The sequence below is a fragment of the Manacus vitellinus genome, unplaced genomic scaffold, assembly GCF_001715985.3.
Source record: "Manacus vitellinus isolate BGI_N305 unplaced genomic scaffold, ASM171598v3 scaffold_5_pilon, whole genome shotgun sequence".
Classification (NCBI taxonomy): Eukaryota; Metazoa; Chordata; class Aves; order Passeriformes; family Pipridae; genus Manacus; species Manacus vitellinus.
In genome coordinates this window covers 7215850-7345074 of record NW_021940682.1, presented here as the reverse complement: position 1 = coordinate 7345074, position 129225 = coordinate 7215850, and the positions used below count along the sequence as shown (strand labels likewise).

Sequence of the window (129225 nt, the reverse complement as noted above, 5' to 3'; positions counted from 1 at the left end):
CCCTGGCACAGCCCCGGGATGCGAGCCGTGAGTTGCCCTCGCTCAGGCACTGCCGGCAGCGCTCGGCTCTCTGCACAGGCACGGCCAGCCCCTCCAGCCCTAGCACACGAGTGAGGATCTCTTCCAAGGGCACACGAAGCTGGGGCTTTAATCGCTTTAATTCCATCTCAGCAAAGAGCTACTGGGAAAAAAAAAAACCCAACATTTTTTTTTTTTACCTGGGCAAACCCAAGTAGTACCAGAAGTGATGGTCTTTGTTGTCAGCCAGAGTAAATAAGTGTTATTGTCTCGTCCAAGCCAGGTGCCACCATCTAAAGGGTTTGGCCCACTGAAAGTTGTTAGAGACTATAAGGGGTGCAGGGGAGTCGCTGCTGGCGGGATCACTTAGCAGGGAAAGCAGCTCAGTGGGTGACGCACATGTCTGTCAGCTCTCACTGCTGCTGTGTGGTGATGTGAGAGCCACAGCCACACTCACAGAGGTGCTGGCCCCTGGTGATGCTGTTTTCAGCCTGTGGTTGCCCTGCGAGGCTCTGAGAGCAGTGCTCCACTTGGCCGCCCTCCACGGCAAAGTAGGGCACAGGCCCAGCGCTGCTGCAAGCTGGTATGCACGGCAGGAGATTTTCTTAGAAGCTGGGCTGGAGATGCTTCTCTGCTGCCAGGTCTGTTCCCAAGAATTTAAACTGTGAAACAGTGAGCCTTGGTGATTGGCAATGCTGCACCTCTTGGGTGTTTCACTTTCTGACATCTAAGAAGTAACTGTTCCCTGATGACTCTGACTGATCTGGCATAGCTTGACCCTTGGTGTTTGCCTCCAAATGATGATCTTTGGGCTCCCCTTTCACCTGAAAGGGAGCTGACCAGGGACCATGACCTCTTCCTCACCATCTGTGATCGTGAGAGAAACAGATCTTATACCCACCTACAGCCTCTTTTCAACTCTGCTTTAGGGAGAGCACACATCAGGTCATAAATCAGTGGGTGGGCTTTGCTGTTACATCAAGAGGCTCTGGTGTTCTTCATTTCCCCTTAGCTGCTGGTATGCCTTCTGTGATTTTTGTCTTCAAGAAATGAACATCCAGGACACACAGGAGGAACACGTGGCATCTATTGCTTGTGGAGTTCACTAAGCATCAAGGGCCAAATCCTGCTCAAGGATGCAAGCCACTGCAATTGAATCAATCTGCAATTGTTCATCTGAGAACAGGTGCAAATTAAAGGGCTGAGAATTTTACAGCTGATTCTCAGACACAATGTAACCAGGATTAACAACTTTTTTTCCACTCCAATGAGATTTCTTAGCCATGTACTGCTGCTGCTCATTAACATTGTCTTAATTAGGCCATGGCATCCCACGGCAGTCTGGTACTGAAGCAGAGTTTTGATCTAGTAGGAGGAGATCTTTCACCTGCTTGAGAAACCTTACAAAGTAATTGGAAAAATGCAATGAATTGAATCCAGGTGAAGCATCACAGGTCAGTCATTAATGCCTCCTCACAAGGATTGCTTTCATGGCAAGGCCACCTTGTTAGGAATTGGAGTGCAAACCACAGCCTTTATGTGTGCCCCAATGCCACACAGTCAGTCCATGGGCTCATACTGAAGCAGCCACAGGGATAGAAATGCCAGTGAAGGAAACAAGCTGGGCAATTGTTCCTGGCGCTGCTGTGGCATAGAGGATACTGGAGTTAACATCCTGTCTTATGTCCTGAAGGGGTAGCAGATTTATTGTCCTCCTTTATGTTCTACTGAAATAAAACACAAATATAGAAACCTCTTTGCTCCTTTTTTTTTCCTGTTATTTTTCATCTTCTGGAGTTACAGAGCTTCTAGAAATTTTAAAATAGTCTTAAACAGAGGTCAAGGTACCCTAGAAAGAAAAACTGAGTAAAATCTAATCATGTTATATACTAACTCTCCTAAGTAACATCACCTCTGTAACATCACCTTCTCAGTCTGATCCCGCCCCCTGTTTTCTCTCCTTCTCTCAGCTTTGTCTCTTCTAGTGTTTCTGTCATTTCTGTAATTTCTATCTATCCCATTGGACAGACTTTTGAAGTCTGAGTGATAACTGATCCTGTTTTCACTGCTGGCTCTGCACCTTTGGGAGCAGATGGGAGTCCTGATACAAGCTGAATGTTTAAAACAAAGATCAGATGGAAAATGGGAACAGAGAGTACCCACACAGATTTCACAAGAAGACTAAGCTAATGTTCCTCTTAAGAGAAAATGGAAAAAAGCAAGTTTTCTAAATGAAGAAAAAGATGATTTTTCTAAATGTAAACAGTGGCACTCATATAAACACATGTTCCTATTGCAGGTGAGGAATGTGCTTTTTAGGAAAGGTATGAGAGAATACGGAGATATGTGAGAGCGTGGAATAAAAGTAGAGCTGAGAAACATCAGGACTCAAACAGATTTTCAGTGGTGTTGGCACATAGTAACCATCTGTTTTCTCTTTTGCTTCTGGAAGGCCTCTGTCAGCAGACAGGAGGCAGGAGCTTCACCTCGTCTGTGTTACCAGCTTTCCATGTGAGACAGGCGCTTTGCTGGGCAGGCACTTTCCCCTCTTTTGAAGGCGGGTGAGTGAAGAGCCCATCCCCTCCGCATCACCTCCCATCGTTTACACAAGCTAACCCTCGGCTATTGTCTGTGCCTGTGTGAACAGAGCTCTGTGCAGCGCGATGTACGGCTCCCAGGCTTACATGGGAAGCTTGTGAGCTGCAGATGGCTGCCCCGGGACAGCGTGGGGCTGCAGGGAAGGCACACAGCACAGCAGAGACCCGCAGGAGTATGTGCAGAGAGAGCTATCTTCCCATGTGTCCTCCCTGGAGCAAAATCTCCAACCACAGTGTAGGTTCCTCAGACCTATTTTTACCTACAGGGAAAACAGAAAAGAAACTAAGACTAAATAGGAATGATTTAATATCCTTGCAGGAAAGGGTAATTCAGACTTTTGGAGGCTTTGAGAGGGGCAAGGGAGAAGTTATGGAGGGGAAATTTATGCCATGTGGTTTGGAAGATGATTCTGGCACTCTGATACATAGTTAGATTTGATTCGATCTTCTAACACAAAAATTTCAGGAAAGTCATGTCTTTCCCCTCTCATGTTACTTCTTTACTGTTTCCTACATCTCTTTAATTAGGTTAAAATCAGCAAGCTGTAAACCATGAGGTAGATTTCTCCTAAGTTTCTAATGCGGAGATTACATACCTATGAGGTGGCCAAAATAAAAAGGCAGTGTTTGTATGAGGGATTATGCTTTCTGGTTGTCTGTGGCTGCAAGGGAACCCATTCCATTACCCAGGATGGGTCCTGTCACAGCTCTATATCCTGTAATGAGTATGGAGATGGTATTTTAAACTGTGTAAATTATTGCCTGCCTCCTTGTTTAGAGGGGTTTGGACAGTTATTGCCAAACCTAGTGAGAGGACTGTTCAAAAATTATGCTGTCACCTCTGCTCTTGTCTAAACTAGAACAAACTGAAAATTGCATCTTTCTCTTTCAGTCTTTTCTCTCATTTACAGCATAGCAATAGTGTAAGTTACAGGTGTATGTCCATGAGATGGGGAGTTTACCTACGCCCCTTGCTAACTTTAAAGCTGCCCCTTCCCCTTGGAACCCACCCTTGGAACTTCCACCTAATTTCAACTTTTTTTAAAATTTATTTTAGGTTTTCTAAAAGCTTGGGGGTTTTAAAAATAATAATAATAGAAAACCCAAACACCAAACCCAAAAAACCTAGATAAACCAAACTAAAAAAACCAACCACCAGACAATAAACCAAACATACTAATTCATTGTGGGTATTAACTGACCACTACTCCATGCATGCTTTCAGCCATGGCCCATTTAAGTACATTGGTTGTTGTGAACAACCCAACACAAAGGAAAATTAGATTTCTGTTTTTAGCACTGTCTTTCTGTCATCTCCTGTAAGCTGTAAATTCACTTAAATTTTCAAATTAGTTGAAAAATTATGGCCAACAGAATAAATAGAACATTTGGCTTAAAAAAAAACCCCACCTTCATCATCACATCTACCTGCCTCACTATGTAGATAGCAGTAAAAATAACAAATGATTCAGTCTTCAGTACATTCATTTAATAATTATAATAATTCACTGTGCTAAAAGGATTCAAAGGAAATTAATCGTGCAAGTAACAGGCCTCATGACTATGCAACAAAGTGGGAAATTTTCAAATCATGGTTTTAAAGCATGTATATGAGTTCACTGTTCTCTATTATCTATTTAGAAATCACTGTCACAACTCTCTTATTAATGTATGAGGTAGAAACCAAATGCATAATAAATTCAATCAACTTCATAATTTTTTAAAACACTGCTTTAAAACTCTCCATTATCATATGCAAAATGGTAAAGTCAGTTCCACTTAATTTATTTCATATGTTATTCCAACAGCATCACAAATAGTTCATTGTTACACATCTCTCCAAATAATGAGTTCAAGACATCTTTTCCTTCACACCACTTCAGCTGCATGCTGTACACTTCATATTGTGTAATTGTCTGATGAAGAAGGGAAGCAGCATCAATGAAAAAGTGTTGGACACAGGTCTTACACCCCCTATGGAATATTTGGATGATGGATAAAAAAGGAAACTAATGATGAAACTAATCAACAGATTACTAAAAACATAGTTTAACTTCCTTCCCTCATCAGAATGCTACCCATCACCACAGACGCTCTCACCCAGGATGGGAAACTTCCAGACAACCATGAGATTGCCATAAAAGGTGCTGGATAAAATTTAATGAGCTCTGTCTGAATGCTGCACTTACAGTATTTGCTGGAACAATTGATGTGAGTCTAACAAACCTCTTATTACCTAAATGATTTACTTTTTAAAAAGCCTAAAGAAACTAAAAAAAATGACCAAAAAAAGGGTGTTAAATTACATTGGAGGCAGTCAGTCTCTTATGCACTGAAGTCTGTATTTTGCTGGGCTGGGAACACAGTAATCATATAAAATGTATTTACTCAGAAATACCCTTGTTTCTTCTCAATCTACAAAATGTAAATGCCCTCCCCTCCACACCCACGGAGAGAAGCACATGTTCCTCTTCTGATGATTGTAATGTAAAATGTTTTGTAGCCCATTAAACTGCTATAATTTTTCTACTTGAAGTCTGTATATAGAATTTCAGAGTAAATAATCATATCTTGATTAGCTGTGAGAAAGGTAATTTTTTGTGAGGCTGGGGGGGTAGGAGTTCCATAAAAATATTTTCTTTATTGGAAATAAAGAAAATAAATATTTCTGCATTGGAAATTTAGGCAACTAATTTAGGTTCAACCCCGAGGTCATTCATGATTGTTGGTGTTTAATATGTTGGGTTTTCTCTGCTACTTCCCACCATGTAAAGAAAAGGGCAGAAGAGGAGCTGAGCAGTACTGTACTGCTCTGTGTAGAGCCCTTTTATATTTGGGGATGCTTCAGGTCTGTGGATCCCCTGTGTCGTTTGAAAAAAACCCACAGCTATTAAGAGAGTCTGAGATTCAGCCTGTGATCCACTGAAGAAAGACAAATAAATAAGAAACCCCCAAAGAACGGTTATAAATTATAATGGCATTTCATTTGGCCATCATACCTGAGTATCTTCTTTGTAAAGTCATGCAGTTACTAGTGGATTTTTAAGATCCTGTGAGTTTTTACTGTATGTTTCCCTGTAGAGAGCAAAAATATCCACCTGACTGCAGTCCGGCACTATTTCAGGTGCCTTTCTACAATGGTACAATATACTTGAACTACACAGCAGAAGAAACTTCTGACACCATCCAACTAAAATGTGAAGCTGAAACTGGTAATCCTTTGGTAGTGTGAAACTAGCAGCGGCATTATGGCAAGGTAAGGGGGAATGTGGAGGTTTTTAATTTAAAATCTCTCTCATAAAATATATTCAAATATTCAAGGTGGGGATTGTTTTTTTTTTTTGTTGGTTGGTTGGGGTTTTTTTGTGAGCATATAAGTCAAATTTAGGCCTCCACTGAAAACATAAGTACAGTGAGAGTCAGGGGCAAAATACTGAGAGGCCCCTCCAAGAAGCCCACAGAAGTCTTTCCAATGGCTTCGATGAAGGCTGGACAATGTCTCGCAAAATTACTTATGTATTTAAAGATAAACCTGTGAACAAATCTTTACAGACTTGGGGGCTTTTGATTTAGTCTTCGGAGTGTCTGAGCCTTTCTGGTTACCACGGATGTCAGAGGGGAGCTGTAGGTGGTTCAGCATTTCTGAAAGTGGAGGCTTCTAGTTACAGAGTTGCCTGCTCTGTCTAGGGCTACCTGGAGACCTACCTACCCCAGGGGACTTGGAGGGTGTTAAGATGGAAGGGCTTTTGATTCTGCATCCAAGATCTGATCCGCCCACCAGTGGCACAGCCTGCACTGGAGCGTGCCCAGCCTGGGCCCTGGTGTGCGCAACCAGCTATTTGGGAGGGAAACTCGGGTGCCAAACAGTCTGACTTTCATCAGCTCACATCCCTACATGTAACACCGAATAATTCAAGTGGTTCCAGAGGGCTCTGAGGCCTGGGAAGTGTGGCCACAATCCAGGTGCACAGCACGGCCCTGCATTTTTTGCTCTTGTTTACATGCTGGTGGCAAGGATGGTGTGGCTATAACCTAGGCAGGTATGACAGGGCAGCATTCAAAATGGAATTTTTTTTTCACTTTGTGTTAACAATCCTGTGCATCATCATGCTGTTGACTCCTGAGTGAATCAAGGTCTGTGAAATGAGAGCATGTTTGTTTACCACTGAAACATGAAGATAACCACACCTGTTAGTGCTGCTTTTCAGCCTTACTGGAAGAGAAGATTTGTGCTTTGTTGTGGGTTTTATAGTTTTCCTTCTAAGCTATAGGATGGTCACTAAATCTCTGCCTCTCCCTCCCAGGCTCACCCCTGGCTCTTTGTTTTGTTACCAGCAGTGGGAGTGGTGCAGGAGTATAATACTGCTCTGCTTTTCTGAGGATCTGAAAACACTCTGCTGCTGGTAACTTGTCTGGAGGCTGAAGGCTCTGATAATTTCACAGACTTTTGTCTTCAATTGTGCTAGTGCACAACTGGTTGAAAAACAGGAAAATTGAAATTATTCTCCTCTATCCTGGCAATCTTCAGAGATGGTTCTGGTATTTTTTTACCAGAAAATGTTCCTCATATTCCATTGGGTCTGTGAGCTATAACAGCAGTATGCTTTTGACAACATTATTCATTGCTTTTTCATAACTATATCTCGATATTCCGAGTGCTGCAGAAACCCTAAGGTTTTGTTTGCTTCTCTTTTTTTTTCTTTTAGCAGGATCTCTGAATTGACTGGTATTTGTAACCTTTAAAATCTAATGATACATATGTATCTGAATTATATGAATGAATAATACAGAGAGTAAATTATTATTCATCAACACTTTAAGTAAAGTTCTTTCATGTAACTTTCATTAGCATACTAATACTGTGCTGGAAAGCTCTCTAGATTTTTATCTCAAGGAAGCACTTACTGCTCCTCCTTAAGAAGATGAACTGTCCCATTAAGATCACAATTCTTGTGAGAAGGAAAAACAGCAAAAGCAAAACCCCCGTGTTTTTCAATAGGAACCTTTAATAAAAATTAAATTTGTATATTGTCTTAATGAAGTCAGTGGGATTAGCCAACTGCTCAGAGTTAAGCATGGATTTATGCAAATGGTTACTAAGGGTCCTGAACAAAAAAATAATTTTTAGGCTCTACTGCAGTTATACTCCCTGTGGCTCCATGTTCCAACACTCGTGTCAATGACTGCACTTATATCAACACAGCCAACATAAAAAATGCAAAGTACTTAATCAAATTGTTCCAAGTGAAAGCTTCCTTCTTGTGGCAAAACTTAATAAGGTAAGAGAAAACCAGATTAGTTTCTATGCAGGCGCTTTAGGAGGGAGCTTTGTTCGTAACAAATAACGAGGGTAAATGAAAATGGGAGTTAGATGAAGCAGGGGATTAAAACAATGGCCAATGTTTAATTCATTTTAATAGTACAAAAATATTAAGACCCAACTTGTCAGGATCCCTGAATAAATGCATCCTGTCCTCTAAGGGCTTTATGAAATTGTTTCAGCCCTGTTAAAAACTGTCAACAATATTCTTATTTCTCATAAAAGTCTATTCCTATTTATCAGAAAGATATTGACAGATTTATGAACAATTTATTTGCTGCTGAGTCTAAGAAAATAATGGTAGCAAGATAAGATCTTTTTAGAACATAAATTAATAAAGAGCCTGGATTTTATTAAAAAGTGGGAAAATTAAGGACTATGATGAAAATTGGTTTTCATACTTTGAATTCTACAAGGAATTACTGGAAGTCTTCAGGAAAGTCAGGCCCTATCCTATAAATCTTAAACGTGCTTATTTGCATTCATGTGATCAGCATTGTTTTATTTTGTGAGAAAATGGCCAACATAAAACTAAGCATATGCATGCACATTTTTAGAGAACACCTCTCCAGTTTGTAAGAGTATGAGAGGGGTGTTTTGGGTTTCTGCATTTAATTTTCCCTATAAATTCTATTTATCATGCATTTTAAACTTTGGCTAACATCTTCCGCATAGAAATACCATATTCTTTCATGTAAGTTTTAAATTTTTACAGGAACACAGACAAATTAAATAAAATAAATGATAATAAAAATCTCTACAGTCTTCAAGCTTTGTTCCCTCGTAATTTTGGATTTTATTTTTCTCCTGACTGAATCTCAAAATAGCACTTTGTGAAGTTGCCAAATTCTGCCCCTCTTTTTATTCAGTTACATACAGACGCACAACATCTTCCATATTACATTGCTGAGAACTTGCAGGATCAAAAAAAAAATATGAAGCCACAGAGACTGCGTCCTAAATTCAGGTCACAGACGGATTTCAGGAATGTCAACTGTCTGCCACCCATCCTTTCTTCCTAATGAGAAAAAAGCCAGAAAGTGGGGCCTATTTTTTTCTTTCCTCACAACTTATTGGGTAGTGATGCAGAGAAAGCTACCAGATTGTAGAGATAGTCTGCTATGGTCTGAAACCAGACTTATAAATTAAGTTTAATTGAGTCCCAGAATGCATCTGTGACATAGTAGGAGTCAGAGGGAAACACAAATGAAAATATTTTTCATGGATCCACCTGAAAAGCGTGAGATCAAAGGTGTTTAGGTGGCAACAGGAAGGAAATAAATCTGTTATTAGTATTTCCCTGGGAATAATAAAAATCCATTAGCTTCTCTGGAGGAGTCAGGGTTATTGGTTTTAGGATGAAAGGCATGCAAGCTGCCCAAATCAGTGCTATCTAAACCATACCTAAGATAAACAACCGGATAAAACAACCCAACCAAGTCAGGCTGTTATATTTTTAAGTCCTATTTGGCTTAAATATTTTTGAGCCAGTCTGAGATTCATGCTTGTGAGATGCCAGGAGATGCTTTGCTGCACAGAAGCTGGAGCCATGAGCCATTAAGGATCCTGAGTCAGTGAACAAGCAAATCAAATTCTGTGAGAAGAAAGTGTGTTTGCATAAGAACTCAGAAATCTGAAAATGATGGACCCCAGGTGTTTGAGAAAGGTTTTTACAAACAATTGAGAAGCTGCTTTAATGGAAATGAAAACCATAGCAAAAGAAATGCTCTAACAGAAAAATGCAATGTAACAGAATAATATTTTAATGGAAGCCTGCAGCATCAAAGGGCTCTTCGGGGCTGCAATGGAAGGACAGGGTCACAGAGCAATTTATAGCTACTTTTTGGGAAGCAAAGAAACCCTGGACTGTCTGGGCTCTGCCAGTGGAGCAGATGAAGGTAGGATACCCAGCACCTCAGAGTATCATGTGATTAATCTCTGTGCAGAATGGTGAGCATGTGCAGCTCTACAGTTCCTCTTTGTAAGAAACTCTTTCCACCACAAAACTCCCCTTCACACTTAGGAAAAGGAAAACATTTTTCCACAGACTACCAAAACTAAATAATATAGATATGTTTTGGAGACAGCGTTGGTTTCAAATGGAGAAATACACTGGGCAGCTTTTTATCAACATTCCTGTGAATGGTGGAGGTGGGATTATCCCCCTTTTCTATAGGAAAAAGTCACAGATGCTACTAACCTTAAGTGCATAATTCAAGACATATAATGCCTCATTCTCCAGGAGATTTGTATTCAAAGGACCATATTATGTTCAAAGCATCCCACCTACTGATGCTAGTTGCAGCTGTGAGTGCTCTGTGTCTACAACTGGATCCTAATTCATCTAGAAAATGAAGAACATATCCATGCAAAGTTCTTCAGAAATATGTAGCAGAGGCAGCTTAATTTAGCTTAAAAGCCAATGTTCGCTTGCATTATCCATAAAAATATATTTTTCTGCAGTTATTTTGCTCATTCACTCCAAGTGTTCTAAATCCTGCAAAAACTAAGTATGTGTCCTGAACTCAGCAGTTTTAATGCACAATCCAGTTTAGTTCCAAGCCCACATCCATGCCAGGCACAAAGAAAGGGGAAGGGAGGAGTTTCATGGAGAAAATAACACTTTAAACGTGTTCATTTATCAATATATCAAAATACCATCAGATAAACACAAAATTAACTGAATTAATATTGGTTTTAAGGAAAAGTTTACTTCTACTATTTTCTAAATTTTTAATGCCTAAATTTACAAGCTTACTAATATCTTAACATCAAATTTCCAAGGCTTCTGCAATAGTCCATCACTCTGACTCCTCTGCTGCCCCGTATATTATCTTCCATCCTTTCTATCTCCTCTGCACCTGAGTTAAGCATCTTGCCCATGTGCTTGGTAGCAGAAACATGGAGAATTGAAAAGTAAGATTCTCATCCTGAAAACGAGAGTGATCCCACAGCACAGTGGCCATCCAAAACCTGACAGTCTGCACGTCCTCTGAACATAAAGTCTGGAGAGAGTTTAGCTGCCAAAACCCCTAACAAGCACATGTGTGAGTTGCAACCTCCAAAAGTAAGCAAACGTTTTTCATAGGGTCGATGAAAAAAATGCTTCTGACACAAATAACAAATCCACTTTCATGGATTGATCCTTATTGCAAAGTGTTCATGGGCAAATGTTCCCTTTAATCTCACCGCTGGAAATCAGTGAATTTCTTTGGAAATTTTTCCTCATGTACACACACAAAAAGAAATCCCATATGAATCCCTGGTCTGCATTGTTCCCCTTTTTGCAGCTGAGGTTTGATGAAATCCTAAGCAAGGACAGAGACATTAACAGAGGCAGGTGCCGCTGCTTACACTGCTCAGACCACATCATCTCCCTCTTCAGCTGGACCCTCTTATTACTAAGGTTACCAGCACTTTTAAAATTTGCTTTTGCTTTAACTTTTTTTTCAGTTCCAGATGAACTCTTCCATTCTAGGTGTCTGCTTCAAACTGAGATGAGACCCACTAGGGTCTGGGCTAGGTGATATCCAGAGATCCCTTCCAACCCCAGGAATTCCGTGATTCTGGGTGTGTTAACCATTTTCAAGAACTGAACTGAAAAAACAAGCAGTTCATGGGATCCTTTCTGTGCTTTCACTGAAATTCCAGAAACTCACAGCCCGGGAACAGGAATTTCAGCTTCTGCCAGGAAGCATAACTTCATTCCCTTGCAGATCTTATAGGTATTAACACAGACTTTAATTAAACACACTGTTTGGCCTGGGGCTACATGGATGAAATATGACTAAGCTTGTAATGGCTGCTCCCAGGCACAGTAACTATTTCTGATTACTTTTTTTGCTCTCTTTCCTCTTTGCCTGGAAATTTATGGAAGAATAAAACAACCGATGTAAACACCGAAAGTGAGTGAAAAAAAGGGAAAAGCAAAATGAGAGGAATGGAAAGGAGTCAATAGAATCAAGAATTCTGATGAGTGAGGTGACTAGCACTGGCTGGGAATTGGAAAGGGTACCTGGCACAAGTGGCACAAGAAGAGCAGGAATATGAACCAGTTTGCTAGGCAGAACTGAACATGGAGGTAAAAAAAGGAGAAAAAGTTTCTGTACAAAGAAACTGAAACAAGGATCCTGTGAAGGAAACACCAAAGACAAGGAGCTGGAGTGCTAAGGGAGACCTGTATATTTAAGAAACCTTTGCAAAAGTTAGTTAGAAATCACTGTGGAGTGCAGTAGCTTGTGTAAGGCAATGCTGGACACTAAGTGGGGCACCCAGACTCCTTGGCTTTGAGTTCTCAACAGCAGACAGGGAGTCACAGGGTATACTCATGATAAAATTCCTTGCAACGTAACATAGCCTTGCAGCAATGTATTTCCTAAGATCCTTCAGGTTCTTCCAATAAATTGGATGTAATTCTGACTTATATTCCTCTTTGTGAGATCTAATGTATTCATCATGTGTTGGTTCCAGAACTCCTCAGCCTTTCTGTCTAAAATATGTTCTATGACTGAAAAAGGCTTCTCTAGTCCATCACTGTATAATCTTTGCAACAGCTTCACTGTGTCTTTCTCTCCTAAGGTTAACAAGCAGCTGATCTTATTCTACACATCGACTTACTTTCTGGAGTTTCACAACAAAATAATAAAAGGAGTGGCAGGGAACGAAAGTGGGAACCTGATCTCAGGATCCACTGTACTGCAGGGAGGCAGGCTGATGCTGGATGCCACTGAGATTAGGAATGGTTTTGGTAGGCTGGATAAAAAGTCAGGTGTGGAAAACTCAAGTGGTTGGGAAAAGGGTTGGAACTGTGGGCAAAGGAGCCTGTGACTTGGACAACATGCAGACCTGGGGAGAAAGACTGAGCCTGGGGTCCAGGGGTGGAAATAGGAATGCAGGAAATATGAGAGTGGGATAAACTGCTAGGACTTGGAAAGATTAGAACAGTCCCAGTGAGAGGAGATAAGCAGAATCAGTCAAACATGAAAAAAAGGACAGAACATTTTTCTTCAGCCATCAGAGTGTAATCCCCTTCTGATCCTGGAGTAAAAGGCACAGATTCCCAGGTTGAGTCCATAGACTATAATAACCTATGATCATCTACTTAAAGATGATCTCACAATGGATCTGCAAAATGGAATTAAACTAATTAATTTCAGTTGTGCTTAATCCTGGCATCTCCTAACTTCAGTGGGCTTGAACTTGCCACATTAATAACACTCTACAGTGCTCTAGAGATCACATTTATACTATAAATGATATAGCAGAAGTCTCAATCAGATATTCTGTATTTGTTTTAGAAGTAAATTCAAATATCCTTTGATTTTAAATATGGATTTGGCTTGTATGACTTTTCTTTACAATTATTTCCTCTTTTATACAATTTCTTAATTGTAGAAGTGCACTATAAAGCATTTTGCCAGCTGTAATTATGACATAGAATATTCCTGAACATTAATTATTACTTGTTATTAATATACGCATTAATTGATAATTCGTTTTATAATTACTTTACAAGGACCTATCTCATCAGTGCTAGCTTGGAAAAAAACGCACAAAGAACATGAATCTACTGGAAGGACTCTCAGTGTACACTGCTGATCTGAGACACAAGCTGTGTCTTATTCATTAGCATTTCTTCTCAGTCAAGAAAACTGCCCCACAAAATTACATCATTCTAGGGGTCAGGGCTACAAGAAAAATAAAGCATTTTGAGACTTGTGACTAAACCAGGAGAAGTGGCAAGACTGTGGATGCTACAGGTGGCTGCATATGGCCGAATCTGATTCTGTGATACTCTGTGAATTCTCCTTATTGTTTGAATCACTTTTCATTTGCTTGTTCTACTTTTAAAAACAATCTTTCTTTTGTACGAAACTTTCCTCTCCAGTTCTCTTATCCATCCTGTGTACTACATAAACACTTCTTGTGTTCTGTAAAACCTCCCTCTGCAATCCTTCCTCACTGACTTATTTTTCTCTCTTTCAAAATGTCTCTCATAACTTTCACACTTTCACAACTTTTAGGATTGCTACGAACTTGCTGTATTATTTATTGGGTTTTTTGAGGTAGCGCCAACAAAAACGGAAACACAGAAAACAGAATTCTAGCTTAGTCTTCTGATCTTTCTAAAGTCTGTTTTATCTAGTCTTCCAACCTTTGGACCCTTGTGCAGCACTGATGGAGTTTAACAAAAGTTTGCGTGTGATTATTTTATGGTGTATGCTCAATGCACTTTAAGTGCTTTTACTAGTTATCAAGTGTTTACATGGTGGGATTTCATTTGGGTTGCATTGGGTTGTCCTACGAGGAGCAGCTGAGGAAGCTGGGGTTGCTTAGCCCGGAGAAGACGAGGCTCAGGGGAGAACTTGCTCTCTACAACGCCCTGATAGGAGAGGGGTCAGTCTCTTCTCTCAGGCAACCGGTGATAGGACGAAGGACATAGTCTTGAGCTGCTCCAGGGGAGGTTCAGGTTGGACATTAGGAAGGACTTCCTCACAGAAAGGGAGATTAGACATTGGAATGGGCTGCCCAGGGGGGTGGTGGAGTCAGCATCCATGGAGGTGTTTAAGGAAAGACTGGATATGTCTACTGGACATGGTGATGTTTAGTCACAGGTTGGACTTGATGACCTCAGGTCTTTTCCAACCTACTTGATTCTGCGATTCAGTGATTTTTAGAAGACAAACATTTTTTGTTACATAAGGTTACCCACAGTCCCACAAGTCTCCTCCAGGAACTCTGTACAGGCCCAGAGGAACCCTCCAGGTGGTTCCACAGGCACTTGTTTTATTGTCCCACAGCCACCCGTGTTACCCAAAGGATGCGACAGGGCCCTGGGCTGGGAGCAGGCAGAGCCCCGAGGGGGATCCCCTTGCACAGGGATGACGAGACCTCTCGCTGTTCGGAGAGAGCAGCCAGCCTGGCCTGGGCTGGCTGTCGTAAGAGGCTGCGGCGACACGCGCGACTCGAGGGCAGGTCGTGGCTCCGCCAGTGCTGTGCCAGCCTCTCCCGCACGGACCGCGCCTGGCGGGGCGGGTGTCGCACCGCACCTCCGGTCCCTGTGAAGCGAGTGGCACCCCGCTTCCCTAGGGCGTCCCGTCCCGGGACCTTGATTCCTCGATCCCAGGCACCCCCAGATCCCAAGAGCGGGACCTGCGGCGGGGACTGCCCCTGACCTTTCAGGGGGCGCCCGGTGCCCGCCCCCAGGGTGGGGCGCGGCGGCATTGTGAATGGCGGGGGGGAACCGGCGCGGTACCTGCTCCGCCCCGGCGTCTAATATGGGGCGGGGGCGGGCGGCGGGGCGGGCTGAGCGTGTGGGGCACCGAGTGCGGGAGGCGGGAGCGGCGAGGCGCTGCGGGACCCGGCTGGCTGACCGCGGCCCCCCGCAGCCCGGCGCCGCAGCGGGCGCAGGAAGCACAGGAGGAGGAGGTTAATCCCGCGCAGGAGAGGATGCGCTGCTCCTCTACTTTTCCCTCCTCCTCCATCCGCCGCCCTGCTCGGGAGAAGGCGGCGGCCGTGCCCTTCTGTCCCCTGCCATTCCCTGGCAAGGACGGGATGGAGGGCTGAGCCCTGCAGGGTTGTCCCGGAGGGAGGCAGGTTTTCCCCCCGCCCGCGGGGCTGCCGTGGCGCGCTCCCCGGCGGCGGGCAGGCAGAATTGTGGTGTCATTGCTTTCCAGGAGCAGGTGTCCGTAAGTAGTTGAAGATGAGGGTGGCGGAGCATCTCTCGCAGAAACTCTCTGCTCAAGGTTACAGCCTCTCCCATGGAAGCTGGTGTCTTGCCGTGGCACAGGCACGTCTTTCGGAGGGGTGTAGACAGGGACCGGCTCCTCGCGGAGGGATGATGCCGTTGTAGCTGAGCGTGCTGCCGGCTTTATTCAGCGTTTTTCTTTTGTCATCCCTTTTTTTCCCGTTGGAATATTTTGAAGTTCTCGGTTGGACTGCTGCAGGGGTCATATAAGGGTAAAACCGATTTAATGGGGTTTAGAGAGAAGAAGAGGGGCTATACCTTCAGGCATTCCACTTCGAAATCTTCATTCAGGCTGCAGCCCGGATGCCAGGCTGGGGGCGTGATTTGCAATTGCTTGCTTGCAGTTTTTTTTCCCCCTTGTGGGTGATGTGTGCAGGAAGCCTGCCTAGTTTTATATGGTCACTATATTGGATTTCTGGAATCATCCCCTGTGCTGTCTAATTCTGCCTATGTAAAGGATTTCTGGTATCTGGATGGGTGGGGAGGCTTTGAACAATACAAAGTTTGCCTTGCTTTGAGATTTCGTGCCACAGATTTTTTGAAAGGGAGGGAGAAGAGCGAAAAATTGCGATCAGTTCTTACTGAGGCTCAGTTCTGTGGTTACGTGTTCTGATGTACGATAAGAAAAAATGTAACTTGAGAAAGGGGAGGGAGGCGAGAGAGAGAGCTAAATAAAAGGAGTTTCTTTGCAGCTCCATCCATTTCAATGGTGCAGCTTTCCCAAGCCCCTTTTCATCGCCCATCATCACCTTCAGGACGGTCGGAGGAAGGGGAGGAGAAGAGGATGAAGGCGGCCAAGCAGCAGGTGACCCCGTCTGGGGAGAGCCCGGCTCCCGCCAGCCCCCTGCAGTCCGCGCTGAGCACGGCGGCTTCTCCTTCCCAGGCTTACGAGACGTACATCGACAATGGGCTCATCTGCCTCAAACACAAGATCAGGAACATCGAGAAAAAGAAGGTAACTTGAATTTTCTTCGGTATTTAAGCTGCCAGTTGCAAAGCTCGTTACGTATTACTGCAATTATTTTTAATAGCTGGAATATGGTTATGTGTGTATATAGAGATCAAGTATGTGTTGATCAGAACTGGAGATGCTTCTCCAGGCTGAAACAGTTCAGAACAAACTTGGAACTGATTTAAAGATGGCTTATAATCTTGCAGAAATATCTATTTCTTTCATCAATTACATGCATCTAATATTAGGATGTAGAATTGTTTGTAAAATTGGAAATTAGAACAGCTCTTCCTCTGACTTGTGGAAATGTCAGTTTATATTAAATATGTATTGCCCTTTAATTTGCATAAATATTTGACTTATATATTTAAAATATAGACAGGTGTTGTTCATTAGAAAGCTTTTATATAGAAATCCTCCAAAGCCTGCTCTCTTGTTTTGGCCTCTGCTTTTCTGAGGTTGTGGGAACAGAAGAGTGTTAATGAGAATAATAATTTAGAATATTGTGGCTATAGCTACTCAGACTTTTGCATTCCAAGGCTTTTCAGTTGATTGGCAGGTGACTGAAGGCTATGTGCATGGCTTTTAATACTATTTTCTGTGAGATAAAAGAAAAATTGTGCCACTGCTTTTAGTATTGGATCAGGATCACAAGTAAAGCAGCTGTGTGAATATATTGTGTTTCTCTAAATGTCTGCAGAGCTTTGTTACATGTTTGGGTGAGCAGAAGATCAGACTTCTGACCATGTGGTTAGGGGACTTGATCCTCCTGCAGGAGATGCAGTATTACTGCTGTCTCATGTCATGCATCATGCTGTAGTTTTGAATAATGTCAGACAAGCATGTTTTCTTTGTGTGATCAACCAACTTTGTATTGTATTCTAATTCTGTCCTGGGTAGCTTATTGTTGTTAATTTCTCTGCTATCTTTGATTTTCACATGAATGACAATTTGGCATCACCAGCAAATGAAAGTGTGACTTAATATGAGTAGAAAGTATTCCTAATCGTAGGCTTCTGTAGGTACTGTGTCAGTAAAATTCTGTAGATACACAAATTAAAAAGTATTTGATTTCATGGCAGTAAACTCCCCTTTCTTTTTCCTGTGTGTATAAAAGAAGCTTGCAATACCTAATAGTTCAGTTTTGTATTGTTTACATCAGCATTTAACAACTGTTTCAGTATACTGGAAATAAATCTTATTTCTTTCCTGAGGACAGTTGTCCGCTTTCTTAGGGACTAGTGCTATAGAATCTTGATGTAACCAAAGCCAAACTTTTGAAAGACATGTTTTGAAGAATTCAGAAGGATTATTCAAGGGTAATAGAACTGAATTCCAGCATTAACTTGGAAAAGCTAAACAAGCTAACTTAAAATAAGGACACTAGATGTATTTGGAGCCCCTTAAAAGTCTTGGATCAATGCATTAATATTTCTTAAATGAAACAAAGGTAGCAAGTAGGAACTGAAAGATCAATAACAGGGAAAGGAAGTAGACAGTCCTGCAGGCTAAGACTGCCAAATCAAAGGCAATAGCAAAACTTTGTGTTCCTTTCTCCTGACAACAAAAGGAAGAAGCAAAATCTCTATTCTCTTGCGCTATGTGGATGACTTAAAATACAGAAAGAATATGTAACTTGACTCATACCCCATAGTTCACATTAGACAGAAATTAATATAAAATTGGATTTTGAATTTTCTGCAGCTCAAACTAGAAGACTACAAAGATCGTCTGAAGAAGGGGGAAGCCCTCAATCAAGACCAGTTGGTAAGCTTGCTTTATGCATGAGTTGAGGACCTCAAAACCTTCCAGTGTGTCAGAAGGGGCAGGTTGCTGAAGGAGATGATGGTGTGGTTTTACAGAAGCAGTGCCTGCAGGCTTGCAGTGGCATCTTTCACAAAACCAAATGAACAAATTATTGGTAATTAGGCTGAACATTGAGCCCACAAGCTTTGTCTCCTGTTTTAACCTTTCTGCTCTGTAATGAAGTGGTAGAAGGTCCTTGTTTATCTTTGCTCTGTAGACTTTCAGCTTCAGTGCTTCTGCACCTTTATTTCATAATGAGGTGTCTGTGTGCAGCTTATCTGTATTGGTTGTGCAGTGTCAGAACCAAAACCTCAGGAATTCTGGGGTAGCTAATTAATCCTCATGACTTTTTCATTAGCAGGTGTCACTTGAAATTGCCTGTTGGCTGCACAGTGCTGTTGGTTACAAGTAGCTGTTAATATAACTGACAGGGTTTCTAGCTTTTTTTCTATCTTGAACTGGAATGGATTCTAGAACCAAAACAAACTTTCTGTAACATGAAAGTTATTAATTCTTAAGTGTATCCGAGTAGCAGTGTCACATACTCCAAGGGGTTTATTGCTCTACTCATCCAGGAGTCACATTTTGAAATGTACTGCATACATGCTAAAGAATAATTGTGTGATGAAGGGTACTGACACTTCAGTGGTAGTGCTGATCCTGCTAATAAACCAACTGGAAAAATCATTGAGTGTTAGTTTTATCACAGTGCAGCAGCATGAGAACACAGATACTATATTCTTACCCTGAATCATTTGTGAAAGAGAGCTAGACATAAATGGGATAAGAGGGGAAATGATAACTTGCTGCTTAAAAGCAGACCTATTGGAGTGAATGATCATTTAGCACTTAGCAGCAAAATGTGATGTAGTCTCTTGCCATCTCAAGTGCAAAAGTAAATTGATTAAACCTGATGGTTTGAAGTAGGATGATGGCCTTTCAGTTCCTGTAAACTCAATCTGGAGTCAGGTGGGCAAGAATCTTTTGTGTTTGGATCATAGGTATTCTTTGCAATCTGTTTTCTGCCATGAGCAGTGAGACTATTTAACAGTATTCTGTGTAAGTTGGATTAGTCTGGAAGATGCTTTAAAGCTGCATCTAAATTTGACCACTCTGGTATATGCCCTGGAGTGTGAAAAGCTGTTAGGTGAAAGTAAAATTAAGATGTGGGGAACTAAAGAGATGAAGGATTACGTAGATGCATTTCCTTTCAAATGCATCCAGCAGCACTAATTTTGGAAAATGGCATTAACTTGGTTACTGGCTTCTAGTATTCCTAACTGAGCTTCACTTTTTAAATATGAGTATCTTTATCCCAGTTTCTGGGATATTTCAGGCTTTTAAAATGTGGAATTAGATTCAGTCTTGCTAGTCAACTGGCAGGTGGTAGTCAGACTGTTCAGATGACTTGAAGAAGCACATATACACTCAATATGATTAATAATCTTATGAAAATTCCTGTTTCAGTGGTTAATATACAGAAATACTACATTTATAACTTTCAGATGCAAATTCCTGCTGTATATACAAACTGAAGCTAGAGTAGAGCTTCATACAGCCTAACACTTAGTGTTAGATGGCAGTTCAGTTCCTTTAGGTTTCAATTTCTAACACAGTGGAAGAAGTGCACATCTGGTGATGATGAACATGTTTTGCAAACAATTTGGATTAAGCTGTAATTACTTATGGTGCATGCCTGCCAGAGCTACTGTGTGCTAGCCTCGCTTTAGGAAACATTTGTTTCAAAAATGAGGAGCTTCCAGCAAGTTAAATGCTCTTACTGGCAATACTGTGCTGTTTTGCAAGCTGAGCAGATTTTCCTCAGTGCTGTTCCTCCAGCATGCTGTTAATGAATGTTAATAACAGGTGTGACAGAAAAAAGCTGTTGCTTTCCCGCAGGCTGAGTTATAGCTTGTCATCAGAGCAGTGGTAACTGTTCTTAGTGTTTTCAGGTGGGGTGTTTTACTCTAGAATTTGCTTTGTTAAAAGCACAGTTACTATAATCTGTCGGTGTTACATTGTGAGTGTTCCTCAAATGTGTGGGCATTCGGGTCTTAGAAGTCATTCTCCTGAGTGCTAAGTGAACTGCTAATTAGCACTTAAAAGTTCCTTTAATGGATCTGAGTGTGGAGACAACCTAAACTACCAGGTGAGTGATTTACAGTAACACATGCATTATGTGTTGAGTAGCATTTAGGCCTAGTGTTGTCTAGTATGCTACAAACGAGACTATAAAAGTAACTAAGCAATCAAACTGATCGAACAAATGAACATGTAACTTGTTTTCCAGTTGCTTAGGAACACATATGGAATTTGCAGACGTCTCAAATCATATTGGGACAGTAGATTAAGCTTCTGTCACTGCACTGATGAAACTCAATGCTAACACTGCTTTGGAAAAAGCCTGTTACAGAAAAACTTATGATACTATGTCAGGAGCACAAACCAAACTGAGTGTAAAGCACCCATGAACAACTGAAATTAAACTTAACTTGTTACTTCCCAGACATGCCTTATGGTATGAGGATATGGGCAGCATGTCTGAACTACAGCATTTTGTGATCTTGAGAGCTGTCAAGGAAGCTTATAAAAATGAGTGACTCATTAAAAAAGGGTATATCAAAATGCAATTAATAGTCTACTGCAATGAGTCTTTTTGAAGACTAGCTGGTAAAATATTGGTTAAAGCCATTAGTGAATACAGGAACATGGCTTAATTTGTGGAAGCTAAATTTGAGAGACTTTTTTTCTTAAAGTATGATTTGCCTTGTGTATTACTAAAGTTGGTATGAATTATCTGTGAAGGCATTTGTGCATGAGGGTAGAAGATCTGTACTGAACTTGTCTCCTGTATTCCTTCTGGATTTTCAGATCAATGCCTGATTTTAAGTACCTGTTTACCTGTGATTGCTGAAACCTATGGCACCAAAATTAAAAAAAAAAAACAAACCAAAAACAACCAAAAACCAAAAAACAAACAACACCCCCCCCCAAAAAAAACCCAAACCAAACCAAAAAAAAAAACCAAACCAAAAAACCCCAAAAAACTAACTTGTATCCAGGCTTTCTTGTGTCAACATTAGTATACCAAGTATTGTAAAAGATGTTGCCTGGAAAGTCTAATGCAGGCAAGCTTGTAGGATATCTGTCTGGTGGTGGGAGCTGGCTTTCTGCTGCACTTTTCAGATAGCTATGGGTCAGTGATACTTGCAATTATAGTTAAAGTACCAGCTACAGACATAGTATTGTAAAGTTACAATTTCAGAGAAGTACACACTAAATGGCTGGTTCACAGTGAGAATTTAAATACCAGGAAACTGAGCTGCAGCCAGTAATTTTAAGCATGAAAAAATACATTTTTATCTGTTCCTTTGTAGGAGGCAGTAGAGAAATATGATGAAGTAGTACATAACTTGGAATTTGCCAAGGAGCTTCAGAAGACTTTTTCAGGACTTAGCCAAGATGTAAGTATAAATGCTCTTTCCTATATTGCCAGGAGGTAACTGCAAGATTTGTGCTACTTTTCTAATGGCTACTGTTGTATGCCAGTGCACACAATACTAGGAAGTTCCTGTCTTGGAGCAGAAAAGTGTGGACAGTTTTGTGTACCCCTCCATAATGTAGTAATTCACTGCATGCCCCTATAAGAGCTTGTGCTTAAGTAAACTGAGTCACTGGAGCTCAGCTGCTTTTGAGATGATTCCAGTTTACTTGGATTTGTACCACTAACTCATCCCCTGCACGGGTGCAGACTGCTGGGGAAGCAGCTCTACTGGGTGGGACATGTGGGTCCCTGGGGACTGCAGGCAAAGTGAATGGATCACCCTTGGATCACTGAAGCCTAGACATAGACTGAGACCAGGAGATTAATGTGAAGTGATTATTTGGTACTTGTTGACCAGTTGTGTCTGATTCTGGTCACTTGGTAGACAAAGGCTATAGAAAAGCTTCAGTGAGTCCAGTGGTGGGCCCCTGAATGGCTGGGGCCTGGAAAATGAGACCTCTGAGGAGAACCTGGAAGTACTGGGCTTGCTGGGTCTGGTAAAGTGAAGGCTTGACAGGAGGGGGAGTATTAGCCTTCAGATACCAAATACTGAAAGGGTGGAGCCAGGATTTTGCTGAGGGATGTGGTAGGAGAAGGAATGATCACCAGTTGAAATAGTAGGTTCCAGCCAGGTTGGAGGCAATGGATACTCTGAGGATAATTGAGCACTAAAGCAGCCTGCCTAGAGAAGTAGTAAAATCTGTCCTTGGATCCCTTCAAGACCTGACTGAACAAAGCTCCAAGCAATCTAGTTTTGATTCAGTGGAGCCTTTATTCTGGAGGCTGGGCTAGACAATGTCTCAAGATCACTTCCAAAGTGAATAATGTTTGCATTGAGGGAAAGTGCTGAGGTTAAATCACTTTGGTTTCCTTAAGAAGTGTTTCTCAGTAAAATTCAACTAAAACTTGTGGAGTTTGCTACTTCAATTGCTGTAGTTTTCTCTAATTATGGCAAGCCACATGAATAAGGTCTTTATTCAGGGTTTAAAGCACTACCTGCATTATTTTTATGTACGTGTTTTATCTTCGGAGAAATCAGTCTCTTGGCTCAAGCAAATACTACCCTTGTGGAAAAATTTGATCCAGGGTAGTGGTGGGGATGCTAAACATGATTAGTCACTGCTCTGGCATTATTTCTCTGCCTCCTACAGAATGCTGAAGGACTGGTAAAATGACTTGTCTCTGTGTTTACTGATACTGAAACAGTTTTGCTAGAGTGTGTCTTGTGTGTATATAGTATATGTAGTAATTCCAGGTAGTGTGGTAAATCTCTCAAAGCACTATGTGAGCAGAAATTTAAGAGCCTTTTCAACAGTGTTATTGCTCTAGGTTCCCTCTGTCATTCTATGTTGAGTATAGAAACTGCTGTACTGAATGTTAAAACTTGGATTGCTTCCTATTGCTTTCCTTTGTGTAGCTGCCCATAAAAATATCAGAAATAAAGGATTGTGACCCAGTGTATCTGTGTGCAGGTGTTTTTAGTAGTCCAGCATTAGCTTCTACCTGTTCATGTTTGTTCTTGAACTTATGCTGTATTTAAAGGGTAACTCACTTTGTTTTTAACTTGGCTCTGCTTCTGCTGGTATGGATTCTACAGCCAATAGCCATTCCTGGAACACTAGAGGTCTTTCTGGCAACAGCATCCTTGTAACCTTTACAGTGTGTTCTAGGAAACAAAACTTTCATAAATCTTGCCCCATATTGAAACATTTGGAATTCTGCAGTTACTTGGATAGCTTCTGCTGGATAGTTCTACTAGCACATGATGAGAAACTTCTCGACTGCATGAGCACTGTGTATGTTCTGGGACTTGTGTTGTTGCTTACCTAATGAGTGTTTCAGTCTTCTGCCAACAAAAATAAAAGTGACTAAGATTCTACTGTATCAAACTGGAGTATGTAAAAATGAAGAGCAGTTGTCTTACTAGGAGAAACTTGAGGCAATGTCTGCATCTCCAATTTTGTGCTAAATGTTAAAAGTCAACTAGGCCTGAATTTGTGCATTGTTATCAATTCTACCAGTTCCTTTAAAAGCTGTTACAGTAAAACAACTAGCAGACATAATCAGGATCTAGATATCATAAAGGCATATCACAAGTGAAGCTACCAGTATCCAGTTTGACTAAAAGAATTAGTAGATAGATGGGGAACTATTCCAAAGGAGGAGCTTGAAAGATCCTGGCTATCTGAAGAGGGCTAGGAGGTTCTGTTACCTAACCAAAATTAATAGTTATTTTGCCCAGTGTAGGATGATCAATAGTAGAACTCAGTGTTTTATCCTGGATTCCTGTTACTAAAGTGTTGTGTTTAATTGTTGAATTTGTGTATTAAAACAGCTGCTGAAAGCACAGAAGAAGGCTCAGCGGAGAGAGAGTCTGTTGAAGCTTGAAGCAGAGAAGAAGAAACTGCGTACAATCCTTCAAGTCCAGTACGTGCTGCAGAACTTCACTCAAGAGCACGTTCAGAAAGATTTCAAAGGTGGTGTGAATGGTGCAATATACTTGCCTTCTAAAGAACTAGACTACCTCATAAGATTTGCAAAACTGACGTGTCCGGAAAGAAATGAGAACCTGAGGTAAGTTCAGGGCTTTTGTCTAATTAGTATGCTTCATTCATTACAGTAAATGTCCTCTGTTTGACACTACCATGTCTTTAAATACTGTGTTTTGGAACACTAATTAAAATTCTATTCAGCACCCTTGCTTTAGTCTGAGATTAGGAATGTAACAGATTTACCTCACTCTGAGCATTAAAGGAAAACTGTAGTAATTACAGCCTCAGGTGCAAGTTGCAGGCAAATTTTTGCCATCTCATGTCACGCTGTGGCACTGCAGGGGAGGTAGTCCAACACCATCCTAAACAGGGAGGCTGGTGGTGTGCTGCTGCCTTGAGGTCTTACTGTTCATGAAGTGAGAAAAGGGCAGTAAATTCAAAACTGTTCTATGTTCCAAGCACATGATGATCCACATGTGCTTCTTTACATTCCTTTGGAATAAAGTGTTGCTCCCGAGGCTCTCTTGCTATTAACTTTAAAGTGGTTTTAAAAAATTGCCTCAAGTTTTTGATACCTCTTCACTAAGTGTCATACATGTTAACAGGTTGTCAACAGAGGTAGTGTGTGTCAGGGCTAATGTGGCACTGCTCTCGTACTATGATGGCTCATGCCTAGCATGACAGCCTGTCTGTTTTTAAGGTCGTGTAGAAAGAATTGTATTTGAACATGGAATAAGTAGTTATTAGGTGGTAAGTTGAAACACTTCATGGTTAAGTCATGTTTGAATATGGACTAACTCTTAAGTTCCTAAAAGTTCTAATCACTTGTCATACACTAATCTTTGCCTAATCTTTGCTTAAGTTAACTTCTAAAGAACAGCACTTATAAAACGCTTCACAACAGGAATCTCTCATTCTAGTGAAATAACTTAATTTCTGGATTACTCTCACCATATTATGCTTCCACAGGAAGCTTAATCCTTTCTTTTGGGATGCTGTGTTTCATCATGTTGGACTTCAAATTCCATTATCTGGAGGGTGTGGATCATGGACCTATGACAAGTTTCTAAGTAACTACTAGTTATTGAGAGTGACAGGAGCTGCTGGTGGTTACCTCTGTACATGTTTGTCCAATAAACAAGGTGACCAGCTGATTAAACAGCAGTTGTTTCCCTGGCTTGGAATGAAGTCCAGCTATATGGGTGGGATATCTTGTGGGATAGTGCTGAGATCTGTGTAATGACCAACTAAAGCATTTCTGTTTGCTAGGTTAAATCACATGGACATAATTGCTTTCAGTGATTTCAGGGCTTAGTATTTGCTCTGTGTATGCAACCTTGGTTTGGAGGGCTGAACTTGGGCTATTGGGATGCTGCAGCACTTGATCTTGGCTATGATTCTACCTGGTGAAACTTGTCACTTGTTTTAGTGTTGAAGACCAGATGGAACAATCATCTCTCTACTTCTGGGACCTTCTAGAAGGAAGCGAGAAACCTGTAGTTGGAACAACATGTGAGTGTCTCATCTAGAGAAATAACTGAAACATCTGAAATTTGTGTGCTTGTTAAAACATCTTAAAACTAGTGAATATACATGGAAGGCTACCAAATGAAACACTTCCAAGTGCTATGTGTAACTACTATCCAAGGATGAACTGCTGTTTTAAGTTCTGGTTTTTTTTAAGTACAGATCAATAGCAATACAGCATACTTGCTTTTTCCAGGTCAAGACTTCTAACCAATGTACTAGCATCCTTTTGAGGAATAGTTATGGTAGTAATTGAAAAGCTGATGTGGGAATACCTTGCAGAACAGTGGAAAGCTTTTTGTATAGCTATGTGCAAATGGGTTAAGTTTGGAATAGTTCCCAGCCATGAAAGGCTTAGTTGAGCATGCTGATGTGTGCTTCATTGGCCCCAGGCTGAAGGTCCCACAGCATTGAAAATTTGCCCTTATTTGTAGGAATTCTAGACTCATACCTGTTGTCTGCCTACAGTGCAGAATATACCACACTAGAGAAAGATAGTTCCATTAGTGACTTACTGTGATCTCTGATCATGCACAGTGCAGTCTTACTTTGTACCTGCATAGTGTCCTCACCTTCCAAGCACAGCAAAATCTGTGGGACTACATATCTTCCATTTGTGCCATACTTCCTAAACCTCTGGTTGTAAGCCAATATGCACATTCTTTTCTGTTCCTATTTACAACTTGCTTGCTTATGAGGAAACTCTCCTTACTTGAGTTGTAGTGTCTTTCCTATTGCAAACAAACCTTGCTTATCCCACTTACTCCAATCCTGTAGTGGCTGTGTTGCAGGAATCTTTCACTTGTCACTGAAAATGCTGAAGCTGTTAGACCAGAGCACTGGTGTGCCCTGTCTAACTTCCATATACAAGTAGCTGAACTAACAGCTAAGTGTTAACTCTTTCCATGTACTTCTGGAGGAACTGCAAACTTCCCTTGTATTGCTACAGGCTGGTAACTTTAACCTTGTGTCTACTGACATGAATAGATAGTTGCCTTGGACTCCAAACCTTTGTTTTGTCTATCATCTAAACAACTTCTGTCATTATTTTATCAGTATCTCTATCCCTTTAATGGCAGTCTTGTGTCCTTCTGTGTGCAAGCTAGACTTCAGATAAAGCTGTTAGGTCATCTTATTAGCATTCATTGCTTTGGGAGACAATTTTTTTATAATCATGTTAAATTCTAGCCACAATTCTTGTTTGTGTGGTTATCACTGGTAGGAGTGATCTTTCACTGAATATTCTTCTTGTTCTCAAGGCTGTCCTGTCTCTAGCTCCTCCTAAACAATTTCCAGTATCACTGTTCTTTCTGAGGTCTTGCTCTAAGCTGCTGTCTCTTGTTTGCAGAGAGGAGAAAACTGGAGAGAGCTTCTCAGAGTACACAGCTAAGCTTTTGTTCAACCATGTCAGCTTTGACTCTTTTCAAACTTGAGGATTAATTTCAGTTTGAAAGAGTCTCTTGCATTCTTCCTGCTTGTTTCTGCAATTCTTAACTTTTCCTTCTGAGACTTACTGTCCTGTTACTGGGAAAAGGGTCTTGTAGGGCAGTTCCACAGTGAATGTTTAGCTTTACCTACATTGCAGTCTGCACATGATTTTAGTATCAATGCTGGCTAGTTTGTTCATGGTAAACAAATCCCTTTCTAAGCATGTGAGACCAGGTGGCTCAGTGTTTATCTTGTGTGCATTTAAACACAAGATGCAGTCTTACCTCTGGATTGAAAAGATGCTTTCAACAGTAATATATTAAGCACTCTAACAAATACTTTTCTTTACGAAAATGTTTTATTGCTATAACTGGGTAAGATGTGTAAACTTGGAGAAGTTGCAATTCATATACAGGGAGGAAGAAGGAAGTCTTAGTCTGTAATCTTGAATACCCCTTAATTTTGGATTTTCCTATTTTAACTTCATGGATTTTTATTCTTCAGATAAACACATGAAGGACCTGTTATCCAAACTTATAGACTCTGGCTACTTTGAAAGTATTCCAACTCCTCGTACCACTGTGCCAGTAAAAGAATTGGAAGAAGAAGTAAATAGAAACTCTCAGAAAACGAGACAGATGTCAAAAGGAGAGTCTGTCAAGGAACCAGGTGGAATATTAAAGGGTTCAATTTTTGTATCATTGTTGGGAAAGACTTGAACTGAGCATTAGCTTTGCATGGCTTGATGCTGTAGCTTGCTTGCGATGTAGCAACTGAAATGGAACCTGCAAGTCTTGCAGGTTCATACTGGCTAATAATGTAGAAAAAGATTAACTCAGTTATAGAATGTTTTTTACCTTCTGAGCAGCTCTCCATGTTAAAGATGTGGGAACTGTCTGGTGTAGGGAATATTACATATTACAATAACCAAATTATGAATACTACAAAATGTTTCTTGCTTAACTCTGAACTTTTGCAAATGTAAAACCTAATCAGAAAATAAAAGCTTGTGTAAAAATAGCATGTTGGATGACAAATTGAGCTTAGCAATTGGCACTACTATTTAAATAGAATTAAAGAGTTGCTACTGTTTGGTCTGCCTTTCTGCGTTTGATCAGTTGAAACAAATTAACATCCTTTCTCTAGAATCCATTATGGAACTTATGAAGTCTGAAATACAGCCACAGGAGGTAAGATACTCCACTACTAATTACTTTCCTTTAGTATTGTGATTTATCAGACACAAAGTTGCACTTCTGCAGCTCTTTTTTAAACTTAAAAAGGGAGTCTGAACAGCAACCTAGGTGTTGCTTTATGTAGGAAGCATTAAAGACTTAGTTGCATTTCCATTTCTAACCCCAAATTTATGGCATCTGGGGTATTTTGGGATAAATGGAGCAGGATTACATGAAGCAGTATAGTACTTTAATGCTCTGGCGCTTTCCTGAATAAAACAAAGCCTTTAGAGTGGAAACACACAGATCTTTTGTGTACTGTGGAATAGAGAAAATACACATCTACTAAAGCTGTCTGTAAAAGCTAAGCTGATTGCAGTAGGCTTGATATCGGTAGGGTTGAGAATGATGGGGGTTTTGCCCTGATTTGTCAGAAAAGTAGGGATTCCAAGACAGGGTCGTGTGCACAGGGGTGTGTAGACCTGTTTCAGCAGCTCTTCAGACTCCTGTGCTCAAACTTTGACTGTTAGTAGCATAAAAACCGTTAGGTTCAAAAGGTGGGGAGGGGTGTCCTTTTCTAAGTGTAAATACTGGTTCTTAAAATGCTGAATCCCTGTTTCCCGGGTATCCCACTAGAGGGTGTACTCTAGAATGAGTTTTTGTAACTTACTGTTAACAGTTATCTGACTCTTCTGGTGTCTTGTCAGAAAAAAATATCTCAGCCAGTGAGCCTTGTACATTATTCACTTCATATATTTACTTCCTATTCATGACAAAGTGATAACTCAGAAAAACTTCATGACATCATTAAACTCTCAGACTTACTGATGCTGATCACAGCCTGCAGTTGAAGTCCAGTGGTACTTAATCTGAGAATCTGACTTTTTTTAGTATTATAACTCCATTAAGAATGAAGGTTATACTTGATTACTGGGTGTTATATTTGGGGGGAGATGGCACTGCTAAGCTTAGCACAATGTTTGCTAATACAGTACCATGGCATTTTAGATGGTTAGGAGGAGAGTTAACTTCTGTAAAAAGTTGCGGTTGAACTTGATATTGTCACTGCCTAGGAACACCAGGTAGCACTGAGGATAAGGGCAGGAGATTCACTCAGCTCTAGTGGGTTTTACTTGTGCTGTTCAGGACTGTTTCCTGTTTCTCTGTGGCATGCCAAGCAAAACTAGTCTGCAGTGTGGTAGGATAAAGCCATGGCTGTCCACACAGTTTCTATGACTAGTGCTTAGACTGTCTGGGCTCTGCTTTTAGTCAGCAGTTTTCAGTAGCTGAGTGACCTAATTTAACTGACCTGAACTGTAGTAGCAAAATGTGTTCTTGGGAGCCATTAAGTTTCTCTGGTCTATATAGTTTCTCAACAGGCGTTATTTGCCTGAAGCAGAATACTCTGTCAAGAAGAAGACAGAAGAGCCCAAATCTTGGGAAGCTGAGTGTGCTAGAAAGCAAGAACCTCCAAAGTCCTGGGAAATGCTTGTTGATACTGAAGAGAAGGAACAGAAGCAAAATCAAGAGGCCTTAAAGCCTTGGGAAGCTCGTGTTAGACAGCAAGAACTAAAAAGACCAGATTCTCCAAAGCCTTGGGAAGCTCGTGTTAAAGAGGAGGAACAGAAGTGTGAGTCTGCAAAGCCCTGGGAGACCCATGTTGAGGAGGAAAAACAGAAGAAGCAAGAAACACCAAAGGCCTGGGTAGCACGTGGCCGAGAGGAGCAGGAGTCTCCCAAACCCTGGGTAGCAAAGGTTAGGGAAGAGCAGGACCAGAAGAAACAGGCATCACCTAAGCCATGGGTAACAAAAGTTAGGGAAGAGCAGGAACAGAAAAAGCAAGAGTCCCCAAAACCTTGGGTAACCAAAGTTAAGGAAGAACCAGAAGAAAAGCGGGAATCTCCAAAACCTTGGGTAACCCAAACTAGGGAGCAACCAGAACAAAAGAAGCCAGAGCCTGTGAAAACATGGGAAATGCCTGTTAGGGAAGAGCCAGAGCAAAAGAAGCAGGAGCCTGTGAAGGCTTGGGCTGCACATTTTAGGGAGGAGCCAGAACAAAAGAAGCAGGAGACTCAAGAGGCTTGGGAAAAAGCTGGCAGGCAGCAGCAAGTGTCACCACCACAGTTACAGAACGCTCCGAAGTCCTGGGGAGCTGCAAGTATTGGGCCAAAGGAGCAGATGGGGCCAAAGAAGTTTGATATGGAACCCAAAGAAGTGAGTTGGCATATGTAGTATTACCTGTCCTAAGCTTTTGACACTAGTGTATTGGAATAAAGCTACCTATTAGCAGAGCGTTTATAAGGTGCATTTTGTAGGCCTGTACTTAAACTCCCTTTTCATTCTTTCTTGGGGGTGAATAATTCTGGCAGTTAAAATTTATACTTGAATAGCAAGATGGTCTACTTTGGTTTTTATATCAACACAGTGTTTGAGCCTTGAATAAGTGCTTTATGCACAAGACAGAAGAATTAACTTGGTTCATCTGTAGCTGTTGGCTCTGTCCACTGTTAGCAGTACAAAGCAGGTATGACTCATCCAGGGATCAAATACTTTGTGGCTGCATGCAAATAGCACTTCAGTAATTTTTAGACTTTTGATTAAAGTAGCTGCTGATTCAAGAGAGATCTAATGTCTAGATCAAGCAATACCAACTGTACAGGGGCTTAAATATGTATTTCCAGATGAATGCATGAATCATACTGCTGTCCTGGGGAGTCTAACAATAGCACAGCTTTAGAATGTATAATGAAGCCATTGCACGGCTTTCAGCTGAGGAGGCTGGTCACATTACCTTCCTTCTCACATGTGCTTGGGTAGCAACAATTCTGACAACTGTAAAAATGGATAACTCTGCTTTATCTGCCATCTTATGTTATTAAGAGAAGTGTTAATTTAAAGTTAGCCTTCAGGAATACAATATAGGGACTTGAGCAATTCTCTGTATACAATGTTGTCAGCACTACTACCTTTGTGCAAGAAAGCAGGAATCACAATTATTACATTCTGTAATAATCACAGCAAATGATTAAGTTTATATCTTGTCAGTAAACTTGGCATAACTGAAAAAATGGATGTTCTTGTGCCTAGAGGCGAGACCGCAAAGCGAAGGTTGAACACGAGATCAAGAGAGTATGTAACATGCAGCACTGGGTAACCAAATGGGATTGAGGTGTTTCACTTTGATTCATCTTTACACTGAAGCTGAGTGGAATCTTGTGTCCACTGGTGGTGGTGGTTCTGGCAGAAAACCTGGTTGTCTCCCTAAGTAACTCTGAGCACTAATAGGTGTGGTGCACCCAACTACGCACAGTATTACTGTAACTGAAACTAAGTATTGGAGTAGTCTCAAGCACTTTAAGAGGCCTTGGGATTTCTGGTGGCAGATTACTTTAAAGCTTAAATGCAAGAGATGAGGCTGTTATTTTTATATGGGGTGGGTAGATGGATGGCTCAAGTGGTCGACAAAACTTTGCTGCAGTGAGTAAAAAGGAGGGTCTCCAGTCAGTTGGAGAAACTTGTAGACTGCCTAGGAATCTTCCACTGGCAAAGTTAAACTAAATGTTGGAATGTGAGGTCGCTTAAGGTGGATTGCTGAATTAAGTAAAAGCATAATTTAAAGTATTCAAACTTTGATTTACTTAGTCCATAGAGAAACACCTGCTGGCTTTATTTTTGCTTAGTAGCTGTTGAGAAATCCTCATATCAAAAGTATATTGAACGAGTAGGAAATATACATAACTAGTCTTCACAACCAGTTTTTAAAAAAATGAAGATATCTTTGGCTTGAAGTGCATATAAAGAACAATTAAAATGATATTAAGCTTTTCAGACAAGTTTCTCTTATCTTTGTTTATGTAAAGAGGCAATGCAGTGCTATAGCTGGATCTGTTTAACTCCCAGAGTGACTGTATAAATGACTTTGTGCAAAGATGTAGGCATGGCAGATAAAAAGCCTGTGTCAGTGCTTCTGCCCTCTGAGTGAAACTAACCTTTCTTTGCTCTGAAATAACTGTAAGAGCTCTGAGGTCTTTTAAAAGACTATGTTTTGAGATCTTAATATACGTTTATTTAACTAAATGTACCATAAGGTGCAATGCCTGAGACCGCAGAGCGAGCTGATATGCAGGCCTCTTAAACTGCTTAAACATCTGTGCAATCTGTGGACCAGCAAACTTGTTTAGAGCTGAGTTTGTGGCCTGCTATGAGAAAGCAAAACAGTTTGGCTTGTGCTGTCATCCAGTTCCATTTAATTTATACCTGCTGTGAATACTGCCCTGAGTAGAAAGCAAATGTTAATTGTGTATCTACATGGTACAGCTGTGATTACAGCTTAGGTATCACCATTCCACCTCATTTAGTACTCCACAGCTAACAGGAGTACCTAGTATGTTGGCACTCTGACTAATAAAATTCCAGTGTTGTTGGTGTGCCTTTACATTGGTTTATTTGCAATCGTTAACAGGTCCAAAACAAAATCCTGGGTATTTCAATTCCACTTTTATTTAGTTCTTTGGACGTATGTCAAGACAGGTTTTGCCAAATGTATAAGTAGTGTTAAAGTTAGTTTTTACAAACATTGTTATGACAAATTACACCCTGAACTTACAAGTACTGTGTTACTCTATTGGTTCAAGCAACATTCAGGTTCACGTTAAGTGATCTTGGCATTTACAAGCTTGATGTGAGCTGGAACAATAGGTTACTAAACTAAGAATCTGCTACCAGCTTGTAATGACTTCCAGAAACAGCATCTAATTGTAGGGGAGAAAGAAAACTTGGTTTAAAGCCATCTTAGGAATGTTAAGTACTTACTCTTCTTCAAAGCATCTCTTTTTATAAAAGGCAAAAAAACTTGAAGTACTTTAACTTCCTGATACCTTCTCATAAATGATCTTGTGTTGCACTAAATATCATAGTTTTGAACACCTAGGAACTAGCAAAGCAGCAAATCAATATGAGGTAACTTCACTACAGCTGCTTCTGGCTGGTGTATTTTAATAACTGTAGGAACTAGAAAATAATTTCTATGCAACAGAAAGTCTGTGTTTCAGCCCTGGCTTAAAGCCTTAATGTCATGTATGTAACCCTGTATGCTTGTGCTTCTTATTGAAGTAAAGAATGCTACCAACATAAGGGAGAGTATGAGCTGTGGAAGGAGAGAAAAACTAACAAATTGTAAAAGCACACAGGAATTTTATCATCTTTGGAAGCAAAAGTAACACACTGCAGTCTCTTCTGTTTCCATGCTCTTGAGGCAGTTTAAATTCTTTTGTGTTTAATGTACAAGTCTCACTTATGCAGCTAGTGGACTGTCTTAAGAGCTTGAGACACTGCCAGACTTGACCTGGCTAGGTGACTTAAAAGTGGAAGGCTTCTGTTACCCATTTTCAAACATACAGAACCAGTTTGGTAGTGTACTTGTGTCTTAGTATAAACAGGAGTGAGGAGGAAGAGGGTAACAGAAGTATTAATCAGTTTAATGGATATAATGGTTTTACAATATATAGTGGATTTACTAAGACAGTGAGTACTGTAGAATTTAGTCTGCTTGTAAATGAGGGCTAATAGAGTGATGGACAAAGATTCAGATTCCTAGTAACTTCATAACTTTCTGAGATTAACTCTATTCAGCTGTATCTTTTGTCCTGCACTTAGGTGCTTAATACCTTCAGTTACTGTTCAGTATTGGAAACTATACAGCAATATAAACCTGTGTAGTCAGTAGTTGAAGTAGTGCTTGTGCATCAGAATTTCTAATTAAGATAGTTGTACAAAGGTGTACCCATCTAGTTTTAGAATAAAGTAAAACTTCTCAGAGCTCAACAAGTAGCTGTCATGTGGGTCACAGATATTAGAAATGGAGTCCTTCAGAGTTAATCATGTGCTGCAAGCTTCTTCCCTGTTCACAGTATGGAAACTTAGGCAAATGTGAGTGATTAGTTTCAGGTAACTGTTGAAGAAGAAATGCAAGGGTGTTTTTGGGATTACCCTAAAGCTGGACAAAGAGCACTTAATCAGTTTGTTTTGATTTTAGTGTGACAGGTATGACACATACCCTTCTGCCATACAGTCTTCCAATGTTTTCATGCATGTACTCAACACACTGCTAATACAGTATATTGAAGTAGTAACCTCCTATTAGAAAGACAAGTCTTTGTACTGTAAGAAAGCAAAGGCTTTCACATGTTCCTGTGTATCTTAATGTTTGGACCAGTTGAAATAATGCAATTAAATGTTTTCAGATTTGCCTCTCTCTAGAGGCAAAGACAAACATAAGAGGCATAGACAAACATAAGAGCATCAAAGCTTTAGAGAGCCACAAAAAATTATGGATTTAAAATACTTATAACAAACCTAACTCTTCTCCAAGTTGCTTTCAAAAGATGTTAAACTATCTAGACAATGTAATATTATTGTCACTCTGTAAATACCAGGACTTCTGCTACTTAAGGAGCTTACTATTATGATTCTGCTACCTTAGACTTACCTGTTCTTTGACAAAATATTTCCCTCTTTAAAAGTGAAGTGACAACCAGTTGGGATGAACTGTTAAGGGACCATGTGAAAATATCAAGGAGTAAAAAGAGAAGCAGAAGTCCATATTTAGCTACAAAGTTAGGCTCTCATGGGGGAGTACAGGTGTATTTATGCCAAACTTTGAAATGTTTAATTAATAGTTTCTACAGGAGCTGGTACATTCAGAGTATTTGGTTGTTACGGTTAAAACAAAATGTTTCCACTGAATTACCAGCTTGCAATGTATTTCTTAGGTGCAGTTTCTTCAGAATGTCTGGAAATACCATGTTAATGAAGATCTGTACTTAGTGGTATGGGCTCTACCGGGAGGAAGTATGTTCTAAACCTTGAGTGATGCAGCTTTGATTTTTAAGTTTGTTCTGGCCTTCAACTTAAATATGTGAGTTTACTTAGATGGAAGTGCCTAATTTTGCAACAGATGCAGGCAACTTCTCATCTTCTTCACATTTGATGATAAGAAACCAAATGAAGTGAATTAACCTAGTGAAAGGTGCCCCTGCCCATGGCAGGGGGCTTGGAACTAGATATTCTTAAAGGTCTCTTCCAACCCAAACCATTCTATGAAATCTGTGGCTTAACCAGCTGTAGCAACAGGAAGCTGATTTTTTTTTCTATTACTAAAGTGAAAGCTTGATTCAGGAAATATCAATAACAGCACAGAATTCCTTGTCTTCCAGTGTCTGACACCTGTAGGTTACTCTGGAAGTATGTTGGACAAGGCAACTTACCTTGCTTCCAGCATTAGATTTAATACAATTTCTCCTTATTAGGTGCCTAAACCTGTACATCAGCCAGCTGCAGAGTTTTGCTCTACTTCAACTCTTCCAAAAGATCCAGTACTGAGAAGGGAGAAACTTCAGGATCTGATGACTCAGATACAAGGGACTTACAACTTCATGCAAGTATGTTTTTCTCTGCTGTTGTAGCACAAAGCTCCAATAACCCTACCAAGGGCTAGGGAAAACAGTGCTGACAAAGTGTGTTGGCACTGAATGAATGAATTTAGTGCTAATTAGCCAACAGCAGCTTGTCAAGTGAGAATGTTTCATTTGTATCTAGAGTTTAATTTTTTCCCTACCAACTGGTGATCTTTTTTCGAAAGGAGTCCATTCTGGATTTTGATAAAGCTTCACCAAGTGCCATTGGTTCATCCCAACCTCCTTCAGTTACTCCAGCAAGTAGTCCTGTAGGTAGGTGATACTATAAGTGTAAATGGTATGTAAAATTCTGTAAGCACTAACAGGGTTTGCTTGGGCTGTAGATCAGTAAGCCAGGTCAAGGCAGCTTGTCTAACTATAAAGAATAGGCCATGCTAAGGAACTGTTTGGGTGGGTCTTGGGTTGTAAAACTTAATTACCCAGTTTATTTTTTCTTATCTGTAAAATGGGTATCTCATTTGTGGTAAAAATGTATTTATCATTGAATACCTGACCTCTTTTATCAAAAACACTGAAGTTTTCAATTGGCTGTAGGTTATTGATAGCAGGTTAAATGTTTGCAGTGCACATGCTAAAAACAGTGTGCATTTTCATACGTGAAATGCTTGGAAGAAATAGAACTCCACACTGAACCTGTACGTAGTGTTTAAATTTAAAAGTAAATGCTGCTTAATGCATTCTTTTTTTTACAGCTTCAAAAGAACAGAAACTGCCAAGTCAGAGTGATTTTCTTCAACAACCCCTTCAAGTAAGTTGAAGTTAGGACTCTCCCAAAGAGGCAGATAGAGGTTATTTACTAGTATAGACTTATATTTTAATTACTTTTTCTTATAAATTGTTTTGTAACAAATTTCATATCACATAGTATCTTGCAAGTCTGAGATCACTCAAATGCTGCCAAAGTTGGCTGCTCTTCTGCTTGAAAAGCAGCAAGAGATGCTTGAAATTTCTTGAAGCTGTAAAGTATGTTGAAGACATGCTGAAATAGTTTGAATATTTAACTCATAGATTCAGGTCATAGCTAAAAGTTGTGTGCAGAAGAACATTGTTTCTTTCCTAGATAGTCCATGTTTTTATCTTTCAGACCCTCACATGTGCCAAAGATAGTGTCTCAAGCTTTGGTAGCCACAGTAAAGTGAACTTTAAATTCACTTACCCTGCTTTCATGTCTTGCTGCTTTGGCTTTTAAATAGGCTTCCTTTCCACTAACAGAATTTCCTGAAAAACTGACTAACTAGTCAAAGCACTTCAGTTCCTGCCTTATTCTGTGGTTTCCTTGGAAATGCCCAGAGTGTGAGTTCTAGTGAAACCAAACATTTAAATTAATTTTTTTCAAAACCTTGTCTCCGTTTTCTCTCCTTGCAAGGCTGCTGCTTCATCCATGGCACTGCACAGTTCAAATACTTCCCTGGCATCTGCTGATCACACTCTTTCTGGCTCTGAAACTGAAGACTTGGTAACACCACAGACACCACAGGTAACATACCCTGGGGTTCACTGGCATTTAGAAATCTGTGTGATAGCCAGCCCTAACAGAAAGCTGTGCTGGGACCCTCCTGAATAGCTGTACTTAAACAACATACAGGGGCAGAATGCTGGTAACACCAGTAGTATAGCCCACAATCTGGAATACTTAAAGAAGGTTGGAAAAGTCTTCCTAGTATTGCATGAATGCAAAGTGAACAGTCTGCTCCTTGAAACATAAAGGGTGTGGAATGAAAAATGCACACTAGAAAGTGTGATGAATGTTCTTGTGGGAACATGTGAGCAGCATAAATGTTTCCTTTGGTTACAGTGTAGAATATTCCCTCTGATGATGACAAAGAGGTTGCATAAATTGGGATGGATATTGTCATGAAATAGAAGACCGGTGTGAAAGCTGAAGACTGAGATGTTCTCTCAAGCTTCTTTCAAGAAATACTCGGAATTGGAGTCTTTGGTGTTCAGCCATGACCTCAAACCTTGCTTTCTTAACTGTATTTATGTGCAGTTAAGTCTTCAAATAGCATTCAAATATTGCTTAGAGCTGAAAAGCGTTTCAATTTATGCAGATCACTGTCTTAAAAATCTCTTGTGAAGTGTGTTGCTGTGTTGAGAATAATATGCTTGACAGGGGTATTATAGTTTCTTCCAAACTTTGGAATTAGGGTTGCTTACACCCAGCATATCTCTAGTCCCTTTGGTTTGAAGTCTAGTATGTCTTTTTTTCAGTTCTGCTTCTCATGGGAAGCAATGGGTAAGTTTTGTTTGGTCCCAGAACAACCAGGGAATACACTCCATGGTGAGAGTGCTCTCTCCTGGTGTGCAAGTGCATCCCAGTGCTGTCTGAGGCACCTGTGATGTGTGTACATGGTGAGCACAGGATTGGTAGTCATTAGCCTTAGGCTCTGCATTTAAGTATTAAGCAACTCCTAAACTTAGCATTACAAGTGTGAGCTAACTATAGAACATGAAGGCTTTGCAAAAGCAAACCAAAGCTTGACTCTGAAGCTTTGTTCAGTAGAGCTCACTAGAAGCTTAACATAAGACATGTCTTTCCATATAATTCAATGAGACAGGTGTGTGTCACAGACTTCACTGTAAGTAACTGCTTGAAGCAATCTACAGTTCTTAAAATTATCTGAGTTTGTTCAACCAGTTGCGTAAGCAGGTTAATTTAAGTCTGAATCTCTAAAGCCAATTACTTGAAGCTTTTGGTTAAGATGACTATTTAGTACTTTGGCTTTGGACTTAATGTCTGTCCTGGTCTTTCAAAATCCATTTGTTTCAGCTTATGCACTGGTGTTTCATAGCTCTACCAGAACTCTTTAGTACTACTTGTAACAGCAGGTTTCTTCTAGGCACCAACATCCCTTTCTCAAGAGGCTGAGAAATACACTTCCCAACCATTGTATCAGACAAGTTCACGTATTTCTGAGCCACTGATACCTAAAAAGATTGAAATTGCCCAGGTGAGCAATCACAAATACAGGTAAAGTAAACCTATTAGTTGCTGAAATGTAAGGCTCTGGACAGGTTCCTTTTGACTTCTGATTCCTGTAAATATTTGTATTCTAAATCAACACTTGACTTTGCCATGGGCACAGATGAGATCTAATGCTGGTTAATACTTTGTCTGGACAACTCAGCATTGTTTCTAATCTGAAACATGATTAAGTGGGGAAGGGGGGAAAAATCAACCCCCCTAAACTTTCTAAGTTCCTCCAGAAAAGAGTAGCCACTCTTAATATCAACCAGAGAATTATCTTTCAGTAAATGGAACAGAAAGCATTCAGTGTTTCCTTACTGGTGGGAAAAATACCTAATGTCTCTTTATTGTGAAATTATTGCAATGAATGGTATGTATAGTAGCTCATAGGCACATTTCACTTAATCAGCAGAGACTGCAATAGAAGTACTGTTTGCTGAGGATGCACAGCAAGATTTGAAATTGTAAGCAAAAGCTATTTTGTAGCTCTACTATGTCCAAATGTCATCCTGTAGAAACTGCTGACTTCTGTCAGTCTAGGCTTTAGAACAAATTAACTGCTTCTGTTACTGCCTGATAATTATCAAGTGACCTTTCATTACATTTGTTCTTCCCCCAGGCAACTATTCCCCTCCCAAGTGAGCCACAGTCACCATTGCCTACTTCAAGCGCCCCCATGTCATCGGTACCACCAGCGCAAAGCTTTCAGTCTCCTCCTGCAAGCAGCAGTTCTGTCACAATAACAGCAGCTCCCTTTCAGGCTATGCAGACTGTAAGTACACAGCTTGAGGCCACTCAAAAATAATTGACAATAATGTTAGTAACTTGAGACTAATGCTGAGGAGCTGGCTCTTCTTGGTATGGTGCAGAACTTGATAGATCATTCTGTTTTAACATTGAAAACCTGGGTTAGAGCTCTGCTTCTCCAGTGCTTTCAGAACTCAAAACAGATCGTCTAAGAACAGAGATCGTAGTTTTGCTCTGTATAGTCCCAAAATCTAATACTGGGATATGTTAGTAGCCTCAAGGAACTAAGAGGGAGAAGTCAGGCCTGGAATGAACAGATTTATAGCTGTGCCCCAAGGTAAGGTTGATTGTACTTACTGTTCTTAGGAATAGATTTCGAATAAAGACTACACGAGAGAGAGAACTGTGAAGTACATAGCTGTTAGGACAAAAAGCTTTCTGAAGCCTGAACTTATCTTGCTGCTTTTTAAACAGTTTCCTTCAGTGGAGTAAAACTCAGTCCACTGGAATCATAGAAAATGTGTCCTTGATGGAGACTGGTGTTGCTCACTATCCTATCTTGTTAACAAGTAGTTGTGTTAACAATATACATGTGTAGGAAATAGATCCCACACAGTCTGAGTTGTTTATTGCAAATAGAGAACACTAGTAATGGTGTATGGCCTGAAAAAAATACTATCTAATATTGCTACTTCTGGTAATCTGCAGTGCAGGCTTAGAGGGGTTCACAGGAAGTCTCTCCATTTAGTTGTTAGTGTTGCCTTCTCTGTACTTAGTCTTATTTACTCCTCTGATACCTTCTTCAGAAGATGTTAACCCTTCATTTAATGGTCTTACTCAAAAGAAAGCTTAGAAAGAAGCCATTCTGATTCTCCAGAGGTGTTTTCTGTTTCAACAAATGTGCCTGTGCAGTTCCACAACTTGTTGGACAGTATCTTCTTGTATTGAGACATGTTGTAGGGTTTGGTAGAATACAGTAGCTAATAACTGCTCAAAGCACAGGAATTAATAACTAAAACTTCAGTGACATCCTGATGTGGTCTATGGTAAAATCACTGCATTGACTTTTTCTGCTTGGTGTTCTGTATGTGTAGAAGAGTTTCAAGCAGAACCTACCTCAGAGGTGCAGAATTTTGATACACATTACAAATAGGGCAAGTGGTAGGGAGATGGTGCTTTCTGAGCTGGATCTATTTAAATTATGCTGACGGGATAGGTGGTGATTTTTCCTGAAAGTGGAGAAATAGTAGTGTGCTATGATCAAGAATCTAGAGTCTTTTGGGGACCCAGTCTATAAGATAAGCATCTGTCATGGTATAAATATGGAATGTTGGTCTCAGTCATTCTGATTGTCTGTGTTCGGAGTACTTTGATCATAATAGTACCACTGAAAGTTCACTTGAACTAATGCCATGTTTTCAGATATGTTAAATGTTCAAGATTTCTCTTGGGATTTTTGGGTAAGCCTAGCAAACATCTGTCACTAAATTGCAAGGCTGTTCATTCCTCTTGTAGTGGTAGCAGCCTTTAACTTTCCAGTGCAGGGTTTTCTTGTTCCCTACATTGCTTAGATTCTCTTTGCTGCCAGGAAAACACAGCCACTGGATTTGAGTAGAGAGTCAGGAGTCAGACAGTTCCTTGCCAGATAGTGGTATCAGTGACAGTAATGCAAGTATCTGATTATGTCCTCAGCTGTCTGAACAATAAGCACAATGGCATCAATAGGAAGCTTAAAGGCAGACCTGACCTGTAGCCCTAATCCTATATTCAAATTCCACCTGTAACTTTCACTGTAGGAAAAAGTAGACCACTTGCTAAAAATACTTCAGGATGTGGGTGTTGACAGCCTGACTGCACAGCATCTTCAAATCTCTTTTAGAAAGTGGACTGCTTTGGATCATTCTTTTTTTACCAGAGGAAATATCAAAAATTAAAAAAGAAATCAACAGAGCCTGTTTCATTTTACAGTGGTTCAAAATTTATGCTCAGCACTTCAGTATCATGAGGAGTTTTTGTGCTGACTCCCTCTTAGAGACAAGACTTAGTTTCTTGACCCTAGAAGTGTGTTCATTTCCTGCTTTAATTATAGAGGCTTCTGAAAATGAAAAGAATTGTCAAGCTGTGAAGCTGTTCTCTGCATCTAGCTGTAGTTTTACCCTGGTCTGTCTTCGAAGAGTTTATAGTCTTGGGAAATGGTCAGATACACCTCTAGACCTGGTATCAGTACTGCTGATGGTTCTTTTTGTGAAATTTAGACCCTTTTTACTTAAAATAGATTTTTTTTTTTCCTATTTGATGTTGATAGTAGTTGTATTTTTGGCAGCATCATTTCTGGTAATTTTGTATTACTGGTTATAAAGCAATACAGTCACTGGAGTGAGTGAACTCTGGTTGATTAGATTAAACTATCGGTAATATCTGCTCACCATGGTACTGCCCAGGCGATAACATTTGACTTACAAGACTGTTATCTAGGTTATGTTTACTCTTGGGAACTTTTTAAATGAGTAGGAGAGTTGAGGCCCAGTTGACTGAAGGGGCAAAGGCTGTTTAGTATGGTGTTTGATTGGAGAGTAGTGTTATATCAGATTCCAAGACATATATGAAGACCCAGATTCTTCTCGAATATATCTCCTCTCACTATAGGCTGTCCCAGCTTCAGGGTGAGCTGTAGGACAGGTGAATGAATTTAACAGGATTTCCCAAAGAAGGAAAATAGCTTATATGGTAACTGTTCAGTTGATTAAGTACTGCAGCTATAGTCAATCAAGCTGTTTATTGGGGAGTAGCTACATAAACAGGTGTGTGTTCCATAAGTTCACTGAGAGGGAAAAGGATGGGTTTATGTACAGTATTTTCGATTATTTCTAAGAAACAGTTGGTGTTCTAGGAAACATATGCTAAAAAGCATATGGATTTGAAACACAGTGTAGCAGGGTGGTGGCACTAGGCAGAGACTTTAGCTGGTAGTGTTAAACACTTGTCTTCAAATATGTTGTAGGTATTTAAAGTGAATGCACCACTGCCTCCACGTAAGGACCAGGAAATTAAAGAGGATTCTTCGTATTCAGCAGGATATAACCAGAGTTTCTCTACAGCAAGTACACAGACTCCTCCTCAATGCCAGTTGCAATCATCTCATGTTGCAGAACAAACCTCTCTTTCACAAGAATCTCTGTCTTCAGGTGAGAACTGCACTTGGGTCTGAAATTCAAGTAGACTTTAAATATCTTCAGTGTATAATAGTCTTTTAATTCATTATCATGTGCTGTGGGTTCTGACAGTGAAATTCTTAACAGATGCTATATAAGGGTTTAACATGAGGTTTACATCAACTCTAATGTAGTCAATGGTATATAAACTTAATTTCAAAACTGCTAGCAGGATGAAAAGCTGGTTCAAACTTGTTTCTCTACTAGATAAATAGACTGTGTCACCTACATGCCTGAATTTCCCAGTAGGTGAGAAATTCAAGTATGTAGTGATACTTGTCAGTCAAACAATCGCTTTCTTGGAATTTAAGCAATGATGAAATCCTCTTATTTGGAACCATTACTTTGGTCTCTTGTAATAGTGCTGTGCTGGGACTTGTTAAATGCTAAGTAAAAAAGTTGGGGTAAGTTTTCAGTCTGACCTGAGGAATACTGAACTTAGTAAGTGGTCTTGAGCTGTTGTATTCAACACAAACCTGACCTGCTTGACATTCAGATAGTGCACCAGGTGGATTTATGTAGCTGACACTAAATTTGACATGGTACTAACCCCTAAATGTCCGAAAGAGGTTTCAGGATGAAAGAAAGCAACAGCCAGGGATCTGTGTTCATAAGAGTATCAAACCAAATGACTCAAGGTCATTTAAAACTGCTGTTTTTCTGCCAGAGTGATTTTTCACATGACTTAGAGTAGAAACAGACTGATAGTGTGTGAAGTCAGTGAGACACATGAAGATTAAGAACTCAAAGAACAATATAAATATAGAAGTCAGGAAAGCGTGTTTAGCTTCAATACTCCTTCTCATCACTGAGAGTACAGGTGATCAGCTTTCTGTACATATTTTGATGGGAATCATAATTTTTTTGATTAGCCTTGTGCAGTGGCTCTGCACAGACCTCTCAAAAGGGTTTATACTGTGGCTCTGGATCAGTTTTAAGCTTCTTGGATCAATTTTAAAACATGGTCCTGTGGAAATACGCTCATGATTGCAAAGTCTGTATCTAAAGCTAACCACTCAACCACTGAGTGAAAAGCATTCTTGAATATGTGTTGCTTGGGGCTGAACTGCCTAATAACATGTGGTAGGAATGTCTGAAGAGACTGAACCCAAATATCTGTTTTCCACAGACTGAGTTTATCTCATCATTCTGAAGGATGTCAATACTGAGGTGACCTAGTTTATCAGATAAACCACTGAGGTCTTGCTAGTAAAACAGTGTTGATTCCAAGTGACAATTCTTAATCAAATGTTACTTGATTTTAGTCTAAATTGGGCTTTTTCATGCTGCTAGCAAGCTTGTTTTCACCTATGCAACTGAATATTGCAGTTGTTGAATGCATTAGAGGCTTACATTGACAGCCTGGGCTCTCAGTGGCTTTAAACAAGAATTACACTCTACAAAACTAAGGAAGGGATCCCCACTTATTTCAAGTAATGGAGGGGCAGAAGAACAGAATATTCAGAGCAGCTTAATCAGTCTCTGAACATCCTAATGCTGCCCTTGCTTCTAGGTGTAGTAACTTATTTCAGTTAGAAAAAGCTTTAAATTCATCTGTGCCTTCTGTTTTAAGCAGTGAACTATCAATCTGATGGAGCTGTTCCTGTTAGCAACGGTAGCCTTGCCTTTTATCCAGCACAGGCTAACGTTATTCCCAGACCCCCTCAGCCTTACCTTAACAGTCGTGGGTCTGTCAGAGGATCTGCTAGAGGTGGAAGGTCACTGGCTAATTCATATCGCTCCCCTGGTGGCTACAAAGGTATGTCTGTATTTGCTACCACCTTAAAATTTGCTGTACTAACGCTGCAATGTGATTTAACACAATGCAGTATTAAATTCAAGCTCTGTATGTGAAACTTCTTAAGACCAGACTTTAAGGGCAATGTGCAAAGAACAGAGTCCTCTTGTAGAATTCAAGGAAGTTCATTCTGACTCGTGGTCCCTGTACTTGAGATTCTCAGGTCAAATGGCAGAACAATTTCATAGCCTTCTTAATTATGAAGATAGAGACTTTCACTAATAGGTTATTAGATTATCTAATTGTATGGACTCTGTATTTCATTTACTGTTCTGAACTTTTTACCCACTTCTATTCTTTCTCTTGGCATCTGTCTTGCTGACAGTCTGGGCAGGCATTTTTCTTCATCGGATGTCACTTGTAGTATTTACAAACCAAGATAGTCTTTGCTTAGCACTGCTGGCTTTAATATTACCAGCAGAAACCAGGATGGGGGACAGGCTCCCAGTAGTGAAGATCCCTTCCAGATTAAAAACAAATTGAAGAGTTATAAGAGGAGGATTATTTGGTCTCTGCAGACCAGTTGCTCTTTTGCTGCAAGCTGAAGTACTACAGAAAGTTTCAGCTGACTTTCAGCAGATACTGACTTAAGGTTGTTGGTAGCTGTGGTCTATTCCACTTTCAAGTGGAAGGGCACTTAGTCTGTGAGAGTTGCTTCAGTTATTGGGCTGAGCCTGCTCATACCTGGTAGGAATGTGTACCAGATGAGTTCTATAGGTCTAATTTAACAGCATTTAAGGGTTTGGTGGTGTCTAATATGAGATTGCTTGCAGTCCTCTTTGGCATTTAAATAATAGCTTAAGCTAATACTTTAAAGTAATGAGTTAATAGCTCAAGAGGCAAATTATTATAGTAGCACCTAAATGTATGACAGTGGTAGTTATATGTAATAGCAAAAGTAAGTATTTCTTAATTCTCCATTAAATCCTGTTTCTGTATCTAGCAAGTTTTCAGCTGTTCTGGGAAATCCCATTAGTATCACAGGCAATTGTTAGAGTCTGTTAATATTTTAAAACATGCAATTTTGATATATCCACAGTGGATAGTTATGAGTAGCTAATGAAATGCATTTATTAAAGGAGTAGTAAGACTGTTCCAAATTCTGAATTTAAGAATAGCTGTTTTAATGCATAGTTTGATATATATAATTGCCAAAAAAGAGCTCTAGTTATATTCTGAACCTGTAGTGTAAACCAAACAATGACTAATATTGAATAATCAATGTTATTTGAACAGGTTTTGATGCTTACAGAGGTTCACCTTCAATAACTAATGGCAACTATGGCCAGCTTCAGTTCCCTGGTAGAGATTATGCTGGAATGCCATATTCTCAGAGGGTAAGTATTGACTTTGTTTCCAGTAGCCTTCCAGTGTAGAGGAGCTAAATCTTCTAATATGATAATTTTTCATAATCTTTACAGGTGAACTATTTCTTACAATCTAGATGTTAGTTTTGTTTCCTAGGCAAAACTCTTTTTTTGGAATGGTAGACAGCAGTTGAATTAAGTCAATTCAGACAGATAACATTTCTGTACAACAGGTTGAATTTTAGTCTGAAAGGAGTCTTTGAAATGCAAACAGATGGTAAATAAGATGTAGTATGAGTCTGTTTTATTACTTTAAAAGTTGGTACACTAAAATGACTTTGTAATGTAAAATAATGAACCCCTAAATGGACTAGCTGAAAATGCAGTTATGCAAAATACCAAATAAGAAGTAAGAAAACAAAGGTTCTTGATGGGAGGAGAGTCTGTGAAGGTCTTCTCTACAGGCTTATGGACTTCTAACAGACTCGAGGTTTGAAGATTCACTGAGTTTGCTCAGTGAACTCAATTGAGTGCATAGTTCAGAAGCTACCTTGCATTAAACAAGCATCAAAATAGCTCTTTAATTTTATACAAGCTGTTATAGAAGTAAATTTTCCATGGTTAAGGCTGTTTTATCTGCACCTTATTTCTAAACTCCATAACTGCCTATTTTAGAGATTAAATTTGTTGTGCAAAAAAAAGCATATTTGCCTCACTTGATGTCAGATTTGCTTACAGCCATCTTCCTAATTCTTCTCTTTTAGGATGTTAATTACCAGCAGTGCTATAAACGAGGTGGGATAACTAGTGGTCCTCGAGCAAATTCAAGAGGTAAGGCTGACATCAGGTTCCCAGTGGTACATAGACGTGCTTGGGTGTAGCAGCTGGGGTCTTATGAATAGTGTGAAAAACAGTACACCATCACCAACATAACAGATTGATCTTAGTATGAATTAACTGAGCTAGGTGGAAGCTTGAGTACTGTTCTTAGACAGCATTGCATAGCAGCAGATTTAATTTCACTGTTCTCAGGCTGGAGTCTTCACGTATCAAAGTTCTGACACAATGGTACCCTACTGAACTGCACAAATAAAATTACTAGGAAAACACACATAGGGTGGTTCTCTGTGTTCAGGGAAGAAGCATTTAGCTTTCCCTTAATTGTGTTTTCTCTTGATTCTGGGTAAGATATCAGATCCCAGACACTTTGGAAGAGAACTTTTTCTATGAAAAATAGTGTGTTTGGTAATACAGGCTTATTCTGTACTTCTGTGGTGCAGTATAAAACCTAAAGAAATAAGTAAGACTAGCTGCTTGAAACCAAGCACAAAATAGCATATATTTTGAGAAGTTGTAAACAAGATTATTTAATCCTACTCTATGGGCTGGAAAAAGCTGGACTTCTAGTGCTACGGGTGAGAAGTGAGATGAACAGTAGCTGTAGGTCACTACTTTAGAGAATAAAGGGAATTTACACCATATCATGGAAGCTGTTTTAGGATGAAGCAGGTCATCTCTCAGTTTGAGGGAGGACTCATAGAATATATATCAGAAGAGAACTAAATGAGATGGTGGTTAATTAACAGTTGACAGAAGTACTCATTAGCATTAAGATGTCATAGCAACTTTCCTTAGTTTCACCGATTATCTTTTAAGATGTTGCTTTCCAGTGGAAATAGCAATGGTTTGCAACTTGAGTGTGATTGTTTTAAATTTCTCAGATCTATTAATGGTTTCATTCTAGACCCTTTTAACTTAGATACTGGAAAAGATTAAACACTTCATTTTGGGAAATGTAGTACAGAAAACTTTAAGCAACTCTAGTTTGTCAGGCTTAAAATATTCTAGCATCATAAGTTAGGACTAGTAAAGATGCAGCTCTAGAAGAATGGTGTTGAGTAACTTGAAGTAAAAATTCAGATCTTGAAGGTGACTAAATGACTACTTGGCTCTAACTTTTGCAATTTTTTTTGGAAATTACATTTTTTTCTCCCCTCAGAAGTTAGCATATGCTTTCTATGCTGATATATGTGAAAAAGTAAAGCTAAAACTATTGCAATCTACTGCCCTCTCATACTTAGGAGTATAAGAAGTAACTGCTCCATAGCTAAGTTATGTCCCATGTTGCTGAATGCAAGTGTGATGAATGTAAACCAGCTTCAAAGCTCTCTTCTCACTGAAGTCTCTTAACTTGCTGTGGCTGAAAGACAAACCTGTCACAAAGCCTGCACACTTGGTGCCTAAGATTACGCCTGCAGGCCTTAGTGTAACTTTGGTTTATGATACTTAACGCTGTGCCAATGATTTTTAACAGCAGGGTGGAGTGACTCCTCTCAGGTGAGCAGTCCAGAACGAGACAATGAAACCTTTAACAGTGGGGACTCTGGGCAGGGAGACTCCCGCAGCATCACCCCTGTGGACATGCCAGTGACGAGCCAAGCTGCCACCATCCTCCCGGTGCACGTCTACCCGCTCCCGCAGCAGATGAGAGTCGCCTTCTCTGCTGCTCGAACATCCAACCTGGCCCCTGGAACTCTAGACCAGCCCATTGTGTTTGACCTGTTGCTGAACAACCTTGGAGAAACTTTTGATATCCAGCTTGGTAGGTTCAACTGTCCGGTGAATGGTACCTACGTCTTCATCTTCCACATGCTGAAACTGGCTGTAAATGTTCCGCTGTACGTGAATCTCATGAAGAACGAAGAGGTCCTCGTGTCAGCGTATGCGAACGACGGGGCTCCTGATCATGAAACAGCAAGTAATCATGCAGTCCTGCAGCTGTTCCAGGGGGATCAGATCTGGCTACGTCTGCACCGGGGAGCCATCTATGGAAGTAGCTGGAAATACTCCACCTTCTCGGGATACCTCCTTTATCAGGACTAAAATCCAGTGCGATGTTTACAAAAGAGCTGCTCCAAACACCTTGGTGGAGGGGGGTGGGACTAGCTTTGCACTTACTACTGACTTTATAGAGGATATGTGGTTCCATTATTGGGGGGAAATGATGGTCCTGTTGTGCAAGGTGAAATCATGGAGTTGGGGTACTGAATCAGCACTAATTTGGCACTTTATCAGTTGTGATGTAGCCTTGCTAATAAAGCTGTGAATGTATATTGTTTGCACTTACCCTAAACTGTATTAATGTCCAGCTTACTACACTATTGATTGCCTCAAGTATGGGCTATTCACAATGCCTTGTTGTGCCTCAATAAAACAAGTTAATATGCATTTTAGTATTAATCTTGCTCGTGGTTTCAATTTTAAAATATATCACTGAGCTTATACCTGATGTGGGAGATACATGAATATTATTGCATAGAACTGATCTTCAAGTTTCAGTAGTTCAGGGTAATCTGTGTTTAACTGGGGTTACTTGTTTATTTAGTTCCTACTTGATGTCCTCATCAAGTGTTCCCTTGATCAAAATGAATTCAAGATTTAATTATATACCTTCTTTCTTTTTAACTGAAAGGCCAAGAAATGAGAAGTGAAATGCTACATACTTAATTAGGACTACTTATTCCATATACATATCCTGTCAAAATCTAACATTGTCATAGCATCAGTCCTTCAGTAGTGGTGCAGTTGAAATTTTTAAACCTCAAAATACTCAGTGAAGGGCTAGCTCACAGTGTTATTCAGTTCCAAGATACTTTAAAGTTAAAATTCACCCTTCTGAAGCATAAATGTGTATTGCTTCTCTCACCCATGAGACTTGAATCAGATTGTAATGCAAGTCATCAGATTGTAATGCAAGTTATCTCCTCATTAGAGAAGGCTGCTGAGGAACTTTGTATTTGAAACCTGCTGCTTGCAATTTAAATCGAACCTGAACACAAGTGCTAGGAAGCATTTCTGAAATTCCTTTCTTGCAGCTATTGGGTGGTTTGACCAGCCTTCAGCACTCCCTTGTGGCCTGAGGATTGAAAAGACATGAGGTATGTCCTTGTCTGAGCTGCAGTGTGTCAAATACTATAAATAATTCTGATGTTTAAAATGGTAATATGAACTAGTAAGAAGGTAGGTCACTGTCTCTTCCTCCTTTGAAAAGCTTCAGTAGATTGTTTTAGCAGTCAGAAGCACTTTATCTGAGTGTACTAAGGTAGCCAGTGCACAAGCCTGACTGGTATATCTAAGGCTGAACTAGAACTATACAAAGTGAAGGCATCTTAGCTATCTGCTTATTTAAATAAAAGTAAACCCCTGAATTTAATAAGTTTCAGACCTGATATAAAGCTGCTGTTTCTAGGTAACTGGTTTCACAACTTCAACTTTAAACATTTTGCCCTTGCTACCATGCAGGTGCCAAAACAAGTCTGGCATGACTTCTGACATAAAGTCACTGACATAAAGATCCTGATTTTGTTCCAAGCTCAGATTTGGTTTTCATACAGATTTTTTAAATGGTGACCATACTTCAGGTCTTAGTTTAATTCCTTTGGCAAATTTTGAGTTGAGATATTTAGGTAGGATAAGCTTTAGGGAATTTAATTTTTAGCACTACAAAAATGTCAAGCCTTAACTATTGTACACTACGCCTGTATTTTGTATTTTTAAACACATTAGTTCTGACTTTAGCCAGTGAAGAGCTCTTATTTCTAGAGCAGTCAAAACAGAGTAAGTGGCAGCTTAGTTAGCACTTTTTCCTCAGAATGTTGAACTCTCCTTGTAAATTGATTGAGAAATATGGTAGGCAGGCAGAAGTGGTAAGGTAACTTTGAGCTTGCAATAGCTTTGCAGCTGTGGCCAGACAGACTTCCATTGCTTTTTTCACAGACCTACAACAAGCTTTTTTTTTTTTTTTTGTTTTAGACATGTGGGGCATTGAGTCACCCTTCTCCCAGGCTGTCTCTGATGGGACTGGTAAATAAGTGAGCCCTATTGTGTGTACAGCAGGGTATCCCTTGCACTTCAAACTGCTTTAACGTCAGTGCACGACTGCATGGTGGACCCACGTTACCATTTGTTTGAGACTAATCTTCTATCTCACTGGTAGTTCTAGCAAAGTTTATCTTACCTAGTGTGTCTTTAAGGTGTCAGAGATAAACATCTTACTTTCAGAACTGGTTGTCCATTTGCATAATATGGATTTTCAAATCCCTAACTAAAAAGAGTACAACCAGAATTGTGTGGATATGATGAATCTAATAACTGTACTATTCCTTGATAGTGAACTTGACTGTAAGTCACAGCTTCTCAAAAACATAAAGCTTTTTAGGCCTTATCAGCCTGAATTAGAATAATCCCTACAGTAGCAGCTACTTTAAAGTAAAATATCTTGTTTTCTCCTGATATGTTTTTATTTAACAAAATACAAAACTTGGACAATTCTCTTCCCTTAGAATAACTAAAAATATGATTAATTTTATGCTATGGGTTATAGTACCCTTTCATCTACAGCTCTTGGTTTTCACTGTTTCTAGTCAGCTGTGAACACAGCCTTTGCCAACCTCTGCTACAAAAAGGAGTATAAGCACAACTGAACAGGTGCTGTCATAAAGAAGAAGCTTTCAGAGCAGAAGCAACTCAAAAGGCTGTTACTGAACCTCAAATGCTAAGGCTGTGTTTAAAAAAAATACTGCAGAAGACCAAAGCACCTTTTTTCTGCACCAATCGCTGGCCAAAGTCCAAGGGCAGAAAACTTGTTATTCTGGTCTCCAAAACATCTAAAAATGTGACATCATGGTTTTCTATGATGATAAACACCTAGGGTATTGATAACTCATCCTTTATGCTTCTAGATGAATACTTTTTGAAATCTTCTCAAAGTATTTCAGAAGATTTCAGTGCATTTACTGACACAGTTTTAGTCTACCTCAGAATGTCCCGACGAATGGCCTAGTTCTTTATTCTGCTTCTGGGCAAATCATTTAATAGGTGAGTTTCACAACTTGAAAATACTTGAGGTAACACTGCATAGACTCCTGTAAATACTGTCTGACAGCACCTTTTTCCTCAGTAATTGTTAAATGGAGTTGCTTGAACTGTTGCATTAGGAAAAATGCCCCAACTGTATAAGAATGATAGTCAGGTCTAATTAAAACATACAAAGGGGCATCATAGTTCTGCTAATTTCTTTCTGCTGTCTTGCTTTGTAAATCAGATACCACCTAAATTCTCTCCAGTTTAGTTCTCTTGTGTGTCCTGCTAAAGATAAACTGTGAGGGTAAGGAATTAACACTATATTTTGATTTGGAATGAGTGAATTTCCATGTTTCCTTCTCCTGAGGCCAGTGAAATATCGGAATTACCCTGAAATGGGTGGTTGTAATGGTTTTGGCTGGGAGAGAGTTAATGTTCAGAGTAACTGGTATGGGGCTCTGTTTTGGATTTGTGACCAAAGCACCGCTGATAACACAGCAATGTTTTGGTTATTGCTGAGCAGTGCTAGCACAGTGTCAAGGCCTTCTCTGCCTCTCATACCACCCCACCAGCAACTGGGCTGTGGGTGCACAAGGAGTTGGGAAGGAATACAACTGGGACAGCTGATCCCAATTAACAGAGAAGATGCCCCAGACTCTATGATGTTGCTCTCAGCAATACAAGCTGGGGGAAGAAGGAGAAGGGGGCATTCAGGTTGCGGTGTCTGACATCTGAAGTCACCATTACACACGATGGAGCCCTGCTTTCCTGGAGATGGTTGAACACCTGTCTGCCCATTGGAAGTGGTAAATGAATTCCTTATTTTCCTTTGCTTGAGCATGGCTTTTGCTTTAGCTCTTGAACTCTTCTTATCTGAACCTACAAGTTTTCTCACTTTTGCCTTTCCAGTTCTCTCCCTCATCCCCCTGCAGGGGCGTGAGCAAGTGGTTGTGTGGGGCTGAGCTGCCTGGTTGTGGGGTTAAACCATAACAGGTTTCCTTCCTAGAGTTTTCAAAGCACTAGGGTACTAGTACTTCTGTGTTGTTGTTTTTTTTTTTTTTCCCAGGCTATGGAAGTGAGGGGACATCACAAATAACCTCCCAGAATTGCCATGGCTGACTGCCTGCAGCTAGGGAAACCTCCATCCTGCAGGCTGCAGTGGTGGTGCAGGGAATGTCACTGCTCTGTTGTACTGGTTCAGTTTATGCACCTTTTCCTCCCTGGCCGCTTTGTTATCTACAGCTGCTCCAATGAAACAGTCAGTGGGGGTGATTGCTTTGGAATTTTAACTCTGATCAAAGGCTTGTATCTGGAGGACTGGAATACATTTAACTGCTGCAGATCATCCTCGCTAATTCTTTATCAAATCTATACATGTCTTTTGAGAAAATTGCTTGAGTCTTGTGGTGGATATGAAAAGTCTGTTGTGTATTATAATAGGAGAGATACAGTACCATAACCAGATAAAAATGAGTTAACTCCAGTTAAGCACTTTTTCACAAGTCCTTGATCAACTTAATTTCGTGCCTTGTCTTCCAACTATAGACAATCCTGTTAAAAATGAAAAAACTTATAAATTTGTATCCGTGGACTGAACATTTCCAGGTGGTGTGGTACTTGAAAAATAATATGGTGAAGTACTAACCTAGCTGGATAGGTATGAACCTCTCAGTTCATACATCTTTTGGACCTTAGATGACTAAGGTTTGAGATGTGGCTGGTATGGAACAAAGGCTTTATGCTTTTATTGTCATTAGTTTACTGCAATGAAGTAAACCCTATATTGAAAACAGAGGATCACTTTTAGCCTGTAGCACATCACACAAAGATCATTTTCTTTCCATGAGTGTCTGCTGTTAACTACAACTTAGAACCAGATGCTGTCGTAGAGGAACTCGGTTGGCATGATAAGGGAGCTGTTGTTCTGTGCCAGCAGAAAGTGTTACACATCGTGTTCAGCCGAGACTCCACACGCATTTCTAAACCACCAAAAGTCAAAAGACTAATTCCAAGTAACCTGCAATATGTAAGGCTTTTCTAGTTTTCCTCCACCTCCCCAAGTTCTTGAACTCAATCAGATTATCTTGATGGTAAGTCTGTCAGGAACTTGGTCTGATTTTTGTTGAAGTCAAACTTGCATTGCTTTAAAAATCTTTGGTTTCAGCAACTGGGTTTCAAAATAAGATTGTTTGTTCTAAATGCTGTATAAAACTCTTGTTATAGTGCACCTGGAATGTTTTGGAGCTTTAAAAAAAAAAATCTTTGCTTTCCCATATCTCAGTACCTCCCTGGTACTATCTTCCTTTTCCCCCCCCTGTACTTGTATGCTGGTACAATTTTGATTTCAATTTTTTGATTTCAGTTTCTTTGTATATCACTTGTCCCTTTCACACTGGGACTTCAATCACCAGCAGTTAGAGAGCTGACAAACAAATCTCAGAATTTTACCTCAGATTCTCTATTTGCAGAGTAGCAAACCAAATTTTAAAAAACCAAATAAATAAACCCCAACCATTCTAATTCAGTTCCAGATCCATAATTTTGAAGTAGGTCAAGCCTAAAGCATGAACAGAATCTTTGCTCTAACAATATGAGTTCTTGCTTCTAAGTAGTTATTTTCATCCTGAAGTTTTTGAAGTTACATAAAAATATCTCAATTAATGACTAAACTTATTTTTAGAATAACATAGCCATTGGTATCTATGGAGGTTCATGTTGTACAGAAAGAAGTACCAGGCATCCAGAAAATCCAGCACACGGGTAGACTACAATGCTTCCAACAATAATTCCACAATTAAATCACTGCTGACATATTACAAAGAAAATAAGCATTGTTGAACTGGAGGTTACTTGATTTGGAGACTTGCTGGCATTGCCTCATTGATGTCTATGAGCACAAAAAGCAGATCTTAAAAGCCAAATCTCAGGTGTAAAATCTCTTCCACTTTTTGTGTAATCAATGTTGTGTGTTAAAAGTGCCGTTTTTACATACAGGTAGTAAGTGCAGTAAAATTCTAAAAACCATTTGAGGAAGATATTAAAACAACCTTTAAGCATGTTTTGTTCTCTATTGATATGTTTTTTGTCACCAGCTCTGCGAGACTGAAGTCCTTCAACAAATAAATTTCATACCTTTTAAGTTCTCTCACCACAGATGAATACACAGAAATGGAATGAAACAGATCTGCTCTTAAACTGTCCATAACATCCCGTTTTGGGAAAAGGGAGTAGAGAGAGAACACCACAAATCCTTTAAAGTAATTTCGTTTGGGTATGATATGTGATCCAAGATCTTTGAAATTGGCAGTTTCCACTGGACTAGTCTTATTTACTATCTTAACCAAAATGAGAAAATAACAAAAAATTGCCATAGTTAACGATTACATAGTTAACATACTTTTTACACTAACATTGTTTTTGTTTCTATTTTATGATTACAGAATGTATTCTCATCTGCTTTTAAGAAGAAAAGGAAAGGTGAATGAAAGTGCCTACAACTTCGTCCTGGATGCTGTAGAGCTGTTGTTACTGGAAAACAGAAAGATAATGATCAGGTGTTCTGCAACACTTCAAAAAGTGATGAAAACCACAAGAGAGCCCAGGATCTCCCAGTGCTTGGTAGGGTGCAATTCATTGTTACAGCTAATTAGAGACAAAGTTACTAGGGGACAAATTGGAGGGTTTTTTTTAATTAAATCACCCTAGTGCCACCTGCTTTAACATCTTCCTCTGTTTATCCTGTAATTACAATGAACAAATAACATGTTGTCCCATTGTATTCTTAAGGCACCAATATAATGGGATGATCTTGTAATTGCCCTTCCGTTTGACTCTTCCTAAGCACAGCAAATAGTCTTTCTGTCTAACAGTTCATCACACGTCTCTGGTTTGTAAATGTTATGTAAAACATCACCTGCACAAGTAACCAGAGTATTTGGCTCACCAAGGTCATATTAGTCATGAGGTTTTTCTGGTAACTGCACCTTTGATAGACATCTTTCTTAGACCTGCGCTGATGCTTAAACCTTACTTTGGTTCACCTGTGTGTTCTAGAATTTAAGGGAGAAACAGGACGACAGAGGTGGAGAATCAGGGTGGGTCAGGTGCTTGAGTTAGAAGTGTTAGAGGTGGTGTTTGAAGTTAGAAGTGGTGTTGGTGTTTGACAACCTGAGGGGTAAGCACCTTCCACCCACTTTCACAGCATTAACATAAGCAAACCCTTTTCAGGTTCTGCTAATCCACGTAGTGATGAGGACAAGTATCCCACGGAAACATGCTCAGCAGCGCAGTAGTGTGTGTCCCAACTATGCATTTTAGGAAGCTCCTGGCAACAAACTTCTGTCTTCCTGAGCGTTGAGAGTCGTTCTTGTGCAGCTGCACGTCCTTAGGCACTTGGATAACGCCGTGAACGATGCCAGTTCTTCTCCGCGGAACTGACACCACCATTCAGTCCCGGGGTTCTCACTTTTAATTCTTGTGCGAACAACTCACGAGGCCGCAAATACAGAACAGCCAAGCCCGGCATGCACGCTGGAAAGCTGTCTAGAAAACTGAGTAAACTGTGGAGAAGGAAATTTGGGGGTTTTAAGTCCTAATTGAAGAATACTCCGCGCAGGGGCGCGGCGGGAGGTGCCGCCCGTGTTCCGTACAGCGACATGGCCGCCCCCATGGAGCCACCGTCCGCAAACCCCGCCCACCGCGCGCGGCCCGGCCCGCTCTTGTCCGTACAACAAGATGGCCGGCCACCTTTCGCCGACCCCTTCCCGAAGCCAGAGGCGGCGCCGCGGCCGTAAAGGCGGCGCCCGCTTCCGATAACCCATCTGTCGCAAAACCGGTGAATGCGCTGTGGCGAGGGGCCGGGGGGGGTGCGGACGCGGCCCGCGCTCGTGCACGGGGGGTGGCGGCGGCGCTAGCGCGGCTCCTCCGCCTCCTCTGCCGCCCGGGGGAAGCGCTGCCGCCGGCGGGGGGGAGGGCGCGATGGACCCCAACAGATCATCCAGGCGCTGAAGGGCACCATAGACCCCAAGCTGCGCGTGGCCGCCGAGAACGAGCTCAACCAGGTGAGGGGGGGCGCGCCCCGCGCGCGACACGGGGGGCGCCTGGCCCCGCCGGCAGGGGCGGAGGGCGCCCCTGCCCGCGCCGGACCGCCCGGGACGGGAACGGGACGCTGGGATGGGGGAATGGGGGGCGGGCGGGTTCGCTGCCCGCGCCCGGCTGTTGCTCCGGGACCCCGGAGCAGCGCTCCCCAGGGCGGCAAGCCCGGCCCTTGGCGCGGCGTCGCAGCTCGGTTCGGGAGGGGGTGACATTGGTGTGGCCCTGCGGGGGTCGCGCCCCGGCGCTCGCAGGGACGGGCGGCACTGGCGCCCGGGGCTCCTGCTGTCCCGTTCGGCAGCGCGGCCAGTGGAACTTGGAGGAGGGCACGTTAGATTTCGTGGGCAGTGTTGGTCGCGGCATCCCGCAGTTAATCGTAAAATATGTGGAGTTGAAAAGGACTCATCAGGATCGAGTCCAACTCCTGTCCCTGCAGAGGAAACCCAACAATCCCAGCATGTGCTTGAGAGTATCATCCAAACGCTTCTTGAGCTCTGTCAGGCTTGGTGCTGTGACGACTGCCCTCGGGAGCCTGTTCCAGTGCCCAACCACCCTCTGGGGGTAGAACCTTTTCCTGGTGTGAAAACCTTTCCCTAGTGCAGGGGTACTACGCACTGAATCAAAACTCTGACCGCAGACTTTGAACAGCTGAGGAAAGAGAAAGCTCCCTTGTACAGCATTAGCAAAGCTTTAACCCCCGTGCTTCGGTGGAATATTTGATCAGTTCTATAGGAGGACTTGGGTTTTTCCGTTCTATCGGTGTGATAACAAAACAGGCGCTGAGCATTGGCTGTCAGGAGTTACGGCTGCTTCGGGATTGCTCCTCTGGCTTAGTTTTCTATTTAGGCAACTTAAAACTCCTTCTGAATTAGATACAGCTAATCCTTGCTTTAGCAGTTGGTAAGGTCCTTTAGTAAATCAGTGGATTAAGTGCTAGACATTGAGAATGCTCTTGGGAATAGTTAGATAAGGATGCAAGACGTTTTTTCTTTATTTGGCATAGTTACTTTAAAAGTTCATCGGTACTTATTTTTATCCCTACTGTTAAGGGCTGAGAGGGAAATCACAAATATTTGTCAGCAGCCTGCTGCGTGTAAGTCAAAACTACAATACAAGCTACTGCTACTGCAGTGTTCTGTTGAGAACAAAGAGGCAGCTCTCTGGGTTCCTGGGTCCTGCTCCTAATGCTGTTTTCACATCACCAATAACTACTGTGAAGCTCAAGAACAGTTTTGAAAGCATTTTGAGAGCTGTAAGATGTTTTAAATTCGGATGATGGAAAGTACAGTTCTCGTGAAAGACACAGGTTTTGGATTCAAGAGTGCAAGTAGACTTATTGAGAACAGGTTGAGATGCAGATCTTTCTTTAAAATAGTTGACACATTTTTTCCTAACTATTATAAAGAACGAATCTCGACATTAAGACATAGCTATTTTTGTGTAGGCTTCCTGTTATAAATGAAGCACAATGTATCTGACTGACATAATGTGCTGATGCCGTGCTGGGTTTGACATTACTCCTTGGATGAGAGGAACAAAAGTGCTCCCAAAGAATGTTGCTTAACGTGGGGCTTTGACATCTTGAAGCTTTTCAGTGCTTTTGAAGCAAGACTTCAAAGGGATGTCAGACTCCCATGTGCCTGATGATGGTGTTGACATGTCATTGTGTCCCTGCAAGTGCTGGATTCCAGATGCTGTTCTAGCATTTATCTTGTTCTAGCAAAGGAACCGATCCACCGACCAAATAGAAAACTCTCCAGCAATAGGTGCCTGAAGTGGTAAAATAAGAACAGAACAGGGGTCACCTTTATTCTGTGCCGTGGTTACAGTGATGCTGCTCCTGAGGCACACTGATGGGTGTTGGGGTAAAACTTGGCTGTGTTAGCCCATCTGCAGCGTACACTGGCATTCAGGTTTGAATCCAGGTAGTGACAAGAACTTCCCAAACGCTACAAATCCTACTAGTCCACCAATATAGTGCCCCTCTGTGGGTACCTCTTTGCTTGTACCAGTACTGAGAGTCCTTTAGGACAGTATCAGAATGGTCCCCACTCCATAGTTTGCTTACAGTGTAGAGCACAGGGAATGGAGATTAAATGAATAAAAGCTTTTCTACCTTTAAGAAGTCCCAGCATATTTGAAAATGCTTCTTTCTCTTCTGTATGTTCCTATTGCATAAAGATAAAGGTAGAGCCAAATCAATGAATTTGCTGTCTGCCTTCTAGATTATCATCTAACTGCATTCAGAAATAGAATCAAGATTCCTTTTTTTTTTGCCCTTATTATATCTACTGTAAGGCTGCTTGTGAGTTTTCTTCCTCTTGCAGCTAGAAACAAGTGTTAGTTTCCAGGCAAAATTAGTTTATGGTCCATTTATATCCATTTGTGGCAATCTCACTTCTTAACTAGAATAGGTTTCTTGGTACCCTCCCTGACATATTTGTCAGGGGCTGATCCCTGGTGACCTGTTTTCCCAGCCTCAACAGGCAATATTTCCTTTGCTGTGTCATAAAACTGAATTTATGAAATCTAATAATAGGAGAGCACAGCTTTTCCCTGTGCTGGTTTTCCTTTGAATTGATCTTTCCTGTGCGACCAGGTTGCTTTGTGTTTGCAGCGTTCCAGAAAATCTTGTGCTCAATGCCACTAATATCTCATTAGGTACATCCCAAATCTACAATTATCTTCATGTCCAACATCTACATATTTCTTATCACTCAGTATGACAAAGTCCCTTTATCTTATGTTTGTTCTTTACTAAGAAACCTCAAGCTTTTAGGAGAGATTCCTGTTGTTCTTGAGTCTCTGACCATGTACTTTGTCCTATTACCCACTCCATTTTTGTTGGTGCAGTTCAAAAGATCATTCAATTCTTTATAGGATTTTCTCATCTTTTTCCTTGCTTGATGCTGCTTCTGAATCATCAACAAACTTCACTTCTCTCTGTGATCTGAACACAACCGTAAGTGTGGGATTTGTTTGAAATCTGATTCTTGCTAAACTAGAGCAGTAATTTCCTGCCAGCTCAGTAATCTCTGTCATGTAACTGCTGTCATTTCCCTTTTGGCCTGTTGGTTTTTGAAGTGTACACATCTTTCCATCTTCCTCTTTTTCTTTTGCCCCCCTTGCCCCACCTTTTTTTCTTCAGCTCTGTCACATCATAATCAGTGTGCACTTTACGATTGTATTTGTCAATCACACTGTACTTACTCGAACAGTCAGTTGTCATACCAAGAAAGATACTCAGTTTTTGTGCATCCTTCTTCAGTATCTGTTCTAGGCTATTCCACTAGTTACATGTGTCTCATGGACTTCAAGAAATTCTGCTGAGTTCATTTACTTATTTATTTATATTAAGGCTATATGCTGCTTTCATGTGCCAGTTCTTAGAGTGCTGTGGAATGTACTGTCTGATTACTGAACACACAGAGTCATTTCGATTCCAATTCAGATAGGATTTCCGTACAGGTTTTATGCATTAATCTTAGCTGGCCCAGTGTGCTGTAATACATTTCTTTGGCCTGTAACAGAGGGGAAAATAAGAACACAGTTGCAAAAATACAGCTGTTTGTTTTAATATTGGGTAGTAGTGACATAATTTGGCTTTGACAGGAACTGAGTAGCAGCACTGGAAGAAGTGTGAGAAGATTCCCAAAAGCAGAGGAGTCCAGAATAAAGTTTGGCTTCCTTCTGTATCTTTACATGTTGTTTGAGTGGCTGCCATAGTAGGCAGGGATCTTAAGGCTGTTCTGAAAGTGGCAATGAGCACCTCATGAGACCTACAGGAAGGAATTTCAGGTATTTGTATTTAAGACCAATTTTATGAGGAAGTTGACTTGGATGATTAGAAAGTGGAGTTTCATTGAGACTGGATAAATTTGACAGCAGAATTAACAGAGGAAAGAAGCTCAGGTAGGTTCTTATACATGCTTATTTTCACTGTGTGTTTTCCCCTCCCCACACAGTACTTTGGCATGTAGGCAGGGAAAGAAGAAAGTGTCTTTTGAAGCTCTAGTTTGTTTCAACAACTGTCTGTGACTGACATGTAAAAAAAAACGGGAGAGAAAAATACTATTAACAACTGCAGAAATATTCCCAAGTGTGACAAATACTGATGGAATTTCTAAGTAACACATTTTCAGTACACAGCAAACAGAAAATAAAACTTGGTAAACCAGGTAGTTGAGCATTTGGATCAAATGTATTTAAGCCTTAAAATAATCTCTGTAAACAGTTAATTGCTTATGAATTCAAGATACAAATTTCTTCTGCATTTGTCTTTGCAAACAAGGATGTAGTGCCTTGTTTTTTCAGCAACTTTTATGTGCCATAATTGGATTCAGAGGTACGGAGAAAGTGATGTTTACTACTGGTTGAGAAGAATGATCTTGGCTTCACTTGCAGAACCTGAGGAAAAGCTTCCAGGTGTCCCATATCCATTGTCCTAGAGTATCCTGTTGTTCTGCAGGGGAAGAGGCACCCTTCAGTGCCATCCTGCACTCAGGCACTGTGGTTGCTGTCAGTGCAGTGGGAAGGTCACTGACAAATGCGATTCTGGAGGAGTTACTTGCTGTGGGCTTTAAATGTGACAGCAACTGAGACACGAGAATAACTCTTCCTGAGATGAGTTTAGTAGTGTATAATGTGTGATCTTTTGAGGACTGGATCTGTGATACTGTGGCAGGCCAAAGTATATGTTAGGCCAAAGGAGGACCAGAGTCCAGAAAGCTGTACAGCTGCAGTGCACAGGTCTTGAGACAGTGGACACAGGTGGAACAACGTGCATGGGGACATGAGCATCTCTTCTCCCTTGCTGTAAATTTACCCAGTTGTATCTTCCCAATGCTATATGCCTCTCTCAGTTTAGCTGCTAGCCTTGCACGGTGCTGTTTCCCATCTTCTTAATCCCAATGGAAATTAAATGACATTATTTTTTTATCGTAAATGCTCTGAGCTGTGATTCTTACAAGAACAGTCAGGATGTGTTCTACACAGCTTTAAAATAATTACTCTTTATAAGTACTCAGTGAAAGTTTATTTTTCAAAAACTTCCACTTTCTCCTTCAAAATAAATACATGCCCCCATGGATCAACACCTTCACAGAAAGTTTTACCAAATCACAACCATGTGGATTCAAGGCAATGTAATTATTCACAAACTGCACAAAGCAGCGTACTGTGTTAACTGGAGTTGTGCTGAAGGTCTTTTTCAGCCATCTGGTGCCTCCCTGCGGCTCCTGGGCATGGCTCTTCAAAATCAGCAGACAGTTTTCCGTTCCTTCTGTGGAACTGATGACGTTCCTCCTCTCCTTTTGTTAAGGTGCAGCTGCAGTGATACAAAGAACTGTCTGGCTGAACTCACCCAGCTGCAAGGTCTCTTCCTTGTCTCTTTCCATTTCCACAGTGCACACCTGACAGTTGCCCTCGTGGGATCTGTACAGCTTTACTCGCTGGTGTCCGGAGCAAGGCAGGGAAGGGATAGTCCCAAGATCACAATTAGCATAGCAACTAAACAAATGAGAATGTGCTGGTATAGGAAAAATGTTGCTGCATGCAGCTTTTTAAAAAGTCCTCTGTTCTAAAAACTGCAAGCACCATGTGGTTTTCCTGACCGGGTTTGTTGCTGCACAAGTGAGCAGGATGGAATTTGAGCTTCACAAATACAACAGAATAGGGTGTCTTGTTTCTAAAACGGGCTCACGATCTCTGTTGATCTCTACAGCATTTGTGTTTCTAAGAACAAGCAGTAAACGGAACCGTGTAAAAATCTGAATTATGACCATGATAACAGTGTGGAATAGGAGGATTTGGTGGGCCCTGTGATCTCCTTAGGGGTGGCAGTATGTGAAGTGTAAAGGAACCCTGCGTATCCGTGTGCCGGTAGGGATGGGACCCCCTCTGGGACATGTGCGTACCTTCTGCGTAACATGTCTTTTGTCACTCCTGGCGCTTGCTGAGAGGATCTGGCACACAGGCCAAGTAACTGCATTTGTGTATATCCTGGCAAAACTTCAGGGACAGCATTTGTACACCAGCGCAAGTGGTACCAATAAAGCTCCCTGGAGTGGTGCTGACTTTAGTGTGGACTCAGTAAAAACTGTTTGGACAGAGAAAGGGAGATAATAGTGTTTATCACTGTGTCCGCCCTAAATGTGGTACTGGTGGAATTACAGCAGGAAACCAACAACAACAAAACAAGCCCACAAAAAGTTGCATTTCTAATTGGTGTGTTTATAGTAGTGAAAGCTGTGTGTAGATTGGATCTGAGAACAGCATATTGGCACTGTTGAGAACAGAAAGGACTGTTAAGAGTTCATGCATATTTTTTGGTTTTCTGTGCTGCTGGGATTTCTCATGCTTTCCTTATCTCCCTGGGGGTTGGGTGTTGAGTGCTGGAGGATGATGCTGCAGCCTTATCAGAATGTTGCACAGATTCTGTCCAGATTCTGCCCACGCGTTCTGAAGGGCAAACTTTGCACTCCAGGATGCTCAATTAGAAGGTGATCTTTGGAATCCAGTATGCTTCAACCAGTTCAGCATGTCTGTAGATAAATGGAGTTCCTGTGCTGTCTGTTACAGCTTTACTTCATCTGGAGCATTTCTTATGGATAATTAAAGTTTATAGAGAAGGGAATTGCAGGAGAGTATGCTTTTGATTTTCCACTACTGCTTTTATCTTAGATGTCAGATTACTCTATAAACATCAAATGAGTCTGTGAGTGCAGAGTAGGTTAGAATTACACTGTCATTATAATGGATAAAATGAGGGCCAGAAAGTTAAGTGATTTGGTAAAATTATCGAATGATAGTGTCGCGATGCAGCTGGTACACTCAGGCATCATGAAAGGAATGCAATTTTACCTCATTATGGAAATGTTAGATCAAGGAACTGGGTACATGAGAGCAGAATCTACTTCTTATTTCACAGCTTCAAGTGAGGCAGATTTTATGGGAGGATGTAGTACACTTGAATACTTGTGCTTTAAAGCACAGCTCTGGAAACAACCACAGTATTGCCAGGCATAATCTAGTGGGAAGGAGACACTATAAAAGGTGAAGTACAGAAAGCTGCTGCCATCTAGCCCCAAGAAACATCTCTCTTTGAACATAAATCACATGGATCCAAGGGATGAAAGATCTGACCTGCTGGAACCTACTGATGTTGCCAAGGCTTAGTAGTAACTGCACCCTGCTGAGTCAGTGATTCCTCGCTGGAGGAGCCCTGGTGAATGGCAGCAGTATAATGCTATCAGAGTGTCACATCTTTTAAATCTGGCCTGCTTTGCTCAGAAGTTCAGTGAGCATTGTTTTCTCTTTGAAATTCTTCAGCTGCATGGCTGATGTAGTGTTTGAAAAGTTCCCAGGAAGGCTGTGGGTTTTGAAATGTTATCTGTCTACACTTGATTTTAATTGAAAATGTTTATTCCACTATCTCCCCAGTTTTTATTTAGATGCACTATACATCTAGTTCCTTAAAAAGATAGTTGTGTATGGCTAATGCAAATGCTGTTTATCCTTGAAAACAATTCTAAATGTTTTTTTTAATGTCTTCACTATTGGTGTTCTACCACAAACTGTTTTGCAAATAGATGGCATGTATTGATGAAGCACATCGATATCCATTTGACTTGCACAGCTAAGTTAAATGATTCAGAGAGATCTTTAGTGCTTCTCATTATGTATTCTCAGCATTATTTAAATATTCATTATCACTAATCTCTAATTGAGAAACTTGTCACATTACTTATTCCACCTATGTGCTGTTGCATGCTCGGCTTTTACAAGTAATTATTTGGACTATTGCAGATGTGGGTAAATCCAAGTGCTAAAACCTTTCATACTTCATGAGGAGAGTGGAAAAGCACTGCAAAACCCTTAGTTTGTATTTCTTATTCAGCATTTGCTAACACAGCCTTCTTTAAACGTAGTGACTTGCTTGTTTTGTATGTATTTCAGTCCTATAAGATCATCAATTTTGCTCCAAGTCTGCTGCAAATTATAGTATCTGACCAAGTTGAATTTCCAGTGCGTCAAGCAGGTGAGATAAATTCCTTGTTTCATTTTCTTTCAGTAGAAAGTCAGTCTGTTAGTAATTTCAATGGAGTATTGAGCTGTTGCAATGTAAGTCAGTTCAGGTTTGTTCTGAATGAGGAAATGAAAAGGACCTGTCTTTGCTTTTTCTTTCCTACGTGAGGGTCAGATAAAACTGTGAGTATAGGGTAGAGTCCAACTTTGGCTTCCCTGTGTTTGTAGTGATCCCTACTGGATTGCTGTGATACTGATATGAAAAGAGAATGATTTCTATTCAAAACTGAGCACTGAGAGAGCCTCAGCTGTTCTTTCCCCTGGTGGTGAACAAGTAAGGATGCCAAGACAAGTGTGAATTTAAAAATAAAAAAGTATATCTTGTCTGAATACATGTCTCTCTGTTTGAATCTCCTTTCCTGGAAAAACAAAAGTTTCTGAAAAATGGAAAAAAGCCCTTAGTTTCCTAGATCCTGGGTAGACACATAGGCTTAGGTGGTATCTGTGGTGTCTGCTTACAAAAGTAGATATGAAGGAAGGTCCCATCACTGATAAAAGACACATTTATACTCTGAGCATGTCTAGAAGGCTTGCCCAGTTGTGTGTGAGTTCAAATATGGTGATACAGTTAACTGTAGTTAACATTTATGTAAAATCAGATTTTAAATTCTCATAATCAATTTTAACTACTCCTACACAATATTTTTGACAGATACAGAGAAAATTCAGCTCTTTCAATAAATTATTAATACTGTTTTATTCACAGCTTTGTTTTTGTCCTATGGAACAGCATTTCCCATAGAAGCCCTGTTGGGTTTTTTTTGGTACAGATCCTATTAATCCCCTGGGTGTGTTGGGGTGTGCTGACATATGCTGTTTGTCATGCTGGCGTTTGTTTTTTCAAAGATAATCCAACTTTGAATGGCGTTGTTAAACCATTCTTTACTAAAGTTTGGTGCTTAATCTAAACTCCATAAGGTCATTTTTATAAATTAATCTCTCACTTCAGTATCATTTAGGAAAAAACCCAAGTATGTAGAATGTAATTTTATTGTTGTTGTTGTTGTTTTTGCAGAGCAGGGCTATAGAATAAAAAAGCACATTTAAATTACATTGGGAGGTCAACAGATTTCCTTGGGAATTTTTTAAAAACCAAAAACTTGTATGGACAAAGTAAATTAAAGTCTTGGGCTGGTCTTTCTGGACCTGTTTCTTGTCTGAATATTTTGGCACGTCATAGACAAAGAGCTGTTTTTCCTCTTACTCCTATAAAATATTTTACAAACTACATGTTTTCATACTTTGTAATTTGTCATCACCAAGAAAAATTATTGTACTCAAGGATGTCTTACTTACACTTTAAAACCCTAGCTAGTAATCAACCAAAATAGTGTACAGGGATAAGAGTTTATTAAGTACATTTCTTTAGTGCCTCACACCATATTTCCTATGTTTCCTAAAGAATGCCTACAGGCATTTTAGTACCGATGCATAAATGCTGCTTTGTTTTCTGTTGAAGATTAACTTTATTTTTCATGTTTTTCCATGTGAGACAGAAGGGAACAATTCTAAGGGATTATGGGAAATCCTAATAGTGAGATAAAGCTTAGGGAATTCACAACGAACGTTTCTGTCTGAATAGAAGGTAGGCCATGTGCCAGTTTGGTACTGGGCATTTCCCCAAACAGAGCGTCCCATCTGTGTGTGCAGCGATTTGTTTACGTGAGCCTTCCAAAACTTCACTTACTGAGCTTCAGGGGTTGTTTCAGGGATGAGTGAAAATACAGATAAGCAGATTTTTGTTTGCTTGTTTAGAACGATGGAGTATTATGTCCATATGGAAGACTGTTGTAATGAAGAATGTACCTTGACAGAAGCTGACAGAAATATCATCCTGTTCTGTTTTGGAACAGGCAGTTGAGCCTGATCTTGTGTGAAATCATGAAAAGAGTTTTTCTGACTCAGCTGTGCTTAGTGCCTATAATTGTTAAGAACTCGAGTGCTGGTTTTCAGTTGTCTTTTGAACTCTTTGTTCTGCTTTCAGCTGTACTACGTCTTGAACACTGAGTAATGTAAAAGTGCGTTAGAATTAAATTACTGTTTCCCTGATGTCTATTCTTAGCTGCCATTTACCTGAAGAACATGGTGACACAGTACTGGCCAGACCGTGAGCCACCTCCTGGAGAAGCAGTGTTTCCATTCAACATCCATGAAAATGATCGTCAGCAGATTCGTGATAACATTGTAGAAGGAATAATTCGTTCTCCTGACTTAGTGAGGTACCTTTCATTGCATAGAGATATTTCTCAGTCTGGATGTTAATGTGAGAATCTCAGTGTTTCGAGTACTTGTTTTGCAAAAGCAGTAATGATTAATTTAAACTTATTTATGTGCAATTTTTTTTCAGAAATGTGGTAACCTGGCTGAGAGCCTTGTGATGTGATTTATCCTCTTATGGTGTTTGTTCAAAGTGTCTTGTAACACTTGCTGTAGTGACAGCCTGCCTGTTTGGCTCATTGAGGGCAGATTGTGTACAGGGCTGTCTGCAATACAGAATTAACCATTCAGGGGAAGTACTGTTTCCTGTTTTCTGATAGCCCTTTTCTTAATTACTTCAGCAATTTTTATGTCTTCCCAGTATTTTAATATGTATTAGTGTTCTTGGTTTTAAGATGTTAAAAGAATGAAGAATTGCTGTTTGCTGGAAGAATAGTTAAGAATCACAAAACATACTACAATCTGTGGTTGTTCATCCCTCTAATTAAAGTGAGGCTGAAAGGATGGGATTAGGCTGTAGTGTATAGATGTTCATCTTTGAAAAACAGAAGAAAATCTTCCTTTACTCTCCTCCTAAATCTACCAGCTAGTGCCTGAAGATGTCTTTATTTTTCAGTAATTATATTGAGAAGAGGAATGATTGACTACAGATTGAAATTGGAGATAAGGCTTCAAAAAATAATGATACACCAGAATGAATTAGACTGCAGTAGCATTACTGTCACTGGAGGTCTTTATGAGTAGATTAGACAAACACCTGCCAGGAATGCTTAGGGTATAAATGGGCCTGTGCAGAGACGAGGAAATGAACTAAATCATCATTTCCAGCTCAGTTTTTCTAACGTGCTCTGACACAGAGTAGTATCTCCACTAAGAGATAGAGCTCCTTGCCAAGGTTGCACTACAAGGTAAGGAAGTGCTTGCTGTTTCTGTAATAATGAGTTAAAGGCATGTAGTTTCCCCTGCCATCCTGTCATAAATACCAAGGCTAAGTTTATCCAAAGGAACACAAAATAATGGAAGTTTGAAGACTCCTTCGTAAGCTGGCTCAGGCATCGTTTCCTAACTTGATATTTAAAATGCCCTGATGTTACAATGACAGCCTGCATCTAAAAGAACGGTTGAAAACCCTGGGACAATCACCAGGAATAAAGTACAGGGTTTTTAAATATTGGAAAAACTTGAAGATTTGTCAGTGGTTAAAAAAGTCAAAGGAACTCTACTGGAACTAGTCTGATATTTTAATACTGATATTTTTCATGGTTTGCTTGTAAGAATAAGGGGGGAGGAGGAACCAAATTGGCAACAAGCACAAACTCCAAAGGCTTGAGGGGGAAGGTAAGTTTGTACAGAGCTAAAAGGATCAGTAGGTGTAGGGCCCCATATTCACCTACTCTGTAATAGTGGCTCCTGATGTAATGGACTGCAGGAGGATACCCAAGGAAAACTAAATGGAGCTGATAATAGAAAATATTTTTTAATTCATTAGCAGAGCCAAGAGTATTTCTTTACAGCTTCTAGTTCAGTGCTGCTCAGCTTTTTTAGTCACACCTCACTTCAATCAATTAACAATCCTGCTTGGCCTCACCATCATGAGTGGTATCTAAAAGTGTGTGGAAGGAGAGGAATGGTAAGATGTTTTTTACCTAACTGGCTCTGCCATATGCTTTGAAGGTTGAGAAAGTGCTGTTCTAGAATATCCCAGGAAGATCGTAATTTCTTGAGGAACCTGTGGCTTGGATCATAACACAGACCATTACTGTTTAATGCAAACATACAAATTTGTGTTTTTGTGGTTGCTTTCAGCCTCAGAAGCAAGTATAAACATTCATTTTTAAAGTACAAAGCTAGCTGGTTTCATGAGCAATTCATTCTTTTAAAATATTACCTGATACGTGTGGAAAGGGAGGAGGGAGGGGGGAAAGTACCTAGAATGTTCTGAAATTAGTTTCTTCCTCAAAATTAAATCCCTTAAGATTTTATTCTCGTTTTTCTTCTGCCGCTTCCCAGAGCTCTTTCACTGCTGTCAAAATATGTATGATGCTTACGACATAATATGTGTATTGTGGCCAATAATCCATGGTTTGGGGTCTATCCTTTAATTGTAAACACTCTACCATGATCTTACTCGCTTATAATATATTTAATTTTCCCTCCTACCGTAGAGCCCAGCTGACCATGTGCCTCCGTGCTATCATTAAACATGACTTTCCTGGCCACTGGACAGCTGTGGTGGACAAGATAGGCTACTACCTGCAGTCTCCAAACAGTGGGAGTTGGCTTGGGAGCCTCCTGTGCCTGTATCAACTGGTGAAGACTTATGAGTAAGTTGATGTCCATCAGTAGGTGAGGAATTGGTGCTTTTAGTCTCAGTTGATTACTGAAAATGACTTTATTGAGAGCACTGGCAGTTCTTCAAAGAATTCAGATAGAAAATGGGAATTAATAATTATGCTTCCTTTCCTGCAAATAAATGAAAAATATTCATCATCTTTCTATCATCAGTGAGTTGAAAGCAGAGATGCCAGCAATAATCTGTATTAATTTACTGACATTTTTTTCTTGAGGCCACGTGCCTTTAATCTATGTGTGGAAAAACTCCATATGTTTATAACTTCTTTTGTTTGAAGAGTCCCCAGATGTTGGATATATGAATGCAAATTGTTTTCTGCTTTTATGTCATGAATAGAGTGTTGTCATTATCATATGTACAATTGTACGTGTGTCTCTTGCATATTGTTACCTGTACCATCCTCCTGATAGTCTAAATCCACAAAGTGTGAATTAGGAACAGCATAGTGAGCTTTCTCACTCACTTCTTTTGTAATTGCCTATTGTTAGAAATGTGTATAAGCCACACAAAAGGAATGTAAATAGAGAAAGACAATCTTTTCCAAACCAAGGAATTGTCTTTCCCTTCCTATGGCTGTTCACTCCTATTTGTTCAGCACCCAACTTGGGCTTGGCATTGGTATGAACGTCAGAGAAATTCAAGTCCCTGCTCCTGTGAGGTGACAATTCAGTAATAAAGAACAGTAGGTCTTCCTCTCATTAGCTGCATTTGGATAAGGTAACATTTGTTGGTTTTCACTTCTCTGTTTATAGGTATTTATAGTGAATTTGCACAAATTGTTGAGATTGGGGCTAGAGAAGGGGAGAGTGAAGGAGGGACAGGTGGATGTTCTTTTTTTTTTTTAGGGGACAGAAATTAAATTGCTGGTGGGGAATAGGCATTAGAATCTCCAGTGTGTAGATCCTGGACCAACATTTTTGTTTCCTTTACAGATACAAAAAAGCAGAGGAACGAGATCCTCTTATAGCAGCAATGCAAATTTTTTTGCCTCGGATTCAGCAGCAGATGATCCAGCTTCTGCCTGATAACTCCCATTACTCTGTACTGCTTCAGAAACAGATCTTAAAAATCTTCTATGCTCTTGTTCAGGTTGGCATCTGTGTAAAGGAAAAAGCAAAACTTTTACTTTGCTGGGCACAGTGACCCCTTTCAGTACACTCAGAGGTGGGATTGAATAAGAATAGCCATTTAGATGGGCAAAGTCATGTACAATAAACAGCTGTTATAGAAATACAATATTTATAGATTTTTCTACTTAAAAACTGGTCACATGATCTCCCAGATTAAATTTTAATGAGTGTAGGTAATTCTGCACATCCTATCTGTAATCTTACTGGAGAAATGTCCTATTTTTATAAAATTGCACATAACCTGATATGAACTGTATAGGTATCTACACTGTGTGATTGGCCTCTGAAAGTGTCAGTAATGGATATTGTGGTGTAATTGTCAAATACTGCACTTCAGTAGGTGGCATTTCTCATTATGTTCTGAAGATCAGATGGATAATATTTATTGAAGGACATGCAATTTGGAGAGATGACTTTGGCTTTTACAGTGATGAGCTTGGTGAGGGAGTACTTTTAGGGAATCAGAAACAAAACCATATCCTACATAAGGAGCAGCTGGAAAATTCTTACTGGGGGTTAAAAAGTTAAAATAATTTGTTATTATAGGGGGGGAGGTTTAAAAATATACCAGTATCCTGTTTTCTTCTCAATAACTTGCCTGAATATTGTCACTTGCTTGGGTATTGTAGAGAAGTAAAGATTTATTAGATAGTAGCGAGGTAGTAATAAGGAGCACATTGGGTTTACTAAAATGCTATTGGTTTGCCCAAACCCCATAATAGAGACACTGCTTGGTCCCTAAAAGGTAGCTGGGCTGTTGTGAAGAAGAGAAAGGAGCGAAAAGGATTGGCAAGTTCTCAGATCAAGGAACTTTCCTTAAATCATGTCTGCTCAGAAATTCCTCTCTAAATTGTACCAAGAAGGATGCAATTAAAGTATTATTGATAGCTAACCTAATTAGTTTTAATTTTACTTAAAACCTCATCTTCCTCAGAATGTAACTACTGTAGAAAGAGCTACCTTTTACAGGGAAAAATAGTATTTCATACCTGTGGGGTTTTTTTCTTATTTCAGTATGCACTGCCACTCCAGTTGGTGAATAACCAGACTATGACTCAGTGGATGGAGATCTTCCGGACTATCATTGATAGAAATGTACCTCTGGTAAGTGTTAGCTTTATAAAGACCTCTGATACTTGTTGTGTTGCCATTTGAGGAGCAATCAGTGTGAGTATTTTCTAAGTGTTCTTTCTTTAAGATACTTTTTTGAGATTCTTGTCCTTAGAATAAGTCGTATTTCTGACAGAATTGCAAGCAAGGTCATGTAAGCTCTCAGAATTTCATTGTCTGAGATAGAGACACAATGAAAACTTAAATCTGGAGTATTTTGCAACTTTCCAAGTTTCTCTCAAACAAAAATCAAAAGCTCATCACAAACCCGTAATTTGTCTCTGTTCTTCATTTTATTTCATCCATGATTCATATTTCCCAAAGAACGAGATAAAATTAGTAACTAAATTCTTGTTTGTGTGTTTACAGCATTAGCTGGCATTTCCTAAGTTTTCTAGAAAATTATTTTACAACCTTAACTTTCTTGTAACAGCTTTTGCATTAGTATGTGGTTAGAGTGTGTATATATTCGGAGTTAGTATCATGCTTGATTTTTAAACCAGAGTGCATGTATTATTCAAGCATATCTGAGAGTTTTCATCTTTTAAATATGCATTATTTTGAAAATTAAAGCACAGGCATTGTGCAGGTGTAGCACATATACGTTATATTGGCTAATTAAGGTAATTGAGAGGTCCTGAATGTTACATAATTGTTAACAGAACCAAAGCTTTAGTCGATACTGTGCCTTTACATTAGTTTACTCATCAAGGAATGTTTAAAGCATAGTTGATCTCAATAAATCACATTGCTAATTTAAAACAAGTGTATTTATTTGTAGGAGACTTTGCAAATTGATGAAGATGATAGACCGGAGCTGGTGTGGTGGAAGTGCAAGAAGTGGGCATTGCACATTGTAGCTCGTCTCTTTGAACGGTAACAAACTAACAAACCTATTAAAACCTTTGGGTTACAAACCTGTACCCTTACTTGCAGTGCAATTAGACAACACAGTTTAATCAATTTAACAGCACATGGTCACTGAAGAGGTTTTCCTGCTGCTGTCCTTTGCCTTGCACTGGCACAGCCACTGTTCTGAGCTCTGAGTGAAATGATTTGACTCTCTAAGATGGCAAGAAACTCGCCTCACAGGAAAAGTAAATCGATCAATCAATCTATTTTACCATATCCAGCTACAAGTGTTTATATTTTCAAATATATAGGCAGGGGAAGATTTGAAAAGAAATCCATAAACATGTAAGTTACAAAACTTGTGACAAAAGGTCAGTGATAGTTACTTGACTGTAATATTGTACCTTATGATAATTTAAGGAAAGAAAAGGAAAGTGGGGCATTGTAGAGAAATGATGACTTGGAAGGAACCTGTGGGAAAGGTTTCCTTTGCTGATGCAGGGTCCTCTGTGGTTTAGAAAGTACTGTGTTTTCCTGACACAAGGGACTTCTCACAATGTAAATATCTGTGTCCTTTTCTTCCTAAAGGTATGGAAGTCCTGGAAATGTAACTAAAGAGTACTTTGAATTCTCAGACTTCTTTTTAAAAACCTACGCTGTGGGCATACAACAGGTAAGCACAGTTCATTTTATGAATTGCATCATTTTGGCTAAAGAAATGTGTTACTTTTTAACAGTGCACTTGTCTCAAAGTTCATTCATTAAACAAAACTGAAGAGAGTCAGGCAGGTTTTCCTTTTAGAGACTGAGAAGTTCTTTAGAACTTGGTGCCATACAACTGAGGTATAATAACACAAATTTTCAGCAATTTTAAAACCTCTGCAGGAAAATTCTCAGAAAAGGTGAGTGCTGATGAGATGCTGTTATCATCATGAATAAACATTCTTGATATAGCTGAGAGAAGAACTTGATGCAGAGGTCTCACTTCATAGAACGGTGTATTTTTAGGCCAGTTTTTACTAAGTGCTTTTGCTGCAAACTACTTAGGCTTGGTAATCCAGTGATACTGTTTTATTTCAGGAAGATACAAGCAGATTAGAAGATTTCTGGAGAACAGCAATGAAAGTTATTTTATACCTGGAAAGCATATTATATGAAAATATACCATAAATTCACAGTTTCCAAGGAAATTATTTTTGTTGGGGAGCGCTAATTATTTGTGAGTAACATGGTGTGTGGAGACACTTAAGTTCTGATGAAGTTGCATAGAAGAGAGGCAGTTCCTTGCAGAGTTTTCTGTGTTTCTCTGCCAGCTCAACTGTGAGCTGGGAGACCCTGGGAGCACAGGCTTCCAGCATTTCCCTGTTTGTGGTAGAATGGCTACAGATACTGGGTTCTTGAAAGCCTAAGAGTGCTGGCTCCCAAGCTCAGATGTTTTTGGCCCAGCTTCTGTTTGTCATTCAGCCTGCCATATGCTGGATGACTGGGAGCAGTAGTTCCCATGCCTTTGGCTCACTAAAGCTCTTGACTGTCCAGGCTTATGCGTTAGATATTCAAAACACACCCCTAAGAAGCCAAGAGCATGCAGAACACTCTCCTGCTAGGGATTTTCTTTGGTCTGTAAACCTCGAAAAACACCCAGGAATGCACTTTTTCAAGTGACAAGTGTTTGGATAATTCATATTTCCAGAATATGTGGCTCCTTAGCATGCTGCCAGATGAAATATCCTTGACATGATATCTGCAGGCTTCTTACAGTTTAAATTTGTGGTGTCTTTGATGCAGGGTGCCAGGCTGTTGTTGTCACTTGAAGTCAAATTTAAACTAGATTTCAAAACACCAGGGTTGTCTGCAAAACAAAATTGCTTTTCTCCATCCAGTTTGACATCAGAATAGTTTATCCATTAGTAAGAACTAAGAAGAGGAATGGTTGTGGTAAGGCCGTGAATTTAATGAAAAGGGAAAGAGCCTGATATCTATTCTAAATTCCCTGCAGTGTCACTCCTGAGCGGACAAGTGGACTCCTATGGGCAGTTATAATTTGAAATACCTAAAGTTTGTAAAGGTATTAAGCTGTCTTGCCGAAGGGACAGTTTAGCTTTCAAGATAAGTGGACTGGATGATCTGCACATTTCTTCAGTTTCTGGTTCTTAAATGGTGATTTGTCACATTTCCTTGCAGAGTTAGTAAGAATTCTGTTGTGAATATTACATTACTAAGCCTTCGTTACTTATTCATCGGTTGTTAAGTGCTGACACTTTACTCGAGTCTGTATAAGATATAGACAATTCTTGTCCAAGAAGAGTGTCATATCAAAGACTTAAGGTCAGACTTAGTATTCCTAATGAGGAACTGTATGCAAAATAAAATTTATTAAAATGTTCTAAAGAATTATGAAGCAGAATTGTTCTGCTGGAACTAAGTGACTCAATATTTTGTTATGCATTGCCCTTGATTTTTATTGTTGTTCCTTTACATGCCAGTTCTTTACACCTACTAATAATTCATCTGCCATTAATGCAGATTAGTGGCTTTGAACCATGGGGTCTTCTTAGTAGAGCAGACTTTTATATTAAGGAAGCTTTATGTGACAGAGTTTGTAATAGCATGCTAGTTGATTCTGTCTGGTTGTATAGGTAACTGAAGTTAAGAGTTTTGCATCTTTTCTGATTCACAGATTTAGATGAACCTATTTTTCTTTCCTAATTCAGTATTTCTATTCTTATCACTGTTCTTCCAAAGTAATTTGTCTTCTTTAGGAGTCTGTCCTTAAATATGAACACAGACACCACTTAGCAGATATATAAGCCACCAGTTTGAAAATGTCACTGTGCCTTTTCCTTATCTATTCCAGATTTTGCTGAGGCCTCTGTAAACTGAGCCTCTGAATATTAAAATATATCTTTTGTTTATAATCACAATTGATCACATGGTAGGGCTAGTAGTAAAGGTGGACATGTACATAAATGTTTGCAGGATTAGAACCTTGATATTCAAATCATTTATGACTTTTGGGTCAAAGGCATAATAGTGATTTCTAACTCCAGAACCTCTGCTATAAAACTAATTTATCTGTTCATGTATATTCACTGAAGAGATGCACTGGATATCTATGCATGAGACAGAATTTTCAGTCTTAATTTAAAATATCAATTTGTCATTTCTTTAGGTTCTATTAAGAATCTTAGACCAGTACAGGCAAAAAGACTATGTTGCACCACGTGTTCTTCAGCAAACGTTAAATTATCTGAACCAAGGGGTTATTCACTCTGTAACATGGAAGCAAATGAAGCCACACATACAGGTCAGTGCATAAAAACCAGTCATAAACACTGCATGTCAGAGGGATTATTAAAAAAAAAACCAAAACCAACTCCCCTACCCCCAGTTTTGCAGTTTTATACAAGGTTTTCTGAATCATTCGGCAACTGATTTGGAAAAAAACCAAACATTCATGTAGAAATGCTTTTTTTTTTTCCAATATTACAACTACCTTTTATTGCAGGTACTGTTAACTCAATCAAAGATTCTGTTCCATAAGTTCTTTATTTTTATTTTTGAAGTCTACTAGACAGTCATAATGTTCTGCCTTTTATTAGTTGCTAATTGTCTATAGATTTGGGAAATTCACATTTGATCATAGTGCAAAGATAGTGCACAAAGAAAACATTGACCCAAAGGAGCTGAAGTCTGTTTTAAGGATGTGTTTCATAAGTGAACTAAGAACAAATGTAAAGTGATTTCCTGCTCTTATTTTTTCATATCATAAGCTCCCCTGTTGTAGCTCATTAATTCCGTGACTGTTAAGAGAAAGAATTCTGAAATCTCTTCTCACGCTAAGTATTGCATTGGTAAGATCCTTCTGCAGAATGCAATGTTCTGCTGTTTATAGACTATGTCCTGAAGTATTATTTTGTGTGTGGTACTGTATTATTGTAAAGATAGATTATGTAATTACTGCTGCTGTCTGGGACTGTTGCAAAAGGAAATTACCTATAATACTGTAAGTTTGTTTCTGTTAGACAAAATAGAAGAGCACTGCTTAAAGGAATATTGCTTTTCAAAAAAGTAGGTAATAAAGTAGTGCATGGTGGAGGGAAGCTGTACTGGAGTTTGATTTTGTGTGTACTTATGTGTATTTGACTTTTCTAAAATTAGAGTATAACAGAAGAGGTGATATTCTCTCTAATGTGCTACAAAGATGAGGATGAAGAGCTCTGGCAAGAGGATCCATATGAATATATCCGCATGAAATTTGGTAATTTAGCATTTTTAGCATTTTCTTTAGGTATTTTTTCCTTTCCTCATAGTTGTAACTATAGTTCCAACCATCCACATGCCTGCTGTAATGGCTCTGTCTTCACCACCAGTGTCCTGAACAATAGGAAGAAGAAAACAAAACCAAAATCTCACCAGTGTGTAGTTAAAAGCAGATGGCAGATCAAGCGAGTTTGGACCATTTGGCTGGTAGCTTTAAATGATTCTCTCAACATTTGTTTCTTCTTCACATGTGCTTGGAGCAGCTCAAATAGACTGGCTTGCTCACTTGTTAATGCCAGTTTCAGAGTCCTGGATTGCAGATGTGCCAGCTGTCTGCAAGTCCTTGCAGCTCTCACTTTGACCAGAAGAGGCCTGACTTGCTCTTTGTCTGTTGAAAATTGTCAATGCCTTCAGCATTTTTTTGCCAATTTTTATTAGTGGATTGTAAGATAATTAGATATATGTGTTCTTTCAAAAGACTCGGTGCAAAATCTTGGGAATATCACACAGAGCCATATTATGAATAATTACTTCTATTAAAAGAGTCATGTCATTGAAAAAGAGAAGGGTATTTTAAAAATACAGCAATTCTAGCTGGAAAACTCCTGCAAACCAGGCACCATAGAGATATATATGTAGCATTGGGAATTTTTAATTAGTTGATTTGGGATTAGCATATGTGGAAACAGTTTAAATATTCATAGAATAATTAAAAAAGCTTGGAGAGTTGTTATGCAACAAATTAATTACAATATAACATTGATCACGGTGGTACAAATACATCACTGATTTTTGGTGTGTGAATTCAGTTCTTTCTGTGCAAAGAGTGAATCTTATTTTTATACATAGCTGAGGAAGTTAAATGCAGATTTAAATTGTATCGTGGAAGGCAAAAAAACCCCCAAGTATCAAAGTACATTAAATGGAAAGTTAGTGAGGCACTTTTTGGCTTGAAACAAGAATTCCAGTAGTCTGGTAGCTTTTCTTAATGATGTTTTATCTTCAAGTTTTCAGGAAAAGTTATTGTGTAATTTTAGTCACATTTTAAGATTACATTTTTAGATCTTTTAGTTTAATTTGTGTAGGGATATTTGGATTAGAGTATGTTTGCAGCACAGATATCTTTTCCAAGATATAAATTGTATTTTCAGTATGATTAAAGGAGGTTTACTTGTAATGAATGAAGCTAAAAAGCTTCAACTTTCAGCAGATATAAAACTACCCCAGATCCAAGTAGTTTTACATACAAAAGGTTTCCCATGAGGTTTTAATAAAATCAAGCCAAAAATGTGTACATATGGTATACAGATGGTACTGGAATGTACTGTTGCTTTTTCTATAAGGGCTGTAATTAAAAAAAGAGACAGGATTTTTCATCCCTTATATACATGGTCTCAGAAGAGTTAATGAATAAATAACATATTCTTAATAAAGGGAATGATGAGTGGCAGTAGATTTGGAAGGCAATAAGTAAATGCTTTTATAAGCTATGTGACATAAGCTTGGGTCTGACTCTAACTGTGAAGTGAAAGCAACCATGTCAATAGTTTTGAGGTTATATATTCACCTGAATTTGTAATATCTCAAAAACAAGATGGTCTATAAAAAATTCATTACTCAGAAAAGAAAATTTTTTTGTTATGCTTTTTCCCCTCCAATTTTTTAGATGTATTTGAGGATTATGCATCCACTACAACAGCAGCACAGAATCTCCTTTATACTGCTGCAAAGAAGAGAAAAGAGGTATGAAACTGGATACTTTCATTTATTTGGATTTTCCTTATAATGTTATTTTTCCCTTAAATTTGAAGATGCTACAAGAAGTTAGTCTTGAAAAATCTACTTGATAATACGTAATCAAATGTTTCCTGGCTGAATGCTATTAATTTTGGGAGAATTAAAATATGTGTGTATATATTTAAATAAATGGATTCCTCTTGCAGCTTTAAAATTAATCTACCAGATACAAACTGAGTTGAAATAGATGTACTGGAATAGATTTTTTCCCAAGTTTACAGACAGCTTCTGTCATGGCTGTTCTGAGCATCACAAACTGTAGCAGGGGAAAAAGTGAACATGATCCTTATTAATTTTCACTGATGCTATTTAAAATCCTGTTGACAGCAATGAAATTAGCAAGAGTGAAACCCATTTCATGCATTTACTTTTTAATGAGGACATAACTGTTCTGTAGAACTTTCTATATTTACAGTGATCTATCTGTGCAAAAGTACCCAGGCAAGTCCTGGAAGGCACATGCCAGTTTGCTGTATTGGCAAGTGTTTTTCTGGGTACTGTTTTAACATCCAGTAAACAGAGAGCTCCATTTCCATATGGGTTTTCAAAGAAGAACATAGTCTTATGTCAAGTAGAATATGACCTTTTACTTCTTTGCTATCAAAACAGTTCTTGCCCACTGACCTTCCTTCTCGTTTTCATGATTGGCATTGAGACCATCAAAATTTCGTAATCTGGGAAAAGGACATAATGGGCGTGGAAAGTATATTCAACGGTTGGTTTTGCCAAGAAACCTTTGTAAGTCTAGTCAACTTCAGAAGCCACTGCCAAAATCAGTAGATCAAAATAAGTTTTGAGGTTTTAATCTGCTCTTCTTGAATATATTTATTTAATATATATGTGTGCGACAAGCCAGAAAAGAAGTTAAAGGAAAAAGAATGGGTTAGGTACAGTTTGAGCCTCTTGCTTTTTCATCGCCTTTTTTGATTTACCTCAGGACAATAACAAAAATACCTTATTTACTAGTAGTAATGTGAAATTTCAAGGAGATTAATTTTGACGAGTTTGACTAAAAAGATGAAAAAGAAGCCTTCTAAATTTTAACTGTGGAAAGATGCTACACACAGTACCTCACAGTTGCTTTGGCCAAGATAAAATTTATTAAGAATGTCATGTGAATTTTTTAACTTAAAAAATGCTATTGAAATAATTTGACAAAAAGAGGTTATGTGTTTTCTGTTCTGCATAGGTGTTACCAAAAATGATGGCATATTGCTACCAGATTCTGACAGAGCCAAACATTGATCCAAGGAAAAAAGATGGAGCTTTGCATGTTATAGGATCCCTAGCAGATATTTTACTGAAGGTAGGTGGGTAAAGAAGTGAACAAGGTTGACAATTCTTACTATCAATAGTGATTTTAAAATAGAAGAGTCTTAGTTTTTAAAGTATGACTAGCCCTTAGCCATATTTATAAAATCTGTAGAGAGATTTCACTGTGCAATCAGAATATTAGGGTTTGTTTATTTAAAAATATTAACATTCTTTCCTGGGTTTTATATTCCCATTTTGTACACAGATTTTTGTTCTCAAGTTTTTCCAAAGCTCTATTTGCTATAGAACAGTCTCTTGGTCCTCTTCTGCTTTAGTAGTAAAATGGAAGTGTTAAAAAAGCAAACATGCATTCCATCAGTAACATTGCCTGTGATTCTTTATCCAATTCCCCAACAGCCTGCGCTGTTGTGGGCGTCTTCTGGTTCCAGAAAAAGGTTTACTTCACATGTTGCAGGAGTGTTTTGTCTAGCTTTCCAACTTTCTTACTCTGCAGTGTGTGACTCTAAGTCTTGTTTCATCAGCCAGTTAGGAGTTCTGAAAATAACTGTGAAGAACACAGAGCCTTCCTCCATTTTTTTTTTTTATAGTCACCTTCAGAATTTTGAGTGTTTTTCTGGAATCTGAATACAAATTTAATCCACACTGTTGCTCTCTAATTAACATGGATTACAGTTTCCCTTATGTTTTTGTAGATGGTGGAGTCCAAAGTAAACCCTTGTTCCATGTCAAAAGAACTGCCAAAAGTTTATCACTTTTAGCATGAGAATGGAGACTTCTTTTTAGAAGTAGTTTATTGTATTTTATGTGAGTTGTCTCTCTGTGCAGGATGTGTCTTCATATCACAAGCAACATCTTACCAACATTCACTGTCTGTTTTTTTACCAATGTACCAGTCTATGATCTGATCTTAATTCCTGAAACATCAGTAACTTTTAAAGAATTTTTGTAGATTATGTTGGGTTGTAGATGCCCTCCCTCACACTGGAGCATAATAGTGAAAGAGGAAGATATTGTTTGTGTTATGAGGAGACTTTCATATTGACTGAGGGTTTCTAAATCTATTTGTCTCTTTCCTGAGGGAAAAAAGGTTATTCCAGTATTCTACTCCTATTTGAAATTTTCAGTCTTGGAACATGAGGCTATAATATACTTTATAAAAGTTTAATAATCTCCAAACACTGCAGACTCCGTTCAGATCTGAATTTCTTGTATTTGGAATTTGGCACATTGAAAAATTCCGTCAGCTGTTTCTGCATAAAATATTGGATTCATAAATGTTTTCTGGCTGTTGAGTTGACTGAGATACAGGTTGTAAGGAGCTTGTAGACACAATGACCCTGCCTTGGCCACCTGGCTCTCCACACAACTTCACTTGAATGCACACAAACTTCTGACCTGTGTGCACAAGGGAGAATTCTTTCCCCTTCTCTCTGATTTTTCTCTGCTCAGTTCTTCATCCACCTCTGTGATGGTTTGGGGAATCAGTATGGGAAAAAATGATGTATACACTGGTAAAATAAAGTCTGATTCCCTAAGATACGTGTTGTATTGAATGTCCCATTTCACCCACCTCCTGTCTTAGTCAGTGAATCATTCCTTTAGGTGGTAACACCCCAACATTTATCTTTTCTAGTATTCCAGGGCTATAAGGAAAGTCCCAAATCTCCATGCTGGTAGTTCTAGCTCCCTGTGAATATCTTGGGATTTTCCAAGGTTGAAATAATGAAGGATAACTCATCAAATATCCTTCTCTAACTAAGGAGATTTTTGTCACAAAGGAATTATCTTTGCCCATTAATAAACATGAAAAAAGATGTTATTTTTTTGTTGTTGTAATGTGCAAAATAATTAGTTTTGATGCTTATAGTAACCGTAGGTCATTTGAAAACTCAGATCTGTTTCATATTAAGTTTATATTTATCTTCAGGTATGTATACACTCCTTTGTAGGAAGAATGGAAGTACTAGGTTATTTATCTTGAATAATTTTAAAGAAAAATCAGCTAGAATCAATTGCCTTAAATAAAATGAAAATTCCTGTTTACAGTATTGTAATGAATAATGTAGAGTTGAATATTATATATGTACAGTTCTTTTATTTATATGGCTTTGAACTTGCTATGCTTATGAGTTTGTCCTGTTCAAGGTATGAGATTCAGATCTCTGAGAGAGAATACCTTTATTATATAGACAAGTCATTTTATTTCCCATGGTTGATAGTTGAAATGAATTACTGGCTAGGATGAAGTATGTAAAAGGAATGGTCTCCAAAATTAATTTTTGCTTATACCAACAGAAGAGCGTTTTCAAGGACCAGATGGAGCTGATGTTACAGAATCATGTATTTCCCTTATTCATGTCTAACCTGGGGTACCTCAGAGCTAGAGTAAGTTCACCTCTTACATCAATTTTGGTATTTTCCGTGATTCCTTCCTTTGCAGTTTGATTTCATTCTGAATGTTAATGAAAGAAATAAAGCAAAGACATAGTAAAATTTAAAATAAAACTGTCTTACAGTATTTTTTCATCATTTTGATTTAAAAAATGATTTTTCAGTTAAATCAATTGATGGAAAGTCTGTGATATATTGTTGTTTACTTCTTAAATCGAACTTGAGAAATTGAGCAGTGATTGTGGCCATTTTTCATTAGCAGATCTTAGTAACTAAAGTTGTTGAATGCCTGTGAAAAATAGGTTGAATTTCCACAGAGTAGATAACGTAGTGTAGCTTGAAGAAAATCCTCAGGTGCTGATACCAGCCATAAACAGTTAATTTTCTTGAATTCTTTCTGATTTTTCCCCTAGAAGGACCAAAACTATGAACGCAAATTATGTGCATGCTGAATTTATTGGAATTTGGGAAAGGATGACAAAGAACTACTTGAGTTACAGTAACAGCAAAAACTGTTACATTTGATGTATGAATACCCTGTAATTAAGGGAGTAAAAAAGCAATACATGGAAACAGAGAGATAGATAGTGTTGATTTTGAATCACTTAAAAAAATGCTTAAATATTGCAATAGTCCCTAACTCGCTTTTCTTTTTGTCTTGCAGTCCTGTTGGGTACTTCATTCATTCAGTGCTTTGAAATTTCACAATGAGTTAAACTTGAGGAATGCAGTAGAGTTGACAAAGAAGAGCCTGATTGAAGATAAGGAAATGCCTGTCAAAGTAGAAGCAGCCATAGCCCTTCAGACCTTAATAAGCAACCAAGAACAAGGTATGTGACAGTGATTTATCAGCTGTATACACTGATTTATTGATTTTTTCTTTTTTTGTAGAGATGTGGAGGTTGGTGCAGATTTATCTAAACATTTCTACCATCTAAAGGCATATATTTAAGAACATTTCATCATGTTTAGACAGCTTCACTTGCTGATTGGTTACTGTGCACATCACAGAATTCTAAATTCTAGTTTTTACAGCAAGTCTATGCACAAAAGAAGTTAGAATCAGCATGTTTCTTTTAACGAAGTAAATATCACCTGTCTTTGTGTGTATGTTTAAGAATGAATGCTGCCTATGTATGAGGGCAAGTATTCCCTCAAAACTGGATTTTAGCTGTAGATGACATTTCGTTATTGTACAATTTATTTACTTTGTCTACTAGTTAAGAACTGTAAAAGTACCTTGGATATGTTTTTTGGCTTTTTTTATTTCTTTATTCAAATTAATTTTTTTAATTTGAATTTTAATTATCTTGTTCAAGAGTAGTCAGTTACCTGGTAGTTTTGAGATACGGTGTATTTTTGTATATGGATAGTTGATTTCACCTGGTTTCAATTGGTTGTTTTAGCCAAGGAATATGTGAAGCCTTATGTGAGGCCAGTTATGCAGGAGCTCTTGCACATCATTAGAGAGACGGAGAATGATGATCTTACCAATGTAATCCAGAAGATGATCTGTGAGTACAGTCAGGAGGTGGCTACAATCGCTGTTGACATGACTCAACACCTGGTAAGAGACAATAGTCCAACAACAGTCCAGTCAGAAGCACGTGCCTAGTTTGGGAAACATTTAATGAACTTTGAAGTGCACACTGTTTAAAGTAATCTTTATAAGAGTCCACCTATAGTATTCACAGTATTTATGGTTTTCTTTACTCTGGGAAGCATCTTTAAAACCCATAGGTTTTTCAAAGATACTGAATTTTGTCACTGTTTTTAATGAGCCAAGCTCTAACCATTTAACATTTTGAAAGACTTAACATAGTCAGACTTCTAAAAAAAAAGAGATTTTAATTTTCTATGTTCCCCTTTCAGAAGTAAGGAGCATATTTTTCAGTACTGACATCTCTTAGAGATAAGGCATTGGTGCTGTTGCATTTGCTGTCTTGGCTTTGCATGACAAATTAGAAATGTGAGTTTGCTCTTGAATGTCAAGCTGGTTGGTTTTGTTCACAGGCTGAAATATTTGGTAAAGTACTTCAGAGTGAGGAATATGAGGAAGTAGAGGACAAAACAGTTATGGCCATGGGCATCTTGCACACAATTGACACAATCCTGACAGTTGTGGAAGATCACAAGGAGGTGAGATTTTCTTTCATACTTTTCTCCTATTCCACATGCCTTTTGGTCATGGCAACAAACATTTCCATGTATGTTGCATCACTTGACATGAACGTGCATTTACTGTAACAGGAATCAATCTGTGACAAATTTGAATTTAAAACCCAGTTTACTTTTGTGATTTCTTCATTGTTTAGCTCTCAACTTCAAGGGGAATCTATATCCTGAGGGTAACATTCTTAGCACTTTTTTGGGTAAACACTCCTTTGGAATGTGCTGATTTTGGCTGGGGTAGAGTTAATTTTCCTCACAGTGGCTAGTTGTATTACAGACTGTTAAAATAGAGTTTAGGGAGAAATGTTTTGCCTAAGACTGGTTTTTTACAATGGTGACCCGTATTTGTAGGTGATTTCTTGGATAGTATTCCTAGGAATTGGTGTCCCAGTTGTGGTGCAGTGTAAGTTTACATTTCACATATTCACGAAAAAAGAGATTCTTTCTGCAGCAGTGAGATCTTACTTGATAATAATTGTGATTTTTGATGCAGCATTTAAAAAATTATAAAAGCCTTTTGTAAGAACTTCTCCAACTGAATTAGTCAAATACATTTATTAAATTGCTGTATTTCTAATTTTTTTTAATTAACTGCTTTATGTTTTTATTTCAGATCACTCAACAGCTTGAGAGCATTTGTTTACAGATCATTGGCCTTGTTTTGCAGAAACATGTTATAGGTATGTGTTAGAGATAATTTTTAGGAAAACCATGAAGAATTTTTTTTTATGTAAAAACATGTAGATTAATTATTGCTACCTTCCAGAACAGAATTTCATCTGTGTGTGTACTTCTTTAAAGAATAAAAAAGGCAATAATTTTCAGTTATAATTTGTTTCTCCTGATCTCCTCTTGTACATTAGTCAGCTTGTTTGTCGTGTTTTGGAGGTCAAACTCAAAAGCAGAAGATGCAGTTCTGATTATAGTTCTAGCTAGTTATCTTAAAGGACTATGTCTACAATTACATTGGTCTGTTATGGACATGACCTGCAATTAAATTACTGCTTTATCAGTACCCTGCACTAAAGAGTTACACAGTTTTGTAATAAGGCCTATAAGAAAAAACAAAGGCTGAGAAAATAAAATATTTTTCAGTAATTGGTTAAAAGCATTGTCTTTGATGTGCTGGTGATATATTTTTTTGGTGTGTATTGATAGTGGAAAACTATGCATATTGCTGTAACTGTAGCCAACATGAGGCCTATCTGAAAGAGTCTTTTCCGACTTGTACTATTTTTCTGTGTATGATTTAGTTTCTAATTGCTGTATTCTAGTCATTATATGACTCAGGACTTGGTTTCAGATTTCAAGGTATTTGCAAGTTAAATTTATTTTTTAAAGCACTCTGCTTCAAATTGATTCTCTTTTACAGAGTTTTATGAAGAAATTCTCTCCTTGGCCTTCAGCTTAACATGCCAGATGATTTCACCTCAGATGTGGCAGCTTTTAGGTGTTCTGTATGAGGTTTTCCAACAGGATTGCTTTGAATACTTTGCAGGTACAATCCCTTCTGTTCTACTGATGTTTCCACTGTTTGAGAATTCATCTCCAAACCCCACCTTAATAAGGGTCGCTTCCATTTAGTGTCTTGGTTTAAAATGATCATGTATTTGAGTCATGCCCTGACCGTCTGTTGAGTGTGGGAGTTTAACAGGAGCATATTTAAGTAGGAGAAGCATGTTCAAATCTGTCAGTGTGATCAGTTATCGTAGGAGATCCTGAACTCAAAGAAAACTGAAATATCCAAAGTTAATGCGAAACTGCAAATTAATTAATTAAAATGTAGTCCTGTCCTAGTTCCTCTTCTGACAATGCACCCTGCGTGGTGCACTTTGTGAAGAATTCTAGAAAAGGCTTTTTCAGAGTTTGAATTTCCAGTGGTATCCAAGAATATAAGCCAGTGAATTCTGTTGTAGGACTACACCCTCACTGGTTAGCACTTGCAAGGATTCCTTTAACTTTTTTCTCTTTTGCTCTCCTTGTTCTGCAGATATGATGCCTCTCTTGCATAATTATGTGACCATTGACACTGATACTTTACTGTCTAACCCAAAACATTTAGAAATCATTTATACTATGTGTAAAAAGGTAAGGCTTCTAAATCTTACTGTTGTGCTTATCACTAGTACTTAACAAACAGTGACCTGAACATGCCAGGTGGTGGCCAGGCACTTCAGAACTAAGGGAATTTTGGTCTCAGCTCAGTTCTGAGCTGAGCACCTTCACACTTTTAAAGTGGCATGCTTTTAAAAAATTACATGCACAAATCTGTGTGGGAGAAAGTTGCTGTTCATCTTGACTCTCTTCTATGAACAGCTATTTTGGTAAGTAGAGGAATTAATGAAACCTGATTTCCTTGGGTTGTGTGTCTTGCAATTGGACTCCCTAGTTGTCAGCTAAGGTGTGAACTCACTTGAAGTTTTTCCTACACTTATCATGTTTCTCCTTTATACCGAGTCTCTCATGTATAATAAGGTATGAGATCATGCTGCAGTCCTTCTCTGATCTGGGGCATTATAGAGTGTTAGGCATCTAGCTACCTGCTGATTTTTAAGAAGCTTAGAGAATTTGAGTATGTTTGAGAATTCTGCTGCTTTGTCATGTTTTGATTGACACTGACCATGCTGTTGAGATGCACTGAGACAAAGCACTCAGTTTCACACGTGTGTGCCTGTACACAGAAGGATTGCATACATCTTGTTTTTAGTCAGAAACTAGCCTAGAAATAGGACTTCACTTCGCCAGGCTGTTGATCTGCCAGTGACTGTTAGAATTGAAGTGAAAAAATGGAAACAATGTGGGAAACATCAGTGATTCTTATAAGTAACATATATTTTTTAAAAAGAGAAAGTGAGGACATAGAAATAATATAACATTCTTAAAGAGCTGCAGCAATTTCTTCGACTTTTTAAAGTTCACCTTTAGCCACTTATCCTTGCTTATGTCCTGTGCATGAATAGATATGTATATGCTGTGTAGAGATTTTTTTGATGTATGCAGGTGCAGGAGGAGTTGCTGTCAGTGTTGTTGGTGATTAATACTGGTAAATTGTCATTCTGATTTTTAGGTACTAACAGGAGACGCAGGAGAAGATGCAGAGTGCCATGCAGCCAAACTCCTGGAAGTAATTGTTCTTCAATGCAAAGGACGGGGTATTGACCAGGTGATATATATTGAACAGGTTTTCTCTTTTACTGGTTCCAGTGATCCATCTATGGTTCCTGAGAAAAACAGTTGGAACTGGAGAATTTGAGGGAAATGTTAAGTGGAGAGAAATATGGAAATAAATAAATGAGCACATGAGAGTTTGTAAGGTTGTGGGTTTTGTTTTTGAGATGAGATATTAATGGGCATGACCAGAAAATAAATACAGACTGAATGAAAAGGATATAGTATGTTGTTCAGGGTTGTCTTTTTTTTGCTTTCTACTAATAGAATTTCCCTTTTGATGCAAAACACACGTAATTAAAACCATTGTGACTGAGAGTTTAACTATACATACCCAACTACTGTTGTTTCTCCAAGCCATAGGAACTTTTTGATGTTTTAAATTACTTAGTGCATTGCGTTTGGAAATGCAGATTTTTTTCTCGTGGCTGGATTGCGATTGCAGGGAAAAACAGTAACAATTTTCTAGAGTTTCTTAGAACACCCTTTTAGATAGTAGTCTTTTTTCTGTTAGGGGCTAAATTCTGGGCTTTATGTAATGAGCCTAAATTACTTTGATGTATCATATTTGATGTTACCACCAATGCAGTCCATGGACTTCGGTAATAAATTTTCAGTTAATTTTACTGAAACCAGTATAACTTTACTGATGTAAATCTGAAGTCATTGCAGATAAAAATGTTCCCTGAAAGTTTTTTCTTTCAAAGGAGATCTGGAAGAGTTTAAAGTGAATTCAATTCATTTGCATTGAAATAAGTGGGTGGTGGAAGGCTTCATTGAGCTGTACAACTCTGTGAATTGAAATGGTTGCACACTAAACTGAAACTCATAAACTGAAACTTTTATAATGCTTCCCAAATTTTTATTAAGTGTAAATCTGCACATTGAAATATATATGTGTTTAGTAGATATGTATTTCATTGTTTGGAAATTTGTGCATACTTGATTTTATCTGAATAAACTCACTCATTTCAAAACTTCTATAAGAAATCTAACATCACTTTTACATTATTTAGGAAAAACAGATTAGGTAATTTAGTTTTTAATGCCTGTTAGTTTTGAAATTGTTAGGAATCTTTATTTAAAGATTAGAATGTCTTCGAGTTCTTTTCTAAACCTTTTATACAGGCTAGAACAAATTCCACCAAATGGCCCCAAATATTCTCTTCTGTGCTCAGAATAACATTGCAGTTTTTAACTCAGAGAAGAGCTGATTTATAAGCATGTGATCAGAGGCTTAAAATGCTTTTATACTAGGAAGTGAATAGAATGTGTTCCTAGGTTATTATACCTGGATTTCAGTGAACTCTGGACATCAATTCTGATAAAAGTATTTTAAACTTTTGTATAATCTGGCAACAAGTATAATGACTGCTTTCTTTTTCTTTTTTTCCTTTTCTTCTCCTTCTTCTGCCCAGTGTATTCCACTCTTTGTGGAGGCTGTGCTGGAGCGATTAACCAGAGGAGTTAAAACAAGTGAGCTCCGTACCATGTGTCTTCAAGTTGCCATAGCTGCACTCTATTACAATCCTGACCTACTTCTGCACACCTTGGAGAACATCAGATTTCCACACAATCCTGAGCCCATCACTGCACAGTTCATAAACCAGTGGATGAATGACACAGACTGTTTTTTTGGGCAAGTATTGAGGGTTTTTTCAGAGTATTCAGAGGTTACCAGCAGGATTTCAGCAGCGTGTTAACTTTTTATCTGAAACACTAAATACATATTTTCTGTTCTATATTTTGTAAATTATTTTTAACTACTCCTTTTAGTGTTAAAAAACCATTACTCTGCTCAGTGAATCCCACACTGATGTTGATCCCTGTGAGTTATGCATGATCTCCTTGCATATTTATCACTGTGCCATTGATATACTGGCTGTTTGACATACTCCTTAACTTAAACTGCATTCCAGCCTCCCTTGAACATGTGTGTGCACTGCACTAGTGTGCACTTGGGCAGGAGCTGAACATTTGTAAAGTAAATGAAGGGGAACAAAGCCTGTCATCACATAGCAAAGTGTGCACTTGATGCTGAGCGGAGGTGAAGTCCAGTGCTTGACACTTAATGGTTGCTTCTCAGCTGAGATATGGAGTCTGTGAGATTCAAATGCACTTAAGGACAAAGCAGAGTCAGAAGGAGTTAACAGCTACCTCTCACCTTCCTGCTTGGAGTTCTGTTTTGTTATTGGAGGCTGACATCTGACTTCAGGTGTATGGATAGGCTTAGAATGTGCCTTCTCTTCTATGTGCAAAGCCTATGCCAACAGACTAAATGAAGAGTGTGATAGGAGTCATGCCATGGATAAGCACAGGCAGCTCCTGACCCATAGATACATACCCTCTTTTAGGTTGTCATTCTTTTCCTACCTCTTTTTTATTGATACAATCTTGTCTCTCCAATTCTAAGCAAGTCTCCAGGGGACTTCTTATGAGATAGTTCCTCCACTCCCCAGTTGTCCAAGTAACTTTACTCCATACCAATTCTTACTTGAGTTAATCTTTCCTGAACAGAATTATATGCTGTCTTCATATGGCTGTATTATTGCCATAGGATTCATCTTGGATTTAGAACTGTGTGGTGCATTAGAGCAGTGCATTACCTTTTTTTATAACTGTAATAGAATAGTGACTTCCAAACAGTCAGTAACCAAGTGGTTTATATGGTTTTGTTCTCAGCGTGTCCTTTGTTGTATTTTTAAAACACATGTCAAATGTACATGGTAAAAGTTTTCCTCCCTCCTCTGTCCCAATTACACAGTTCAATGGGACAAAGAAAGCACAATAGTTTGTAGAATTGTAGCACAGACTTTCTCATTTCAGAGATTAATTCTGCACATTAATTCTGTCTGTTTTATTAGAGTGAAATCCACTTGGAGATAGAAAAGAAATTGCCTGCTTTGGTGTATACAGTCTTTCTGCAAATTCCCCATTTGTGTCTGTATTTGAAGGTGTCTCTTCTTGAAGAAAAAAAATTAAAAGTAGTAAATGAAACAGGGGAAAAGTCTCTTATTTGTTATGATAAAACTGGACCGTTCTTAGTATCACAAGCATTCTGACATCTTCTACCTGCTGTATATACAAATCTCTACAGTGCAGCCTGTATCTTAACAGAAATACATGTTATCCATGAGAAGGGTTACCTGAGTGACAAAGAAGGCATAAAGGACCCAATGGTACTTCATTTCTTTTGGAGTGTCAATAACTGAAAAATGGCACCTTTAAGTTACTTCCCGCACCTTGTCATAATTTTATTTTTAATTGCTAAATTATTTTTATATGTACCAGCTTTAGAAAAGAGCAAGATATTTTAGGATTTCCAACAATTTTTACCTTTTTTATGGTTAAAACGAAGTTCTTGAGATTCATCTCTGTGCTGTCAATTTTTTCTACTACATATCAAATGTTGAATGCAAACAGAGACAGTAGGAAAGAAGGCATTCCCTACAGATGGTAAAATTGTCATTCTTTTTTTTAAAGAAATAAAAAATGAAAGAGATTTATAGCCTGAAACAGTTCATCCTTGAGCATTCAGTGAAAAACTAGCCTAGATTCAGAAGGCAAAAATGCTGTGGCTCTGACTAGGATCGAATCTCAAGGAGTCCTGTGAGTTAAAGCTTAACTTTTGGTTCTTCTGTGTTGCTTTTCAGAAAGCATTGGCTACTGCAGCTACCTTTCAACTAAACTCTTATTTGAAGCTGAGACATAAGTTGACAAAGCCTATGAAAATGAAACACATGATCATGATGCCAGATTCTTCTCAGACTCTGCACTTGAGTGGCAGCAGCAGATTTAAAATCTCTCTTTGATCTACTCCTACCAGCAGTGAAATAATTATCTATAATATTGCTTAAATCTAGAAGTCACTCTTCCTTCAGTGCTGTCTCCTCAGTATGTGGCTTCCAGGTGTATGGCTTTTGCTGTAGTACTGCTTGTGAGGCACTGTGCTGTGCTGTAAGGGACTTCCTCCCTTTCCCTCAGGACAGCACTGCTTCTAGAAGATCATTTGGTTTTTCAAGAATATTAGGGGTCATCATCTGAACAGGAACCAGATATTCAGAGGCCTAACTGAATAGGAAAAGACAGAAACACAAACAAAATCTGACTTTCTTGAAACCCCTTCTCTGGTTGTGTGCCTGTAATGGCCATATGTCACAGGATATTTATTTATTTTGCAATGTTTTCTACAATAACTTCAAACTGAAAGACCATTTGTAGAAACATTTGTTCCTTACTTTCCTTGCTTTCTTCCTTTTCCCTGACAGCTGAAGTTTGGGTGAGACATCTGCACAACTTATGCTTACTTTCATACTAAAAATTCTTCTCTGTTAACTAGGGTGAAAGGACTTGCTTCAAAAAAAAAACCTCAATAAGTGATTTTTTTTTTTTTTAGAAGCTGAATAGGGGTATTTGTTTGATAAAAGTTAAAGCAGAAATTCTAGTTTTCTCAGAGTTGTGTATAAAGTCCCAGTCTCATTTGGTCCCAACTTTGCAATTCGAAGGAAATGGGTAATTATTTGCAGTTTGTCCAGGAGCTGTATTGATTGTAATAGAAAAGAACACAGCAAACCAGTAAAGGAAAGGCTTAGTGATGTTTCTTTGAAATACTTTCAGCTTGGTTTAAAATACAAAAGATTCTTAAAGCTTTTTATCCTGTATTGGAAGGAAGTGTATTAGCAAGAAGAGGTCCTGCAGATTAGGAAGACCACACACAGCTTGTTAGAAATAGACTTGACTTGGAGTCATGTGCTGTGTGTTGTGTGTTTAACACTCCAGGCTGGATACACCATTGAGGAATAAGCAGAGCCTGTGATTGTTAGGGAGGACTGTTGTGTGCTGCTGAGCAAATAGGTACAGATCTCGAAGCACGAATCACTAAGGAGAATCATATCCAGGCTCCCTCGAGCACATGGAAGGGTGCTGAAATAATGAGCCTTTTGAAAGCAAATGAGTGGTCTTGAAACCATTTCTTACCATTACAAAAACATGTAACTGACATAAAACTCTGTTTTGCTTGTTCAGTCCTGTGGGTACTTAATACAGCTGGGGCATAGTAGAATGCTGAACTTGAGGCAAGACAGATGCTTTTCCTGCTGTTTGTCTCTGCTGGCAGGTGAAAGAAACAAGTCTCCTTCTGGCTCAGGTTCACTAAAGATGGCTTGACGCCTGGATTTCTGCTGTCCTGCTGGGCCTTCTAATAACATGCATATTCTGGAGACATGTGTGTTCGTTCTTAAAACTCTGTTTAGAAGCTTTAAAATGGAGCATGACAAATACGCTGGCGATTGTGGTCATTTGTGCTGTTTCCCAATGATGACTCCCTTTCAGACTGCAGTGCTTCGTTTGGTGTCCCAAAAAGATAATTTAGTATGAAGCTAAGCCATTAATTACTAAGATTTTTTTTACATTTTACTGTTTTGCACTTTGCAACTGATGTTGTACAACAGTAGCTTTTTCAAATCTGTGATAAAAGGTGGTGTCACTGGCTACTCTGGCGCATGTGACTGAAATTGCTTCATTGTACGTTTGGGTCTTGAAGGAATTTCACGGCTTCCCCGTGTCAGAGATTCAGGATAGAAGTATTGTGCATAGATTACAGAACTTTGGTCACACTTGAATGACAGTGCTGGCAGAGAGAGGAGGTAGAAAAAGTTCTTTCCTTTGTACTTGCACTAAGGACAACTCTCCCAAAAATGCTATGCTTCATTCATAGGTAGCGTTATCTTTAGATTGGTTTTTGGTCTTCAAAGTGCCAGCATGAGAGCAAAGGGCAATGAGCTTTTTTCCAACATACAGGAGTAGGTAACTTCAGCTGAGAGAAGTAAGGGATTCAGGTTTGGTTTGTTTTTTTTTTTTCACCAAGCAGACCCTGTTCCTCTGTCTCAGTTTCCTTGGTTGGTTTGTATGCCATCTTTTGTGTCCCATTCCATCTGAAAAGAAAGTACTGCAGTTAGCAGTGATGGAAGGACTCTCTTTACCTACTTGCACTTTGGTTGCATTTTTCAACACGTGCAATGAAGCAGCCAAGCCCAGTGTGACAAAGCGTGCCATTTGACATGCTTGTTGATATTGTTTTTCTTGGAAGGTCTTCTGTGATCATAATGTTCCACATGGTCATATGTAATTTATTTTTGTTGTCAACTACTCTTGAGAATGAATCACTTAAGTAAACTCTAACAGGACTAACAATGTGGGAGGTACAGTGAAATCCCTCCAGATTTCTAGGCTTGTTTAAGCATAACTAAAGTTTAGAAAGCTGTAATACAGGATCACTTGTGTTGCTTTAAGCATATAATAGTTCAGTAGCATGTTACATAGAAACTTTGATAATGAAATTGTAAGCACTTAAAAAATTGTATTTCTGTAGCAGTTTTTGAAGTGGTGGATTGAGCTGGTTGTTCCCCTGTTAGCTTTATTGCAGTCTCTGTTGCCCATCTGATGAGTTTCTCCTTTCTCAAGTTGTATTCTCTTCATTCCAAAGTAAAACTGATTCAGTAATGGAAGTATCTACCAAGAGTGTAGAGGATGGCCATCTTCTGCCACCTGGAGGTTTGCTTGGTTTCTGTAGGTCTTGCTGGCACTACTTGTCCTGTGGAAGGCTTGCACAGAAGCTGTCAGCATCAAATTGAATAGTTCAAACAAAACAAGCTCCTCTCAAGCCCCCAGTTACAGAATACTGTACTTTTAGCTCAGAGTTGAATACGACTGATGTTTCCAGTAAAGGAGAACCAAAGGGTATCTGCAGAGGCAGTTACAAGCTTTTTCTGTCTTGTTTGCAGAAACTTCTGTTTCTGGAAGTGTAAATCAATTCTTATGTTTAAAAGCATGGGCTCTTAGCTAGTTTCCTGACTCCGGTCACATAAAAATTTTTCTGCTGCTAATTTAATGATTTTCTTTCCCTTCAATTATCTATAGTTTGTTTGTTTTACTGGAGATCTACTCATTTGCAAGTTCCTAGTTTGGGTATACTGCCAGTTATTCTTGATAGGGTGGAATTATTTCCCTGCTTTCACCAGCGTTAGCTATGTGTTTTAAGTTAGCATCAGAAATTGGATGTGTAATACAACAATTCTGATGGACTTTTAATAAGTGTGTTTAAATTCAGCTAGCCCTGGGGCTCTCCATAAATGCACCCTGCGATTCAGTGCATTCCTGCTTATCATTACTCTTCATTAGTAGTCTTTTTGCCATTTTCAGTCCCTGCAATAGTACTGCTGTCTAAGCCAAGGCAAATTAATTTTCCATCCTATTTAATTATGATAATCTGTATCAAATGCTTTATTAAAGACAAGATAGTCTACATAATTATTAAACAGTATTTATTTAGCATTACAAATTTTGCATTTGGTAATCAGAAACAGTTGCTTCAGGAATTTGACCAGTGCTTGAAAGGTGTTTAATTGTTATTGGACAAGTACTTTCCAGTGGGGAACTTGTTTCAGAAGAAAGGAAATAGTTTGTTTAAGAGCTTTGAAAATAGACTTTGAACATAGCCTCACATGTCTAGCACCAGGATTTTAATGCTCTCTAAATATGCTTGCATTAAAAATCTGGGTTTTTTTTCTAACAAGTCTGTGTTGTTTCAGACTCCACGACAGAAAGATGTGTATAATAGGACTGAGCATCCTAATGGAATTGCAGAACCGACCACCTGCAGTGGATGCTGTGGCTGCCCAGATTGTTCCTTCAATCCTCCTCCTCTTCTTGGGCTTAAAACAAGTTTGCGCCTCACGAGAACTCACAGAGCAGGAGGATCATGCTAAAGATGAAAAACACGTTGCAGAAGATAATGGTAAAATCTCCCCTTTTCACATTGTGGATTTTGTCTGGATTTAATTTAAAGGGGGTAAGAAATTGCAGTTTGTATTTAAGACTCATTAGTCTACTGAAAATAGCTCAGCTTACTGGGTGCATGAAAGGTCATCTCAGGAATTGATTTTTCATACCAAAATGTTTTGAAAACGTTTCAAAGTATGACAGCTAACATTTTGTGAAAGGTTAGTACTGGTTTAAGAGTAACTTGCAAGTCCACTCTTCCAGGTTATAATTATGCCCTGTCTTCTCACATTGGCAGCAGGAGTTTGCCAGGACTCCACTGGTTATATTCTTACTCCGTGGAAAGAAGCTGTTCCTAGTACCCAACTATTCGAAAACCATATTTGGTTGAATTTCAAAGGAAATCCTAGCAACACTTCTTTGTCCAAATGGAAAGTCGTTTGCAACACGGTGTTAGGGGCCTGTCTACTCAAGCTGAGTTTCCTTGAGTAGACAGGCCCCTAACTGCCAGAAAAGAAAAAACACCAAAGAATGTCTTACAGAGGGAATTGTGGGGAGGGAATCATACACAGCATTGCAGGCAAATCTGTTTGACATGGAATAGTAGATAGATGGTTTGAGGCTTGAAAATTAGATTGGATGTGAGCAGATTATGTAATCCACTGAAATTTCACACATGATTGTTCTGTAGTGGAATCACAGAATTCTTCTCAATGTATAGGAATACAGTATGGAAGAAGCACAGTGATTTTCAAATCTCTATCCTGTGATTTAGTCCCTGCTTGCTGCATATGTAGTCATCTTTATTCTTTCTAAACTGTTAACAGAGGAAGAGCTGAAGGTTTGGAATTGGAGGGGGAATTTTTCCATCTTGATTATAATTCAGAAATACTTTTCCTTAAGAAAGAAATAGCATTTAGAATCTCATGTTGTAGTTACATTTAAATCAGGGTGTAATAGTTTCTAAGTGGAATAGAAGGTAAAGCAAAACAAGAGGTGCTGGTTTAAGTTTGTTCAAATAAGGGAGCACTCTGAAGAAGAGCAGGCAGACAGTTGGTCTACAGCTGGTTTACTCATGGTTTTGTGTCTATTTGTGAGGTCTCTGTAATTTAAAAAGCACAGTGATGGACCACTTCATTGAAGACATTTCCTCAACATTTTTGGATCCTATAGTTGCACAGTGACTGCATAAATGAAAGAAGAAGAAAGGTGGCAGTTTCACATTTCTCAGGTCTGCATAGAAACAAAAGTTTAACTGATCTGGAATATAGGAAACATTTTAACAGCTTCATTTTTCCAGGGCTTTTAAGATTTTGGAGGAAGGGTGTTAACAGAGTTCCCTTTCCAGCCAAAACCTAGCTTTATTAATTGGTTTTGATTCTTAAGTCATTGTTTCCTTACAGTTTTTAGACTTTGTTTTACAAAATGTGTCAATGCTTTTCCAGAAGAGATATCGAGTGATGAGGATGAGACAAATGAAGTGAGCCAGGCGATGCAAGACAACCATGGTGGAGGAGGAGGAGGTGGTGGTGGAGGTGGAGAGGAAGAGGATGAAGATGATGATGATGATGATGACTGGGATGAAGATGCATTGGAAGAGACTGCTCTTGAAGGGTTCAGCACACCTCTTGACCTTGAAAATGGTGTTGATGAATACCAGTTTTTTACACAAGCACTTCTAAGTAAGTGTTTTCTGGTTGGCAGGATGATATAACGTGATGAAATCATTTGGAGATGTTTATGGCCACCACCGCGAAAAACCCTTTTCTTTGTTACGAGAAATAATTTAGATAACTGAAAATGGAAAATGTGATCTTGCTTTCTGATGTCAGTCCTAAGATTTTTTTGGCTTACTAGTGCTGGAAAAACAAATGGTAGCAAATACATCCAGAGGTTAACTCTCTGCGTGTTCCCCTTCAGAACTTTTCGATCACAGCCTAATTAAGTGGGCCTTGGTCACTAGAGCACTCCTGTATATAGAAATATTTGTCACCTTCTAGATGTTAAAATCATAATGGAGAAATTATGCTGTTGCTTTCAGTTTTCATATGAGTTTTATGTTAGAGTATTCAACTCACATAACCATGTGGCCATTATTCATGAACAAACTTTCTGTTTCAGAAAGGAGAGGATGTATTAAGTTCCCCCAAAACGGATTGGCTCTGTTAGATTGAGGATTCTGTGCTAAGAAAACTGGCAGGAATACTGAGCCTATTTTGCAGTGCAGATTCTGTTTTAAAACCAACCAGAAATTCCATGTGTTTCATTTTGTTGCACCTGACAATCACTTTTCATCCATCCCTGTTCTGACAGCGGTGCAGAGCCGGGATGCAGCCTGGTACCATTCGCTGACGGCGCCGCTGAGTGAGGATCAGAAGAAGCAGCTGCAGGAAATTTATACATTAGCAGAACACCGGCGAACTGCTGCAGGTGAGTCACTTCTCTGGGGCCATTTTATCTGTTGCAGGGATCTTGGAACTGCATCTGATCTGTAACAACAAAGAGAATAGGCCTCTGTGCTAATTAACATTTTCTAGGAAGCGTGAGTAGGATATTATGCTTACATTACTGCTTACCTGGAAGTGTGTGTTATTCAGAGAGTACTGTTTTTTATACTGTTACTTCTAATTAATTGCCTTCTCATGCTGCTGTTTGAACAGGGTATGAACTAGTTTTGCACAATCTGACATTTGAAATGAAGAGCACGTTAAGGTGATATCTAACTGTCAGCCAGGCATTTGATGAAGATTGCTGTCGATTATAATGTGTTTAACAGTTTTGTAACTTTTTAACTGCTAACATTGCTGTCAGTGTGAGGTTTTAGATGTGTAGAAAGCTTGCATCATGGAAAATAAATTCAGATTTAATCAAAAGGAATGCAGAACAGTGTAACACAGACTGATTCTGTAGAGGATTAATTTCTCAGCTCGGTTGTAGAGGTGTGCACATTTACGCATTTAGAGGAAATCTGAGTGTAATTTATTCCTGTCACTGCATTTAGGGAATGAAATTTGGACTCAACTGAGAGGTTTTTTCCACAACTTCGCATTCTTAGCTGAGCTGTATTGTCTCTGGCAAAGGTGTTCTCTATAGACTATTTTTCATATTCTTTTTCTTGTTTGAATTCTAGAGACAAAGACAATAGAACAACAAAGTGGATACGCATTTGACAACAAAGGACTGATCACAGCATTTAACTTTGCTGGAAGTACTCCCAGTGGCAACTGAAGGATCAGCTACAAAGGTCAAGGGGAATGGTCTCATCATTACATTTTCTTGAAATCATCGTGACTTCTGGGTGATAGGGGAGGGTAATTTAATGCTGCTGAAGGTTTTCTGGAAATTAGCAGTGTGCTTCCCCCACCAGAATGCTCTTTCTAACCAGCTACTGTAATGTACAAATTTTTGTGGTGTTTTTATAATTTGATGGACTGAAAGGAAATGTTTGTCCTCAAGGAACCCGAATGACTGGGAGGGACCAGGCTGCATCTAATTGAGTTGCACTTCTCAGGTTTTTGCTGTGCAGAATTGATAGATTCATATGGATAACAGTGCCTTCTGTTGTACATGGATTGCCTGAACAAATGGATTTTGGAGTGCATTATAATTTTTTAAGTGTAAGGACATTTCTCGATACACTGTAAGCCTTGGTTCCATGTTTTCCAGTCACCTGCTTTTTATGCTCGGTTTAATTGTTCGTTGGTTGCACACACATTGCTGGATTCAGAATATTGCAGCATCTTCCCTATTTGGTGCAGACCAAATGTGCAGAGGGAGTTGCAAAGCATTCACTGGTTAAGTGGAAGGGTTGTAACAAAATTGCAGATTTTCCCTTGATGCAGGAGTCTTAAAGTATTTCTCTTAGCCATGAGTTCAGCTGGCTGGAGTTATGATGGCAGGCCTGGCAGGTGGCTGCCCTAAATCTACATCCATGTCACCTCCTGGCTGGACAAGTGGTGTGGCTCTCACATGTAGATGTTCTACATGACAGCTTCTTATTTCCACTATTATTGATGAATATTGGATTTTACTTTGGATTCTATAAACTTCTTTTATGATTTTATTCATTCATTACCATTCCAGTGGTATTACGATGTGGTACAAAATATTTGCAATATTTTATTTATTTTGATAGAAGAAACACTTCAGACTTAAGCTTCAAACTTAATTCTTACTGCTACACTTCTGTGATTGTATTTCTGGTCTGCATTCCAGATGGCTGTTCTTGTCCCATGTTGAAATTTCTTCATCTGACAGATTTTTTTCCCATATTTCAGAGACTGCTTCCACCAGTGGAGGTTTAGATTAGATATTAGAAAAAAACTTCTTCTCTGAAGAAATGTCTGTGATCAGACATTGGAACAGGCTGCCCAGGGAAGTGTTGGAATCAACATCCCTGGAAGTGTTTAAACAACATGTGGATGTAGCACTTAGCAACATGGTAGCAGTGAACACGGCAGTGCTGGGTTGACAGTTGTACTTGATGATCTTAGAGGTCTTTTCCAACCTAAACAATTCTATATAACAAGGTGTTTGTGGATAAGTTCATTTAGTGAGAAAGTGATAGCAGTACTAATTTGAATAGGTGCCCCTCTTTTAGATCTATTGGGATCGAGGTGGTGTAGCAAAAATTAGTAGGGGTGCATTAGAATGTGAAGTTTGGATGGGATATAAAATGTTTCGACCAGATTTTGTTTCTATGTGTTAATTTCTTTATGACTTAGAAATATTTACCAGGCAAATTTAAACACATACTGATAATCGACTTCTTTATAGCAATGTCCCAAATGAAAAGTTAAAGTTCTTTCCATACCCCATCAAATTTTTCACAACTACAGTAAATGTAACCCTGGGTAGTGCTGAAGCTTTCATTTTTATATGTCAGAGTAATTCTGGTGGAGTCTGAGCACTCTATGCCTTGGCTTCTGGAAAAGACGAAGTGTCTTTGCCTGTTCCTTCTGGAATTTTCCTAGCCTGGCAGCTGTGGGGCAGAAGGTCCCCACTGCTTTCCTTTTTTCTGCTCCTTTGTGTCAGACTCAGATGCTTTTTCTGCTGCTGCTTCCTTATTTTTGTTTTTTTTCACCACATAGCAGCTGCAGAGTAAAGTTGGCCTGGTTCATGTAGGTTTTTCACTGGTGCTATTCAATTAATAGCAACAGTGAAAATTTCTCACTTTTAGTCCTGTTGTAAATATGGAAAACTGTGAGAATTCCAGGGTTTGTATTTCCAAAGGGGAACAGTCTGCTAAGCTGCATTGGACAGACTCTTTCAGCTCAAGCAACAGAGGGCCAAGATTTCCTTTATTTTGAATGTCAGGCTATAAAAATTAGAGGTTATTTTTGCTAATTTAGGCCCAGGCTGCATGGTCTGAGACAATAAGTAGGAAAGCATTACATCCAGTGTGTTGGGGAGTTTCTCAGAAACCACAGAAGTTTTGAAATCCTTAAAAAATTTGATGGTTTTTGGAAGTTAAGGGCATTGACGACTTTTCTCTTACCTGTCAGTTGAAGTTAAGTATTAGGCAGGTAAACTATTTAAGCCCTTTGTTATTTTATTAAAAGAAACAAGATTTTTGAGTTGGCTTTTTTCCAAAGCCCGTTTGCCTTCTCTACGCTGGCATACAGAGTAGAAGAGGGATTTATTTTTCTTCTGCTAATGAGGTTGCTTGCACAGTCGCAGGCTAATATTTAGGAGTTAATGTGTTCAAGGAAAAATCTGCTTTTGCATAGCATCATCTTCGTGTCACTCGGCTGAACTATGGCTGCTCCCTAGTTCTGCTTCTTGTGTACTTTTCAAATCAACTGCCAAGAAAATTTCATCCAGATGTTTCTTACAAGGGGTTTAATCAGCAGCATGGAGTCGGGAATCTTTGTTGTCTCTTTTGCAGTGGGGGCAGAGATGTCTGAGGGGATGGCATGTAAAAAGGTTAAATGCCCTTCCCTTCCCAGGAGATTCATGAGCAAATGTTTCTGCTGGCAAAAGCAAATGTTAATTATTTTATTCCTTTTTTTGAAAAGGGTTTTCATCCAAAAAGATTTATTGGGCTCTAGCCTCCACTTTAACATATGGTTCTCTTTTAACATGATAAATATCCATTTGTACATGATCATAAATAGGTAATGGATTTTAGGGGTTTCTTTCTGAGCAATGTCCAGCTTTGTACTACATTAAAGGGAGAGTTACACGAATGTGCATTACTGTCTCACTTTCAAGCCAAGGTAATCATGGAATATCAGATACCAGCATTGCCAATCAAACATGATGTATTTGCCATTGAAAGTACAGAGAATCATGAATGTATTGTAAAATAAAACAAAGGCTGTGATAACTGGTGACCTACGTTGCCCCGAGCCCGTATTCCCAAAGTATGAAGGTGACTCGTGTGGGCACCATGGTGGCTTTACATAGGAAATTAGCATTAAATGGGTGATAATCATAGCAAATGTTAACTAACAAAAGCTGCTTTTTCAGATAAAATTAACTGATCCTGGATATTGAATTGCATATGCTGTTTTGTCACTCTTGAAAGGAAAATAAGAATCACCACATGTTTTGACTGCTTCTTTTTGCACTCTCTTTCAACATTGAAGTACTTGGCTTGCTTTCATTACAAAGCAGAATCTTTAATCACAAAGCTTCGGGAAGAGTGCAGAAATATCAAGCTGAGAAAAAAGCTGAAAAATTCCAAACCTCAACAATCCCCCAAAACCCACATGTGCACACTCTGACTGAAATAAATATGCTTTGGGACTGTAAGTCAAAATATGTAAAGAATGTAGCACAAAATGATATTGTGAGTTTCTTTGCTTTAGGGGAAAAAAGCTGCCCATGGGGTATCAGAGAGACATGAAATGAACTGCTTTAGGACATGCCCTTTGCCTGTGAAGTCGTGGCAGTTTGTGACTCTGGATTTCATCATACATTGAAGAGGAGAGATGGTAGGACAATAGAGGATTTTTTTTTCTTACTACAGAGCAAGAGTCTGAATTGAGACTTTTGTGGGCTGAAGGAATTTTGAACAACCTGAGTGATTAACTGTCTTTCGATTCCAGAATACTTTTCAGTCTTTTTCTTCCCTCCTTTCCTCCTGTTTGCTAACCACAATGTTATGGGATATTTCAGGGAGTATTCAAAATACCTGGAAAGATAAACCCTAAACAATTTTTATAAAATCTGTTGTTCTTGAAGCAATGCGACCTATCAATTACATTTCTATATATAGAACGAAGTCTCTCATTTGGCGTATGCAGATGACACAGAACTACAAAACCCCCTCACTTGTGCTTGTGGTTTGGATGGGTGTGGAGAGGATGAACCTCTCTGTGATTTACTTCTTAATATGGGTCCTTTGAAATTCCCACACCTTAGACTGAAATTTTCTCAAAGGATAGGCAAAAATGCACTATGTAATGTAGCACCCAGTCCTTGTCTGAGATGTGCCGTAGTCAGTCTTGATTATGTTTGACGGTCTGGTGGTCAGTTCCTCAAGGATCTCCACCTCTGATTGAGGACATTCTTCAAGTCCAAGAGACTATGTTTGCAGGTGGACAGGAAATCATTTTTCCCTCACTGAAGGAAAGCCTACAGCAGGTGTGGCTATGAACTTCTTGATATTATGGGTGAAAGTAGCACCCTCTTCTCTCGGGTGTCAAATCTTACCAGGCAACTATTCCAGATACCAGAAAGTCTTAGTATAAAACTTAGGTTGTATGAGCAGGCCAAGCTGCTTGCTTTTGACATCTCTTCCACTGCTACTGCTTTTGTAAAGCCAATCAAGCAAAACCAGTGTAAAATGAAGGAGAACTAAAGCAGTGCTTGGGCACTAGATAGGTAGAAACGTTCCTGGCCTGTGGATCTAATCCCAATACTTACTGCAGATACACTCAGATACTTTTCAAATACAACATGCAACATCTGTATGGATGTCAGTACCCTGACTGACAGCCATTAATGAGAGGTGAAGACTCTAATACAATTTTTCTCCGGCAGAAATCAGCTGCATCCCTTTAAAAAGTCTGGGAACTACTTGTCCTGGCTGATGTGCAATCACTAATAGGAAACACTCAGTGAGTTTGCAGTCTTTCTTAGAGATTATCAGCATACATCCTACTAAAGGGCTACTGAAAGTACCCCATGGCTAGGGAGCTGGTTGATTCCTTGACTAAAAGAGTTTTGGGGAACACCAATTTGGAGAGGATCTACAGGCACGTGTAATTATGATGAATGTGGAAAGAATCCATTTAAATATAGGTGATGTGTTTATGTGGTCTCAGATCTGCAATGTTCCCAGTGTTGCCTAGATCTTCTAGAGGAGTGTCCAAGAAGTTGGTCCCATGCCATTCTCTGGGAAGAGAATGTGCTTGAGTAGCCCCAAATTTGGTGAGATGCTTTGAACTTGGGATCAGACAGCGATTCCAGTCCGGATTTTTTCCCCTCTTCCACTGCTTTTATGAAACCAATCAAGCAAATCCAGTGTAAAATGAAGAACTAAAGGAGTGCTTGGGCCATAGACAGGTAGAAACTTTCCTGGCCTGTGGATCTGATCCCAGTGCTCACTGCAGAAGTGCCTGTGAGTTTTGCAATTGGCTCTAATGGAGCCAGGCTTCTACCCAAGCAGTTTACTGGGTCCTAGTGTTTGGATCACTGCTTATACCTTTGACTGGTAGTTGTCCATATAAAAAAAAATTAGGTGAAAGTGGTATATTAAGTCTAAGGTTGCTTTTTATAGGCTGTATAGAGGTTCACAATTTGAAGTGCTTGGCTCTGTGTGTGGTGGGGTAGGAGATAACCTTTCAGATGCACTGATTTCTCCAATGTGAATACAACAGTGTCAGCTCCACGATTCACCTGAGAGAGTGTTGGTCAGGGGCTGCCTGCTGGACCATCTGGGATTATGTTACAGGAAGTGAAATGCAAAAACTGAAAAAAATTACTTGATGCTTAAAGCTGTTCAGCAACAAAAATGAGTGTTTTCTTGAAAATGAGATTTTAATGTTATTCTCAGGTATATTTTAATTTTCGTGTTTCATGCCCTTATGCAAAAATGCAAAATTATTACATGACATGGAGGTCTATTGATTTTTTTTCACAGGGACTTTGAAAAAGTCCCTTACCATTGACAGTGTTCATCCAAGAATTGTTCCTCATTTTTAGGTATTTTCAACATGTTTGTTATTGAAGTTGCACATACCCATCTCTCACCACTTTTCATGCACAGAGATATTGCAAATGAACTTAACAAAAGGAAAACCAGTGCTTTGAAAAGAGAAGACTATGCATAAGCAGGTTATTTTTAGAAAACAGAAGAACTATGGCCTCTGAAGAAAATACAAAACAATAAATATTTATATGGAGATGCATGAGCTAAAGAAATTAATATAAGACAATATAAGCAAGACACATTCTTTGATCACAACTGTAGTGTTTATTTTTCCTTGCCAAACAATGTGTGACACTTGCTTTTGGTTGCATGTGCGGCTGGTATTACGCTTAATGTAAATCACATGGAATGTTTTGGGGCTCAGAAAGAGACCAAAGAGGCCATGTAGATTTCTTTTGATAATAAAAGCAAAGATATGAGCCCATGCCTGCAGTGACTAGAGGGAGCCTGCTATGTGCTACATTAGCAGATTGAATTGCAGGATCATCACCTTTGTAAGAAGCCTGAAATACTAAACTGTGGGTTGGCTTTGAGGGCAAGAATTGGCAAATGCAAAGCATGCATCGATGACAAGAAGAACCTCTTCCTAGCCTAAAGAATTCTGTACAGTGTTCTCTTAAGCTGTGCTGAATTTGCTTTAAAAATAGTAATAAATCTTATTGCTTAGGTCGAATGTTACATCTGTTGTGCATTTATCTGGGAGGAATAACATTTCTTTAAAAAATGTAACATGCCACCTACCAAGGAGCCAAATGTCCTTTTATAGCCTCTCTTCATACAGCCATAAAACCTATTTGCAAGAACACCCGGGAATTAATTTTAAACAAATGTGTGTGTTATGCAGAGTTAATATGTGCATTTGTGTAGCAGTGTTTTTGTTAATCTCTGACTTGTGAAGGCAACTGTTCATGTACACCCATTGCCTGTGAAAGAACATAGCTGATGTTTGCAGAACACTCAAATACAATTCTCAAAATACCAAACTAGTGAAGGTAGTCATCTTGCAGTCCTGAGAGAGGGGGGATTGCACCAGAGTTTGGGCCAGTCTTCTGTGCATGGAATTCGTAAAGAAGATACTTTTACCAAGCCTCCACAGGACAAGAGGGGAATCCAGCTGGAACTGCAAGCCTGGTGTCTGTATTGGTGGAGCGTTTCCCTGACGGTGAGTTGCTGAAGTAGCCTGTTTGCTAAATAGCACTGATTGATGATACTTACCCTTTTCTGCATGGGCCACTTCTGCGAATCCTCCACAGTCTCTCCAAAAGCAGTGGTTAGCTGTCCATGTTTTTTAACTCAGGAGGCTGAATCAGTGTGGTTTGCCCAAAGCCGTAGCAATGGGTTGCAGTTGGCATGAGAAATTAAAATTTTGGCTCTCTGTAAGTGCCTGGGAGCTTTGCTATTGGCTCTGATGGAGCTAAGATTTTACCCAAGCAATTTGCTAAGTCCTAGTATGGATCATTGCTAATACCTTCCAGAGAACCTCTGCCAGAACATACTTAATTTATGAAATTGCTTAGTAACAGTGAGTTCCTCTATTGAGCTGCAATTTTAATCTGTCTAGCAGTGACATGGTTTAATTGTATTTTGTGTGGGTTGCTTGGTGTGACGAGCTCTCCTGTAGAAAAAGTGGTTCTCAGCTGGGTGATGAATGACATCCCAATTGCTAATTCCTCTTGAGGCTTTGAGGTGAACCTGATGCCTTGGAAGCAGAACTCCAGGTGACCCACTGTATCATCTGTACCATGTATCAGGGTGTTGGGAAACCCCTCTGCAGGTATTAATGAACATGCTGATTTGGTTCTGAAGTTGTGATTGCCACTTTTAACGGGCTCTAAAGAGTAAATGGGTAAAAAATGGCGGCTCCTATGCCACCTCCTGCCCTCTGACAGTGTTCATCTTTCAGCTAGAATCACATTCTTAACCTGAATTCTAACTCCTAATCTCTTAAAATGGTGGTTTGTTTCATTCAGTCCCCAGCAAGGGTGAAATATGATCAGTGTTTGCTTTCTCTCATTGCCACATATGTTAAATGACTAATTCAAATAATTTAATTACCTATTTGATTAAATTACTGGGATTTTAACCAATGCCATGCAGTTTCCTACTGAATTTATGGTTTTTTTTCTGGGAGAGCTCAAGTTACATGGTACTGTGTTGCACATGAGGAAAACTATCCATAGTCATATAAATGAGATTCAGAATAAAATATAGAGTACAGAAATGTCATATCAATATATAAATAATGAATGGTTTCCTTTTTTATTAAATATATTGACCACCTGTCTCTCAGCACCCTGGAGAGCAGAATATGCAACTGCAACCAATAAGGGTGCCTTAAGCAGTTTCTATTAAATATAAATAATCCATACTGCCTTTTTTTTCCACAACACACCTTGCCTTGCACCTGACTGCCATGACAGGTTGTTGTACAAAGTGTGGCAATGGAGCCAAACAGCTGCTCCTTTGTGTGGGAATTTGACCACAGCCACGGGGCTGACATGGCCCTCAGCAGCACTTGTGGCTGTTCTCTGCCAGAGCTACTTCATGGAGAAAGCAAACCCTGGGTCATGTCTCCCCCCTGCCATGAGTGTCTTCCTGGAGGATGCAGGGGCTTAAACAAGACCCCAGCAAGAGTAATTGTAGAGCACTGCATTGCATCTGAATGTGCACTGAACTGAACGGGTTCTCACCATCCATTTCTGTGAATAGACCACTCAGCGATGTGTCGGCATGAAGCGAGATTAAACACAGACATGGAGTCTAGTTCCTCAGTGTAACAAGGATCAGAGCTGTTGAGTTCTGCCAAGCAAGAATCAACTTACTCAGGGTGAACAGCATGATTAGCTCTATTTATATTATTGTTTTGAAGAAAAGCTGACAGGCTGTCTGCACTGTTTTGATGGAATGGAAAAAAAAGCCAGCCTGGCCAAGAAAGAGTCCATGCACAATAAGTACCTCAAGCACTAATTTCACTGGTAGAACAAGCATGGAAATTGCTCCAAGGAAGTTACTGCTCCTGGTGTTCATTTACAGAATATTTATCCCACTGCATTCTTAATCAAAAGGTTTACTGATCCCACGAAGATAGGACTAAAGTAAAGAGGCTGCAAATACTCTTGCATTGGGCTCCTCTGATAGGAAAGTATGGCTGATTTTGGAACTCAGTGCTGTCTGAGGCACCAGGCTGGAGACTCTAAAGGACTTTCCTGGATGCCAAAGGTGGGTCTGTCAAGAAGAGAGAATTCTGCACAGTTCTGTGGTTCTGCCTCAGTTCTTGTGGTTGCTTCTTCCTGAGTGTTGTGAGGACACATTTGATTGTTTCATGTATTTTCTATTAATGGGAGATGGATATTCTTCTAATAAAATACATGTACTGAAAAACCACTGCCACTGTATGGCTGAAGTAGCAGCTGTTTGTGGTTGCAAATCATGTCTGGCTGCTTGTCACAGAAGGAGTGCATGTGCTCATCTCTGTCTGCTCTGATTAGGCTGTTATCCTCTCACTTGGCTGTCTGTTCTGTAGCTTCAGGATGCACTGGTTTTCCAGGGCAACAGGATCTTGCCTTAGATCTTCAGCTTCTGCTTTTTGTAAGCACAGAAATCTTGCTTAATGGTGATTCTGGGTTCCTCTGTCTTCCTCTCACGTGCACCTCTTGGGGGTTTGTGACTGATCTGCTGAATTAGGAAGAAATGTGGAATGATGCCAGACTTCTCTATTGATAGATATTCCCACAAAGCATGGATCATGAGATTCTCTTACTGTTTTTTTTTCTTTCTTTAGATACAGTTTTGTGTAAAATATTTTCAAATAGATTTTGAGCAATTTTTTTTTCAGCATTTCAGGGTCAAATTAGTGAATCAAGACCCAAATCCTGATACAAAATTCTGTAACTGTGCTGCAGGTTGGGGAAGACACAGAAAATGTGTGGTAAACATGTCCAAGATTAACTATGACAAGAAAAAGAGAGTATTGCTTTGTTTATAGACTAAATACTCAGTTTATAGCTTCATGGTGTTGCTCTGTTTCTAATTTTAGGAGAGGGGGAAAGATTTGATTTGTTCTTACTTTTTGTTTGGATATGGACCTGTAGTTGACTTTTAAGTGCATTTTACTTTTTGACAGTATTGCTGCAGGAAAATGTAGCACTGGCTACTTAATGTCAAGGGACACTTGCTAGTTTATTTTGTTGCCATCTTTGTGGCTTTCATCCGAGGTCACTTGTGTTATGGGACACCTGAGTCCAAGATTTATTCTGCTGCAGGAGATTGCCTAACAGGATGCTAGCAGTTCATAATTTAAAGAATTTCCAAAGCCATATTAAAGCACTGGGAAGCATTTCATCCTTTCCTGAATGGTTTCCATTTCACAATATAACTGTGCAATAGCATTTTCTTACTGTTTTTTATAATATGCCCCTTTTGGTTGAAGAAAAATAGGGGGGGAAATTACCAGCTGTGGATATGACCTTTAAAGATACACAGGTGAGCACTAGGATGTGGAGTGCTAATAGGGAGATAAGGAAAAAATAAGCACACTACCTGATTTTAAGCACCTAATTTAGATTAGGAGGCTTATCTTAGGTTTTTGTAGGAAAGTGTGAGATAGCCAAAGTTATGCTCCTAAGCCATCAGATGCTCTAAATCACCCTCTGGCAAAGCCTGCTTCCTTCTCACCTTAAAAAGCCGGCCCAGGGAAATGAACCATCCAGTTTGGGTGGGGAATTCTGCACATATGAGTGCAGCACCAGTGGGTTTATTTGAAGGGGAAAGAGAGACACTCAGGAGGATTATAACCTACGGTAATTAGAGAAGAAAAATCTCCATTTCTTGTTTGCTGATTGTGTGCAAGTGTATAGTCACTTTTGCTGATGCTTGTGCATAAGAAAGATTCTGAAATGTAATTTGATGCATATTCTTTGTCTTGCTATGGTAAATTATAACCTTTCCTTGCCCAGAAGCTGAGCTGTAGCTCTTCCTCTGATTTAAAGTGTGTTATGTTGCCTTAATTGCACCATTTATTGTGACTTTTTGGTGCTTTTTATTTTTGCTTTTTACTGTGGATGCTCTAACACAAGTAAATGATACTACAGCATTCAGGAAACTTGTCAGGGGGCATTCAACTCAGCACTTCATCAGTGAGTGCTATGAAAGATAATCTATGAATGTCAAAGTTGTAAGACCTTGAAAAAAGGCCATTGGCAGGAAGAGCTTGGAAATCCTCTGAACAGAAGCACCTAAAGGTGTGTAAGATTCTGATTCTGAGTTACTGAATGTGTTGAGCCCCTGGGCATGTGGGGTCCAGATCCTGGGCTTTGTGGTGGCCATTAGCCTATCCTTTAGGATTATGGAAAATACTTAAGAAAGGGAACATATACCCCTTGGAGGAGTATGTTACAGAGCTGAATTTTCTAACAATTTCTATTACTATTCCTGCTTGAAAACTTAGAACCACCAAATAGTTTGCTTTAAAAGGGAGCATAGGAATTTCTAGTCAACCTGCTGCCCAAAGCATGGTCAGCTCAGAGATCAGAGAAGGTGGCTCAGGATTTTATCCAGTCAGTCTTGCAGCTCTTTCTGTGGGATGGGCAGGGGGAACTAAAGGGTAGCAGAATAGCTTGGCTGGCCTATGTGGGCAGACATGATTAGGAGGGCAGGTGTTTGACTTGTTCAAAATGTGGTAATGGCAATAATCTTGAATGAAGTGGCCCTGCTTCAAACAGAGGATAATTAGACTTAGCATTTGAAAGGAAATGAGCAGGAAAAGCAATAAGCATTAGGCATGAGTCCCACTACCATGCAGTTTCTAACTCTGGAAAATACAACTTGCTTCAAGTAGCATTGGCTTCAATTGCAAGGATATGTCACTTCCTCAGAGCAGTCCAAAAGCTGAAGCATGAACTATAGAGTTCTGTGGTATCATGAACTTACAGAGTTGTGGTGGAAGGGAAGGTGCAAAGGGAGAACTTAAGTGAGAAACCAATCACTGTTTGGATTGCAAAGTGTCAGCAGGTGTCTGGTAGGTTCTGCTTGCTGAGGGAAGCAGGTGGCTTATTAATTCACAAGAGAAAAGAAGCATCTCACTGATGAAAGATCTAAGCATAGGAGAAACAGATGAATGGAGGGATCTCTGGAGGTTTCGAGGAGATGGGTTGTGGCCCCCATGTTCTTAACCTTTCCCAAGGTGACAGAGCATATTGGTGAAGGAGAAAAGACTAGACATGGAAATACTGGTTTTTGAGGGTTGTGAAATGCACCTGCAGTCATTTACTTTGTGTTACTGTTGGGGAAAGTATAGGCACATTCCTGACCCTGCAGCTTTGCTCAAACATGGTATAGAGCTGCACAGCCGTGCCTTCCAGTCTCCAGCTTTGCTGTCAAACTTCAGCTTCTTTGCAGTGATCCATCCATGAGAGATGCAGATATATACTGAATATATTTGTGTAATGTGTAGTTTGTATAATGTACTGTCTCTTTATACAAAACCAGAAGGGAGAGGCCAGGCTGTGGGAAGGTCTAGATAGCAATGTGGCACTGAGGAAAAGGGCACACGCAGGTGTATGCAAGTTTAGGGAGCATTTTTGCTAGACCCCCAAAACTGCAGACATCAGTGCAGGCCTGGGGGACATTGCTTGGAGATGCCTGGCCTGGGCGCTGTGGTGGTGTTTAAGTCATCCAGCCAGCTGTGTGGCAGGGCTGGAGGGAGGGAGGCAGGGATGGATGGAGGCGGCTGCCCGCGGAGCTGGGACACGCGTGGGCAGGGCGGGCGCGGGCGCGCCGCTGTCCGCGGTGCTGACCGGGGAGCTGCTCCTGGCACGACTCGCGAGGCTTCTGCTTGGTCTTAAAAAGATTGGCTGCTTTATAATCTTTCTGTCTATAATATCTTGTGTCGTTTCTCAAACGGCGTGGCCTGCTGGGACCCAGAGATTTTCACCATGGCAGGTAACTCTGAATATCTCTAGCTAGAGCCACGTTTCCTATTTCCTTGCAGAAAGCTACTATTACTGAAATAACTGTCTGCTAAGCTGAGCACAGTGAGGAGTCCTCAGGAATATGATTCTTCTGAAAATGGCTGTGAAATTCTTCTGAAAATGGCTACACCAAAGCAAGGAGCAACTCTGCTTCTACCATCCCAGCACGTTAACTGACAGAGCTGCAAAGCCTGAATCCTTAAAATTCTGACTGAGCTGATATAGCTGAACTTCTGTATGCTCTTGATTACAATACTTGATTGCCTAGAACTGCTTACAGTACCTAAAAATATCTGATATATTCAAACTATCAACGACACATCCAGCACATAGTACTGGGTGCCACCCACTGGCTGGAAACACTTTTTTTCACCATGTGCCTGACTTGCTGCAGGAGCCAGAAGGCAGGAGAGAGGCAGGGCTGATGCTGAAAGAGTCTCCCTTCCTGCTTATCTAACCTGTTGAATTGGTTTGTGGTTCAAAGTTTTGCAGTCCTAACAGCTCTTTGTGAAATGTGATTATTTAAATTGGTGTAATCTCTCTGATGGTGTTAAAGAGCTGCTTTGAGTCCAGCAGTTCCTAGGAAAGCTGATAGCAAAAGACATTTCTACAGGTTTTATCATATACTTCTGTCACTGTGGTTTGGTCTACAGCAACCTCTGGGTCCATGAGAAGATCATGTTGGGCTCAACTGTACCATTCTGTGGGTGACCAGCATTTAGAGATTTAACATTTTTAGAGTAAGATTTATTTTTCAGTTTGCTGATGTGTTCTTGGATCCCTCTGACAGGGTATGTATGGCAGGCTCGCAGAAAAAAACCTCAAAACCCACTATCGATTCCCTAGGCCAACTGAACATCCAAGGAAGGAGTATGTGAGAGGAGAAGATCTCTGAATGCGTGATTTCTGATGCTGTAACTTCTATCAAGCATCCCTTTTGGCAACTCTCTGAAAAGCCCTTGTTAGTAGACTAAGACATTTTTTCCTCCTGCTCCTACCTTTATCTTGTATTGGGCTCTGTTTCTGTTTAATTCAGGGAATGACAGAATGCCTTTGTTCAGAGTGGCAAAACCTTGGTTGTAAGGGTCACAAGGTTTGTGATATCAAAGCCTTTCATATATAAGAGGTTTTTTTCTCTATGTGTTGTTCCTTTCACTTGCAGGAAGGAGACTCAGTTTCATCTACAACAATCTTATTGTCAACATAAGGGCTTGTCCTCGGGATTATTGTTAGCATGGGACATTTTTGTGTTATGTGTTAGAATTCATGTGATTCTAGAAATCTCTGCTTCATTCTTCCCACGTGTTCAAATAATGGCTGTACAAAGGAGGCTACTCCTCTTGCCTGTGCCAAGCAAGAACTCCTTTCTGCAATTGATGTACCATCACCCAGTCTTTACCTGCAGGACTATGTTCTGCATAGGGAGAGTCAACTGTAGAGGAAAAGCTCCAAGAGTTGAGTACAACCATCTATAAACCTGTAACAAAATGCAAAAAGTGTTTCCCATTACAAGTCATGCCTGGGGATGTGTGACGTGTATAATTTTCATCCCATAATCTTCAAGAATGAGGTACATGTTATTTTTTTTTTCAATAGTTATCATGTTAGATAGATCAGGTCAGGCAGATCTTAGCTAGCCATCAAGATGATTTTTATTCTCTATGTCATCAATTTCTCATTCCCAGAAGGGTAAATTTTTTTGGTTAGATTTGATTGCATGAGGTGACAGGCACAGGTTTATTTTCCCTCTTCTTTGCAGCATTCAAAGCTTGATTGATGGCAGTTGCAGGAAGATGCCCGATACCTTTAGATACCAAAACATTTAAATTAAGTGAAATATGATTGTCAGGCCAGCATATTCTGTCAAGTGGAAGAGAGCTCCATTAAAGCAGAGCAATGTCTGTTATGTCCGTGTTATGAAATACTAGTTTTCTGACCTGATCATTCATATGGAGATTTTAGAGAGAAACATGGAGTTGCTCTGTGAACTATCTGAACATACCACTCCTTTTTCAGAGTTATTCAGTGCCTAATTTCACTGGTCTCTGGTACAACTAGACCCTAGGGAAACATCTTATATGCTTTTTCTTTTCTGTAAAGCAGGAAATTGCCAATTTTGCATTAGCAAAGGAACGAGAGTTTGATGGAGCTCTCTATGCTCCACTGGGATTTATAGTTATGCTGTAAATTTGCCAATGGCTTCTGCTGCCCAACAGAATCCTCACCCTAAGGCTGTGTGGCAAATATTCTGATTTTGGAGAACGCATCTAGGTAATGTCTCTGTTGTTAAAGAGGCAGTGGATTAGCTGTGGCAGCGTGTTTCATCCTGATGAACAAGGGCAAGACCCTGACCTATCTAATCTAGTTGACCCTGCTTGGAGCAGGGCATTGGATTAGATGACCTGCAGAGTTCCTTTTCAGTTGAAATTATTCCATGATTTCAATAAAGCTGCCTGAGCATATAGCCAGAATCAAAGGTGCTTTGTGCAACCAGTGCTGGAGCTGTTGCTGCTGCAGCTGCTCTTGGGCAGAAGTTTGTCTCCAAGTGCTTCCTTCATTTCTCCTGAGAAGTGTGGAGGCATTCAAGAGATACATTTTTTAGGACTGTGCTGTGGTGTGGTCGACTGTGCAGTCTGAACACTCCAGCACGTGGCAGTCCTGACGTGCCTCTGCCTCCCTGCATCCCGTGCTCAGTTTGCTGCCTGCTCCCATGGCTCTGTCTGGATGGCTACTTTTCTGCAGTACTTACGCTGAAGAAGAATCCATGCAGGCAGACAGAGCCCCTTTGAGCAGCTCTGGTACTCTGTGGAAGGCTCAGGAATCTCCAGGCATGAAAAGCTAAGGCCACCTGTCACCCCACCTAGTGATCCATTGCTCCTCAACTGTGAGTGGGTCATTCCCCGTGTTCCTCACAGGGTTGATGGTTGCACAAGCCAGCACCAATTGATCCTGAAGGCAGTCCTGCATCTTTACTGGAATGCAGACTTCACATGCTCCTTTCCACTGCTTCCAGACAAGGTATATCATGCGAGACTTTAACCTTTATTTTCTGCAAATTGTCCTTTTCAGTGCTATGTGCCATGAAACATCCCTGTAAACAGGCAGGAACTGAAGGAACTGGAGTTCCTTTGAGTTATATGAAAACCAAGTTTGAGCACAAACAGTGACATTTATAGAGGCAGGTGGCTTGTTGAATAGTATGCTCAAGTACAAGCCATGATACTAAATGTCAGCCCAGGAATGCCATAAATCCCATCTAAAAAGTGCTCAGGTTGTTTTATGTTTCAACATGTTAGCCCTAAACTCCTGACATAAGAAAAGAATAAACAGTGTGGGTGGCATAATTGTTAATTTTTTATATCCCAAACATATGCTTTTAGCAATCAGGACCTCATAAATTTGCCCTCAATGCTTGTCAGCATTGCTTTGGTTTCCAGCTAAGGGCTTTGAACTCTGCTGGCCCTTCTCCAGAGCTGTCATCTTGCCTGCACTGATGTCTGCAGTTTTGGGGGTCTAGCGAAAATGCTCCTGTGAAAAAAGCACAGCTTCTATCGGTGAAAGACAGAACTTGACAGGTAGGACTGAGACTTGTTCCCATTTTAAATGGGCCTTTCTTTACTAATAACCCTCTCCTTTGTACTCCCACCCCTGCCTCAAGCTGTGGTTGTCCTACAGTTTGGTTCTTTTAGGTTTAGCGTTTTGCAGCCTGTGCTGCTCCCATACTCATTTCTTCCACAAGTTTCCCACCTGATTGGGATTTGGAAGTCCTGCTCATCCCCTCAACAGGATTCTGTGTGATCAGTGTCACCAGATTTCAAAGCTATTTGTTTCAGAGGCCCATTTTGACCTGCAGAAAAGCCTCTGCAAAACCTGTGACTGCATCTGCTGGAGATGGGCTGCTGCAGGGCTTGCAGCAGGCAGTTCTTCTTCTCAAGGGAGAGGGTTTAAATTTGTTTTGATTTCATACAACTTTGTTGTTCGTTTTGCCACATTTCTTTTTTTTTTTTTATTTTATATTTTTTTAAGCCTCACCGGTATTGCCCATTATCCAAAACCTTTTGACTACTATTTCCTGGAGGCTGAGGTCTGATATATCCTCAGCAGTGCCTCCACAAGTATCTCCTACAGTGTGACTTTTGCTTTACTCTGTTCAGGCCCTCGTGGCTGTTCTCACAACAGGACCCCGAGCACAAAGCTGCTCAGAACTCACCCGAGGAGCCAGAACGGCAACATCCCCCTTTCCCCCAGCATGAGCTGATTTAGTGCTTCAGACTGGGATGTGAATGCCAATGTGTGAACATCTGCTGTCCATGTGGACTCTGCTGTGAGTAGCAGGTGCACACTGGGCTGATGCTCTGGCAGTGCCTGGTGGGGATGGTGTGGCCAGTCAGCCTTCCCCAGACATTACAGGCCACAGGGTCACACACTGCTGGCTCCTGTCCCCCTAGCCAGATAAAACTTGGCCTGGGAAGGTTTCTGCTTGCCTCACAGCAAGCACCCTTCCTTAGGGTTTTGGGAAATGGCTTTCCCTTACTGAAACTTCACAAATGCAGCACTTATTTGGGATGTTTCTGTGGGACGGAAGTGGGATTTGGGATTGTTTGCACAACCCTAAACATGCTCCCTCTGAAGTCTTTTTTCCCCATTTTGCTGAAGTCAGATTTCACCTTGATAAGTCTAACCCTGTAGCAGACCCAACACAGGGATGTATGTCATCTTTATGGAGGAAGAAAAATTGCAGGAAGAATGATGTAGTGCTGCAGCTTTTCGGTGTGGTAAGTTTAAAGTACTCGATCTACACCATTATAACTCTTCAAAATGATCTAAGAAAAACACCTCGAAGCCCAAACTTTGCTTACTTCTCAAGTGCAAAGATTAACCTTTTGTAAAATCTTCATATTAAACCTGGCTGCAATTTGGCAGGAGTTTAGGGAGGAGAGAAGGAAATGGTCTGGAAAGATGATCATGATTTAAGAAGCTGTTCTTAAACAAAGTGGCCTCATTCTTTTATTTCTTTTTTATACAGCCTGTCTTTCAGAGAGCATTTTTTGGCTATCAAAGCACATTTATTTAGATCTTTCTTTTATGTGACTAAGACCTTGTCAACCAGTTCCTGGCTTTTAACTGCTCGATTCTGCAACCTTAATATTCTCTTAGCAGTGGTTTGTATATAATTTCCTACACTTAGTCTTAGGAGCAAATTGAAAAAAACAGCTCTCCCACCATATGGAACCATATGTACCCTCACAGGAGTCAGCAAAATGGCTGAGCTGTTTGGACTATGTAGCAGAGACCTCCACTTGAGTTAAGAGCGTGCAACCAGAGCACTGAAGAGCTGTTTGCTCTGGCAGGGTGGTCTGCTGCCCACGACTGTCAGTGGCTGTGGCAAGTGGTCAGCAGCTCATCTGCAAGAGTTGTGTTAAACATCAAGTTAAACATAAGTTAAAGGTGGGACATCCTGTTTGAAAAACAGAGAGTGTGCTGCGGGTTTGCTACAGGGGGCTACAGGGTTTGGGAACCCCGGGTCTGTGTGGCCAACTGTGAGAAGAAGGTGGGTCACCTTCTTTCGTAGGGAACTCTTCAGATGGCTGGGTGTTGTCACCAGGAGCGAGGTGCCAGAAGGAGAGGTGCCGTCTGTGCACGCCGCTGGTGTGTCTTATGCCACAATGATCCCCCGCAGCAGAGAACTACAGGAAATCATTGTTTGGTCCTTGGCCCTGCTTTAAATTGGTGGTGGGTTGTTGGACCTCTTAATTCCAGAGGCCTGATCCAGCCTAAATTTTACTGTTTCTTTGTTGTCTAAAGATTGCTCATGCACCAAGTACATAGTTTTGTAGGATTTTCTGTATTTCCTTAGATGTGAGCAGCCGAAATTAATGTAGCTCTGCCTAAGCAAAGACAATAGTAGGGATTTTTTGGCAGTGCTAAGCAGGGCATCTCCAGTAGCTGTTCATAAATAAAACAACAATAAAAAGCAAATCCTAAACCAAATCCAAAACCAAGACAAAAAAACCCCACCGAAACAAACAAAACCCCACACGACCCCACAACCATAACTTGTGTCATCTTTCTCATTCCCCTTTTCTCTCCTTCTCCAAAGTCTGCTGCTTGCCCGTATTACCCAACTGCTACTCTGTGGCCCTCTGAACTCCGCCAGCCTCTGTTGGCTGAAGCCTGCAGAGCAAACACAACGTGGTTGTGTCGCAGAACACTTGCAGCATTGATCAGCTCCTTGTAAATGGTGTTGTAAACACCCCCTGTGGGTTTGCTGCGTGCCTTGTGCGAGCTCAGGGATCTCCCGTTGCAACGGAACGCGCCTGTGCAGGCACCGAGGGCCTGGTGTGCAGTCAACAGCTGGGTGTGAACTGCTGGGTTTGGGCATGTCTCTCCTGGATTGTGGACAGATCTCCAAGGCAGCAGCACATCCACTCCCGGGATACTGCTTCCTTTCAGTGTTTTGAAGCCTTGCTTCAAAGCTTCAGAGCCTCTAAATAAGGCAGTTGGAGCCTTTCTTAATATTATTGATACACTGTGGTTTTCCCTCAATTCATCCACAAAATGGATGGGCTAATTTTCCTGGAACTGTCTGAAAAATATTTAGCCTGAGGCAAGCGTATTAGAAGGAGAATTTCTGCTTGAACACTGAATGTTTGACAGTTGCAAGCAACTGAAAGTGAGGTCTTGTAAAAGGGAGTATGAGGCATATTTAACTATGTCATCTGTGCCAGGTGTCTGCCTGTACTAACATTTCTGGTTGGATGCACAAGTAATATGTGCAAGTCCATAATATATCCTTTCCCTTTAGGATCCAGCTTTATTCTGGTAAAACTCATTAAAGTCTATGGAATTACAAGATCATAAATCTAATGTAACACTGGAAAATCAGACCCTGTGGATGTGCTCTGTGTGTGGTATCAATCTATTTGCAGTGTATATATAAATAAGATTTGTGGTGAAATGAGAAAAACAAGCTGCTTGTATATCATCTAGGAATGAGCTCTATGCTGTGCTTAATATTTTCCAGAGACAAATGTGGTGACAGACTTATCAGAAACACTGGCTGAAATGAAGCTGTTGGTCCAAACATCCTCATCATCCTTTATCCTAAAGCCAAAGCAAAAAATGACACGTCCCAGTGGGTGTGGGCCATGGTAACATTACGTTTTATCATTATTATTATTGTATTCAGATGTTGGTTGTGTTTACAATTACAGTGCTGGCAGACAGACTCTATTAGAACTGCCAAAGCTGATCATCTACCCCAAATCTGATCATATTACTGAGAACACAGTCTGGGATTTTACAGGGGCCAGAGACAAATTGACTCTTTCTTCCTCTCCAGCTCATCTTGCCGTATCTATTTCAGAGTGAGACACAACATCTATTTCATTGAGCCTCCACCACTTGCGTTGGATCCTTCTGGATGGTTGTCAGGCAGAGACCAAGCAAAGTGAGTGGCTTTGTGCTAGGGAAGGGAGCAACACACAGGTATCTTTATGGAATTGGCAGGTAAGTGAGTTTACTGCATGTGAGAGATGAACAAGGGCTTGTTTTCCCATTTTGGCGCTTTTATTTTTTTTTTTGGTAACAAAAGGAGTTTTGGAGGAGGGGAAATTCCTGACAAGCTAGTGTATGTAATTTCTCTGTGGTTAGATTAGGCTGATTATTTTTCTGTCCCAGGGACAGTAAGCCAACAGCACTTTCATGGTGTACTTTTCATGCAAAGAGTGAAGTGGGCCTAGCAGCTAAACTGGGACAGAAGGTATCCTTCAGGCAGATCTAGCTGTCAGCACTTCAGTGAGTTTCCCCTACACAGACTTAATGGCTCACTGAGTGAAAATGAAGAAATGAGCAGGTTAGTTTGCCCTGTGGAGAGAAAGAGAGATGCTCTTTGGAAAGCAAGGTAGATATTCTGATTATATACAAGTAGAGCCAAGGAAGAAAGAAATGACCATGTGCTAGAGGATTATTCTGAGAGGAAACACTATAGGGTAAGTAGTGGAGCAAAACTACTAGATTCTGACTCCAGCAGAAGGCCTGTTTTCTGCCTCTAGGAATGATTCCTTACAACTGAATATTAAAGACTCTTGAAAGTCAGCAGAAACCTTCTAACTCCTGCTTATTAAATCTCTGGACAGGAGTTTATGGGGCTCTGTGACAGCAACATTCTCCTGTCCCACTAAATAGGGAGATTCCAAAGCCTCCCTCTTTACCTGACTGGGTAAGCAAGGGTGCTGGAGTTGGTTGGTCCAGCCCTAATTTAGGGAAGGGAATTTCCCATATCCCAGCTGACTGCCAAAAACTGGGCCACTGAAATTGTCTGTAGCATCATCTCTTTTCTTTACTCTGGCAAGACCTCTTGGAAGTGGAGGTCCTCTACGAGAAGGAATTTGTTTTGATGAAGATGAAACTTATGTTCATGTTTTTTCTTTGGTGGAAACTATTTGCAAACGTCCTGGGGTTTCAAGGAAACTGAAATTGCTTTTTTATTGGCAAAATTATTCATTGCATCCTACCCTGTATTGTGCAGTGCTTCTGAAATAAGGAGCCTTGAAGAGGCGCTGTGGCTTCAGGCTCAGCAGGAAACAGTCTTAGGAGCAGGCAGCCAAAAACAGCTTCCTCTCACAGCAGAGAGATGCCATAGGAGATAAGAATCTGCTGAATCCTGAAATTAACAGGAGACAGATGTCAGGAATCTGTTTCTTGCAGAGATGAGATCTACCTTGGATGAGTGCAAAGGTCTTCTCACACATAGCTTGCAGAGTATCCCGGATTCCTGAGCACCACAGTTGGTTTTCCCTGCCATTTGTGGAGGCAAGGCTACCCAGTGGAGCTGATGCAGTTCTGCCAGTTCTTTCACAGCAGCAAGACTGTGGGTCCAAAGTGCCTACTCTATTTTTAACTCAGGAAAAACTGTGATCTTGCTTTGGAAGTGGTGGGATTTTCCTGCCTTATTCAGCTCTACAGCCGTGAGAGCGTGAAGGCCTGGGAGGAGGAAGAGATAGTCCAGAGCTGCTCCCCCTCAAGGTGATTTCTTGCTGCTCAGTCAAGCTGTCAACCTGCTCCTCTGGATGGGCGAATCCTCACAGTTGCTCTTCCTGCCTTCCAGGTCTCAACATTGGAAGCTGCCCCATGTTTCCCATCAAGCTGGTAAATTTCCTCTAATTTTCTTTGGATTTTGATAAGCACATACTTGACTCTTTCTAATGGATTTAATAATTGATTTGCAATTATTTACTGCATGATGTTTCAGCATGATGTGATAGACAATCCAAAGAGGCTGAGTAAAAGCCACTGCTGTGTGTGCAGGAAGAAGGTGTAGATAGTGCTGCCAGCACAGTTCATGGAGAGGAACCATTTTCCCCTTTGGTCTAAGCAATAGGTATTTAGGTTTTGCACGACTGAAAACTCAGCATTATCTTCTCTTTAACTCTTGCCTAGCTGTTGTCTTTTTATTTGAATGAATAAGCAGTTCTGAAGAGTAAATATAGCCGTTTGGTGTTTTCCTTTTTTTTTTCTCCTGTGGACAAATGCAGAGAAGCTCAGCTTAGATGTTATTTTTAGCAACTCGTTTTTGCTGCCTGACCTATGTGACTGAGTTAAGGTCACAGGAAAGTGCATCTTTTTTCCCAGATTAGATGATGCGCTTCATGCACATGCTAATAATTCTGATCTCTGGGACAGAAGGTAGAGATAAAAAGGCACCTTAATTCTACTAGTCCATGCTAAAGCTTCTCAGAGGAATTCTATAAGCTTCCTCTGTAAACTGCATCATCCTTTGGTTTCATCATCAGAAGTAAGGACATCAACTACCCTCTGAAGGACAGCAGCACAGGCTGTTTTCCAGCAGAAGGATGAATACAGCATAGCTGTCAGTCCTGCTCCATTCTGAGTTTATACAGTACCATTAGGCTGACTATCATCTCTTTCATGATGTTGCTTCCAGTTATTTCATTTATTGGGAGTAGCTGATATGCTGGAGAGCAAGGCTACTGTCATTCAGAGGGACATGAAAAAGCTGGAGAAACTGGATGACAGAGGCATCATGAAATTCAAGAAGGCAAAAGCAAAGTCCTGAACCTGGGAAATAATAACCCCCTGCAACAGTAAAATCTGGGGACTGCCTGACTAGCAATCAGCTTAAAGTGAAAGGACTTTGAGGTCTTGATGGACACGAAGCCAAACATGAGTCAAAAATGTGCCATTTCAACAACAAGAGCCAACCACACCAGACATGAGGTGCAACAATACCAGCACAGCTGGCAGGTCTGTGGCAGTGATTGTTCTCCTCTATTCAGCACTTGTGAGGCCACACCTGGAGTAATGCACCTGGAGTAATGCATCTCCCAGAAAGTATGAAAAAGCATTGAAAAACTGGAGCAATATTAGTGAATGGTAACTCACCTGGTCGGGGGCAGGATTTCACAATGCTCAGGGAAAGGCTGAGGGAGTTGGGTTTGTTCTTGAGAAAAGCCTCAGGTGGAACCTTATTGTTGCCTTGAACTACCAAAGGGGGGTTACAGAGACAACAGAGCTGCTGAGAGGTGCCCAGACAGAAATAACAAGAGGCACCAGGCACAACTGTACCAGGGGAAATTCCTACTGTGTCTGAGGAAAAAGTTTTTCACCCAGAGAGGGATGCAGCACTGAAGAGGTTCCCAGAGAGGCTGAAGGCCCTGAACATCATCAAAACTTGACTGTGCAAGGCCCTGAGCAAACTGAGCAAATTTTGAAGGTAGTCTTGCTTCGAATGGAATGAACTAAACATCCTCCTTACTGTTCTATGCTTCACTTTTATTCAGTGTTAGTAGTCTTTTCCTAGCTCATCAGATTTCTCTGCCAGACTGTTAGATATTCAAGTTATGGGTGTTCATGGTCTCTTACAAAAGAAATACATGTGGCCTACAACTCACATATGTGTGGACCTAAGCCTGTGAACACCTAGGCATCTCTTGGTGCTATGCATTGCATGTCTAACCCCGCCCTCACTGAATGCAAATGCAGTGTTCAGTGGCTTCAGAGAGGTTGACTCTATCACTATTAATATTTATTTTTTATTGACATCCTTAGAGCTTTCTTACAGAACAAAACGTTAACTTTTTACAGAAGTGAGTGCTTTCAGACATGACCTTTTGCCTTACAGCATTGCGTGGCTGCTCCTTAAATATAAATTTCACATAAAGTGTGTTCATTTTGCCTTTCAATCATAATTGATGATTTTGGGAAAAAAATACCCCTGTCACAGTTTCTGTTCCCTCACTAGTGATTCCCACTCCTTCACTTGTCTTCCAGTCCCTGCAATAGTAGACAGGGCTGTGGTGCATGACTATGGAGAAGATCAGAAGTAGCTGAAAAGGAGCAGGGCTGTGGAATTCTCTGGCAGGTTCCCAGTGAGCCACTGTGCCCCACCATGTGCCCCTGCTCCCCTGAAGAACCCTCTCATCACCTCACCCGTGCCAAATGTCAGATTAACTGCTTGTGTGGCCCTGATCCAACCAAAAAGGCAAAGCCCTGTGGTGAGGGCCAGCTGTAGATGGCTGGAGGAGAGGCAGGAATGCTTTCAAACTACCAGGAAAGGAGAAGCTGATGGATGCTTCCCCACGTGGGCAGCAGCAGGCAGGTTACTGTTTCACAGCTCGCCTCTGTATCAGACAATCTGTCATTTGCAAAGGCAATTAAAGAGAGCACCACAAGAGCCTGCTTTGCTGAGCAGAGGAAGGAGAAAGCAGCTCTTTGAGATGAATGTGACCGGGAGCTGCAGGGAGGTGTTGGCATTAGTTCCCGAATGATGTCAGCAGGAGAGCCGCAGCGGAGATGCCTGGAAAACATCAGGCTGCTTATCTCAGCCACAGCTCATCCTTGCTGAGCTATGGGAAAGGTCACACCCGTGACTACTGCACCAGGCTTCCTTCAGACCCTGTGGCTTCGAGTGAATATGGAAGGAAAAAAGAAATGAAACCCGAAGCCAGTGTTGGAAAGAAGGGGAATGCAGCCGTGATGTGTTATTGCAATGAGAATGTGTATGTTTGCCAAATATATCCTTTTCCACTAGCAGATAACCCTCAGGGAAAACAAGCCTTTGCTGTGGCTGTCAGCTGATGAGGTTATTCCTTTGGTTTTCAAAGGAAAAGACTTTTGAGAAGTCTGGGGCTGGAGTTATTGGAGTCCCTCCTTTCCTGTGTTACCCTGCCAGGGGTGTTACAGTGACTGTAAGCTTCCCTGCATTTTACCTTAAAAATAGCAAGGATGGTCACAAGGAGAAAAAAGAGAGGGGAAAAGATGACAGCTTTGTCACTTCTACTCCCTTGGTAATGGTCTGAGAATTTTTTTGCAGGAGGTCAGGCAACTTGGGAATCCTGAGGGTAAAGTTTCATGAGGTCCTTCATGCTGATTGTGTGCTCTTTTGCAGGGCAAGGGCACTCTGTTTTCATATTAACACAGCACTGTAGTGCTTTATATTATCTCCCTCCTTTGCTTGGTGTATCTGGAATACGTCTTTTCTAATAGATGGGAGGGGGGAAGGAATTAATTTTCTCCGTTTTTAGAATTTAGATGATACTTTCACCAGAACCTCTTTCAACAAAGCCATTTTGCTGTAATGGAAAATACTGAGATTTTATTTCTCTTTTTTCTGATAGAATACATTTTTACTTCACAGTAATGTGGCACAGCAGTTGAATTTTCAGTTCCAGTGTAAATAGTACCTGCATCATATGACCAGTATGATACTTTGACACATCTCTAAATCTCATCTGCTCTCCTGAGTATTTTGGTGTTCCCACATAAAGCCTGAGGAAGATAACAACCTAATGGAAATGCATTCAAGGCAAAAGTGTTTTGGACATCTGTTTGTTTCTTTGGGATGCATTAGAGTACCAAGAGTAGAGTAAAGCGGGAGCAGGGTAAAGCCTCCACATCCTCAAGTCTCTGAAAAGTTTGCAGCCAAGTTGCAGTACTGCTCTGTATATTTTAACTGGGTCACTAAATGAGAGCCATTTGAATGCTTCATGCTCCGCATCTTCCAAGTAATTGCAGTTAAAGGATTCATTTTAATGTTAATTTTCCCACTTAGAAGTTTGAAGCTGAGCTTGGAGTTATGCAAAAAAGAGGCATATCTCAATCTGTTTTGAATCTGAAACCAACCAAGTGTCAGTATAAAAACAAACCCACATTATTTACACATTAAAACTTCTTACATTGTGCTTTTGAGGTGGTGAAGGACAAAGTCTTCACTTTTAAAAATTACTCTTTAAAAAAAAACAAACGAGTAAGTTTTCTGAAGAACCATAAAACAAGATGCCGCCTCACACATTCATGTCTGAAACTCTGGTTGATTTAAAGAAAAGAAAAGACTGGATGTTTACAATGTTTTATCTGACCCATGTCCCATCCAGCTTCTCAGTTAATTTTTTTCTTCTTTGTAATTTTTTTTTTTTACCATTTTTTTCCAAAACATGACTCCTAAGATTAGTCCTATTATCTCCAGACACTAGGACTGGCAGAACCTTTAGGAAAATGAAAACCAAGAGAAGTTTTGTGATGACTGAGTGAAGTTTAAAGCTGAGGGTTGAAGCTTCAGGGTTCTTCTCCTGGCAGCACTTCAAGTCCAATCTCAAAAGGAGTGTAAGCATCCAGCTCAGGGCATCCTCCCCATGTTCTGGGGAAATTACAGCTATGAGGAACTTCAGCAAATCTAACCTCTTGACTTCTTTCTCACAGCAACCAGCACAAGTGTTTCAGAGGCTCTGTTTCCCCTCCCAACACAGCCCTGAGGGCAATGCAGCTCCAGACTGCACTTTCTATTAGAGAGTCTGGCAAAGCTCTGGGGCAGTCTTTCATTCGAGTGGGGATGGTTACTCTGCTTGCTTTGCAGTAACCCTGGTGGTGTGTTAAAGTCCTTAGGAGAGAACAGACACTTCCCGAAAAGAGGAACAAATTCCATCGACAAAGGGGTTTTGTTATGTAAATAAGTGCTTTTACCAGCTGGCCATTGGGAAGAGGCAGCTTCAGATGCACTTGTTGCCATGCTGGTGGAAGTGGCTCTTGAGGCAGTGGGACAGCCCTAGTGAGAAGAACTATCAAGAGAGAATTGAAGTGGTCACTGATGGCAGAGACAGTGGCCAGAGGCACGAGTGGGATTGTTACAATGGACAGAATGAGGAGAGGCTCTGAAGATGAGGAAAAAGCAGCAGAATTAGATTAGGGATTCAAAGCAAATGGCGTTGTTTGAATGACCGGGCAAGAAAGGCAGCTTCAGATGCAAGACAAAATGATAGCTGGACAGTAAAGAAGGCCAGTAAGTGAATGATGCAGATTTTATTGCAGAAATATGCAGCAAAAGAACTTAATTACAGTCATGATTTATTAAAATGAGCTGGGAAGCATCCCAGTTCAAAAAAGCTTTTTATAGAGGAGGCAGCCCACATATTGCCTATCCAATTAGCAAGAAAGATTTGTGAATATAGGATGTGGAAACTGGCAGCCACAGGGTGAATGGAAGAATGTCTGTAAATCACATTTTGACAAACGAGGGAGAAGGCTGTCTTGGCTCATCACAACCACTCCCCTGTCTGTCTCTTTTTTTTTTTTTTTCCCAGTCCAGAACTGAAATGTTTGTCCCCTCAAACAGCTGTCCTGCCTTTGCTTCCTTTGATGCTGTGAAGTTCATCAATATTCATCAGAATTGGAGAGAGAGAGGGAAAGAGAGAGTAATTTTCAGCAGGGGCAGCTGAGTGACACACTGTGAACACTAACACTAGCAACAAGACCAGATTCTTTGCCTTTTGGCATCTCCCATCGTGGACACTTACCCTGCCACCGCAGTGCTGCTGGCTGCAGGAGGTCTGCCAAGGAGCACAAGGATTCAGATGTGATGCTCACACTAATCCTGGCAACTCCAAACAAGAGCTCAGGGAAGTCTAAGCAATTTTGCAAGGTGATGAGCAAAAACCTTAAAGGGTGTGCCATTGTGTCCAGCTTGTTGGCAAAGGAAAGCTTTCACAATTCTTTAGAGAACTTCTCAACGAGCTAGTTGGATTGTCCTTTTTAAGAAAAATTAATATGATTATTAATTTTTACCTAGAAATTAAGCTTTTAAACCTGTGAACTTCTTTTCCAAACTTCTGGTCTGACCAGAGCAATTCGTATTTTCCTTGCTCTGTGAAGTGCCTTCCTAGTTGGTAAAAATAAGAAAGAATTTGCCCTTGTTTTAGGATTTGATAATGTTGTTTACATGCTATATGCATAATTCTGTATTGGGATGAGAATCTAAAAGCAGCTTAGATCCTGTTTCAAAATCATCACTTTCACTTAGGGAAAAGGCAGATGTTATGGATTTGCAAACCTCTATCACCCTGGGAAGAGAAGCCATGACCAGTGCTGGGCAGAGACACCTTGCAAGGCTCCACACAACAAGTCTTCTCGCAGCAGCAGAGACCAAACCATCTCTGAAGCTGTGGTTGCACCCAGTAAGTAGCCCTGGTGAGTTGGGATGGTGAGTTCAGGGGCATCAGGACTCTGCTGATCTTCTAGAGGCGATACCTAAGCTGTGCCTGCCTCCCTGGAGGTGTCACACTGTCCCTGTGCCCGGGGCAGCACAGATGGACCCTGTGCTACCTCCGCACTTCTGACTCAGCAGACTTGTGGTGTTGCATTTAGTGGTGTCACCGTGTCACCCCATGCCCACAAGCCTCTTGTTCCTTGTGATGGTCACACTTGCAGTGGTTCCCTTCAGATTTGAGGCCTGACATCACTCTGATGGTGTCTGTGTGGGTGGAGGAAGGTGCTACAGGTGGGTATCTACTTACTAGTCCCTGGGGGATGACACAGAACTTGGCTTTTGCCAGGTCTGGCTGATCCATGCTGCCTGTGGCAGATCAGAAGTGATTCCAGACATACACATAGCACACCTGTTCCTTCACCAGCTGTACACTGCACCCCACTGAGGAGAGTAAAACCTCACAGCTGAGCTGAGAGCAAGATGAGCACTTCTTGTTATTTCTGTACTACAAGCAATGTTTTTTTTTTTCAGGGGGCCCTCTACACCAAACAAATTGAGATGTTTCTTCTATTACAGTCAGTGGCAGTCTAAAAATTCTGATTTGCTCTTTGGAGTTTCCACTGAAACTGTTGTACCCTCAGGCTGTAGCTCAGTGATCTCAGGTAGATACTGTGGATACCCCAGAGTCTGAAGTTTAACATGAGATACATACTTAACCTATTGAAACTATTCATGGAACAACAATATCCTTCTGCACTTGGAAATCTTCATCAGATGGAGATTTCCATAAATCTACATCCATCAATACAGAGAAAGAAAAACAGAAATTAATCCCCAAATTGTTAAGTACATCCTTTTTTTTCCAGCTGTCTGATATTGAGGAATCTCATTTAGTACAGGACATGAAAAGCTTCTGGGGTTTTTTTGTTTCTTCTGGGGGTTTGGGGTTTTTTTGTGTGTGTGTTTTGGTTTTTTGGGGTTTTTTTTTGGTCAGATCCATTTGCCACCAATCCAGACTTGCTATTGGTTTGGGATCTAAATGTGAAACTGACCCAGCATCTCTGAGATTTGCCTGGTTTTGTGTCTGAGTTGGACTTGCATTTGGCAAATGGGTACTTGCAGCTGATTCAAACCCATTCAGAAGCTCAGCAGATGCTTCTCTGAGCATCTTCCATGTTTTAAAATGGAAACAAAGCATAAAACCAGGTGCTTTCTGTGCTGTCCTGAATTATGGATTTTATTCTTCTTGTTAAAACACATTTGACACATCTTCTGATTTATCACTTTGTAACATGATAGAGTGAGTATAAAATACCAGGTTCTACCCGACAAATAGTGATGGGACTCCAGTTACTGCTCTTTTCTCTAAGGCTCTTGAATTCAGTAACAACCCCCTCAGCAGGGGTCAACAAGGGCTCTGTGTGTTGCAAGGACCCAACACTGCAAATAAAACTGTAATTTGTCATGGACTTTGCTGAAATCCTACACATGCTGCATTATGTAGAAGTTCAAACCAGATGATCTTAACAGTCCCTTATAACCTAAATCTTGATGAAAAAGGGACCCACATTTTTGAGATTAACTCTTTTTTACAAAGAGTCTTCTGAGGAGGCAATCCTCCTTTAATTTTCTGGTCTGAAAATATCAACAGTTTGTTTTTTTGAAAAAAAAAAAAAAAAAGCCAGGAAAACAGTAGAACCATTGCTACCATGTCTGCAGGTTTACAAAAATAAAGGGAAAATGGGCTGCTGTATCCTAGATATTCCACAGAGTGCTTAGACATAATAATGTACTGATAGGTTTTGCATTTATCAAGAGTGATCACCTTAATACTGAGCTCAAACCTAAGTGGAGGAAAAACTATGATTGTCAAGACTGACCTGAATCTGGCAGGATTCTTTGTTGTTTGTGGCTTATATTTTTGAAATTTGTTTTTCAGCTAC

The 129225-nt window shown here is 40.0% G+C and overlaps 2 protein-coding genes across 5 annotated transcripts; both read left to right on the top strand.

Moving 5' to 3' along the window:
• The first annotated feature begins 15697 nt into the window (after positions 1 to 15697).
• CAPRIN2 (caprin family member 2) lies at positions 15698 to 49341 on the top strand. 4 transcript variants are annotated; one of them, XM_018080839.2, is made up of 19 exons: positions 15698 to 16637; positions 18339 to 18401; positions 21818 to 21904; positions 24320 to 24558; positions 25906 to 25988; positions 27936 to 28100; positions 28578 to 28621; positions 29975 to 30820; positions 35914 to 36045; positions 36246 to 36333; positions 36774 to 36829; positions 37448 to 37558; positions 38922 to 39032; positions 39669 to 39821; positions 42798 to 42981; positions 44645 to 44767; positions 46043 to 46143; positions 46878 to 46944; positions 48428 to 49341. In XM_018080839.2, the coding sequence occupies exons 1-19, from the start codon at positions 16389 to 16391 to the stop codon at positions 48994 to 48996; spliced, it is 3471 nt and encodes a 1156-aa protein (XP_017936328.2). In that variant the 5' UTR covers positions 15698 to 16388; the 3' UTR covers positions 48997 to 49341. The 4 variants fall into 4 exon arrangements, with proteins under 4 accessions (XP_017936328.2, XP_017936327.2, XP_017936326.2 ...); XM_018080838.2 differs by having other exon boundaries at positions 44585 to 44767; XM_018080837.2 differs by having other exon boundaries at positions 44582 to 44767.
• A 7582-nt stretch (positions 49342 to 56923) lies between these two features.
• On the top strand, positions 56924 to 105488 carry IPO8 (importin 8). Its single transcript, XM_029963479.1, has 25 exons — positions 56924 to 57035; positions 65023 to 65104; positions 67214 to 67370; positions 69534 to 69692; positions 70654 to 70810; positions 71866 to 71955; positions 72743 to 72837; positions 73402 to 73486; positions 75983 to 76117; positions 76972 to 77071; positions 78740 to 78816; positions 80060 to 80176; positions 82441 to 82530; positions 83201 to 83366; positions 83943 to 84103; positions 84550 to 84675; positions 85322 to 85388; positions 86081 to 86206; positions 86699 to 86796; positions 87776 to 87871; positions 89295 to 89515; positions 95466 to 95671; positions 97101 to 97337; positions 97969 to 98085; positions 98786 to 105488. The coding sequence occupies exons 3-25, from the start codon at positions 67234 to 67236 to the stop codon at positions 98881 to 98883; spliced, it is 2961 nt and encodes a 986-aa protein (XP_029819339.1). The 5' UTR covers positions 56924 to 57035; positions 65023 to 65104; positions 67214 to 67233; the 3' UTR covers positions 98884 to 105488.
• Positions 105489 to 129225: the final 23737 nt, after the last annotated feature.

Bases quoted from the DNA above. Each gene is read 5' to 3' on its own strand.
- CAPRIN2 (XM_018080837.2), top strand. From the start codon at position 16,389: ATGGTGCAGCTTTCCCAAGCCCCTTTTCATCGCCCATCATCACCTTCA. The intron at 21,905-24,319 runs GTAAGTATAAAT...GTATTAAAACAG, and splicing joins TTTCAGGACTTAGCCAAGAT to CTGCTGAAAGCACAGAAGAA. The intron at 46,144-46,877 runs GTAAGTATTGAC...CTTCTCTTTTAG, and splicing joins GAATGCCATATTCTCAGAGG to GATGTTAATTACCAGCAGTG.
- IPO8 (XM_029963479.1), top strand. From the start codon at position 67,234: ATGGTGACACAGTACTGGCCAGACCGTGAGCCACCTCCTGGAGAAGCA. The intron at 73,487-75,982 runs GTAAGCACAGTT...TCATTTCTTTAG, and splicing joins ACGCTGTGGGCATACAACAG to GTTCTATTAAGAATCTTAGA. The intron at 85,389-86,080 runs GTATGTGTTAGA...TCTCTTTTACAG, and splicing joins TTTGCAGAAACATGTTATAG to AGTTTTATGAAGAAATTCTC.